The sequence below is a fragment of the Monodon monoceros genome, unplaced genomic scaffold (genome assembly GCF_005190385.1).
Source record: "Monodon monoceros isolate NGI ecotype Baffin Bay Population unplaced genomic scaffold, NGI_Narwhal_1 Super_Scaffold_1, whole genome shotgun sequence".
Taxonomy (NCBI): domain Eukaryota; kingdom Metazoa; phylum Chordata; class Mammalia; order Artiodactyla; family Monodontidae; genus Monodon; species Monodon monoceros.
The window spans coordinates 71,704,723-71,838,749 of record NW_021703765.1 but is presented as its reverse complement, the minus strand read 5'-3'; the positions used below and the strand labels follow the sequence as shown (position 1 = coordinate 71,838,749).

General features: G+C 42.3%; 2 protein-coding genes across 3 annotated transcripts; one reads left to right on the top strand and one right to left on the bottom strand.

Annotated features, from left to right (window-relative positions):
* Nucleotides 1-26,225: 26,225 nt before the first annotated feature.
* Nucleotides 26,226-104,321, bottom strand: PTPN11 (protein tyrosine phosphatase non-receptor type 11). Of its 2 annotated transcripts, none has more exons than XM_029222413.1 (16): nucleotides 104,109-104,321; nucleotides 86,180-86,302; nucleotides 80,148-80,342; nucleotides 78,173-78,365; nucleotides 75,054-75,170; nucleotides 74,290-74,403; nucleotides 56,768-56,864; nucleotides 54,062-54,141; nucleotides 53,777-53,935; nucleotides 49,450-49,581; nucleotides 45,205-45,359; nucleotides 44,225-44,292; nucleotides 43,579-43,730; nucleotides 33,265-33,377; nucleotides 30,950-31,052; nucleotides 26,226-30,241 (listed from the first exon to the last, which is right to left on the bottom strand). In XM_029222413.1, exons 1-15 carry the CDS (start codon nucleotides 104,120-104,122, stop codon nucleotides 30,983-30,985), a joined length of 1,782 nt encoding a protein of 593 aa, XP_029078246.1. In that variant the 5' UTR covers nucleotides 104,123-104,321; the 3' UTR covers nucleotides 26,226-30,241; nucleotides 30,950-30,982. The 2 variants fall into 2 exon arrangements, with proteins under 2 accessions (XP_029078246.1, XP_029078242.1); XM_029222409.1 differs by having other exon boundaries at nucleotides 45,205-45,371; nucleotides 104,109-104,303.
* A 13,159-nt stretch (nucleotides 104,322-117,480) lies between these two features.
* On the top strand, nucleotides 117,481-124,186 carry RPL6 (ribosomal protein L6). The gene is made up of 6 exons (XM_029228691.1): nucleotides 117,481-117,806; nucleotides 117,897-117,995; nucleotides 119,768-119,911; nucleotides 120,477-120,525; nucleotides 121,547-121,731; nucleotides 122,439-124,186. The coding sequence occupies exons 1-6, from the start codon at nucleotides 117,582-117,584 to the stop codon at nucleotides 122,589-122,591; spliced, it is 855 nt and encodes a 284-aa protein (XP_029084524.1). The 5' UTR covers nucleotides 117,481-117,581; the 3' UTR covers nucleotides 122,592-124,186.
* The last annotated feature ends 9,841 nt before the right edge of the window (nucleotides 124,187-134,027 follow it).

The window sequence follows — 134,027 nt, the reverse complement described above, 5'->3', positions numbered from 1 at the left end:
CAGAGCTGATCTCCCTGTGCTATGCGGCTGCTTCCCACTAGCTATCTATTTTACGTTTGGTAGTGTATATATGTCCATGCCACTCTCTCGCTTTGTGGAGGTGCCTTAAAAAACTACAAACAGAACTACCATATGACCCAGCAATCCCACTACTGGGCATATACCCTGAGAAAACCATAATTCAAAAAGAGTCATGTACCAAAATGTTCATTGCAGCTCTATTTACAATAGCCCGGAGATGGAAACAACCTAAGTGTCCATCATCGGATGAATGGATAAAGAAGATGTGGCACATATATACAATAGAATATTACTCAGCCATAAAAAGAAATGAAATTGAGCTATTTGTAACGAGGTGGATGGACCTAGAGTCTGTCATACAGAGTGAAGTAAGTCAGAAAGAGAAAGACAAATACCATATGCTAACACATATATATGGAATTTAAGGAAAAAAAACTGTCACGAAGAACCTAGGGGTAAGACAGGAATAAAGACACAGACCTACTAGAGAATGGACTTGAGGATATGGGGAGGGGGAAGGGTAAGCTGTGACAAAGCGAGAGAGTGGCATGGACATATATACACTACCAAAAATCTAGAAACAATAAATGCTGGAGAGGATGTGGAGAAAAGGGAACACTCTTGCACTGCTGGTGGGAATGTGAATTGTTACAAACTTCTTGGTGTCAGACCCTTTGTTCTTGAGGTCAGGGCACAGTCAGGTCATGAAATTCCTGTAAACCCCCACCAAAACAAAAGTTATTCTCTGTTCTGACAAGAGGAGGCAAGGCCCGAGGCTCAACTTTCGCCCTCTGAGGTCCAGGGCCTGGCTAAGAGGAGGGGGTCCCTGCACCAGCCGGTTACCCTGCCCGGGAGCATTAGTCCAGCACCCAGTCTCAGTATTCCTGCCAGTGCCCAGGCCCAGCTGAAGAGACAGATCTCAGCTGGTGGCGCCCCCAGGGGCAGGTCCCCAGATCCTGCCCAGCTGTTATCACTGAGGGAGCCAGGCGCCCAGGACCCAACTGGCCCTCAGGCTTTTCATTTAAACTGAACAGAGTCATTTGTATAGGATCAATAGGAATACATGTTGTAGCAAATACCAGCTGGGTTATTTCCCAGCTCACCCCAATTGCCCTTCTCTGAGAATAGCCCCAACTGTTAGAGGAACCACTGACCAAAACTGCCCACCCTGGCCAGGCCTGATAGTAACCACTTGCATAAGTTATCTTACAACGGAGGTCCCGGTGAGGAACATGGAACCAACAAGCTACCACCAAGTGGAAGAATTCGGGAAAGGTCAAAAGGAGGGAGGAGACGCCAGTCCATATGTCCTACCAACCCCCCAGAATCCTTCTCGCTGGAATTCATCCTGGCTGAGCGATGTGCGCACCACCAGGAAGGACCCTGAGTCAGAATGACTGGCCAGAGACGACCCGGAAACTAACCCCATCACCATTAAACCCGAGACTGCGAGCCACGTGGCAGAGCAGTTCTGGGTTCCCTCACCCTGCTGCTCTGTGCCTGGGCGCCTCTTCCCAATAAAGTCTCTTGTTTTGTCAGCACACATGTCTCCTCAGACAATTCATTTCCGAGTGTTAGACAAGAGCCCACTCTCCGGCCCTGCAAGGGGTCCCCCTTCCTGCAACACAACCACAGAGGTGGACCTGAAGTAATGATGTGCAAGTCCTTGCAACTTAATCCTGACCTCTGACCACCTCCTAGGGGTAGACAACTGATCTAAGCTGGACCAGTTTTTGAAATTTGAACAGAAAGACCGAAGTTGGTTGAAGCTGTTACCTTAATGGCAGTGTCCGTATACTCCGGTTCCTGAGGACTCCACAGGCTGCGCCCCACGGAGACCGCTGCCGCCGCCATTAGGCTGCAGAGGCGGGGATGGGGGAGAGGTCCACTGCTGCCTCAAGGCCTGAGCCCAACCAAAGGGCGGCTGTGGCGAGGGCTCTGGAGCTCTGCTGGACACAGCCCTTAGCCTTTCCCGGGGCCCCCAGCTCACCCGCCAGCCCTGAGGCCAGAGAGCCTGGACAGCCCCGGGGAGGAGGCCGCCATCTACCGCTTACCGCACTCTACCCGCCGCGAGGACCACCACCAGCTAGGCCGACCGTTGGCTGAGGAAGACCTCCAACCGCTGCTCTGCAGCTCTCGTGCCAGGGGTCTCGCGGTAATGATCATGGTCTCGCGGTAATGGTCATGGTCTCGCGGTAACCGTGGCAAGCTAACAGCTGAGGGCCCACCCTGTCCCTATTACAACGTCTGCTACTGGGCTTCATCTCACTGCAAAAGTGGGGAGAGAAAGAAGTGAAGAGAGAGAAGCTCTCACAGTCCACATTTATCTAAAGTGAGAACTGTGGTGGTGCCTGAGATGATTTTACATGGTACATAATCACCTTGGCAGAAATTCATCCCTTTTCCATTCCCTTCCAATCCTGAGCATGACAAGGAGAAAGTCTCGGGTTGGTACCACAGGTTCTGTACGCCACTCTCACACTTGCTATTGCCTCTTTTTAACAAAGAGAGAGGGGGGTCTCAGCCTAGAGTTCTGAGTAGCCCCTAATATCCCTAAATACTAAACCTGATGGGCAAAGCAGATGCTGACTTTTGTTTTACATGAGTTGCTGTCCTATCAATCACAGTTGCCTTGCTAGAGCTTTATAACATGATTTTGCTTGTCTTGTTTTAATTGTCATTTATTTTCTTTTTTTTTTTGGGTAATAAGATTTTCCATTTACACTTGTTCAGTGATTTCCTTTTAAATAAACACCTTTACATTTTTAAAAGTGAATTGATTTAAAGGGAAAAACATTAAGTGAAAATAGTACAGAGGGTACATGGATATGTTAAAAATGTGACTGAAGTGTGGAACACACAATCTTAGTGGAAAATACAATGGCTGAGGCTGGAAGGGGCTTGCATTCTAATCCCATTTCTGCCACTGATTTGCTGTGTGGCCTTTGACAAGTCCCTTAACCTCTCTGAGCCTCCATTTCCTTACATGTAAAATGAGGAAAACTGGACTCAGTGGTTGCTAAGATCCGTGCTCTGCCCCAAAATATAACTTCCGGGGCCCCCAGACATCATTCCTCTAGCGATAGATACCCGCTTTGCCTCGGTGAGCATTTGAGAGTACATAAAGCAGCAAATGCTTAGCGCTGGAGATTAAGCTATATTCAGAACATTGCAAATAAATAAAGATTTTTAAGCCAGTGGAGAGCCATCTCCCAAACATGCAAAATTAGACTTAATTATTTTTAAAACAATACATCTCTTAATTTGCAAATGAGCAGAACAGCATGCTAAGCAGGGTCTTATTTTGGACGCTAACTACAGTAGCTTTTTCAATTGAAGATTTACATACTCTCTCTTCACACTTCCCCTCAACTGTTATTAATAACTCTGCCTTTTCCTTGGGTTTAAATTATCCCTAAATATTAAAGCCGGTGTGCAGAGCAGATGCTGACTTTTGTTTTACATAAGTCACTTGTCATTATAACCCAAAACAAAGACCCATTTCCCATTTTGTCGAGAAATCCCGGGAACAGTTCTTAGAGCTTTCTGAGATGCTCTTCCTAGGTTATGACCCTCCAATTTGGCTTAAATAAAATTTTCCATTTCTTTCTTAAAAAAAAAAGAAATCCCGAGAGATGGTCTGGACTTGACCGAGATGGGGGACACAGCTCCACTGTTCCTCAGACATGTTGACACCTGAGTTCCCAGGCATATCAAGAAATGCACGGGAAAACCACAGTGAGATACTATTTTATACATAAGCATTGGAGAAAACTGAAATGTCTGACTATAGCAAGTATTGGAAGGATGTGGAATTCTTACAGACAGGAAGCCAGTCTAGGGAAGCAGTATGTATGGTGGACAGAATGATAGCTTTGGAGTCGTTCATTCAACAAATATTTATTGAGCACCTACTGTGTGACAGACACTGTTCTTGATGCTGGGGAGGGAGCAGAGAGCATAACAGAAAAAACACCTTGCTTTCATGGAGCTGACGTTTTAGAGGGGAAGGGTGAAAAACAGACAAAAATAAATAAGAGATAGAGTGTGTTAGATAATGAGAACTGCAAGGAAGAAAAATAAGGAAAGAGGGAGAAATCAGGGGTAGTGGGGAAAAAATTGCAATTTTTAAAAGGGTTGTCAGAAAAAGGTCAGTGAGGTGACTTTTGAGCACAGACTTGAAATAAACCTAGGTGGCTATTTGAGGAAGAGTATTCTAGGCAGAGGGAACAGCCTGTGCAAAGGCCCTGAGGTAGGAGTGTGCCTGGTATGATTAAGGAAGAGCAAGAGGGCCTGTGTGATTGAAATACAATGAACTGGGCTTCCCTGGTTGCGCAGTGGTTGAGAATCCGCCTGCCGATGCAGGGGACACGGGTTCGTGCCCCGGTCCATGAAGATCCCACACGCCACGGAGCAGCTGGGCCCGTGAGCCATGGCCGCTGAGCCTGTGCATCCAGAGCCTGTGCTCCACAACGGGAGAGGCCACAACAGTGAGAGGCCCGTGTACAGCAAAAAAAAAAAAAAAAAAGAAAGAAATACAGTGAACAAAGGGATAAAGAGCAGGAGATGAGGACAAAGAAGGAACGTAGGGGGCTTGTCAGCCAGGGTGAGGCTTTGGGCTTTTACTGTGGTAAGATGGGAGCCATAGAAGAGTTTTGAGCAGAGGAGGACTTAGTGTCCCTGGGGCTGCTGGGATGAGAACAGACTGGAGGGTAGAAGGTGGTGGGGAGGACATAATCAGGGAGACCAGGGCAGAGGCTACTGAGATGTGATAGTGGCTGGACCAGGTGATAGCAGTGGGGTTGGGAAAAAGTGGGCAGGTATTTATTTTGCAAGTAGAGCCAACAGATTATGCTGAATCCAGATAGAGCTGAGTTCAAATCCCAGCTCATCCACTCTCTTAGGCGTATCACTTATCCTCTCTGAGCCTCAGTTTCCGCATCTGTAAAATGGGGATAATCATTCCCATGGGGGGCTGTGGTGGGAAGTCAGTGAGGGAGATGGTGCACAGTAACTCAAAGCTATTATTATCATCTACTCCAGCCAGTGTCCATCTTCTCGTGGCTACACTGACCGCCCCAGAAAGACTTAGAAACCCCTGGGGTGGGGGGGTGGGGTCACAGAGCCATGTTCTGATATGGAAAAGGGAAATGGGTCTGACCAGAATGGACCCTAAGAAGCTGATGTCACCGGCAGCCTAGAAACGTGATGGGTCACAGGCATAGGAGGGAGGGGACTGACCAGCACATGACCCATCCGTCCTCAGCGAGAGGCCGGGAAATACTTTTTCTGGGCTCCACCTCTCTCTCTGCCTCTGCCAGTCTCCTCTCCTCCCTCTATTAACTGCAGCCTCTTATTCTCGATGGAGAAGTTTCTGGCTGCCTCTGATGGCCTTTCTGCACACTGAAGATGTGGGAAAAACAAAATAATTAAGCCCTGCCTTTCTTGGTATCTTTCAGCTGGGAACCCAAAGTGCTTTTCCAACATTAATGAGACTGTCGAGGCTCCCAGCAGCTGAGCATGGAGGGGAGGTCACAGACAGAGCATGGACCGGGCTGTCAGGGTCTCTCTTTCTGCTGCTTTAAGAGCCCTCCAGAAGGAACATGAGCTAATTCAGAGAAATGTCCATGCCATTCTAAGAGGATGGATGAATCTGCCCTTTGGGCCACTTCTTTAAAAAATGGTAAAATTCAGCACAGAAAAAGGAAGCCAGAAAACCTTAAAATGTTTATGGAAGAAATCTATGTAATTCGCACAGATTACCAACAATCAGTTTATCTGGCTTCCCTCGTGGCTCAGTGGTTAAGAATCTGCCTGCCAGTGCAGGGGACACGGGTTTGAGCCCTGGTCGGGGAAGATCCCACATGCCGCGGAGCAACTAAGCCTGTGCACTGCAACTACTGAGCCTGCGCTCTAGAGACCACGAGCCACTACTACTGAAGCCCACGTGCCTAGAGTCCATGCTCTGCAACAAGAGAAGCCACCACAATGAGAAGCCCACACACCACAACAAAGAGAAGCCCCCACTCTCCACAACTAGAGAAAGCCTGCATGCAGCAACGAAGACCCAACGCAGCCAAAAATAAATTAATTAATTTAAAAAGAAAAAAAACAGCTTATCCACTTCTGCCATAATCAAGCTGGAAATCAGCATAATGTCATGAAGTCAATCAACAAACATTCTGTCATTTCACATGTCGCTCACACATGTTATTTTCTGATCTCTGTATTTAAAATAGCATCCCGCTGCCCCCCCACTGTCTCCTTTATTCTTTGTTCCTTTATCATACTTTATTTGTCTTCTTTCTCCTATTACTATATGAAATTATGATTATCTATTTCCTTATTTAATATTTTCTCCTCCACCTGCAAATAAACCTCATGTCTGCCTTATTTGTTGCTCTGTCCCAGCACCTATCACAGTGACTGGCACATAGTAGGCCCTCAATAAATACTGAATGAGTGGGTGAATGAATGAATGAGGGAACAACCCTTCGAGGTAGATGGGACTGGTATATCTTTGCCATTTAACAGATGAAGAAACTGAGGCTTATCCAGATTAAAGCTAATAGCTCAAGAAGGGGAAGGGAAAGGGACCAACATGGGTGCCTACTATGTTCCAAGGAATGAGCTAGGTGTTCTCTCATCTGAACCCTTTCACAACCCATGAAGGAGGCAAAATTATCCCCATTTTACAGATGACCAGCAAAGTGCAGATACCACCTTGTGATATGCAGAAAAATAGACCCCCTAAAATGTCCACATCCTAATCCCTGGAACCTGTGAATATGTTACTTCACATGACAAGGGAATTAAAGTTACAGACAGAATTAAGTTTGCAAACCAGGTGACCTTAAAATAAAGAGATTCTCCTCGATTATCTGGGGGCACCCAATGTAATCACAAGGGTCCTTTACATGTGGAAGAGGAGGGCAGGAGAGTCAGTGTCAGTGATGTGACATGAGAAAGACTCAACCAGCCACCACTGGCTTTGAAGGCAGAGGAAGGAGCCATGAGCCAGGGAATGCAGCTGTCCTCCAAAAAGCTGGAAAAGGCAAGGAAATGGATTCTCCCCTAGAGCTCCAGAAAGGAACACAGCCTTGCTGACACTTCGATTGTAGCCCATTTTGGACTTTTGGCCTCCAGCACTGTGAAATAATAAATCTGTGATTTTTAAGCTGCTAAGTTTCTGATCATTTGTTACAGCTACAAAAAGAAACAAATACATACCTCCTGATCATTCAGGAGTAAATCCTTGCAGTAGATCCACAAATCATTACTGCCCTCAAGGGAACTTGCCCAGCTCTCAGACAGACTCTTCTGTCCCTAGCTGAGTGGGCAGTGGGGACATGACCCCTCCCCAGCCGTGGTTGATTGGACTAAGCAAGGGACAACTGAACCAAAATAGGTCAGAGTCTCTCTCTCCTGGGGATTTGGACTGGAGACAAAAGCCTCAAATTAGTTTCTGTTTAGAGCAGCTTCAGGCCAAATCTGGTTTGTGAATGGGATTTATTGGGCCTGCACTGTGCTTTTTTTTTTTTTTTAAAAAATCTTTATTAGAGTATAAGTGCTTTACAATGGTGTGTTAGTTTCTGCTTTATAACAAAGTGAATCATCTATGCATATACATGTATCCCCATATCTCCTGCACTGTGCTTTAAAATCTTTTTTTAAATTAGTCGCCAATGCATTTAAATCTTTAAATGTCATATTTTCAAAATCTGGATTACCTGCTGCTGTCAAAACTCAGAGCACCTGGCAATACTAGCCCACACCCCTGAGGGTGATAATTGGCCAGAGCCGGGTTGCAGCTCCCGTCTTCAAAAGGGGTCTGCACACTCCTCTTTGCCCCACATCCCACCACCCCCCATTGCTTCCCAGCACTAAGAGCAGGAAGCCATCAACATCCACCATCATGCCTAGGTTATTGTTTGTACTCACGTGTGTCACACTCCAGAGGCTGAGCCTGTGGGTGGCACCAGTGGGCTCCCCTGCCCTCTGGATTTCAGTTGGGTGTGGCCAATGGGAGGTGCCAACAGGAGATCAGAAGGCAGAAAGAGCATGTGATTGTATTATTTATCTTACTGGCTCTCTCCCTGTGAGGTCACTGAAGACTGACTATAACCCTCCTCTGAAGGCCACAACTCCTGCCCATGTGGTCCTTTCCATCCCAGATTCCAGAACCACTCCCTCCCCAGTCTTTTGGATGCAGGAGTGGTTACAGCTCTACTATACTAGCCCTGACGTTCTGCGCTATCCATCCTGGCTTCCTACAGCCTGCCCGAACCTTTATAAATAGTCCCTTTATTAAACCCTTATCCTGATGAGGGTCTGCCAGCTGTTTCCTGATGGGACCCTGACTGGTCAAGAGTGAGGACACGCAAGGTGGACCAAGAAGGCCATTGCTTCCACTGACATCACCTGCCTGGGCCAAGGGAAAGCTGTTTGTTGGGGGTAGAAAACAGAGATTGGATGCATGGACTGGGGATCTACCTGAGGCCCCTTGGGGTATGGGGACAGAGCCAAAGTTTGGGAGAGAAGGGAGAGTGGGCCATGATCTCTTCCTGAGTCATCACATTCGGGCCCATGACTCTCAGGAATCCAAGATTCTAAATTCAAACCCATATTTGTGCCAAGGTATAAAGATAGCTCACATTTTATTTAAGTTTATTTGCCTGATGTATAATTTTCAAATACACAAATAAATGATATATGGGCCTCCCTTTGCACTCTTGCCTTGCGGCCTGCAAATGTTAGGGGTGCCTCCATCACCCCAAGCCAAGAAGTGAGCATGGAACCCATGCTGGGCTGACTGGATGTCCCCTCTCCCACAGTCTACACCCTGAGCTTTCTGATTAATGCCTTTGACCTAACTGAGCCCGAGTTGGTTTCTGTTGTTTACAACCAAAGAACCTGGACAGATATACACCAGGTATGCCCAACCCCAAATTCATTGTTCCTTCCATTAGAATAGGAGGTAAATACTCACCAGGTCTGCATCCACAGAAGACATAGAAGGTACAGAGAGGGAAGAAGGGGAGGGTAGGAGGGAATCCTTAGGTACATCTCACAAGAGGTATCCAGAGACCGAGATGGATCCTCCATCCCCAATTTCCCCACTCCCCACCAACTGACTCAGGGCAAATAGTGTGTTAAGATCCACTGAGTATCATAAAAAGGTTATGCCTTCAGCTGCAGCCTCCGCCCTCAAATGTATCAAACAAAACAAAGCAAAACCATTTTTTTTTCATTTTTTGCTAGAAATCATCAAAGCCTCCACACTCGATTCTCTGTCTTTTGTAAATATTTCTATCACATCCCTTAAAAGTGATCTCACTGAATGGATGAATAATAATCTAGACAGAGGACAGGAGGAAATTTACATCATTTAAATGAGAGCCTCTATTATGCAAAATAATTATTCAAATCATGTAAATATCATCCTCTCAACTGGATGAACTTGTTGTGGGGCAGGGGCAGGCCACTCTGTGGAGCAGCAGGAGGGAGGAAGCATGATAATCAGGACCCTAGAAGAGCAGCTAGAGGGAACTAAAGCCTGGAATGGTCCACAGTGGGATGGGTCTTTGTACATTAGGTTTGCTTGTGCATTACTCTCTCCTAAAAATATGCAAAAATCTGAGTCATTACCCTGCAGATCACAGGAAATGCACGCCTCAGATGTTGGAATTCCCTCCCAGCAGGGTGTCTTGTAAAAATAAGACAACCTGAAAAAAAGTTAGCTTTCAGGATAAATGGGGAAAGGACAAAATGTTTGATACAACAGAGACCAAGCTCCATTATTATTACTGTGGATGCCAGTACCCTAAATAAGAACCCCATTCCTTTGCCTGAGAGGCAAAGGGTCTCCTTTTTTTCTTTCTTTCCTCCTTCCTTTCTTCCTTTCTTTCTTTTCTTTCTTTCTTTCTTCCTTCCTTCCTTCCTTCCTTTCTCTCTCTCTCTCTCTTTCTTTCTTTCTTTCTCTATCTCTCTATTTCTTTCCCTCCCTTCCTCCCTCCCTCCTTCTCTTCCTTCCTTCCTTCCTTTCTTGGTGATGTTCAAAGTTGGGTCTAGATGGCCAGGCCTTCATACTCCACCTTGATCTGTGGGCTGGTCCGGGAAGGGAAAAGAGCAAGGTGACTCTGCAGCTGAGGGATCCTTGAAGGGATTAACAGCTGAGGGCCATCGGCTGTCAGCACCCCCCAGCAGTGAGGGCAACAAGCCCTCCATTGAATGAGGATCTGGGTGGCACATGGAACTGAGGCTTGATGAGGTTATGGAACCTGCCCAACGTCTCATAGGTAAAACATAGACAAATAGTAGAGCCAAGATTTGAACCTAGATCTGTCTGATGCCAACATTTCCCCACCGCCATGCACTTTTTTTTTAAACTGCTAGTCTATACTGCTTAGCAAAAAGCAAAGGAGTTCATAATGACTTGGTTAAAGGGAATAAAAGAGAAAAGATTAAAAGACCAGTCTGAGGTTTGACAGCCTGGGAGCCTGAGTATATGATGGCATCCCTCACAAATGGGAAAGTTGGGGTGTGGCACCAAAGGAGGGAGGCGAGGTGACAGGTTCTGATATGACCAAGCTGCCTGTGGCAGAGGCAGCTAGAATGAAATTTTCCATTCAGGGATAGATGACAAAATCATCATGTTGTGAACTCTCTGAGTTGGCAAAGGGCCAAGAAGAAAACCCAGCATTTGTTTGGAGGATTGCATCATGGGAAATGCCGTTAACACTTGGAAAAGATGAAATGCAGCTGAGGAGATTAAATAACAACACTGCACTTTCTTCCAGGGACTGTGAGGACTTGGGCCTGTCCCCAGAGAGAGGCAGCAAATGAAGACAGTTTCACAGATGATGACAAAATGGAACAAGCATACCATGAGGAAGCAGGAGACCTGAGGTTCAGCTCCAGAATTGCGTTGACAAACATACTGTGTGTCCTTGAGCAAGCTGCTTGCCCTCTCTGAGCCTCGATGTGAGTTACAGTGAGTACAGTGAGTGAGTTCTGTCTTACAGGCATAATATAGAGCAAAATCAGATAGGTTTGTTTCCTAACGATGTCTTAGATAGTATTCTTTTGTCACAGTCACACATCGTTTGCACATTAAAGCTTTAGGAAGAGCATTATTTCCACAAAGAAAAATGTTCATTCTTCATCTGCTTCTAAGACAAGGACCTCTCGATCTGCCTTTTGTTCTTTCCCTCTCGAAGGGGCATTAGGTAAAAGAAATATTTTACTTTCCTCTTTACTGTAACAGCATATATGTGCTGATACATGAAAATTAATGACAGTCCATCTGCAAGTTTGAGAGGCAATAGGAAGTGATCTAGGATGTGCCAGGAAGGCAGGAGGAGGAAGAGATCCGGGTGCTTCCTTCTGGCCCCTCCCTGCTCTGACAACCACCCCTACCTCCTGCTTCTATCAGCGACCCCCTCCTCCACAGCGCCACCTGTCGCTGGGTCCTCCCAACTGCACTCCCTCTTTGCCCGAGAGGTGGTAACGCTCCTTTCTCTGCTGGCCCTTCAGTGCCTCAATATACCCTTTAATTCCCTTGACCACACCCACATCATTGTACATAGTCTTTTTTACCAAACTCTGCTCAATTACCCAGTTAAAGTGTGCCTTCTCTTTCCTGCTGAAACCCTAGCTGATATAGTAGGTGCTCAATAAATACAGGAGAAAAAAATAAATGAACAAGTAAGTGAATAAATGAGTGGATGAAAATGGTAACTGTGTGAGGTGACGGATGCATTAATTAACTTGACTTTGGTCATCATTTCATAATGTATATGTATATCAAGTTATCACGGTGTAGACCTTAAATATATGCAATTTCTATTTGTCAATTATACCTGAGTAAATCTGGAAAGGGAATGAGCTGATAAACGAGCAGATGCAGGGGAGAAGCGGAGGATTCGGGTTGAGGTTAGTTAGAGTAAGGTCAGTGTTAGGGTTTGTTTGCAAAACAGACGGAGACAGGACTTCCCTGGTGGTGCAGTGGTTAAAAATCCACCTGCAAACACAGGGGACACAGGTTCGAGCTCTGGTCCGGGAAGATCTTGCATGCCGCAGAGCAACTAAGGCCCAGGCACCACAACTACTGAGGCTACGTGCTGCAACTACTGAAGTCAGCGCGCCTAGAGGCAGTGCTCCACAATAAGAGAAGCCACCGCAATGAGAAGCCCGCGCACGAAGAGCAGCCCCCGCTCGCTGCAGCTAGAGAAAGCCCGTGCAGCAACGAAAGACCCAATGTAGCCAAATAAATAAATGTCTTTAAAAACAAACAAACAAACAAACAAAACAGAGGAAGATGGGATGACATAGAAGGTGAGGAGCTCTGCCCACAGCTGTCTCTGGTGCTGTGTGCAGACCCCTCCACCCCATCTCTGCCACCCAAGAGGACGTAATTAAGCCCATTAATTACTTTTCCGAAGGTCAGCCGGCACACCCCACACTCATTCCACAGACAGTACATTGAACCAGCTGCCACATGATGGTCCTTCCAGAGGCGGCTGGCACCTCCACGAAAGGACGCTAGACCTCAGCCTCGAGCAAGGTCACATTGAAGGGGTCCGGCATGCCTGACACCCTTAGTGGACGCCACCAGGCTCCGTGGCTATGAAAGGAAGACATTTCTCATTTTCTACAAGCAATTTTTGTGAGCTACCAGTGCTGTGGCTTAGAATATACTCAGGAGGCCCCATCTGGCTTACTTCCCTAATGCAGGCATTTTCTTCGTTTACAGAATTCTAGGTTTCTAGAGTGTTCAGCGTTTCCCAAGTTTCAGTTATTCAAAGCCATGGTCACAATTTTACTGTGTCCTTGCCATGCATGCTTTATTATCTATTTTATATAATTGACTCACCTCCCTCCCCCTTTTTTTTTTGGTACATACGTTTTAAAACGTCACGCATCAGCCAAGTAGAATGGTTAAGGGCACAGGCTCTGGAGGCGGAGTTCCTGGGTTCAAATCCCCCCTCTGATACGTACTAGCTGTGTGACCTTGGGCAAGTGCTTCAACCTCTCTGTGATTTGATTTTCTCTTTTCTAAAGTGAAGAATACTAATAATAACTTATCTCTTAAGAGAATTGAATGAGTTATGCATAATAACTTATCTCTTAAGAGAATTGAATGAGTTATGCATGTAAAATCTTTAGAAAAGTTCCTGGAATTAGTAAGCACTATGTTAGTGGTGGTGGTTGCTAGTGTTATAAATAAATGGAAAACCAGTTCTCACTGGCTACACAGACAGAGGGAAAAGGAAAACACAAATACTATATATATATATAATATATATTATATATATATAATACATTTATATATATATATATTCATACAATGGAATACTACTCAGCCATAAAAAAGAATGAAATTTTGCCATTTGCAACAACAGGGATAGATTCGAAGGGTATTGTTCAGTAAAATAAGTCAGACAGAAAAAAACAAATATTGTATGATATCACTTATATGTGGAATCTAAAAAGTACAACAAACTAGTGAATATGACAAAAAAGAAACAGACTCAGAGATATAGAGAACAAACTAGTGGTCACCAGTGGGGAGAGGGAAGGGGGGAAGGGCAATATAGGGGTAGGGGATTAAGAGGTACAAACTACTATGTATAAAATATGTATAAAATAAACAAGCTACAGGGGTATGTTATAAAGCACAGGGAATATAGCCAATGTTTTATAATAACTATAAATGGAGTATAGCCTTTAAAAATTGTGAACCAGGGCTTCCCTGGTGGCGCAGTGGTTGAGAGTCCGCCTGCCGATGCAGGGGACACGGGTTCGTGCCCCGGTCCGGGAAGATCCCACATGCCGCGGAGCGGCTGGGCCCGTGAGCCATGGCCACTGAGCCTGAGCATCCGGAGCCTGTGCTCCACAACAGGAGAGGCCACAACAGTGAGAGGCCCGCGTACCGCAAAAAAATAAATTACTTAATTAATTAAAATTGTGAATCACTATTTTTGTTTTATAAATTCATTTCATTTATTTATTTATTTTTGGCTGCATTGCGTCTTCGTTGCTGTACATGGGCTTTCTTTAGTCGCAGCGAGTGGGGGCTACTCTTTGTTGCAGTGCACGGGCTTCTCATTGAGGTGGCTTCTCTTTGCTGCAGAGCACGGGCTCTAGGCACGCAGGCCTCAGTAATTGTGGCTCACGGGCTTCAGTAGTTGTAGCACATGGGCTCAGTAGTTGTGGCTCACGGGGTCTAGAGCGCAGGCTTAGTAGTTGTGGCGCACGGGCTTAGTTGCTCCGAGGCATGTGGGATCTTCCCGGACGAGGGATCGAACTTGTGTCTCCCGCATTGGCAGGGGTGTATTTTGTACACCTGAAACTTATATAATATTGTAAATCAACTATACCTCAATTTAAAAAGATAAAATTTTTGAAAAGAAAAAAAAAAGCAATGTTATTAAATTTTCTTTGTTAGAAAGAGAGACTAGCCAATGCCTGGCATTAAAACTATATTAGCACCAAGCTGGATGTTTCTTCATGGAAAAGACTGAAATAGAATTGAACAAGGAAGGGAATTCCCTGGCGATCCAGTGGTTAGGACTCCAGCTTCCACTGCAGGAGACACGGGTTCGATCCCTGGTCAGGGAACTAAGATCCTGTAAGCCCTGGGGCACGGCCCAAAAGAAAAAAAAAAAAAATTGAACAAGGTAGAACACTTTAACCAGGTGATCCGGTGATATTTAAAGCTCCAAACTTGTATCATCTAAAATTATCCTTTGCATCATACCCACTATTCCAATGACAGGGGAGAACAGAGGTCATGAAGATGGCCTGCCCAAGGACACAGGAAAATTAATACAGATGTCATTCCCAGCCAAGCTGGAGGTTCTTTGGACATAAGGATGCCTGGAATCTCTCCTAGACGTGCACAACCAAGAGCCCCAGTTCAGCTCTGTTAAGTGGGTTCATATCTTCAGGCGCTGGACATGGAAAGCCCTGAAATGTAAAAGAAGGCTTTTATAAAATTTCATAAATACTTGAGAAGCAGTCAATGGCCGTTACACAAAATGATTTGCAGAAGCTTCAACTATTTTCACCTTCTCCAAACTGCCCTTATGAAAAAGACAGCCATAAACGTGAAGATTTTAGCAACCCTCTCAGGGCTTGTGAACACTGGTAGGTTGCAATCAGTGTCGCAGTTAGCCTCAGGAAATGCAATTCTTTTCGCCACTGAAAATGCCTGCGATATTCTCCTTTGGTTTTCAAAATAAATTCAAATGAGCATCCCTCAAGACAAAGGGAAAGTAACAAATAAAATAAAAACATCAGGCTTGGGGGAGTGACACCAGGAGATGGAGTTTGTTGCTGTGGGAGGTGAACCAATTATTTTCTGTCTTACAGGGTCTGTGCTCCTCACCTGAAAAAACAGGGAACTGAAACTAATGGTCTCTACATAGAGAACAGACTTGTGGTTGCCAAGGGCGGGGGGTGGGGCGGAGGGAGAGGGATGGACTGAGAGTTTGGGGTTAATAGATGCAAACTATCACATTTAGAATGGATAAACAGCAAGGGCCTACCGTATACTGCAGGGAACTATATCCAATCTTCTGCGATAAACAGTAATGGAAAATAATTTTTAAAAAGAATGTCTGTATGTATATAACTGAATCACTTTGCTGTCCAGCAGAAATTAGCACAACCTTGTAAATCAACTATACTTCAATTAAAAAAGAAAACTAATGGCCTCTAGTGACTGCCACTTACACCTCACACACACACACGCGCGCGTGCACGCGCACGCACACGCACACATACACACACGTGTTCGCGTGCACGAGCTCTAACAGGGCAAACTAGCTGCTCCTCCCACCCACCCAGCCCTTCCCCACATTGTTCTTAGTTAAAGGTTGTCCAGCCTCCCAGGAACCCAGACTCCAGACTTGAGGCCTCCAAGTACCTTATCTCCATCCCACCCATCCACATAGCACACCAAATCTTGCTGACTCTCATTTTTTTATTTCTTTTTGCTTTTATTTATACAATGCTTATTATCTTCCAGAAAAATGGGCCAGGGGTGCTTCAAATATGATCTCTTTAAATCCTTACAACAGTCAGTAATGAGCACCTTTTATTTTGCTGCCCAGCACCCACACCCTTTCTTCTGGTAATGGCACCCCGTTTTCTTTTGAGGATCACCCCCACTCTCAGTCCATGAGGCTTAGGAAAGGCCAATACACACCCCCTTCCAATGACCCAGGTCTGACCAGTGAGTGTGTGTATTCCATCCCCCTGGCCATAAGGATTCACTCAGGAATGGGTATGTGAGCTGTGGTGATACAATTAAAGCCAACCTCATAATTTTTATAAGAACTATTAGGAAAGAGGTACTCTCTTTTCATAGGATTTGCTGAGGGAGTATGATGTAGGCTTGGCGATATTGGCAGCTATCTTGCCACCATGAGGAAAGAAACAGCCTGAATAGAGCCAACAATGAGTCAACAGATAAATCTCCAGTGATTTTACTAGAGCCTCTGGATCCAGCCATACGGGAAATTAAGCCAGTCTCTAGTGAGCATACAACACAAGTAGTTACCTTAGTGGGAGAATGAAAGCAGAATATCTCAAGTAGAACAGTGAAGCATATGCAACAGCCCTGAGGCAGAAGCATTTTTGTGAAACAGAAAGAAAACCATTGTGGCTGGGGTGCAGAGACCAGGGACAGGCAAGAGTGGAAGAAAATAAGTTCTGAGAGAAAGGTAAGGACCAGACCATCCAGCATAGGCCAGAGTAAGTATTTAGATATTTATTCTAAAGACAATAGGCAAAGTTTAAAGGAGAGGGTTAATAATCTGATTTGAATTTTGAGAAGTTCACTGGGGCTGCTTGGAGGACAATGGACTGGGGTAAGGAAGAGAGCAGGGCAGATATTGGAGGGACCATATGGGGACCACTGTGATCATCAGGGGAGATAAAGGGTGGTCTGGAACACGGTGGCACGTGTCCAAACAGCTGCCCTTGGAAAGGCCATAGAGAGGAAGGGAGGCCGGCCACGTGCTCTATCTCTCTAGCTACATGAAGTGAAAACTAATGCAACAGCCAAGGCAAGATTTGCCGCCCCCAGCAGCCCTCCCGAACCACCGAATCGTGGCAAGCTAACACAATCAATAAATCCACAGCTGCTGGGCGAAGAGTGCTGCTGTGCATACATATAGCCACGAAGCAAGGAGCCGGGAGATATGCACCAGTTACATTCAGTTACGACTGAGCTTGCAAGAACTTGGAAGCTGGGCAAACTGTCTGCCAGACAGGACCCCTTGTACCTGTTTGTCTTTTCCTGTTTACACTCTTCAGTGGTTTCTTCTACTGAATGATATTTCCCTTGAGTTAAAAAAATGGCAGAAGGGGAAAGATTCCTCAGGGGAGAAATTAGACAATATCACCTTGGCCAAGTGATCGAGGTTAACATCATCAATAACAGGACAAATGACACCATTGTGCCTCTTAATGGGACACACCGGGAAGGACACAACGTTGCCCACATTGTTTTTGCCAAAAATGTTTAACCCCAATCTAATCACAAGAAACAATCAAACAAATCCAAATCGACAGACTTTGTACAGACAAATGGCTTGTGCTTTTCAAATACCAATGTTGTGAAAGACAGAAAGAGGGACGGGAACTGTTCTAAATTCCGGGAGACTGAATCAAAAGGACTGCTAAATGTCATGCGTGATCTTTGATTGTATCCTGCTTCCCAGAAAAGCAAGACATTTGGGGGACAACTGGGGAAATTAAAATACTGACTGTATGTTAGACAATGGTGTTGTGTCAATGTTTAACTTCCTGAGGGTGAACACTGTATTGTAATTACGAAGAAAGATGAGGATGTTTTTAGGACTTGGGCACTGCAGAGTTGAAGGATGAAGTGTCATGATGTCTGTACCTGATTCTTAGGGAAAATAATGATAGAGACAGATAGGTAGATAGATAGATAGATAGATAGATAAAGATAGGTAGGTAAGTGGGTAGATAGAAAAGATAAGTGGGTAGGTAGATAAGATAGGTAGGTAGGTAGGTAGGTAACAGATAGATGGCATAAATGTGGCACCATGTCAAAAATGGCTCTATCAGGGTGACAATTATGTGAGTGTTCATTGTACTAATCTATTATTCTTGCATTTCTTTTGCACATTGAAATCTTCAAATTAGAAATTGTGGGAAAAATCAGTAACACTCACGCATATAGGACCTAGCCGGTGTCCTGCTGTCACTGTGATAAGTCATCTCCCTGATGGGGAACGCTGGGATCACCATGCACCCTGGTTTGATCAGGACAGACATCATTATTAACAGCACCCCCTGAAAAAATGCTCACCCTAGTTATGTCCAAGATGGTTGCCCAAAGTGGAGAGAAAACATTGCCATCATCGGACTTTTGAGATATCAGCGTGTATCACTCATTCATCCACCAAATGTGTACTGAGCACTTGATGGTGTGCTGAGTACAATGCTGAATAAAGTCAGGAAGTTTCCTGCCCTCATGAAACTGATGGTCTACAGCCGAGTTTGGCAAATTACAGCCCACGAGCCACATCCAGCCTGCTGCCTGTTTTTTAATAACTCGTGAGTGAAGAAAAATTTTACATTCTAAAATGGCTGGAAAAAATCAAAAGGAAAAGGAAATTTTATGACACATGGAAATTAAATGAAATTCAAACTTCAGTGTCCACCAATAAAATTTTATTGACACATAGCCCCGGTCATTCATTTACACATTATCTCTGGCTGCTGTCGTACGCCAGCTGCAGAGTCGTGACAGTGATGGCATGGCCCACAAAGCATAAAATATTTACTCTCTGGCTCTCTGCAAAAGAAGTTTGCCGACCCCTGGTCAAAGCTGTGTTTTCAGTGGAGTTCCCAGGGTTGCCAAAAGGTGAAGTAAGATAACATGCAAGTGTAACAGTACAGGACCTGGCACTTAAGTTCTCAGTCGATGTGTGTTGGCTAACTGCCTCAATTTACTCACCTGTCAAATGAAGATAATAACTGCACCTACGGGGTGTGGTGGTGTGTGGATGTAGTCAGAGAATGCAGGTCAAGCCATTGGCACGGTGCCTGCATCTGGCAATCACTCAACGAACAGCAGCTACTGTCTGTTACACACGCTGACTTGAGCAATGCACTCGCTATTCACAAGGTGCTTGTCACATTTATTAGCGTAATCTTTTTAATGCTTCATCCTGAAATATTTCAAATGTTCAAAACAATATATAGGACATGTAATATAAACATTATAAAATGTTATAAAATCCATAAAAAATGTGGAACATATAATCTTATAGTGTAAATACATTATAAAATGTCATAAAATCCAGAAGTATATGGAACATATGCTCCTATAATGTAAACAGGTTATATAATAAGACATACAAATTAATAACACGAAAAAACGGCTCAAATAAGCATCTTGGAAGCCATTGGAACCTCACTTGCCCCTCTCTGTTCTCATCCAGCCTCATCCCTTTCCAACGCCAAAGCAAAAACTATCCAGAGAGTGGGGGTTATCGTCCCCATATTTTCCTTCAGAGTTTGACTACAAATGATTTTCTTCTCCAAACATTGTATTATTTGTTTTTCAATGTGGCTGAGCACGCAAAATAAAGGATCTCATCCCATTCATCTTCTCCCACGATTTTCTTGTCCCTTTGTTACGATTTGTCCATGTTGACATGATCCACTCCTTTCCTATTCTTTCCCTACACATCAATCAGTGTATGGAAAACACCACAATTGATCCCATCCATTCTTCTGTAGAGGGGCATTTGAGGGTCTTCCACTGTTTTGCTCCTACAAACAACCATTCTTTTATATGTCTGTTAGCTCATTTTATCTGCACAGGCAGTATATTATGATTGTCACCCCATTCTCAGTGAGGTTCTGAAAGCTTAAGTTACTTGCCAAAGTCACGTGGGCAAAACGCATGACCTGGTCTTTACTGTCAGCCCGTCCCCATTCTCAGCTCTTTCAGATCAACCTCCTTCCCAGATTGAAGCAATTTCCCACTTATTGACTATAATAAAAGTAAACGGTTTTTGCTCGACCATTACCTCTTGGAAGGGCTGTGTAAACTCTAATGCAACCCATGAATTTCGTTCACATCATCCCTGCTACGTGCCATCAGCTGGTAAATTCATATAACACAGGAACAGGCTATGTCAAGGGCCTGCAAGACATTCCCAAGCCCTATAGGGAGAACATACATGTTTATTGGTTGAGCACCTACTATGTGCCAGGTCACCCACTGCCATTAAACTTCTCAACAGCCCTTCACAACAAGGTAGATTTCCTAAAGAGCAATCTATCGATCAAAGGTTTGAACTGACTTGTCTTAAGATCCTATAGCCAGAAGGTGACAAAACCAGGAAACAAACTCAAGGCTGTGGGATTCCAAAGCCCTGATTTTTCCCACTAAATCAACATGCCTAGAACAGAATGTTCCATCTCCTCCTGGAGTCTAAAACTCAAATGTAATTAACACCTTGTATCAAAACATATATTTTAACTTACCCTTAGCAGAAACTTGATGGTTTATTCTTATATCTAAAGAAAGGAATTAGGACTTTCCTGACGGTCCAGTGGTTAAGAATCCGTGCCTCCACTGCAGAGGGCATGGGTTTGATCCCTGGTAGGGGAACTAAGATCCCACGTGCCATGCAGTGCGGCCAAAAAAATAAATAAATAAATAAAAAATAGAGAGAGGAATTATGGTGGTTCCAAACAAGGATCTTAGTCCATTTTCAAAAGTGGAAAAGGTATTAAACGCAGTAAATCAATTCACAATAGGCCACTGCTAGAGGCTCATTTGTATGGCCAAAGCTCAGGAGTCTTTTCTGTCCACAACTCAAACCTTTGTTAGATATTTTCTAAAGCCTTCATACAAACTAACACTTGAGAGAATCCACCTTTAGAAAGAAGGAAATTGATTTCTGTATGAGAAAAAAAAAACAGTAATAGGGGAAGCAACCATCAAACATGTATGAATGAAGATGAAAAAAACTACTTTTTACAAGTCGAGAAATCTATCTGGACCCAGACATCTGTCACCTCCCAAACAGACTTTAATTTTAGAGTTTGCTTCCTTTACATTTTTTTCCCCTTCTCTTCCCATAGTTAGATGGATTTAACATATGCTTGGGATTTCACAGACTCGGTTTTGGTAGGTGCGATGTCTAAGAATATCTGAAGCTGTTTTCAAGACCTTATGGGATGACGTTTGTCTTGTTCTTTGAGAGCCAGTCTTTGGATTTTACTTACTCTTCATGGCTACTCTTGTGATATCAAGTGATTCCCAAATCTCTGTCTGCAGACGTGAACTGACCCAAGCACGGGTATAATTTCCAACGACCTTTCTCTCCACGTGGAAATCCTCCAGCGCAGCTCATCTCAAACGTGCCCACGCGTCCCCTGCTGATCTTGTAAAAAAAATACAGGTTCTGATTCAGTAGGGCTGAAGGGGAACCTGAGACTCTGCATTTCCAGCAGTTCCAGGAATACTGTTGCCCTGTCTCCTTGACTTTCAGAAACAGCAGTGGCTTGACTAGGATGGCAGTAGTAAATGTAGGGAGATGCAACAGGCCAGGGATAGATATACTTTAGTAGAGTGGCCAGAACTGTCTGCTGGGTTGGACACGCAATGCGGGAGGGGTCAGGGACGATCCCTAGGTTTCTGGCCAATATAACAGGGTGGTGGTCATGCCAGGTCCTGCACCCATGGAGTAGATGCTGAGACTGCCAGCCCAGATCTTAAAGGGGCAGGTGCAGCCTTCCCCTGGCGCTGGGCGTGACTGCTCAGAGCTCACAGCTGCCCCCAGGGAATCAGAGTGAAGCTACCTCCACCTGCGACCAAGTCCTGCTTTCCCCACCCTCCCCTGCCTCCCTCTCTCCCCTTCTCCGGAGGGCGTTTCTTCTGCAAATCTCTTGCCCAGGAGTTCCTGTCGCAGGCTCCACTTCTCAAGAACCTGACCTAAGACAGATGGGGAAGGTCTCCCTGAAATCTTATGATTTAACCCAAAATTTTTGATTAAAAAGGCTTTGGGGGGTTTTTGCCTAGGTATAAGAGGGCTGGGGGCGCTGGGGAGTGGCGCCTGAAGGGAACAGCGTTTCTTTTCGGGGTGATGTAAATGTTCTAAAACTGACTGTGGGGCTGGTTGTATATACCTGTGAATATACTAAAAACTGTTGAATGGTACAGTTTACACGGGTGAATTGTATGGAATGTGAATTACATCTCAATTTTTAAAAAGCAGTTAAAAAAAAAATAGTTGTCCATCTTCTGCCCAAAACAAAAAAGGCCACCCTTCTTGGTCGAGGCCCCAGGTTGCCTTCCCAACCTTACCTCCCATTCTGGCCTCCAGCCAAGTTAGGCCCTCCCCCTCCCCCGCCCCCAACCATGTGCTCTGCTGTTCTGTGGCTTTGCCTGCCTGCCATACCTCCAGGAATGCTCCACTGGGTCCCACCTCCAGCTAAGTGTGAAGCCCTCGGTCTCTCCCGGGATTCCTCAGGGGCCAGTGTGGTGAAAAGGAGGGGGCATGGACTTTGGAGTCAGACCCACCTGGACTCAACAAATCCTAGCTCCCCACTTACTGCGTGGGACCTCAGATAAGTCAGTTCGTGTCCCTGAACCTCACTTTACTCATCTGTAAAATAGGGATCAGCCATTCATCCTACAAATACTGAGCTACCCAGGCACCATGCTAGGCACTGGGAACATGGCTGTGAGCAAAACAGATGGGGGAGGATACCTGCCTTGCAGGTTTTGAAATCATCTCTGGTAGTGTTTGGCACATTTAACTGTCATTTAGTAAATGAAGGGTATTATCATCATTTCCTTTCACTCTTTTAGTCTTGATCCAGGGCTCATCCGCAGCTGTTTTATTTTCCATCTTGTATTCAGCCTGTGTGTGTCTCCTCTCCCTAAATGGGCCATCAAGTTCTTTAAGACAGGGATCAAGACAGATACTTGTTTTGTATTCCTCACAGCACCTAGTCAATGGCTCACTCTACTCATTAAAAAGTGGTTGAGGGGCCTTCCCCAGTGGTGCAGTGGTTAAGAATCCACCTGCTGGGCTTCCCTGGTGGCGCAGTGGTTGAGAGTCCGCCTGCTGATGCAGGGGACATGGGTTCGTGCCCCAGTCCGGGAAGATCCCACATGCCGCGGAGCGGCTGGGCCTGTGAGCCATGGCTACTGAGCCTGTGCCTCCGGAGCCTGTGCTCCGCAATGGGAGAGGCCACAACAGTGAGAGGCCCGCATATCGCAAAAAAAAAAAAAAAAAAAAAAAGAATCCGCCTGCCAATGCAGGGGTCACGGGTTCAAGCCCTGGTCCAGGAAGATCTCACATGCCATGGAGCAACTAAGCCCATGCACAACTACTGAGCTCGTGTGCCATGACTACTGAAGCCTGTGCGCCTAGAGCCCATGCTCCACAACAAGAGAAGCCACTGCAATGAAACGCCTGCACACTGCAATGAAGAGTAGCCCCCTCTTGCTGCAACTAGAGAAAGCCCGCGTGAAGCAACAAAGACCCAACGTGGCCAAAAAAAAGTGGTTGAATGGATACATGCATGCATTATTGTTTGGCACTTCTGAATCTGAAAGAAAATCTGAAGTAATTCTCAACTCACTGGCCCAGATAATTAAGACCAGTCTCACATGGTAGCTGGTATAGAGCATCCTGGTGATGGCAAGAACGCTTTCCCTCATCCCCACTGAGAATGACAATCACAGCAAGGCCCAAACAAAAATGCACAGACAGGTGCATCCCATATGCACCTAAAGAGCGGTTTATAGAAATTGATCCTGGTGACTCAGTAATTTCAGTCGTCAGTCAGTCATGGAGAATTAAGTATCTTTATTCCTAAACTCAAAACAAGACAGACCCAGAACTTGAAAGAAAAAAAAAAGGCAAGTGACCTAAAGAGTTCACAGAAAAGCGTAAACAAAGCATTTGAAAAGATGCTTGGCCTCCTTCTTAAGAGAGATGCAAATTTAGTTACACTGAACTATCTTTGTTCACCTATCAGACAGATGAGGGCTCAAGTCTGAAAGGTAGTTTGATAAAGGTGTGAGGAAAGAAGCTGGTAGGGCTATAACTAGGGTCAGCCTCACTGGGGCACAATTCAACATTCTACATCCACGTAACAAATGTAAACCCTGGGAACCAGCACTTACAGTGAGGCATATGTTCAAAGTTGCTCTCGGTCCTTGGGGATAATGAGAAAGACTGTTCACGGGAGACAGGTGTGGACGAGATTTCCCACTGTATGCTCTTCTGAACCTTTTACACTTTGTTCTAAGTGAACGTATTACCTACTCAAAAAAAATACACACAATTTTTAAGTTCAGAAGAGCTTTAAGCCTAAGGGGGGGAAATTCTTTTAAGCAGACATATTGGTTAATGGGTACAGAATTTCAGTTGTGATGATGAAAACAGTTCTAGCAACGGATCATGGTTTAATGTCGCACAATAATGTGAATTCCCTGCACTGTATACTTAAAAGTGGTTTAAATGGCCAATTTTGTGTTACCCATATTGTACAATTAAAACAATTTTTTAAACAAAGTAAAGACAAGCACACAAGACCTCATGAATCATGAGGCCACATTCAAATACCATCACCAGGAATTCCCTGGCGGTCCAGTGGTTAGGACTTTGCGCTTTCACTGCCGAGGGCCCAGGTTCGATCCCTGGTCCGGGAACTAAGATCCCTCAAGCCACGTGGTGTGGCCAAAAAAAAAAATACCATCACTTGGAAGACCTAGATCACCTGAGTTATCTAGGGTAATCCTGAATGAACAGATGTTATCTTTCTTAATAAAGGATGATTCATTAATTGTAAAACTAAATTACAATGTAACCTTATTGACTTTGTAAATTTATATGAAAACATTTACAATGCAGGAAAAAAAATCCTTTGCCTTATGACATGAACTTGATATTTCCCTTGAAAAATGTTATCTCAATAATGATTACATTCAGAATGAAACGGCTCATTCCAAACCATAATTTATACTCTATACTAGGAAGTCCTTGCAAAACTGGCCTAGATTATCCAACACAGTGAATTTATATTTCATCAAGAACTGAATGGTTAAAAATGCAGTAAGTAGATGCATGGATAGAGAATAAAGACACTCATAAATATGTACTATATTTTGTTGCAAAATGTGTCCAAAAGAGTGCTAGAACTGCCACTGGTATAGATCATGACAGAGAGAGTTATTCTTTGTTCAGAGATGAATGGAGAAGCAAGAGCTGAATAGAGAAATAGCTATTTGCCCTGCATGTTCATTTCTAAAAAGAGATCCAAAGAAACTGGCCTTGACTGAACCCATAAGAAAATGAAAGGACAGTTTCCCTCTTTCTCTATACATACACACACACACACACACACACACACACACACACACACAAGGTTCCCCACTGGTCAAGAATAAGGTTAAGTGATCTTCACCATTGAATCCTAACTCCCTGTAATTCACTCCTCTATGTAACCATCAATTTCAGTTAATACCCTTATTGTTTACTCTAATCGAATTATAACTACCTGTATAACTGTTTTATTCATCCATTTCCCAGTCCCTAGCTTCTAGTGGGGATTTAATCTTTGCTGAATGGAAGAGAATTTGTACCCAAAACGGTCTATGGCCTTACCAGGTAGAGACATGACAACAAGTCTGAGCAACACATGAATTTCTTTGTCCATAAACCACCCACAGATTCTTTTTTTATATATAATATTTATTTATTTGGCTACGGGTCTTGGTTGTGGCACGTGGGATCTTTAGTTGCGGCATGTTGGATCTTAGTTGTGGCATGCGGGATCTAGTTCCCTGACCAGGGATCTAACGTGGGCCCCCTGCATTGGGAGCATGGAGTCTTAACCACTGGACCACCAGGGAAGTCTAATCATGTCCTGTATACATTATACAGACATACTTTTTACTCGCTATTTACTCATAAGTTCTTCCAAATAAAATTCCCTGTCTCCCAAAGCTACTCATAAAATAGGCACTCAAATGCTTGAGGAACTGATTCATTCATTCTGAATTCCAGGTTCCCTTCTAGATAAGAGCTGCAAAATGTCAGCATTTGGCTAGTATAAGAGGTTGAGGGACCTGTAATCCCAGTTTTTCCTGGACATTTCAGATGAAGTAAATGACAAATACTATAATATACGAAAATGGTTTTATTCCTAATTTTTAGTTCCCATACAGTTTACAAATACACTTTTACTCTGATAATACGGCTTTGCAACTAGCAAAGCAGTTGAACTAACACCCATAAATACAGGTGAGGAGACAATTAACATCCACTAATGTTTCTCTACATAAACTATTCTTTTAATGTCATTTTTTTTAAAACAATTGCAAATAGACTACATAATATACGTGGGCAAAAAGGCAATTAAGTGAATCTCTTGAAACACTAATGTATAATAAACAGTGCATATTATCAACATTTACATGATTCACACCAAAGTGATGACATCCTAAAACGTATTCCTTTTAAAGGAGAGATTTATCAATAAAATATTACATATCTTTTAATACTCTGGTACAATACTTCATATACTGCAGGAAAATTAACTGTAGATCTAGTCATCGACTTAATAAAGGATCCTTTTCCATTAGCTTTTATTAATAAAAGAATCACAACTAGGTCATAAATAAACAGGCAAATTATTAATTACATGATTTGAGGTTTAGGATGAAAACTTGTAAAAATTAGTTTGATATACAGCAAAGTTATACAACACACTAAAACCAACTGTTTAATATTTTTGCCTTATGTGAACTGCCCATAGTAAAAAAGGAACAAACTTTTTAAGGATGGAAGATATAATAAACTATATTTTGGAACTTATTTTTCAAGAGGAAGAGGAAAAAAGATTTTAACGAAATTAAGGGCTAATACAGATCCTAATAAAGGCATATTGAAATCAGGGAGGCCATGTGCTTACGATGTAAAACTTTATTCCGCCAACAACATACAGAAAACAAAAACTGCACTGGGTTTGTACTTACGTCTACAGTCTAAGTTTCCCTTACGGATTAACAAGCTACAACAGAACACTTCACAATTGCATACCTTTTTCCACATTCCTCTGAACTAGAAATAACCCAGGACATTATATTAGTTCTTAAAAACCCTAGTAACCCCTTAATAACCCCTAAAAATAACCTTGATGATTTTCTTGGCTGTTCCAAAGCAACTGGGCTACGTAAAGAATGCACGAACACCCAAGAAAGTAGTACATGTATTTTCTCATCCCCGTTTAGCCACATTTGTAAAGTCACCGATTTCAAAGGGCGAGATGACCAGAATTTTCAGGAGGGCCACACACTGGATACAAGGTGTCTTTTTGTTTTGTTTTGTTTTGTTTTTTTTTAAAAAAAACAGGCTATTAAGACTCTGAAATTTGGTTTTAAAAAACCCCAATACCACATGCCAGATAATTTCTTCACCCCAAATATAAAATCCTATGCTTGTAATTTTAAAATACTTAGCCAGCTATGGGAATATTGTGCAAATTTAATGTCTACCAGCAACCCAGAAGCAGACTGCAGACGTGTAGCTATCACACCTATTTTCCAGGTAACCTGATTCAACTATTACTGACTGCTGTGGTCCCAGGCCCTCTGACTTCCTCAGAAACCACCTCTTTGGAACTTCCATTTCCACTGTTTTTTTTACACCCGCACCTCGAGCTCACCTCCCCCTCCCCCATCTTCACAGCCCCTCCACGTGAATCCATCCCATGTAATCTTACCGGAGAACCTGCACTCACCTTTACCAAACACACGACAAACCTAGGCAACCTAGGGACTATTAATCTTGTCTTGGCATCAGTTTACACCACATAATAGGTGCTGACTTCGTGGAGGGAAATCTAAATGAAATCAATGTCCTATTACAAACGAAGCTGGCCAGGATCAGGTGTTTCCAAGTGCAAAAACAACTGATCTTAAGCTACAGGCAGAGACGTTAATGCAGCAGATATGTTGTACAATCAAATCCTTGTATGCTGGTGAAAGACCTTGCCCCCAAAGTCCAGAGTCAAAACGTTATCGCAAAAACGAGGACCATTCAATGTGACAATGCAATACAAATAACAGGATTCAAGATCCTTGTTGCAAGTACTGAACTGGAACCTCTTTCTTTACAGGCTTGACAAGAAGAGAGCAGTCATTTACATTCCTCTTAGAAGGTAATTACCTTCAACAATTCTAAGTTCAATGGATGGGGGGAGGGGAGGTGGGGGGAGAAGTCAATGTAATTTTGTCTGTGAAAATGGCAGCCAGGCTCTCCCCAAACAACCTCAGGGTTTCAAAGGAGGTAAAGACCTCAGAAAGGAGCTACTAACAGGGTTGGATCTAGTCCTTCCTTTTCTGGAGACAAAGCAAGAAGAATTCGATTAAGGAGATCATGACTTAACGGCAAAGCTGCCATGGCATTTTATTATCTTTACAAAGTCCACCAATGATGCTTCAATTGAAATACACTCATTGAATGATGATTCAACACACAGGGCAAAGAGGGATGTCTTTGGAGAAGGCACTTCAGGTAGAACATTAGCAAATCCTACTGCTTGGTTAAAACAAAAATGAGCTACTGCTAATTCAATCTGACTAGTGGCCTCATGAGAACTGCCCCTCCGCACTGCAGCCTTGATTGCGTGCATGGGTGTGGGGCCCGACTGAAGCCAGGGGTGTGAAGAAAGCACCCCATTCACCTCCCTCTGCAGCAGCCAGGGCAATGAGGCGGCTCTGCTTTAAATGCTCTGCCCTCCCGAACACACCCAACCTTAAGAGACCAGTTTCCCAAAGCAATGGTTTAGAACATACGCTAAGAGCCAGCAGAACTGGTTCAGGAAGCTCGCTGAAGGCCGTCTGTTTCTGCCTGACTTCCAGCTTACAGCAGCTATCATAACCAGCTTCAGCTTCCCAAGGTCACTAGCAGCTTCTACTTTTGCTAACCTCTTTTTTTAGCTGTTTTTCCATGGCACTGGTTCTGACGGTCTGTTACACTGGGGGCCTCCAAGGAACCTCACCTCCACTTCATGCCCTCGTGCAGTCTCCTCTTCCCAAATTGGAGCTGGGCCTGGGACTGGTTTTAATCAATAGAAGGCAGTAGAAGTGATGCTGTGACAGTTCTGGGTTTAAGTCTTAAACCTGGGCACTACTGCTTTATACCCTTGGGACCTCTGAGCTGCCATAAATGTGGTCCAGCTACCCTGTGGGCGAGGCCACGTGGAGAAGGTGAGACCTGAGGACCGCATGCAGATGGAGAGGCCCAGCCATCCTGCCAACCACGAGTGACAGCAGCAAGACAAGGAGAGGAACTGCTCAGCTGAGCCCAGCCCAGTTTGAAGAGATGGGGAAAAGCCAGTTGTTGTTTAAAGCCACTCAGTTTTCAGGTGGTTTGTCAGCAACAAGTGATAACCCAAAACTGGTTATCCATAGGTGCATTTTTTTCCTAAATACAATTACTCAAATGAAAAGAAAAGATGACAAACGTTTTCCCACCACGAGTTTCTCAGTCAACAGGCTGAATGGTAATTTGTCAACTGTTAAGAAGAAACCATGCCTTTTATCCTAAGTTCCCATGATTTCCACCCCCATGATTTTTCAATGGCAATGCAAGGGGAGACCGTCTGGGGCACTGGCTTAATTATTATTTAGCCAAAATAAGAGGCCATCAAAATGCATTATCCACTACTGGATAAGTGATGATAAATGAAATTGTTCTCACTTCTATAGGGTGTTGTTACTTAATTATCCCCAATCATTTTTACTCTTACAAGTGCCCTATCATTCCCCACAAAGCAGGGGGGAAACTAAGTTTGTTGAGGTTATCAAAAGAAAAAATGACAATAACTAGAATTTGAATCACCATCATCTGGAAAATATAGAGCACAATTTAACTGCTTCCTCAATTTAAAATAAAATTCCATGAAATATAACACTGTCTACATCATAGAGATGATTTCTTCTTATCTGAGGACATGAGTAATTGGAAATCAGGTATTGTTGAGTTAGAATACAGTGGGCTTTAAATGGTTTCAAATTTTGCTTATCAAAAGGTAGTCAACCACAATGCAAGCCTTCCAAATTCAAATTCATTCTTCATGTAAACTTTCTTGCATCTGTTCTTGATCTTTTCAGGGAGAGGGGGAAAGTCCACATCTGGCAAAGAAATAAGTTAGAATTTTTAAGGAGCATACATCTAAAAGTTTGGCAAGGCAGTAAACCATTTTAAAGTAGATTTAGAGCTTTTAAATATACTATTCATTGAAATAGGAATTTCGACGTGAAATGCTAAAAACTTACCTTTTAAACATACATCACACAATTGGGTCCCTGTCTAAAAAGGTGATTGGAAGGAAGGAGACGTACAAGGGAGACGAATTCCCAGCATCAGAGCTGGGAGGGATGTGGAGTTGAGCCAGTCAGAGGCCCAGGAAGTCCAGTGCCCTGTGTCATACAGCCAGCCAGTCAGAGGCCCACTGGGGTGAAAACTCAGGCATCCTGACTCTGACCATCCAGTGCCATGTCCCCACAGTCCCTAGATCCCTACAGATCATCTCCCAGCACAGCGTGGGTTAACCTACTTTAATAAAAATTGCAGGAATGATGATATCTGCTCTTCATCACCAGTATCAACCATTTTTCTGTAAGTGCTAACCCTGCCCTTCACAGAATTAATTCTGTATTTGATTTCAATATTTAATGAATCCAGCTTGGAAAAAGAAATACAGGCAGAAGAAAAAAGAGGCTGGGTTTTAAAATTCAATTGTGGTTCACTTTGTTAAAACAGTCACAAATTATTTGCCTGCTTCAAAATGCCACAAATGATATAAACAATTAACCAGCAGAGCACTTCTGTTGAAATACCTATTTCTGTGCTTGAAGTCTTGGCGGGTCTTCTCATCTGAAACTTTTCTGCTGCTGCATCAGACCCACATTTTCATAGACTCTAGCATTATCTTCTCTCATTCTGAAAAGAAGAAAAGGAAGACGACACTAATAAAAACGCAGACATACTGCTTAACCTTACACGACAGTTATAACGCACATACTCTATTCTCTGGGGACCGTATGCGGCGCAGACATAGCTCCTGCCCCCAGGAGCTGACATTACAGGAGAGGATATCGGACAGAAACACACAGCAAAATAATTCTGAAGTAAGAGCCTCAAGTCCCTGTGCTCCCGGGGTTTGGCGGAAGGAGAGTTGTTTTCCAGGAGGGTGGAGCGAGGCAGGCCTGTACGATGAGGCATTGGGTTAGACCTTGAAGGAAGGTGGGACATGTGCATAGAGAAAAGAATGGTATTCATTGTGGGCAGAAGGATCTGAATGGGCCAGAGCAATGTAAAGGCAAAGTGTAGGAACGGTTAGGCAGGGACTACAGATCCATTCAGCCCCCAATCCGGCGACATGAAGGTGAACATGAAGCCGACCGGCAGTTTAGGGCCCCAGGGTGGAGGGGCAATACATCAGAGCCCAGACTCTGGTTTTTTGGGTTTTTTTTGCGGTACGCGGGCCTCTCACTGCTGTGGCCTCTCCCGTTGTGGAGCACAGGCTCCGGACGTGCAGGCTCAGCGGCCATGGCTCACGGGCCTAGCCGCTCCGCGGCACGTGGGATCTTCCCGGACCGGGGCACGAACCCGTGTCCCCTGCATCGGCAGGCAGACTCTCAACCACTGTGCCACCAGGGAAGCCCCCAGACTCTGTTTTGCTGAGCAGAGTGGAGACCAGAACAGTCCAGGGGGACGAGGAACCCAGCAGCTCTGGGCTGGTCAGAGAGGAACAAGCTGAAACAAGCAGCAGGGGCCAGGGTCTCCTGGGTCTGCACCCTACAAGGGGGACAACGGGAACGGAGAGGCAGAGAACCTATTAGTCACAGGCAAGCCACTGGTAAAAAGGGAGTCGTCAGAGCTAATTCTGTTGAGCCAACATGTAGGGAAAGCTTTCTGGCAAGGACTCGGAGCCCTGACGTGCTGGTTCCACTGCAAATCACTGCAGATAGCAATTTAAAATCAACTTTCCCCGTCAGTCCGCTGGGAAAGAAAAAAGCAGGCAGAAGGAAGAGGCGGCTTGGTGGAAAGCATACTTTTGCTATATAATTTCATTTCAATGTTAAATAGAAAGCAAATGTAAATACGAGCCTCATATATGTTATCAAAAACGTTTATATAGAGTATTAAAGCCAACAGGGGTTTAAAAATCCACATCAGAAGCAAACAGGGATAAGACTCCTAGGGGAAAATAAAAAGTAGATGTTATACCAGAGAGTGACTTTAGGATACACAGAAAAAAAATAACTTACAATTGTTATTCACATAATCGATTTAACAAATATTTTCTTATCACGTTTTAGTTTAAACATGGAGTTGGCAAAGTTTTTCTGTACAGGACCAGACTAAAAATAATGTAGTCTCTGTGGGCCATACACGGTCTCTGTCATGTATTATTCTTTGTGTGTGTGAGTTTTTAATAACCCTTTAAGAACCGTCCATGAGCTGTACAAAAGCAGGCCGTGGCCCAGATTTGGCCTGGGGGCTGTAGTTTGCTAACCTGGTTTAGATACCCACAGTAGATTTCTGCTGACTGTGGAAAATTAGACCATGATTGTGTTGACACATTGATGGTCAATTTACTTACTTTTACATAGCGAAGAGTCTTGACTCATCAAAAAGGGTGTTACCTACCTCTGCAACAATCCACACCCCATCAAAAGAAAAATTAGATTCTTGGGACTTCCCTGGCGGCGCAGTGGTTAAGACTCCGTGCTCCCAATGCAGGGGTCCCGGGTTCGATCCCTGGTCAGGGAACTAGATCCCACACGCCACAACTAAGGTTTGCATGCCACAACTGAGGAGCTGGTGAGCTGCAACTAAGGAGCCTGCCTGCCACAACTAAGACCCAGCACAACCAAATAAATAAAATACTTTTTAAAAATTAGATTCTCCTTGGAGAACCAGCACTTGATATCTGTACAGTCCCATAGACTCCTAGCCAGTGTAGCAAGCAGCCTTCAGTTTAGGTCAACTAAAATTTAGTTTAGCTAGCCACTGGCACACTCAAGAACCAGTTAGGCAACAATAATGTGCACCAAGGAAAGGCATGTGCTGCAAAGACGTATCATTTTTTAAAGCTTTTCTATAGGATTATGTTCAGGTAAAAAGATTTTCCTTCATTTCTACTTACTCTGCACAGGACGGCGTTGGGGTACAAGGCGGGAGGGGACTCTGATCTCCAGTTGCCTGGTCCGTCAGGGAATACTTAATATTTGTGTATTCGTGCCCTTTCCTCTTGCTTTTCTGCAAAGTGAAGATTGCATATATGAAGAACTGTGACTTTTTTGAGGGAATGAAGAAGTCAAAAAGGCATTTCATTAAAAAGGAAAAAAGAGAGAGAGAGTTTGACAGACAGACAAGTTGGACCCTGAATACTGGTATGTTGACCAAATGTCAGGGAATTCACCTCCTTCATGTAAATACATCATATGGGTGAAAAGGACCTTTGAACCATACAGTTCAAAAGCAGAGAGTCATGCATTAACAACTTACTGTATTAAATGAAATGTACCTGTTTCTGGACTAAGAGAGAATTCACACGTTCTTTGACACATTAGCATCTAATCATTTCATAGTTCACTTGCAACACATTTAATGATTTTCAAGTAAACAGGTGGGAAAAGAGTTTCAGAAATAAACGCACTCCAAGTAAAAACTGCACACAGGTACAAAAGATGGCAGCGCTCTTAGCAGAATAATACACTTTATCGTATCGTCCCCACCCCACCCCCACTCCAGAAAAAACTCCAGCACATTTAAAACTTTACTTTCAGCCCAATGATACTCTGGGGGAAAAAAGGCAGAGAAAACCAGTAAAATGTAATCTCATTTCAGATACAGAATGAACTGCATTAGGTAGGACTCTAGTTAGATGATTTATCATTCTTTCCTCCTAAATTCACCCAGAAACAACCAATTCCGAAAATCTAATCCATCAAGTTATCTTCATTATATAATGCTGCCTTCATTACAGGATTATTCAAGAAACAGTAAATGTTAGAAAGAGTAGCCATATCAAATACTGACGTATAGCAGTGACTTTCATTCACTGTTGTTGAGAGGGTGAACTGGTGCCATCACTTTGGTACACAACTGATAGTACCAACTAGTTAGTATCTGGTAATGATGAAAAGGCACATATATTTTACAACCTTGAACATTCACTTCTTGAGAAACTCACGCACCCAAGCCTAGAAAGAGCTGACAAGGATGTCCAGTGATGTGCTGTTCCTAACAGTGTTCACCAAGAGAACACTGAATACCTCACAATGAACACCTCACATTCATATCACGAAATAATATGCAACAGTGAAGAGGAAAAGTGCATGTGTGTGTGTGTGTGTGTGTGTGTATCAAAACAGATTACATACACAATGTTAGGTGGAAAAACACAAACTGCAAAACAATGAAACAGTATATCATCTTGCTAAATATTCTAAACATAAAAACAATGTCATATATTGTATACAGATATTTGGATTTAAAAATTTTTAAATACAAAAAGAGACTGCAAGGTTAGTTACTGCCTTGGGGTTCCGAGGGTGAAGATGAGGGGTGGCCCTGGGGGTGGGTGTCAAACGGAATCTCAGCCATATAGTGGTTACACTTGATTGCTTTTAAAAAGAAAAAAGATTTGAAAGAAATGTGACAAAAGGAAATGGTCTATTATGGGTGTGGTACTGAATGTTTTAAATTTTTCAAAATAAAATGTAAAGCATAAAATAAATTTAAATCCACCAGTGGAATTTCTTTTTCCTCTCCTTGCTCAAAACTCACCAAAAACAACAGCTAAATAAAAAATGGAAAATTTTACTATACATAAAACAAGGGAATGCTACAACTCCAATCTACAAACTATAAAGTGTCTCTGATATAGTACTGTGAAAACTGGACCAAAATAAGAAGGAAGCTGAGAAGTAACACATACCCCTCAGGTGGTAGCAGGAAAAAGAAACCCCTGAATGTCGCTGTCCCAGGAGTGAAAGGCCTGGAGCTGAGCCATGGCAGGCCATAGGAGAAGTGGGGGAAGGCTTGTCAAGAGCCAGTTCAACACAGTAGAAAGGCCCACAGTCTGAAGAGCCTTTTCTGCCGTCCACTGCCACCCTCCCAGCTGAGGTGGCCTAGAGGAGAGGCAGGGTAGGAGGGAGCATTATTAACCCCTCTGACTCTACAGGCATTGCAAAGTGTCAGAATGACCCCCTGAACACCAACACACGGATGTGCTCCCAGGGCGAAGGTAACAGGGCACTGAGACAACAAACCCAAGCAAAGCTGTGGACCTCCTCAGCCACCCTGCCTCCCCTCGCTGTGGACTATCCGGTAATGAAGGGGTCAGCACAGAGCCTATATAAAGAAGGGGGGAAGGTAAAAAAAGGAAAAAGGGAGCAAAGAGCAAAAGGCAGATGGAGAAAACACATCAAAAAAGAACCTAAACAAAGAAAGAAGAAAAGATGAACACAAATAGTTCTGCCTTAATATCACAGACTTTACAGACATGCGCTTTCTTAAAAAAGAGTGTAAATAAGAGATTATATGACAACAGAGGAGATGAAAAGCAAGCTGGCGAAGCAACAAAAGGAAATAAAAGAAAGACACAAAATATAGTAAGTTCAAGTCTAATTAGAGGTAGCAAAAAATTAAATAACTAAGAACATAGAAAGGGACATTGTAAACAGTCTAGAGGAAAACATATTTTTTAAACTATTAATAAAATACATAAAAGTGATGGAGAAAGCTATTAAGAGATTTGATATATATTATGGAATTCCTGAAGATGGGAACAAATAAAACATAAAAAAATATTCTAGGACATAATGCAAGAAAATGTTCCTGAAATCTCAAAGGAAAAAAAAATCTGAACCTGCATTTTATTTCTTTTATTTTTTAATTTTTTTGAATCTGCATTTTAAAAGGAAAAACTTCACAATCAATCTCCCAAACATCAATGATAAAGAATATGCCTGGATTGGATCTCCAGGCAGAAAAAGTCAGTCACATATAAGGGGGGATAATCAAATTGACTTTAGACTCCAACACAGCCACATAATTCCAAAAAATCCTGTGGGGAAAAACAAAAACAAGAATCTTATACCCTACTAAGTTACCCTTTAGATATAAAACCAATGTTCGGACATTTTTAAGCATGCAAAAACTTAGAATGCAATTATCTTAAAAAAAAACAAAACAGCTAGTAATGAAATCTAGCCAACAGAGATAAATCAAAATCAAAACAAAGAATTCAGAGAAACAGATACCGTGATAAAAGGACTAGAGTTTTGATCTAAATACAGCACTAACACTGAACAACTGTCATAATTATAGATATAAATGTCATAAACCACGACAAAAATCAGGAGATGAAAGAAAAATGTGCTAATTCTCTTTCACAGAGTTAAATATCAATTATTATTACAGTTAAAATTTTCTAAGCACTGGCTTTGTGTCAGGCACTATTTGAATATATTATCTCATTTTAATCCTCATAACAACCTTTTGAAATAGATACTATTATTAGCCCTATTTATTATTTATGTCATTTATTATTTATTTTGGCCACACCACACGGCACGTGGGATCTTGGTTCCCCTACCAGGGATCGAACCCGCGATACCTGCAGTGGAAGCGTGGAGTTTGACCACTGGACCACCAGGGAAGTCCCAGCCATATTTAACAGATGAGGAAGTGGTGTGCAATTTCTAGTCATAACCTTACAACAGGGGTTGGCAAACTAATGGCCTATGGGACAAATCTAGCCCAGACCTTTTGCAAGGCTTGTAAGAATAGTTACTTCATCACAAGTTTAATGGTTTTTAAAGGGTTGTAAAAAAAGAGAGAGTATGCAACAGAGACCATATGTAACTGGGAATCCTAAGAGACTCACCATCTGACCCTCGACAAAGAAAGTCTGACTCCTACGTTAACAGGCAGCTGCTTGCCCTCCACTTCCTCCTACTCTTTGCAACCATGTGAAAAAGGAAACATCCTAAAGGACAGTAGAGGGACAAGACTGAATGTACCTGGGTCCCTGGATGAACCTAGGTCCACACCCTATACCCTCTGATCCCCAAATTGCCTGCCAGCTTGGACTTCTCTATAGAGAAATAAGCTTCTATCTTGTTTAAGGCACTATTATTTAGCCTCTGTTAAAGCAGCCAAACCAATTTATTATAAATTGCAGTCATTACAGAACTTATAGTCTAGGGAAGAAGTTGCAAAAAAGAAATCCGAGGAGAAAATGTTTCATTGAGTCTATATAGTATTTGAATTTTTTGAACTGGTTTTAAAAATCTAAAGTCCTGGGCTTCCCTGGTGGCGCAGTGGTTGAGAGTCCACCTGCCGATGCAGGGGACACGGGTTCGTGCCCCGGTCCGGTAAGATCCCACATGCCACAGAGCGGCTGGGCCCGTGAGCCATGGCTGCTTGGGCTGTGCGTTCGGGAGAGGCCACAGCAGTGAGAGGCCCGCGTACCGCAAAAAAAAAAAAAAATTTAAAGTCCTTGTGAATAATCACCTCTGAATAGCAGCCATACACTTTTTAGCACTGAAATGCTGACTTACATAAGGAGTAATTTTTTTAAAGATACAATATAATTTAAAATTAAATATTAGCTGGAAGAATTGACAGAGAGCATCACTTACTTAAAAGTTTAAAAATCCTAACTCTTTTTTTTTTTTTTTTTTGCCGTACGCGGGCCTCTCACCGCTGCGGCCCCTCCCGTCGCGGAGCACAGGCTCCGGACACGCAGGCCCAGCAGCCATGGCTCACGGGCCCAGCCGCTCCGCGGCACGTGGGATCCTCCCGGACCAGGGCACGGACCGGCGTCCCCGGCATCGGCAGGCGGACCCTCAACCACTGCGCCACCAGGGAAGACCCTAACTCATTTTTTTTAATAAAAAATTTAAATATACAATAAATAAACTGAAGCATAAAGATGCTTTCTACTCAACACTTTTTTCAAAATTGTGGTTTAAAATAAAACACATGAGATATATCCTCTTTACAAAACATTATGTGTACAGTATAATATTGTTAACCACTTGCTATTGGTGTACAGCAGATCTCTAGAACCTCATCATCTTGCATGACTGAAACTCCACCCCCCCATTTCTTTCTCCCTACTACACACTTTCTTGAAAATCAAAATCAATATTTCTACATGAAGTGATGACAAAAGAATTTTCCAATGAGGAATAATTAATGCAAATGGAACAGGAATTATTTTTAAAAATCATAGCAGCTCGAGGAATAACATAAAAATGCTGGAGCTTTTTAGCTTATTTTGGAAAAACAAGAAATAAAACTGATTCACAAGTCAGATGGGTTTGTTTCTCGGAACCATGACAGCCCAGGCTGTCTTATAGATCAAGAAAAATTCTCAGGGAGTAGGGGCTGTTTTGTTCCATTTTGTTTTATTTTGCTTTGAGGAGTGGAGGGAACTTTATTTCAGAGGAGGTCTAAAAAAATGATCTGAAATTTATCTATCCTCCACTGGAATTCAATGACATAGCATGGTTACCAAGTCGCTTGCAATGTTTATAATAAATCTTACGGTCTTGTCAACTGACACACAGCCAAGGTTGAAAGGAGGAACCAACCATGAGGCTCTAAAATCATCTGGTATTCACTATCTTTCCATGTGAGTAAACCCAGTTACACTCTTAAACCTTAAATTACAAAAAAGCCCAAAAGCCCAGAGCAGGGAGAGAGTACAATGAAAATGCTCTTGTCTAAGTTACGGAACAACAAGATGATGCATCCAGGGTGCTCTGGGCTCACATGTCAGGATTACAAACACCCTGACTCCTTCCACATCTAATCACAGAATCTTACTGCTTCTACTCTCCCTGGGCTCACTATCAGCCCCTGCTATCCTGTCCAAACCACCCTCGGTTCTCACTGACGCTGGTCCCCCTGCAGCTGCTCAAGCCTCGTGCCCACCCAGCCTTCCCTCTCAAGCCAGGGCCCTCTTTTTAAAATGACAATCTCTTTTTTTTCATAAATTTATTTATTTTTTATTTATTTATCTTTGGCTGTGTTGGGTCTTCGTTGCTGTGCGTGGGCTTTCTCTAGTTGTGGTGAGCGGGGGCTACTCTTCGTTGCGCTGCACAGGCTTCTCACTGCGGTGGCTTCTCTTGTTGCGGAGCACGGACTCTAGGCGCGCGGGTTTCAGTAACTGCGGCACGCGGGCTCAGTAGTTGTGGCTCGAGGTCTCTAGAGTGCAGCGTCAGTAGTTGTGGCGCACGGGCTTAGCTGCTCCACGGCATGTGGGATCTTCCTGGAGCAGGGATCAAACCTATGTCCCCTGCATTGGCAGGGGGATTCTTAACCACTGTGCCACCAGGGAAGACCCGAGGATCTTCTTATGTCACTCCCCTGCTTCAAAATCCTCAGTGATTTCCCATTTTCCTTAGGATAAAGTTTTAAATCCTCAATATGGCCTGCAAGACCCGCCCCCTCGAAATCTGGCCTCTGCTGACTTTTCTAATCTCACCCAACATGCCCCATGCTCTCCCTCTAACTCCTTCTGCTTCATCGTATGGATTTATTTCCATTTCAGGAACATGACTACTTATATTTCCAGGATCTGGCACAGTGCCTGGCACATAATACAACTGACTTTAATTAATGCAGGAATGAATAAACAAATGAACAAATGTGAGAACACCTTTTTATTGAACCAAGGAGATTATGGAACATATGTGAAGAAGCACAAGGCTAGGGAAACAAATAAAATAGGACAAATGGAGGCATGGCCTCATACATATATGTGTGTGTGTATATATGTATATATATATATACACACGCACACACATGCACACACATATATATATGAGAGAGAGAGAGAGAGAGGGATTATATAGAGAGAGCTAGACAAGAGAAGTAATTAATTTGCTAATTAGCAATTCAAAGAATATTATACCAGTACAAACAAACATACCCAGTATCCAGATCTTGGCTTTGAAATACCACTCTTCAATAAGAAGAATCAGGGCTCCTTAGAAAACTGGCTGGGAAAGTACAAGATGAACCTAGATCATCTTGTGGTGTCAAAAAGAGTAAGGAAGTAATCAAAAATGGGAACATATCAAAAAAAACACAGGAACCAACTCGAAAAGGTTCCCACTAGGCAAATTTGGGACAGTTTAAGCAACAGAATAAGTAACAGTAATGGACTATAACCCATTCTGACATAAATAAATAAATGAATAAATAAATAAGGAAGATGGGAAAGCTATTTCTTATAGTAGGCTTCCATCTAATAAATGAAAAGGGAATGGTGGAAAGAGAAAATCACCATTGGGCAAATGTCACAGTGGTAATTTTTCCTGGCAAGAATCGTGAATGAATATAAAACTGGTAGGCAAAAAGTATGATGAAAAATTGTTCATTTATATAGTTTCTTGTATCTACCTACAAGATATTAATTAAAAAGGGAAAGACAGCAACTTAACAGTGGAGAAATCAGACAGACAACACCTTAATCAAGTGATCAAAGTTAACACCGCCAGGAGTGAAACAAACCAAGAGGGAGCTCATGATGTGATGCACCAGGAAGGACACAGCATCACTTCTGCGACCGTCCTGGCAAAAATGCATGACCTGAATCTCATCAAGAGAACACATCATACAAATCCAAACTGAGGAGCATTCTACCAAGCAACTGGTCTGAACTCTTCAAAAATGTCAAGGTCATGACAGATAAAGATTGAATACTGCTCCAGATTAAAGGAGACTAAAACTACATGACAACTAAATGCACCACGTGACCCTGAACCACACGAAGGATATTAGTAGGACAAATTGGCAAAATCTGAACACGGTCTATAGATTCGAAAATAGTTACTGTATCAGTGCTAATTTCCTGATTTTGATAATTTTACTATGGTTATATAAGAGAATGTCCTTATTTCTAGGAAATACACATCAGAGTATTTGGAGGCAAAGGGACATTAATGTTTGCAACCTACAAACATTTCATTTAAAAAATTATATAGGTATATATAAAGTTATTTATATATGTGTGTGTGTGTGTGTATATACATATGGAAAGAGAGAGAGAATATGAATCAGTGATAAAGTAAATGTGTTAAAATGTTAACAGTCAGGAAAGGGAATTCCATTATACTGTTTCTGCAAGTAAAAAAAAAATTGTTTTAATTCTGAAATGGAAGTTAACAAAAGAAATCTACTTCCAAGTAAACAGCAGAATGTGAGAAGATCCATTTATAAAGAGCTGAGAATTTTCTCAGTCTTGCTCATTTGCATTTCCTCTAGATTCCCACCTGTTTCTGCATTTCCTCCTTCCAATGCTGTTTCTCTACTGCCTTTTCTTTTTTTCATTTATCCCTCTGTAGCACATTCTTCCACTCCCAAAGGTCCTCAATGCTTCATAATTTTGGAAATGACTGTATTTCAAAATAATTAATTATCCTAAATGAGTTTTGTTCTTTTGCTTAATTTAAAAATCAGGTGGTTTTAATGTTCTTTTTTTTTTTTTTTTTTTTTTTTTGCGGTACACGGGCCTCTCACTGTTGTGGCCTCTCCCGTTGCGGAGCACAGGCTCCGGACACGCAGGCTCAGCGGCCATAGCTCACGGGCCCAGCCGCTCCGCGGCATGTGGGATCTTCGCGGACCGGGGCACGAACCTATGTCCCCTGCATCGGCAGGCAGACTCTCAACCACTGTGCCACCAGGGAAGCCCGGTTTTCATGTTCTTAAGTCTGCCACTTAAACCTTCTGCTAAAATAAAGTACTTCTTACTTTACCACTAAATCAAGTAGCAAGTTCCTACACTGAATCAAACAATACAATGCAGAAAACAACATATTACAGGATCTAATTTTTAAAAATAAATATAATCTAAGCCTACATATATTTAGGCTACATAAATCCAAAGGCTCATATAACAAATAGTAGTTCATGTGCTGACACATATTGGCACCAAAAAAGTATTGGCTGAGTGGATGAATGCATGCATGCATTCTAGTACTCTTGGGATGGGATTACCAGGGACATTCAGTTTCTATCGTCTACATTCTGTAGACTACATTCTGTCTACATACTACCTCTCCTACCCCTCACCTCCAATAAAAGAGCAGCAATAAAGGTTTTTTGTTTTTTTTTTTAAGTAGTTCCTAAATCCAAATTACAACTTCAAATTCAGGGTCAGAGGGACCATATATGGTAATGGGAAGATCTGAAGTGCCAGAAAAGCTGGGAGGGAAAGTCCCTAAATTCTCCAAAACAAGAAGAAAAACCAAAGCTTCTGAGTGAAATAGAGAGCTTTCCCCCCAGCTTTTCTGAACAAGAAAAGACTACATTATGTTCTTCAAGATATTCCCGAATAACTTCCCATTTGTACCAACTGTACTATCCTCTCTTGTATTTATTAGGAGTCCTTCTCTTTGGGTAGCTTTATGCTTTAAGTATTCCTGGCCCAAATTAATATAACTGGAAGACAAATATAAAATAGCCTACAGTAACCATCTAAACAGTTCATAGCACTTACAATAACACAAAGTCACACTTAAAGCAGTAAAGTTCAAAACCAGTAGCTTGTTAACTATTTGGCGGTAGCTTTCTATACACACACAGCTTCTGAAGATGTTTTTGTACAAGGAAACAATCTAGTGAGTATTTCTGTGTGGACTGAGAACCTACTAAACTAACTAACTAACTTTGGCTAACCACACTTTGATAACGTGGCTGCTATGCTGCTGGGCTAGAAATCTTTCAATTAGGTGGCAGGTCCTATTTTGAGAAGCTGAGTTTTCTGGAAGGCAATAAACAGGGTAAAGCAGGCAAATCCTGTTGATGTTTAGACACCATCCAGTCTGCAGCACAGCAATGGGGCTGGGGCTGGGGCTGGGGAGGGAGATAAGCCTAAGCTCCCAAAAGAGCAGTCCGCTCAATCCTCTTTAACTCAGCTTTGTGTCTGTTATGAATAGCTTCCAATGGAAAGGCACCAATGCCACATTGTTCTTCATTATGCATGGCTTATTAAAATTGAAATTTTACTGTTTCCAACTCGACCAAATTGGTGGCTCAAACCCCCATGTGCTATTAAGAGTGAGGCGTTCATTTAAGAGATGGAATCAGGATGAATATCGCCTGGACCAAAAGTGGAACAGGCTGGAAACTTTGAGGCTTTGCGTTCTAAGCTTGCCGTGTGAGCCTGGGAAAATCCCAATTTTTCTGTGGCTGTTTCCCCAATCTGTCAGGCCTGGTGCCCCTTCCTGAGCTACTCTATACTGAAAAATGAGAGCTGTGAAGTAGGGAATAATTCGTTTCCAGAGAGGCCCTTCCTGGTTGGGAACTTGTTTCTCCTTTTCAAAGAAAGACAGTTATCTATCAGAGCCTGTCCTTTTGCATGGAAGGAGAGCATATCCAAGCTGCCCAGAAAAAACCACTGAAAATCCACACGCCAGCCTTCTAGGCTTGGTACCTGCTCTTCTTCAATCCTGCGCTGTAGTGTTTCAATATAATGCTGGACGGCCATATAGATGAATCGGTACTGTGCTTCTGTCTGGACCATCCCTGACCTCTGAGACCGCACCATCTGAATGGTTTTGGGAACGTCAATGTCACAGTCGACACCTACAAAGCAAGCACCATGGAGTATCAGGATAAACTGCAGAGACAATGTGAAGTGGTTTAATGCACAACTGTTAGCAGACTCAGAGATAAAGCAAATTTAGTCTTTAATGTTCTAACCGAACATGTTCCAAGGGCTACAGCACTGGCCTTCTGACCAATACCAAGGATCCTAGAAGATTACAGCGTAAAGGGTCAGCAGTGAGGGGTCCCTCACGTTCCAACAGCACCGTCCCATACCATCAGCAAGGCAGCTGCATGTTCAACAAAAGACCAGAGCAGTGGCACCCACAGCTCCTAGGCTTTATTTTATGCCAAAAGCTCAAACAGCATCACTTCTGTTCTCTGGCAAACATACTGAAAGCTGAAGTCTCCGGCCTAGATTTTTGTGAAAATATTTTAACACTCAATTCTCTTCTACAGGCTACTTTCACTAGCACTTTCCTTCCATAAACTGAAAACAGGAACTGTAGCTTCTTGTCCTCCAGATGACCTACCTTTCTCTCTGATGATGTCAATAAGAATATCAATCACAATGAACGTCCCTGTTCGGCCAATTCCAGCACTGTGGGCAGAAGGATGAAGAGCGAGGACAACGGAGTCATTCATGAGGGTTTTATATGCAAAACCAAGCTATTAATATTAACAGAAACAATGTCTGCTCTTGGGAGTGTTTATAAGATTGTCCATTTATATTCGCAAATATATTAGCAAAGAGCACAGGGCTTTGGACTCAGTCCATCCTACACTTGGAGTCCAGCTTCTCCAGCACAATGTGCCTGAGGCAACTCCCTTAACCTCTCTGACCCTCAGTTTCCTCATCTGTGGAACAGGTTGTTGTGAGGATCAAATATGAGTAACGGATGAAAAGCACTGAGCTCAGATGCTGGTATAGAGCAAGTGCTCAATAAAAGGGAGCTTTTAAAGAACTGAATAAATAACATTTCACCCACATCTACTTGCATATGAAAGAGATTTAGGAAACCAAACTTTCCCCAGTATAATCATGAAACCTAAGCTTGGGCACCAGCAGCCTGCGAACTCTGGTGCAGAGGCCATGGGCCTGGCTTCTAGAAGCCTGGATGGGGAGCGGTCCGAATCTTCTGAAGCAAACAAGTATATTGTCAGGGGAAAAAATATACCTTATTTCCATGGAAAAAGAGAACAGAAGCACAATCAAAGAGATGAATCCTAAATTATTATATTAACAAAGAAAACCAAGCAAACATTACCAGACTAAGGGCTCCTTGAGAATAAGGACTGTGTTTACCACCCTGTGCCCCACCACCCCCAGGTACACGGTGGTCCCGTAGGATCTAGAAGAAATGTACTTTGGGTCAAAGTGGTCCCTTAATGCCTCAAACAGAGATTAAATTTTTCCCTCAGTTAAAGAGCTGGGGATGGGCAGGTAAAAACAAGCCCCCTGGGCATCAGAACACAGGACAGGCAGCACCCTGGAGGTGGGAGGGTTGGTCACCTGCAGTGAACCACCACAGGCCCCGCGTCCGTGATGCTCTCCTGCTTATGGTGGACCTCCTCCAGGAAGTCCAGCACGCCCCCGGGGTCACTGGGCACTCCGTGGTCCGGCCAGGTCCGAAAGTGGTATTGCCAGACCGTTCTCTCCGTATTCCCCTGGAGTAGAGCCAAGAAAAACCAGAAAAGAATTAAATAAATCAAGGGGTTGAGGACTCGTCTGGTCCCCATCTTTCCCAGATCCTACGTGAGCCAGGGGACCGGGCCCGCACAGAGCCTCCTCACACACTGCTTACAGGTCCCCTGCACGAGTTTCCCAGATCTCTCCTACTTTTGGGTCTGACTGAGCAATCCTGGAGGCAACCCTTGGCCTCTGCCATAAGAACCAAGATGTCTCATTCGGCTATTTGTTCTTCAGGAAACTACAGCCTGAATCAGTCTCTGAATCCTCAGCCAGGGGCAGATGAGGTCCCTGATCCTCCTCATCCAAGGGCAGCTCTACCTGGGAGGCAACTGAGGCCTCTGAGACTCAGGGCCCTCCTCCCACCAGATGAGAAAACGGGTATTCCCTCAAGCACTTGTTCCTCTTTGTCTTTTTGTACCTGGCCCTCCTCCCCTCCCCCAACACACACTTTTATTATAATATGATATTTAAACCTCTGTTTGCTGCAAAGCAGATAAGAAGACAGGCTTTGCAATCAGATGGGTGGATTTAGGCCCAAATTTCAGGATTCACACTCACTGCGGCCCCTGGACATCTCTAAGCCGCAACTTCTTTATTTGCCGATGGAGATAAGAATCTCTCAGTCACAATACCATTGTGAGGACTAAACAATGTCAATTAAACACACAGCCACTGCGCAGGAGACAGTTAAGAGACTCAGCACACTGGTGCTCTTCTGAGGACTGACATTAATAAAGGTCAACAAGGATACCAAGACCACAAAAAACCAAAAAGCATCGTGTTCTGGGTCTACCCAGATTAGATCCCTGTAATGGCACTATTCGTCACTACATCTTCTTCCGACATATCTGGAGACAATCCAAGCTAAGTAACATTTTTAAAGGGGATTTTAAAAAAGAGAGAGAGTAACTAGACCAGTGTCCACCACCAGTAACCTTCAGAACATCCAGGGAATCTGAACCACAATCAAGATCCTTTCTTGAATTATGTGCATTTAATTTGCTGAGTCAGAAAAAGATTTTTCTGGATGTTACCAGTGAGCTAAAGATCAGGGGGCTACCAGGGTCACAGAAAGGACAGGGAACGAGAGAGATCCAGCGCCCGGAGCATCCTTGCTCCTCATCCTTCGTAAATGGCCACTGAGGTCTCTGCTCCCACCCCTCCTTCCCAGGCAATCAGGAGGCATAAATGAGATCATGTGATAGCACTTTAGAAAACACGGAACGAGCTCTACAAAAAAGCAGATAATCTGTGACCAGCAATTTTGGAGGAATGATCGGTCCCATGCCAGCACCTGCATCCGAGGGTGCAAAACACAAACCCAAAACGCCAACTTTTCCCGTACCTGCTCTTCCCAAATCTCCGATAACAAGAAGGATGGTTTATCACTAAAACTGAAGAAAAATCCACCTGCTACTGAGAAACACCTGATGATGAGAAGATGGGTAGTTATCACTAAACCTGAAGAAAAACCTATCTGGAATCTTTGTCCGACGTCCTCTAAATCTCTGTCTCATTTCTGCTGGACAACTCCTCTCTCAGACTCTCCAAGTGAACCTCCACCCTCTCCCCACAACCGCACCCCCGCTGACATCAGAAGTTTGACATCCCACCCTGGACCACAACTGCCGAGGCTTCCAGCTCACTTCAGTCCCCCGACCACCTCATGGAACTCACCAGACCACTGAGCCCCTCCCTCCACCCTCCGTCTGCCTCCTCCTGCCCTTGCTGCTGGCTTGCCCAGCTCAGATTCCACGCACTCTCCTCACAGCCACTCTCCATCACAGACCTCCACTCCCTCCACCCTCTCTCCATCCACTGCACACACAAACACACACACCCCGCCCCGCCCCAGCAAAGCCCCAAGCCTGGACGAACCTAACCACCCACTTTCTCTGTTTTGTACCCAAGGAACAGAGTGTCCTTGGAGAAAACTCACACCAGGTGACTGGTATCACTGAATGGTCATCTTCACCACCTCAGTGGGCACTCAGCACTGCCCAGAAATTTACTGGATTTCTGGCTTTGCTACACAATGACTATTTCATCCTTTCCCCACTTTCCTCAAACATTTCGCCTCTTCTTATTCCCTTTGAATGTCAATGGATGGCCTTGCCTCAGGCCTGATAGAGAATTTAGAGCAAATCCCTGTCAGCTCCCCTCCCTATATCTGTGGCCACCTTCTCCTCTTTCCCTCCTGTGGCCAAGAAGTGCTATCCCCATCGATCAAATCCAATCCATCCACGATGCTCTAGATCCCACGCCCCTCCTCGTCCAGCCTCCACCCCTGCCTCCCTGGCATCCTCGCCTTGACGTCTCAAAGGCATCTCAAACTTTACGTGTCCAGCAGGTTGCGCTTCATCCTCCCTCCCTCCTCAAATCTGCTGCAGCCCTCGCCCCTCATTCACGCCATCATCAAACCCCTTCACATTTACATCCACAATTATCTCCAGTCGGTCCCCTTCTTTCCATTGCCCCTACCATGTTTTACCCAAACGATTCAAGCCCTACCATCCTGTACATCTTCCAGCTTTTCAGACCTCTGCCACAGTGCCACCGTCCACTCAGACTCAAAACCCTACGACGTCTGATTCCGCCTCCTCCTCCAATAGCCAAACTATCCCTACACACCCTACAGACTTCACCCCCCAAGGGGTCTCTCACATCCCTTGCTTCTCTTCTAGAGTTTATTCTGGCATTTTATATCATATTCATTTCCAAAGGAAGGAAAAAGAAGCAAAACGTGGAGAGAGGCCATCAGACCTAGACCTCTGCGGAGCCCTCCTGGTTACAGGCGTCCTGGCCACTGGAGTCACTCCATCCCACTCTTCCCTCGGGGGGCTGTAGGACACCTTCCTGGCACGTGTCTCCACATGTGTCCACTTGGCACAAGAACCGTCACGGGTCCAACACCAGCCAATGAATAAAATTTACATTTCCTTTTTTTTTTTTTGGCCATGCCTGCGGCATGTGGGATCTTAGTTCCCCAACCAGGGATCGAATCCGGGCCCTCTACAATGGAAGCACAGAGTCCTAACCCCTGGACCAAAAGGGAAGTCCCTAAAATTTACATTTCTTCACATGAGCGTTAGGGCTCTTCCCAACTTGGTCCCAACCTCTCTCAACCCAAGTTTACTCCCTCAATTCCCCACTTGCCTTCATTCCCTGTAAACCCCATTTCCTTGACATTGGCACTTCAGAACCCTGGCTGACAATGACACTTCATCTGGGAGACCCTCTCTCCACCATCTTCTCCCACAGAGACCCCGACCTAAAGGCCCACCCTCTTCTGAGACGGTCTCCCTGATGCCTCGGCTGGAAGCCCAGCCTCGGCAGAACTCCAGCACCTTAGACGGGTGTGACAGCCGGTGTCTGCTCGAAAGCACAGGACTTTGTATACGTGGCTTCTCTCGGCTACATGACTGCAATTCCCTGAGGACAAAGGCTATTTCGCTTACCTTTGTGTCCCCAAAGGACTTTGAAAAAGTAAGCCCCTCTCACCATGCAATTAAAATGAATCCAAATCTTGTTGGATTCAAAGTTAGTCACCCCAGGGACAAACCTGAACTACAAGCAATTAAAAGCTGATGCCATGGAATTTGGTCACTGAATAGGCCTCAGGGCCTTTGCACTCACTGCTCCCTCCGCTTAGAACACTCCTCTCCTGACCCTCTGGATGCTGCTCCACCTTCAGGTCTCAGCTTGCGTGGCACCCCCTCAGAGAGGCCCTCCCTGTTTACTCCATCTCGGGTACCCAGTCACTCTCTAACATACCATCCTGTGGCTTTCACAGCTGGAGCACAATCGGAAAGCTTAGTTGGTTATTTACTCCTTAACCTTCCACCTCCCTAGGCTCTGTGGGGGCAGGGACTGTGCCGGTCTGGTTTGCGATGTATCAGTAGTACCTTGACGGTACCTGGCACATAGAAGGCGCCTGATAGATGGATGTTATTCAATGAGTGAACGAATGCCTGAAGGTATGCAGACAGGAGTAACCGCACGACCCTGGATTAGCGCACACCATGCGCAGTTACCAAAGTCACTAAAGTACGACAATATACTTACTTGTCCAACCTTCGAAAGTTTAAGTTCTCTTAACGTATAGTCATGAGCAGCACTTTCTTTGACGTTCCTAACGCGCATGACCCCGTATTCTTTTAGCGCATACTCATCAGGCCAGTATTTGACACATTTACTCTGGAAGGGATCAGAGAAAAGACAGTTAATCTCTGTGAACTCTGACATGAAAGCCGAAACCAAAAGAAAACCAACGCTCAAGTCTTCCTTGATGACCACTAACATGGAAAACGGCCTGTCTGGTATCTAACTGTTGGGTTTTGAAAGAAGGAAAGAAGAATTCAAAAAGAAAAGCAGGTGTGTGGAGAACCAGGGAGAAGTGGGAAGAGAAAGCCGCTGTTGCAAAATTGTCTAATTTAAGCCACAGGTCCAAGGAGAGTCAGTGTTTGTTTATTTCTCTCTAAAGAACCAAAGAGGCAGAAAGAAGGGGACTACCCAGTATGAGGGTGCTGCCTAGCATGCACTCTGTTCTGAATTCCAGAGATCTACCAGTCACTGTGCAGGGAAGGCAAGCAGGGGCTCTGGAGGTGGATGGGCTGCCCAACGAGCCAGACTGTCTGGTCCATTTCCGTGCCAGTGTAGGAGGTCTCCCCGCCTTATCTAACCCAAGTGTGAAATAACTCCAGCACAGAAAGGCAGCTGATGGGGTTTTGAACCAGCTGCTTTTTCTATATCCAGATCCATCTGATACCTGCTACACACGTCACCTTCACTTAACTGGGTGCCTGGGAACGCCAAGCCTGCAATAGCTGCTGGCTTCAGAGCAGGCAGATTGGAGAATATGGCACCAAAGGAATCATTCTGGTTGCCAAAGAGGAAGATGTTTTGCTCAATGAGAGATGAGTCTGCGTATACTTGGTGATGTGTCCTGGGCAGAGAATGCCTTTGTGTCTTGCTTTTTCCTGGGAGCAGTCACCCATGCCACTCACTTTCAACAACAACCAAGACACAAATATCAGCAAGAGAAACCTACCTTGTGCATTAGGAAGACAGAGAAATTCACTGTTATAAAACGAGAAATCAGAGAGCAGCTGCAGACGTCCCCACAGTCAATGACTGAGGGAAAGAAGAAAAACATGGCAGGAGGAAAGGTCAACAGAAGAATTAATGGACAGCGTTTACTTTTCTGCTTAACATGGCTTATGTGGTCTTTTATGCATTATTCTGAATTCAGCTTTCCCTCCACGATCCTGTAGATCCAAAAACCTCTTTGACAGATTTGACACAATTTTTATTATCCCCAAATAAACACTTTGACTATTAAATGTATGCAATGCTGTCACTCTCCAATCAATTCTGAGGACTGCTGGTTGCTCAAAAGAAGACAAATTAAATCACAACTCCTAACATTGTAGCTGACTCTGCATGTCTGCAATCTACTGTGCCCTCCTCCCAGTTTCCCAAACTCTGATGTAAACCTTGGCAAACAAATTCTAAAATGTGAGTGCTAATACTTTAGCTTTTAAATTAAAGCCCAGGAATCAAGGGGAATTCAGAGTCTGGTTTTTCTTCTGTGCACTGGCGGGGATAACAGGCGAACAAGTTACCAGAAACGCTCACGGGGAGACTGAAAGCCCATCACGTCCTCCTCTCCAGCAGCAGAGTACAGGCGAAGAATGAGAAAACAGACAAAGGCTGGGAGAAGGAGGGAAGGAGTGGGGGGCAGAGTGACTTGGCCCAATGTCTGTCTATTCTAGGAGTTTCTGGCAGCTCTTCTGAGAGGGACCAATCCTGATCCCTCTGAAGTGACCTAAGAACCCTCTCTTCACAGCCCCCAAGTCCTCTGAGAACAGGTGGCCTCCTACAACTGCAATCAGGCAACAGGCAGGACAGAGGGCTGTTTCTGTTTTCCTTTCCATACTTAGAGCAGGTGACACTCACCTGAAGCAAAAACTATGAAGACATTTTAACTTGTCCATTAATGCAAGAACATCTACTGTTACTGCAGGCAGCTGCTAGCGGAAGCCTTTGTTTCACAATGACCAGACCTGGCCTCAAAGGTATTCAAAAGTGTAACAACTAGCAGTACAACAACGAAAATCTTACAAAATCACATTGCCTTTCACAACTGATACGAAAATTACATTAGAAGGGCTAATATCCAAAATCACCCATCTGTCTTTTTATAGGGTATGACTGCTACATTCCATGCAACTTTTACATAAACCAGTTAAAGTATATATAAAAAAAAGAACTTCTGACTAGAACACAAACAAAAACAGAGAACTTTTCCATATTAAAAAATGGACAAAGAGATGACACAGAGCTGTCACTCAGTGAGATTTGTCTGCTTCTCTATAGGTGTGGGATGTTATAACTTTTAAAAACCTGAAGTGTCATGAAGAGTGCAGGGAGATGGGTACTAGGCATATGCTGCTTGGGGGGAGCGTACACTGGGACAACCACTCTAGAGGGTAGTTGGCAGAATTTATTAAAATTTACAACATGCAAAAGCAAAAACAATAAATAAACAAGAAAAAATAAACAAAAAAATTTCAAAAATGGAAAAAAAAAGAGAAAAAAAGAAAAATTAAAAAAAAATTTTTTTAATTTACAACATGCACACCCGCTATGACCTAGCAATTCTTCTTGACATCTAACCTAGAAAAACACTTACCACATACAAAAGCAAAAACAAGATTGTTCACTTCAGCACTGTTTATAAGAGCAATAACTGAAACATTTAAATGCCTAATATATGACTGTTAAACAAATGGTGGTACATCCATACCATGGAATACCATGCGATTGCTAAAAAGAATGAGATAGGTCAATATGTACTAACAGAAGAAGTTAGAACATATATTTAGTGGGGAGAAAAAAAACAAGATACACAATAAAGTTACTGTATGACAGCACTTTTTCATACAGTACTTGTCCGAAAATAGCACTATATACTTCTTTAGGAGCATGTATGTATGTAAATACATGTACATGTGCAAATGTAGGTATATAATGCCTATTATACACATGCATATGCAAATGCCAAGAAGACAGTGTAGAAGAATACACATCAAACTGATAAGAGGGTTTATGTTGGAGGAGGGAACAATTGGGTGGACAAGGGATGGTGACAAAGGTAATTTTAATTGTAAGGAGTTTGAATGTTTATCTGAATATATTGTCTGGATAGTTCAAATTAATTTTTTAAATGCTTAGAAGTCCTAAGTATAGTTCACATGACAAGTGAAATCAATGTTTATTGATTAGTCCTCTAATCCCCTGAAGGTACCAGACAGGCCTTCTTACACTCCCTTTATGACCTCTGCTTCTGGACACAATGGGGTAAAAGAGACTGGATTTACTCTCCTACCTTAAACCACTAAAATGGAAAAATGAAATGACATATATAATAGGATTAGTAACAAGGACATTTAAAAAATTATTATAAATATATTCCATATGTTCAAAAGGTACAGTAAATGATGGACATGTTAAGAAGAGAGACATAGGATATATTAAAAAGACTCAAATAAAACTTAAATGAAAAGGACAATGTCTACTGTGAAAATTACACTGGATAGGATGAACAGCAGATTCTACACTGCAGAAGAAAAGATTAACTGAAACACGTATAGCAAAAGAAACTTATCTAACTTATCCCAGACACAGAGGGAAAAAAGTGAACTGAAAAAAAATGAAGAAATTCTCAGTGAGCTACAGGACAACTTCAAACAGCCTAATATATGTGTAATTGATATCCCAGGACAGGGTGGGTTGGCAGTTCATATGTGAAGAAATAGTAAACATTATTCAAATTTGAAGAAAACTATAAACCCAAAGACCCAAGAAGCTCCATGAACCCTAAGAAGAAGAAACAAAGAAAACTACACCAAGGTCCGTCATAATCAAATTTCTCCTACTCCCTTTTTTCCAGAGGGTCAGAGTAAGCTTACTGTGTTTACTCAGCTTTTTTTTTTAAAATAAATTTATTTATATTTTATTTTTGGTTGTGATGGGTCTTCGTTGCTACCCACGGGCTTTCTCTAGTTGCGGTGGGCGGGGACTACTCTTCGTTGCGGTGCGCGGGCTTCTCATTGCGATGGCTTCTCTTGTTGTGGAACATGGGCTCTAGGCACGCGGGCTTCAGTAGTTGCAGCACATGGGCTCCACAACGCAGGCTCAGTAGTTGTGGCGCACGGGCTTAGTTGCTCTGCGGCACGTGGGATCTTCCCGGACCAGGGCTCGAACCCGTGTCCCCTGCATTGGCAGGCGCATTCTTAACCACTGCGCCACCAGGGAAGTCCCTATTCAGTTCTTAACATGTTCAACCTGACATGTCCAATACTTCAAAAAAGTAGAGTATATAGCATACCTTTCCTCTCTCCACTTCTTTTGTTGTCATGACAATCACTCGGGAGTTCTCTTGAAACACCATCCGCCAAAAGTCATTCACTGTGTTTTGCAGGCAGCCCTGTGTGGCAATGTAACTCTTTTTGGGCTTTGAGTTGTTGCACTTGGTTTCAAATTCAGGCTAGAAATTTAGGAAGAAAATACTTCAAACATTTGAAAACTGCTTTCAGGCCATGAGGAAGTATTTAAAATACAAAAACTGGCTAGCAATATACAGTCAGAAAACACCACAAGAAACAAAGTTTACCATGATAATGTTTGCATTGATGTAATCTGAAACAGGCTCATTGGGATCACCATCGTGTAGGACAACCCTGGTGTGGTCAACTGGAAGAAAAAGAGACCATGGTCACAAAGGTACTGAGACCTCTTCAGGACAAATCAATTCAAATCAGTTCATTCTCAACGAGTCCAAGTTTTGCTCATTTCATGATAAAACAACATTAAAAACTAAATCCTAAACAATAATCTGAATATGATGCCTCATAATGCTTTCTTGAAGAGAATAAAGTAGCAATGTCAATTCCCTGGTTTTGATAATGTACTATGGATATATAGAATATTATTATTGGGAGAAGCTGGATAAAGGGTACATGGGAACCCTCTATATATTTTTGTAACTTCTTGTGAGTCTAAAATTATTTCAAAACAAAAGGTATTTTTGTTTTTTGGGGTTTTTTTAGAGGAAGAGTAAACTACAGGTAAATGACATGATGTCTGAGATTTGCTTCAAAACAATTCAGGAAGAGAAGAGAAGTGTATCAGAATATAGATGAACCAAGATTGGGCAGGAGTTGACAATTGTTGGAGCTGGGTGATGGGTACGTGTGGGTTCTTTATACTATTCTGTCTACTTTTGAATATATTTTAAACTTTCCATAATAAAAAGGGTTTTTTTTTAATGAAGTAGAATTAAATACAGTATCTAGACAACAGGATTCTGATGATATCCTACTGACCAAATTTTATACAAAAGTACATTACTGATTTTAAAAAAATCTGAGTGTTCTACCTAAGCAACACATTTTACACTGAGAAATAGTAATAAAGTTGTATGTCTTACTAGAATAATGTTCTTTTGCTTCAGACTCCCCATCTTTAAAGAATATGATGTTAATCAGAAGAAACATCTGATTGGGATCTTTAAGGGAGGAAAGGGCAATAATATTCTATTTATCAATAGATACTGCATACCACTGTTCCCTTCATCTTTTCCTACATCCCCACATCTTACTAATGAGTACCATTTAGACCTCTTGAGCAGAAATGAAAACTTAAGACATAAAGAGGGCAATGCTTCCCCAACGTCATTAGGACCATGCTGTGGCTCAAAATGATTCTCTACAAATTCCTCATTGTCTCTCCTCAGTATTAGAAATGCCTCCACTTTCTCCCATCCTCAACTGCACACATTAAAAATATCTACATGGATGTGATATACATATACACTGTGTGTGTGCACCTATGTATACAGAAAGACTATGCCACACACACACACACACAGACACACACGCACACATGGGATGGGTTTACAGTATCTGACAAAATAGCTCTGGCCTGAGGAGACATTACAGCAGTGCTCTCCCCTGATCATGCTACCCAATAAACTTCAAAAATAAAGTTTTTGAACACTGAAATATATATACAATTATAGATACACACAAGCCTTATTTTTATTTTTATTTTTTTTGCGGTACGTGGGCCTCTCACTGTTGTGGCCTCTCCCGTTGCGGAGCAAAGGCTCCGGACGCGCAGGCTCAGCGGCCATGGCTCACGGGCCCAGCCCCTCCGCGGCATGTGGGATCTTCCCGGACCGGGGCACGAACCCGCGTCCCCTGCATCGGCAGGCGGACTCTCAACCACTGCGCCACCAGGGAAGTCCCACACAAGCCTTATTTTTAAATTGGGTAAAAACATTATGCACACTCTGCCATCAAGCTGCACATCAGATTAAAAATTTACTTTCTTTTTTTTTTTTTTTTTTAGATAAAGGATGTAAATCAAGAGACGTTCTAAATGTTCCTTCCCTGTCCCATAGCAGACTGCCTTACCCAGCCCACTCTGGAGACCCTGCATTAGAGTTCAGGGCTAAGAGCAGTGACTTTGGGGGCTCCAGTACCAGTTCTCCCACTCACTCCCACTTGTGACCTTGCTAAAATGGTCCCTAAAATGGGGATAATAAGAACTCCTGCTTTGTGTGCATGGGATACGGATTAAGTGAGATATGGACTCAGAGTCTGGCACAGAGACAGCACTCAGGGGAGGTGAGCTATCACAACTGTGTGGTGCCATTTCTGGGATCCTCACCCAAGGCCTACATCCTTCTGGGCCTCTTTTTCACTACAGTTCAACTCAGGCTCTACCTGGCAGCACCTGGGTGTTAAAGGAGGTACTGCTTTATAAATATCACAAGGTCTACTTCTGAGCAAAGCATAGGTATGCACCTGAATCTCCAGTAATTCGAGCTCAAGGGATGAGGGATGTCGGAAAAGATGAAGGGAACAGTTGGAAGAACCCCCAGGAGGAGTTCGTCTGTTCCCCAGATGAGGGAACAGAACCCCAGAAAGGAGGCGTGCCGTCCCCAAGACCCAAGGGCTGGGCGCTGCAAAGCAAGGACACAAGCCTGGGACACTTGAGCCTGATGGTGAGACCCTGGGAGATGGCAAGCCTTGAGATGATCTCTCCTACGCAGACAAAATTAATTAACAGAAGGAAACAACCACACACTAAGCCTCCCAGTGGCAATTTTACTCTGTAATCAACATCACAGGAACTCAGTGAATGAGGCCATCCATCCCCAAAACAGCTGATTATTTTGGAAACTACTTACAATTAAAAGAAGCTAAGGCCTTGGATCTGCTGAGAAAGCACATGGCCCCCAGAAAAGTTACTGAGACACTGGGAATCAAAACCTCCAAGAATGACTATTATGGAGAAATACATTGATACTTACAGGGCAGGATGTTTTTATATCTATTTTTGTTTTTATTCTCTTGCCTCTGACCCTCTTTTCTGCTGTAGAGAAGTTTGCATTCCTGTTGTTGTAGTGTCTAGAGAGAAACAAAAGTAAATATTATTATGCACCAAAAGCTTCAAAAAAGAAAAGCTTGACCCAGCACTTCCACTTTAGGGAATTTATCCTAGGAAATGTTCCAGAGTCGTGGGCAATAGCTACAAGAAAGCTCACCTTAATGCTATATCAAGAGTGGCAGGAACACTGGAAACAACATAAATGTCCAACCAGAAAGGGCTGCCTAAATACACACTTTCGTTCATTCATACAAAAAATGTTCTACGGACGTTTAAAAGATATCCTAGGAGAATATTTAATGCCTTGGAATGATGATCAGAGTAAGTATTAACTGAAAAGCAGGTCAAACTTCCAAAACAGTGTCTTACATAAGCCCATATGTCTGCATGCACCTGTGTATATAAGAAATGGCAGAAGGATGTACACCAAAAAAGTAACGGGGATTATTTTTTTGAGAGCAGTGGGATTATCCTTTTTCTTTTCTTTCTTTTTCTTTTTTAACTGTTTTTTGCCTAAATTTGCTACAATAAATAAATATTTATAAGAAGAGAAACCTTTTAAAATAACAATTATTAAGAATGAAAGCCAGTGAGCATTGGTATACAGCATCCAAATAATACATATGATCCATGTTCTTGAGGATTTTATGATCTGCCTTTTACCATTGATTAATTCAGAGCAAGCTGAAAGTCAGTTCTCAAATTTGGATCCTGGGGGACAGTAGAAGTAGTTCTGGTACCACTAGATCATGGGCATGCAAGCTTTGTTAGCAAGGCTTTAGAGTCCTCTTATGCCTCAAACCCATGTCAGTGCCCTGGGCAGCCAGCCTGCGTCTGCACAGACACCCGCTCTCCTATGCTCTGAGGGGAGGGGGCCCCTATCCTCTACCACAGCCAGAGACGGAGGAGAAGAACTCTCGGGCTCCCAAAGCAAGGGGTCAGGAAGGACACCTCTGCAGGTAAAGGAGGTGGGGAACGCGATCAGGGCAAGAGCCTAAACTAGGCAGCCACAGCGGAGCTGGCCCCAGGGGAAGAGAGGATGTGGGGAAGTGGTGAGAAGCACCAGCTGCAGAAACAGACAGGAAGGTGGACAAGCTAGGCTGAAGTATTTTCAAGGAGTAGGTTTTCATTTTCAAAATTACCACAAGTGCCTCTTCAAGGGACCCTTGGTTTCAAACAAGCCTAATTTGAATGGGGAATCACAAATGGGGCAAATCAAGAAAGTGAAAGGAAGACTAAAAAAAGGGGGGGAAAAGTGTGTTATATATTTTTTTAATATATTTATATATGCTAAAATGATTTTCCCTTAGAGATTTCTCTACAAGGAGAGGCAGAGTCAGTATTTCGTAACACAGCAGCCCTGTTAGATTTCCATTTCATTTATCTGAATTTCACAGACAGGTACGAAAGTCAGGAGTTTAAATTGCTAGTTTGACTCTCAGTTTCAAAATGCAATATTTGGCCTTGACACTCAGCTCATAACCAAAGTGTTCAGCCAGTGGAAACCTGGACAGAAATAAAATACAATGTATGCAGAACTCTGACAATCAAACGGTCACTCAAAATTCTTAAATGAGGTCACTTTAAGTAATTACAGCCCTTTGCCTTCTTGGAGCTGGCATTTCCTCTGAACTGTGAGCCAGCCTTACCGTGCAATATTGCTGTGTTAGGAAGAAAGTCTGATCTTGATTATTAGACATTAAGGTGAGGTTCAAACACTATGAACCGAATCAATCACTTAAACATCAACCAAGTGAAGAGAAACAACATCAACAAAAGCTACAATGGGGTGGGGGGAGGGCGGGACACATGCTAGGAAATAACTAGGTGCTTGATTCAAAACAAACTTGACAGCAAAGCATTCAAGTGTTCACTTATGGAACAAACTTCAAGTGACGCTTCACTTGTGGAGGGCACACTGCCAGAGCAATCTCTAGAAAAGGCAGATTTCACCCAGTCCCGCCCTGTTTAATCACCTTCAGTTTCTCCCTCTGCCTTCAAGATCAAATGCACGCTTTTCAGAACAACTCAGGAAACCTTCTCTGAGCTAATGGAGGCCTGCCTCTAACCTCAGCTTCGGCTTTGCCAAGTTACTATCCTGTCCATGCCTCAGTGTCCTCAAGTGTAAAGTGGGGCTAATCCTAATTACCTACCCCATAGGGTTGGTGTTAACAGTTAAGGCGCACTGTCTACACTCTAGCCACACCAAATATACACAAGAGTCTTGAACTCACCATGTTTCTTCAGGCCTTCATGTTTTTATTCATGCCATCCCCTCTGCCTAGAATTCCCTTTCTCTGCCTTGAGTACCTATGAATGGTTACATTTTACTTACTCATTAGGACCCACCCCAAATACCTCCTCCTCTGGGAAGCTCTCCTGACCCACTCAGCACAACCTCCCTGTGGCTCACAATACCAGTTCAAGGGCTGCAGCACCTCCCTCCGTGAGTATGCTCGTCACACTGAATCCCAGCTACGTTTTTACAATCTTGTCTCTTCTATTAGAAAGCATGGACCACCCTTGTTTGCCTGCAAACAGCACAGCATCCAGCACAAAGTAGGCACTCAAAATGTATCCGCTGAATGAACAAATAAATACAGAAGGGGGTGGAGGGAGACATACAAACCACAGACCATCGTGGCGATGGCCTCGGCACTACAGGGCCCACACTCAGCATCCCATGCTGACACTGTCGGCCTGGCTTCAACATAAAGAAAAACCACGTAGGCAAAATATTAAAACAGCATTTCCGGATCTTTAGTCATTTGAAAAGCATCTTCAAGATGCTGTGCCATCTCAGCACATCACCTGTTATATCAATTGTTTTCTTAAATTAACAGCCTCCTTTTTCCCCCCTTCAGAAAATGTATTTCAAAAGGAAACTGCATATTACTAGCACACATGAAAACCAGTATCACTTGCCATATATGGAAGGTAACCAGAAAAAGGAATATAATAAAAACAAAATATTGTCAAATTCTACCTGGATACTGTAGCATGCCTGAGACTCTGTAAAGGAAAAGGGACACTGGCAGGTGTTAGAGGTAGGTGTTAGAGGCATACTAAAACTGTACTCAGACCTTCTCCTAAGCCACGTCAAAAGGAATGGGTAAGGGTTAAAAAAGAGAAAAGTCTTCCTCATTCGCTAATTCGATCTTACTGTAATGGGGTGCCACGGAAAATCATCTCACACACCAAGAACACTTTGCTAGAATAATCCAGAGTTCCAGGCCAGGGAAATCCTCACCAATACCCATAGCATGTTGGCTGGACCATCTACTCAGCTCAGCCTCTGGCTTCCCTCATCCTGCGTTAAGTTACCAATTGCATCTTCCATGCGGATTTGAGGTTTGAACAGCACACAAGTTGAGACAGTTTGGGCCCTGGAGTGTTCCAGAAAGGACAGGCCCAGGGACCCTGTGTCCCGGGTGCAGTAGGGTGCTAACCGCCAGCGGCTGGCTGGCAGCTGTCACGGATTAGTAGTGACTAACAGTGTGCCTCTCCCCCTCCAGCCCCTGCTCCTTCCTCAGTGCCCATTAGCCCATTCTCATCTGCGCCTGGGGCCCAAGTTGCCTGAACACATTTCATTTCCCACAGTGGAAGGCTGCCATCCATCTCCAGTGAGACTGAAAATAAAAAGAACTCAGAAGTTGTCACTTTCCATGTTCTGCCTGCAGAGGCTCCCCGACTGCACCCGAGATAATCACCTACGGCCTGCTAAGGGGCGCTTCCTCCCCAGCAGCAGCAGGCTGATGGCCGGAAGAGGCAGGAGAATAGCCACCAAGCCCTGCCCCCAGGAGTTTACAATCCCTTCAAGGTTGATCTTCCACAACCTCCCTCTCAGCTGCCCCCAGGGCACCAAAAGCTGTGAATGACCTGCAGCTGAATGTCACTGTCTCCATCCCCATTCTCCACTGGGCCTGGCAGGATGCCAGCGATAAGGCGTGGGACAGGCAACGAGAAAGCTGGGGCACAGGCTGCAAGATACCCCATTTTCCCAAGTAAAACAACCAAAGGGTTTGCAACCAAGGATGAACCCTCAGAAAGGACCAGAGGCTAGTTACAGTCACCTGATCACATGAATCAACGGTGATCAACAAATGGATCATATCAAACTTTTAAGCGTTTATAAAAGGCATGAAGAGAAAGGCAATCCCCAATCCACATTGTACATTAGGCGTGCCCAGCAGCATGACCGAGTGTGGATGGAACAGGTGTTCACAATGCAGAACGGTCCCTCACAGCTATGGCTGTTGAACATCTGTGCTCCCCACACCTGGACCCCTGCCAGCCTCCAGCCTAAATGCCAGTAGCGGCATCCCCAGTCACCGTGATGACAGAAAGAGACCCTCACAGGCTTCCAAAGTCCTCTGATTAAAGACCACTGGAACCGGCTCTTGACCAGAATGTCACGAATGCAAGTGGAGAAACAGGATCAAAGAAAGACAGACAAACAACAAATGAATGGGCAGAGCCAGGCAGCCCCATGTGCCAGGACAGTGGCCTGAGAACCATTTGCCTGCACTGCTCTGAGCAACAGGGACAAATTGCTAAGGGAAGAAAAAATAACGCCACTGGCCAGACCAAACTGTACAGTGTTTTTACAAACAAAGCTACAGGGACTTCCCTGGCGATCCAGTGGTTAAGACTCCACGCTTCCACTGCAGGCGGCAGTGGTGGCCACAAACAACAACAAAACAAAAAAACAAAGCTACAAGGGGAGGAGACAAGATTAACAAAATACTGATAAGTGTTACAGCTGAGTGTTGGGAAAAAGAAGGTCCATCGTCCTGTTTTCTCAACTTTGGCGTGTGTGAAAACTTCAATAATAAAAGAACGTTTTTATAAATTATAAAAAGATAAAAATGTAAAAGCTCCTATTAACTCTCCCCCTACCCCACTCATGGCTGGTCACCTGAAGGAGAGAAAGAGGGCTCAGGACGGCTGTCAGGCAGATGGCCCCTCTGGTGGGGGCCACAAATAATAAGACAACAGTAACCACGTAGGCAGGCGCCAGACTGGGCCTTCTTCCCGGTCTGAATGAACTTCTGTTTCCCTTTGGCATCTGCCCTCCACACAGAGGAACACTAGAATTCTCACTCCGTCCTCTTTACTGCAAACTCTGTGGTGTTACCAGGCACCACCGGCAGGTGAAAGCCCCCATTTCCAGATGCCACGCTGCACGGCCGGTCACCATTTCCCCACGGTGGAGTTGGGGAGGCTCGTCCCCAATGAGTCCGCGGCATCATCCAGGAGTGAAAGGGCAGCTGGAGATTCTCAGCACCAGAGAAGGTCCCAACTGATGGACAAGCACTTACAAAGCACCGTGAGGGACAAAACCAATCCAAGATTTGGTTCCTTTCCAGGTGCTTGTTTGAAGTTAAGTCACCTCCTTCCTCCAACAAGGTGAAGTAGAAAAACAAATCTAGAAGACACGGTCCCCAGAGGAGAACAGGTTCTGACATAGGAAACAGCAGCAAACAGTACAAGACAAATCTATCATTAATAATCTATGATTAAGTGTGTAATTAATTATGTGGTGTGGAATTTAGGGAGTGAGATCCATGAAAACTAAGTGAAGCAGGTTTCTGGGAGGAGGTGAGGCCTGAGGCAAGTGAGGGGCTAAGATGGGTACAAGGAAGGGAGGAAAACATCCCAGCAAGTTAGGGACATAAGCAAAGGTGGCTAAGAGGCCAGAGTTAGTGGCCTCAGAGTTAGGGTGAAGGAAACTGGTCAGAGTCTGGAAGCTGAGTTCTGTCAGCATGGGAAATGAGGTTAGATGGGGAGATGGGGGGCCTTGAGAACTGGGCAGGAGATCTTCAACGGCTGAGAAGCACAGCACAGTAGACTTAGAGTCAGAAGTTCTGGAAGTTCAAACCGCAGCCAACTACTTGCTAGCCACATCCTTGGGGACAACTTTCTCCCTTCTTCTGGGCTTCAGTGTCTTCATATTCAAAATGAAAATGCTATGCCTCTGGTGGGAAATCGGGAGCCACTGAAGGTTTTTGAGCAGAAGAGTGACAGGAGAAATGCTGAGAGTAGATTAGCATGAAGGGCGAATGGAAGGGCAGAGGCCAAGAGTAAAAGGGCAGCTGGTATCTTGTGAGGCGATGAGAGCCTGCACCCCTGGCATCAGGCGAGACTCCTGTCTCTGCTGCTGCCCACCTGGGCAGTCCTGGGCAGGTGCCTTGATCTCTCAGAGCACCCAGGGACACAAGATCTACCTACCGCATAAGATTTGGGGATGCAATGAGATGATTTCCCTAGCCCAAAATGCAGCACCAAGCAGACAATAAATGCTAATTTCTTTCCTTCCTCTAAGACCACAAAGACAACTAGGAAAGAAATATCAACCGGACCTGGTGAATGGCAAGGTATGGGAGAAAGGAGAGAAAGATGAGTGAAGGGATGCTCTGAGGATTCCAGCCTACAGGGTCAGAGAATACACAGGACAACCACCAGAGATGAGAAGTAAAAGGGGATATTTGGTCTGAAGGGGAAAATAACAAAATAACAGGTCTGGTTGTGAATGCTTGAGTTTGAAGAGCTATTACAGCCAAGAAGAAGTGTGGAAGGCACAATTCAAAAGGTAGAACCAGGGCTTCCCTGGTGGCGCAGTGGTTGAGAGTCCGCCTGCCGATGCAGGGGACATGGGTTCGTGCCCCGGTCTGGGAAGATCCCACATGCCGCGGAGCGGCTGGGCCCGTGAGCCATGGCCGCTGAGCCTGCGCGTCCGGAGCCTGTGCTCCGCAACGGGAGAGGCCACAATAGTGAGAGGCCTGCGTACCGCAAAAAAAAAAAAAAAGGTAGAGCCAGAGCCCGGAAGCAACACAAACTTAGTGGTAATCAGAGGAGGGTGAAAATGGATGTGCTCCTCGGTGAAGAGCAAGTTTAAAGCAAGATAAGCAGAGGGCCCAGACCACGTCCTGGAGAACCACCAGAGTTAACTGGTTGGGAGAAGAAAAAGCAACGAACAGCAAGAAGAGCACAAGGGAGGGGAGGAAGGAATAAACCAGGCACATGCCGCTGCGGATCAGAGAAACAAGAAAATGGTGGGAATGAGGAACTGGACAGCTGTCTCAAGAGCGGCTCACGGAAGAAAGAGGCCAGAGAAAAGACTATTTTTTAATCTTAATAAGAAAGCCACTGCTGTCTTCTCAAAGTGTTACTTCAGCATACTGTGGGCTGTCACATTCCAAGGTTAAAGAAGAAAGGGCCTAAGAAGAAATGGAGGCTGCAACCCAGGCCCACAGTGCGGAAAGCAGCAAGGTTGTTCAAAGGCAAAGGGGAAGGTACAGCAGAGATGTGAAAGCACCTGGAAGCACCTTCGGTTCTTCAATTTTCTGTAAAGATGTCAAGCATCTCCAGCAAATGAAAACAACTCTAAAGAGAAAAACCCGACACTGGAGGGGCACAGAACAAAAGCAAGGGCGGGCGGCGGTGGTGGTGGTGGTGGAGTGGGCTGAAAGAGAAATAGTTCAAAGGAAACAAAGGAATTTCTCCAGAATGGAGCTTGTGGAATAAAACCCCTTAGCCACTGTGATGCTCTGCCCACCAGAAGGGAGCAGCCCTTCTATCAAGCAGCCGGGAGCTCAGGCCTGGATGGAAAAGCCTGGTGACAGCTCAAGGCTGCCCTCCCGGAGCATTTTTAATCATGAGGCTGGAGCCCTGGTTGGGGTAGCTGTTCAATATGGCTTTGCTTAGTCACCAAGCAGAAGATTTCCACTAGAGATCACCAGCAAGAATTATTTTTTGAGACACAGCTTTGGGGTGCAGTTAAAGCCTTGTCTCCATAAAACCTAACCATCTCCAAGTAGAATTTGTGGGTTTGAAGAAAGGCACTAGCTCTGTCGGTTGGCAGAGCTGCTGGTGGAATCCAGGACATCTGTGTGGCTGTCAGAGAAATGCCTGCGATGCCCATGCAAACGGAGCACAGCTTCAGACCACGACAGGGAAGAGAGGCTTGTATAACAGAAGGAGGCTGGGCTTTAAAAAAAAAAAAACCCAATTACTAAGGAAAATAAGCTTTAAAGAGCTGAGAAAATAGAACCCCAGTTAAAAAGGTGTTGTGGAAGGTTTGTCTGTGTGTACTGTGTTTTTTTTTAAATCAGAAACAGAGGGTTCAAAACTAAAATCTGCCTGAAATTCATTACTGCGACCCTGAATGACATCCTTTTAAGCAAGTGTGTAGAGGGGTCTCAGAGACTAAAATGTGCATTCACCAAGCCTCAAACAGGGGCTCCAAATGAAAACTGCATGGGAATAAAGACGAACATCTCAAAGCAAAGCCTGGAACATTCCTCCACACTTTTTAAGCATCAGAAAGCTGTTCCCTATTGAATATAAGCAAAGGGTCTGAAGCCAATACAAGTCTCTCTTGCTATGGAAAACAGCTCAGATTCAACACAACACAAATACTTATTTTGTGCCTCCTATGTGCCAGGCTCTCTGCTGGATTCTGGGGCTACAGTGAACAAAACAGGACTATCTGTCCTTGTGAGGCCCACAGACTGACCCGGACTATGTTTTTAGATAATATGCACACAGCAGACATAAAACAGCAGGATCAAAGTTTGTCTCTTCATTTTTTCACCAAGAGTTTCATTTGAACAAGACCTCTTTTTATTCCAACAGACCTCGTAACGCCATCTGCTTCTGTGGATTCACAGTGACAAGAAACAAACATTAAACCAATAACTACACAAATTATTCATGAATTCCAAGGATAGTAAACTCTACAAAGGAAAGGATCTGCTGCTATGTGCACATATAACAGGAAGAATCAATCCAGGCATAGGGACAGGGATCAAGAAGGTTTCCCTGAGAAAATGACAAATGACCCTGATGCTGGGAACTGAAGAATGAAGAGACGTTAGCAAGGTGAAGTGAGGAAGGAAGAACATTCTAGTATAATCCCACCTGTAACACAATTGAATTAGCTGAAGAATCATATTCCCATTAGGTATGTAATAGGCAGTTCAAACTTTAACATGTCTAAAATGGAAGTTGATCACTTGCCCCAAAACCCATCCCTCCCAGTTTCCCCCAAAACTCATCCCTCCGAGTCTCCCCCAAACCCATTCCTTCCATTTTTCCCTATCTAAGCAAACGGTAAGTCCATCCTACTAATTAATCGCTCAAGCCAAAAACTTTCACCTTATCCTGCCTCACCTCTGTCTTAACCATACAATTTGTCAACTCTACCTTCAAATACTGACAATTCTACCTTCAAAAAAGTCTCAAGTTCTCAAGCACCTCCGCTGCTGCTGCCCTGGTCAAAGCCAACATTATTTCTCTGTTCAAATTATTGCAATTTGCCTCCCTGCCCATCTCCCTGCTTCTGTCCTTCCCCTTGCAGACTGTCCTCCGTGTGGCAACCTGAGTGATCACCTCACTCCTGTGCTCAAAACTCTCCTTAGATTTTCCATCTTACTCCAAGTAAAAGCCAACAGCCTTACCCTGACCACAGTGCCCTGTGGGATCTGACCCCTCCGTTATGGCTCCACCTACATTCCCTCTTGCTCACCCTTCTCTGATAGTACTGGCCTGTCCGCTGATTGTGCACCACGTGCATTAAGCACATTCCCACTTCAGGGCCTTTGCACTTGCTGTTCCCTTTGCCTGGAATGTTCTTCTTGAGGTTATCTGCATGCCTTGCTCCATTATTTCCATCAGGTCTCCACTCAAATGCCACTCTGTCAGAGAGCTCTATGTAAAATGGTGATGCCCCCATCAGCACACCCTTTTTATCTTCCCCTACTTTATTTTCTTCACAACATTTATCACCATCTCACATAATGAATACTTACCTGCTTCTTTGTTTACTGTCTGTCTCTCCCAACTGACTCCACAAGTATAAAGACTATGACTTGTTCTCTGCTACATCCCCGGAACCTAGAACAGAGACTCCAGCATAGAGTCTGTGCTTAATAAATATTTGTTAAATGAATGAACAAATTAATCACTGCCACCACCAATGGCTACTGTTTGGGGGAGATATTTTGGGGATGTCTGCCCAACTCCCTATAACCTTCATCTGAGAACTATTTTTCCCCAAACACAGTGGTCCATGAAGATGTCTTTGTTCTATGTGATGGTGTCCTTGGACCAGAGATGGATGGCGTCTGAGCCAGTGAAAATCGCTGAGACTTTGATACAATGACTGAAAGTTGCCAGTTTCAATATCTGAAAGGGGTAAGAAGTAAAGTTTGTAAGTCAAGAAGCAAAGAAACCTTCCGCAGGGAAAGAAGAACGAAGCAGGTGTGTGGAGAGCCGGGGTTCTGGATACAGAGGGGGCAGTGAGATGGAAGAGGAGGGTGAAGGCAAAGTCTGGCAGCCGAAGGACAATCAACAGCAAGATTTCCATCCTCAACTTGGGTCCTGCAGTCAGATGACGTCCAGGCTCAGCTCACAGTGCCCCTTGGCAACTCAGGTCTAGAGACTCAAAGGGAAGAACAGGCACAGAGAGAGGGCAGATACCCTATAAATGCAGCCATGCGATATGCCTCTCACAGTGACACACAAGGGCTGAATTCAGGTTTCGGGTAACTTGCACAACGCAGGGACAAAATTGCAGGATCAAAACCTGCCTGATCAGTTATTTAGTGTCCATCTCATTTTGACAGAACTTTACTTCATTTCAACAAATCTAGAAATACTTTCCACTTCTTTACAGTCATGGCAGAGATATGCAGGAGACAAAAGATGTTTACAGAAAAGGACAATCTCATTTTACCACAGTAAAAAAAATTGGGGAAAGAAAGGAAAAAAAATGGGGACTCTATAGGAAAAATTAAAAACTTGGGTTTGCAATGTTTTGACCAGACCACATATCCTAGAAGAAAACCACCAACCTGAATTTATTTCAGGAGCAAAGGAGAAAAGAACCAAAGAGCTTCACAAGAGACTTCGTATTTTAAGATGCATCAAAATCGGAAGTAATTTATAAGTGTCTTCTAGGGGAAAATTACCCAAAAGAACACAACGAGTTTCACAGAAAACGAGAAGCCGGGCATACAGACAAACAAAACATAGCTATCAGAGTTAAATTATCAGTGGCATTGCAATTTAGAGCTCTGGTTCACTTTAAAGACCATCAGAACACACAGTAAGAAGGAACTGATCCCAAATTTATCACCTTCTGGGAAACAACTAAGGTACAATCACTAAAATAATTAATGCCTTGCTGTTGGATCAAACTTCAGCTTCAGAGGATTTAGATTTTAATGAGTCTCTGCTTCCACATACCTAAGTTCTTCTATAATGGTTCATTCTGTTCTCAGCCTTATTCCCCTGGCCCCAACCTTAAAGGGCAATTTTTTGAAAACTGACTGGATTTAAGAAGCAGGTACATAAGAGATCTAGAAAGCAGGCCATCAGCTATGTGGATCTAGCTTCAGTTTAAATGAAACGTTAATGCCCTGATTTAGTGCCTGACAATTTATCACCCCAGCCTGACATCTACAGAGGACTTAGTAGAGTACAGATGTGATCTTGTTTTTTTCCATTTCCCCTGAAAGCCAACTCAGTTTTCCCCCATTTTGTTGTTAATAATGTATAAAAGATGAACTGAATTTCAGATGTCACGGACTGAAACCATCAGATCAGCGTTTAGAATCAACCTTTTTCCATGGCCAGAAAAGTCAGGCTAGGATTTCCTTCTAAGTTCTATCCTGACCCCGCCAAAGGGATCATAAAAAACTCCCTACTGCCACAAGCTGTAGGAAGGTTTGACTTTGTTTCTCTAAGCATTGCCTAAGTGAACTTAAAGAATCCACCACTGCACCAGATACCCAATTTGCTGCTGTAATTTTTTTAAAGTTCATAGTCACTTTATAGGAAAAGTGGTCTGTGCAAATGATGGCCTCAGCTATTTTGAAGTGTAACATAAAAATGGGACTAGATTATAAAATAGCTCACTGGGACTTCCCTGGTGGCGCAGTGGTTAAGAATCTGCATGCCAATGCAGGGGACACAGGTTTGAGCCCTGGTCCAGGAGGATGCCACATGCTGCAGAGCAACTAAGCCCGTGCGCCACAACTACTGAGCCTGTGCTCTAAAGTCCGCGAGCCACAACTACTGAAGCCCGCGCGCCTAGAGCCTGTGCTCTGCAACAAGAGAAGCCACTGCAATGAGAAGCCCACACACCGCAATGAAGAGTAGCCCCCACTCGTCGCAACTAGAGAAAGCCCGCACTCAGCAACAAAGACCCAATGCAGCCAAAAATAAATAATTAAAATTTTTTTAAAAAATAGCTAACTTTTTTTTTTTTTTAATTAATTTATTTTTGGCTGCTTTGGGTCTTCGTTGCTGCGTCGGGCTTTCTCTAGCTGCAGCAAGCAGGGGCCACTCTTCGTTGCGGTGCGCGAGCTTCTCATTGTGGTGGCTTCTCTTGTTGCGGAGCATGGGCTCTAGGTGCCTGGGCCTCAGTAATTGTGGCACATGGGCCCAGCTGCTCCGCAGCATGTGGGATCTTCCCGGACCAGGGCTCGAACCCATGTCCCCTGCATTGGCAGGCGTATTCCTAACCACTGCACCACCAGAGAAGCCCCTAGCTCACTTCTTATATTTACCAAAAAGGTTTGATATCTTTTAATTTTAATTAAAAATACTTTTCAGACTTTAAATATGCTAACCAAAATCATGTAGGATATATAATAAAAATTAAAGATGAGTAGGGGGTTCCCTGGTGGTGTAGTTGGTTAGGTTTCGGTGCTTTCACTGCTGTGGCCTGGGTTCAATCCCTGATCAGGAACTGAGATCCCGCGAGCCACACGGCCCAGCAAAAAAAAAAAAAAAAAAAAAAAACTTAAAGATGAGTAACAATCAGCACTTTTTTTTAACACAGAGTATCAAAAAAATGTTAATATTAACAATAATCAGCAAAAAGAAAAATATGCATGCACAAGGCTATCCATTGTATCTTCTTTGTAATATATTTGGAAACTATCCAAATGCTCATCAATAGGTTGAATAAACTATGGTACATCCACACAGCGGAGTACTGTGCAGTAAAAGTGAATGAAGACTATCTGTAGATACTACTGTGGAGTGATCTCCAATGTAATAAAAAAAAGAAGTTGGAAAAAAGTATGTAAAATTATGCTACTATTTATCCATGAAAGGATGGGTTATGAAATTACAGATATATATTTGCTTATACTTTTTGAAAGGTAATGATGAACTTCAACTTTTTTTTAAATGGCTATAAATATAAGGAGGAAAAGACAGGGATAGAAGATAAACTTCTTTGAATGTACTTTTTACATTTGACTTTAGAATCAAAGGCAATATTTTATATAATTGTAAATAAAATTTTATAGAAAGAAATTTCTGAAATCCAAACATAAAATGAAACAAATAACCTAGTTGTATATCCAGTTAGTATATAAACACATAGAGAAGAACTATTACAAATGAGTTGAAAGCACAGTAATTTGACTATACATCTCTGAAGGATCTACCCTAAGGATTAAAAAATAAAAGCTGGAAAAAAAATTAAACTGTTGGGCTTCCCTGGCGGCGCAGTGGTTGAGAGCCCATCTGCCGATGCAGGGGACACGGGTTCGTGCCCCAGTCCAGGAAGATCCCACATGCCGTGGAGCGGCTGGGCCCGTGCGCCATGGCCGCTGAGCCTGCGTGTCTGGAGCCTGTGCTCCGCAATGGGAGAGGCCACAACAGTGAGAGGCCCGCGTACCGCAAAAAAAAAAAAAAAAAAATATTAAACTGTTTTCAGTAATGATATTATTGGGGGTAACGGAAGTCTTATTAGTTTGAGTCCTAAATTTGAATTGGAAGTATCATTTGGACTCATAATTTATTTCAAGAAGACAATTTTTTCTAGCTCCACCCATTGAGATGGAAATAACCAACCTGACAACAATAAACACTTCTGGCTCCCAGACTGCAGTCTCTAAATACCACTTCCCAGGAAAGGAAGAAAGAGAAGGAAGGAAGAAAGGGAGGAAAATGAGAGAAAAGCTAACTCACTCCTTGGAGAAATGACTGATTCCAGTTCTGACATGGGAAATGTATTACACTGTAACAACTTATTACACCAGAAAGTAAGGAATCTAGCAAAAACTACCAGAGTTGTATAGGAAGGAGTAGAAGCCAGCTTGCAGAAGCTCCCACTGGTCAAAGCTAAAATAATTTGAGCAACAGAAGTGATAATAAATGCCATAGATAGAAGCACACTAAATATGTTTAAAAAATCCATAAGTACATATTGATAAAAAGAATTTTTTTTGGAGAACACTATTTTTAAAACTACTTAGTAAACAGGAAAGAATCAAGCATATATCCTGCCTTGGTGACAAAAAGCTTATCTTTATAGAAATATTCCAGCTAATAATGACGAATGATAAAGTTATTACACACCTTATAAGTGAATGGATCTAGGCAATAATTACCAGTTGCTCCTTAGAAAATAAAAAGAGAAGCAACAGGATATAAGCACCTCCTGACACACCATCTCATATGTAGTCTTGCCAAAGAAAAACTGGATCTAACAAAGTATCTAGATAGATCAACTTACAAGAAATACAGGGGAGAAAGGTGTTAAAATCCACCACAGAGACACACTCAGAAAAATCCAGATCATAAGTAACTCTCTGGACAAAGGACCTGCTTTCTCCAATAACAAAAACAGTAACAAAAAACAGGGTCCTATGGTCTGAATGTTTGTGTCTCCCCAAAATTTCTATGTTGAAATCCTGATGCCCAAGGTGATGGTATTAGAAGGTGAGGCCTTTGGGAAGTGATTAGGTCAGGAGGGTGGAGCCCTCATGAATGGGATTAGTGCCCTCATACAGAAGGCCCACAGAGCTCCCTCACCCCTTCTGTCAGGAGGGAATACAATGAGAAGTTGCCAATCTGGAAGAGGACCCTCACCGGACCATACTGGCACCATGATCTCAGATCCAGCCTCCAGAACTCCAGAATTCGGAGAACTCTGAGAAATATATTTCAGTTGTGTATAGGCACCCAGTCTATGGTGTTTTGTTATATCAGCTGAATGGACTAATACAGAGTGAGAAGAAAAGGGAATGGAAGAGAAAGGAAGGGAGGGGAAAGGATGGAATAGAGAGGCTGAAAGGAGAATAAGAATATAAAGAGGCTTAAGATTTTAAAAACAGTGGGAATTCCCTGGTGGTCTTGTGGTTAGGACTCTGTACTTTCACTGTCAAGGGCCCAGGTTCGATCCCTGATTGGGGAACTAAGATCCCACAAGCCTCACGGCAAAACAAAACAAAATAAAACAAAACAAAACAAAAAAACCAGAGTTTAAAAACAGAGATCCATGGGGAACTTATTTGAAAAATGATCCAACAACAAACAAATTAAAAAAAAAAAGACAACTATCCTAATTGGAACAATGACTAGCTATTTGATGAATTTTTATTATCTTTTTTTAGATGTGGTAGCAGTGTTTTGGTTAATTTTTAAAGAATTCCATGAATACTGAAATATTTATGATATTTCATGTGATATCTGGGGTAACTGGTGAAACTGATAATAGTACATGGGGGTTCTTTATACAAATCTATTTTATATTCAAATTTTTTTTCAAAATCAAGTGGGGAAAAAACACTTCCCAATTCAAACAATCTGCAAGTGTGTGTGTGTGTGTGTGTGTGTATCAAGAAAATGTGAACAGTGACTGATATGTGTTAATATTAAGAAATTGTTGTTAATAGTTTTAGGAGTGATAATGATATTCTGGTTATAATTTTTTTTAATGAAATAGTTACAGATGAAATAACATCTGGGATTTGCTTCAAGATAAGCCAGGGCTGGGGGAGTTAAGTGGGGTATAGTTTAAAAAGACTGGCCAGGGGCTTCCCTGATGGCGCAGTGGTTAAGAATCTGCCTGCCAATGCAGGGGACACAGGTGCGATTGCTGGTCCAGGAAGATCTCACATGCTGCGGAACAACTAAGCCCATGTACCACAACTTTTGAACCTGTGCTCTAGAGCCCGTGCTCCACAATAAGAGATGCCACCGCAACGAGGAGCCCACACACCTCAACAAAGAGTAGCCCCTGCTCGCCACAACTAGAGAAAGCCCATGTGCAGCAACGAAGACCCAACACCGCCAAAAATAAATAAATTAATTAATTTAATTAATTTATAAAAAATAAAAAGACTGGCCAGATATCAACAATTGTTAATGCTGAGTGATAGGTATATATTGCTATAATTATACAATTCACTCTGCTTCTGTATATATTTGAAATTTTGCATAATAAAAAGTTTTTAAAAATAGGCTTTTCATTCAAATCTTGATGTAAGATTTCTAAAATTTCTGCACTTATCCCTCTCTCAACTCAAAGCTCCTTAAAGACGAAACCCTGTCCATCTTGTTCACCATGGTGTCCTTGGTGACTAACCCAATGCTGGTATAAAAGAATAAATGTGAGGTCAAGTCCCTGGTTAGCAATGTTCAGCAATGACCATGACTGTTCTATTCTGTACACATCCTCAGTGCTGCAATTCAATCAATATTCGTGGTACAGAAGTTGGACAATTTACTTAACCTCCCTGAGTCTGAGGCTTCTTGTCTGTAAAGTGGAAATAATATCTCACCAAGTTGATCTGACATACTGTGGTTAAAAGGACTTCATGTGGCCATTCATTTGTTCATTCATTCCACAAATATTTATGAATTCTAAAGTCCTACAAAAAGTATGGAATAATCATTCCCATAAACAGAGTAGTATTAATAAAATAACATAAATATTAGCTAAATGTAAATACTCATTCAACAAACATTTATGGAGTTTCTGCTGTGTACTAGGCACTGTGCTACATGCTAAGAATAACTATGAAGGTAAATATGGCACACACACACAAAAAATTGTTTTTGACGAAGTTTTCTGTCACAGGGATGATAACGGAGAGAATAAGATTACAATGAGTTGGCAGGTGACAAACTTCAGTGCAAGAGGAACACAGCCCACTCCCACTGGGGACATTCTTCTACCCAAGCTGGTTTCAGGAAAGAAATCAGTTCCCTTAACCTCTCAAAGATATAAATTTCAACTCCCAGATTAAAGCCACCATGAGATAACTGTCTTTCACTTATTCACTGCAGTAAAGCTATAGATTCTTTCTAAAGACCACAGCCAATGCTGGAAATCTTCCGAAGAATTAGATTCTTTTCTTTTTCTGGGGTTTTGCCAGCAGTCCAAACCAAAAGACCCAAATGGAGCTATTGGCTCATCCATGTAATATTAACTGCCAACTCCCTTCTCCCAGAACATAATGCAGCTCTATTTGAAAAAGCCCCCTCAGCAACTTGTTCCATGTCAATCAATGGCCAAATTAAGAAAGGACGCAGATCCGAGTCTTTCAGATCCAATCCCAAACATAAAACCAACTTCTCTTCCATTAAGAACAGGATTTAATAAATCATGTAAAAAAATTATTTTTAATAACTTACCTCAAATTCTTCCCAAAAGCCTTGTTTGACTTTATCTGTGGTCTCAGCTAATTTGCTTAGTTCTCGAACCCGACTTTCTATTTCAGCAGCATTGATACGAGTTGTGTTGAGGGGCTAATCAAATTCAGCAGTTGGTGTGAAATGAAGAAAGTATTACAGAAAAAAGTGTTAATGCAAAAAAAAAAAAAGACTTCTATGTTGGTGTTCATAGAGGCAAGGACAGGAAGTTCACAGTAAATGTTTTCAAATAGAGTTTCACTTTACTTTCTGTTCTTTCAGGAAATATATGTTTCTTCCATCTCCACACACTTTGCTGATATAAATTCAAACCTATTTTTCTTTATAAATAGACCACAATGTTAGAGATGGTATCATTTGCCACTAAGTAATAAGTGTGAGCTTTGAAACAGCAATAACTCCAAAATGTAAAGGTATGATCACCTAAAGGTAACCAAAGGTGCATCTACAATGAAAATTTGATAAAAACTTTGCTTTAAAAACTCCATAAGGCCTTTTAGAATTACATACGGAGATAATCATGAAAATGATGTACTATCTAGAATTTGTTTCCAAATACTACAAGAAGAAGGTAGTGAGTGGAGTAATAAATGAAACAAGATTTGATGAGTTGATCGTAATTGAAGCTGGGTGATGGGTACATGGAGGTTCACGATACTATTCTACTTCTGTCTGTTTGGAATATTCTATGTTCGGACTTCTTAAACTCTATAAGGAGGGGGAGTTTAGCTTTCCAAAATGCTTACCTGCTTGAGTTGTAGTACTGTGCCCAATGTTTCTACCATAGGATTCTTCTTGTAATGCTCCACGAGATCTGTCAAAGAGTCAAACCGTTCTCCTCCACCAACATCATATTTCAGTTCCTTTCAAGACAAAAAAAAAATTATGTTCATGACCTTTATGTTAAATTACTGTTTTTCCCAACTCAAGTACAGAGACTAACTCTCCCCCAATAATGGAAAGATTGAAGAGCTGTAAGAGCACAAAGAAAGGGAAGCAACAAAGATGATGAAAATGGAGAAGCAGATCCAATGTAAAAGAGTTCATTGTGAGGTGTGAGAAGCTCTAAATAAGTATCCAACATTAACTAGGCCACAAAAAAGTTTCTCCCTCATAGGTTAACTAAGTAGCTAGAAAAAAAGAAAAAGAAAAACCATATTTACTATTTACTTATACTCTAGGCTAAGTGACTATACACAAGGCTGCTGAACAGAAGATAAATAACTACTTCTCTCTGAAACACAACAAGCTCTAAGGCTGGTGAGGCAGCACTGAAGTCCAATATACAAGCCTTTACTTCCATCTTCTAATGAAAATTTAAAAGGGAAATTATAAACAGAGACCAGAAAATTTTTTCTGACAAGGAGACCAGAATAGGCTGTTTCAGGAAAACAACAGGAAAATGGTTAAACTTAGAAAATACAAAACCCTAGAAATGATACATGAAGATATTTGGGTATGACCTTTTATTTAAAAATAAATCGAGTGAGGGGGGAAGAAGCACTCTCAGAATGACAGAGTAGGACCTCTGAAAATCTGCTCTTTCACAAAAGTAACAAGAACCCTGGCAAAAATTGTCATCAACTTTTTCAGAACTCTGAAAATTAACCAATAAAGTTCAAGGAGCATTTATTCAAGAAAAAGATTGGACCTTGATGAGAACAACAAATTGTGGCCTTTTAACTTGCCCTATTCCCACCTACCTCTCCCCAGCTTCTTGGTAGCCTTGAAAGCCAATAGTCTCATAACCACAGTAGCTGTGAAAACAAAGCAGCTTAGCATAACTGGAGTAGACAGATGGATTTGGAGCTCTTTCCAGACCTATCCCTAGACAATTATCACTGATCTGTTTAGCAGCTCCCTGGGAAAGCCTTATTTTCAGAGCTTGTCTTTATTTGATTGACTTACAGCTTACTCAGCCGGCCTTCAGGGGATCTCCCAAAAACAATCAGCAGCAATTGTTTAATATCACAGCGGCCTAAGGCAGCAATACCAGTCAGGGCAAGTAAGAGACTGATCAACAAAAGCTTAAAAGGAAAACCCAGACATCGTCCACAGGGGGCTCTGAAAACCTCCAACATACCCTTGAGAATCTAGAAGGACATGTGCATGTGCACATGCATGGCTGTGTGAAGTCCAGGAAAGATCCAAAAAGGCCCTAATCTTTACGTCTAGCTCATCCTGAGGTTCTGTGCAAGCAGGAAGTGAAGACTAAGGCAGAGTTTTAAGGTGCCAGAGCACTGAAGGCAGTCGTGCCCCAACACACACACACACACACACACACACACACACACACACACACACACAGCCTCCCTGGCAAAGGCTGGGAGATTTAATGTTTCAAGGCATTTAAGGAAATCTCTGTTCAATCATTAACTGATCACTAAGCTACCCAAGCAAAGACTTCAGTGGCCACACAAGACAAAGACAGGAAAGTCACTGAACACACAAACAGCAACAACAACTACAGGAAGAAGAAAAAGTAGCAACAACAAATAATACTGCCTGAGAAAGGAGGGCAAAGGATTTATATTACATTATTTAAAATGCCTAGTTTCCAACAAAAACTTATGAGACATGCAAATAAACAAGAAAATATGGTCCATACTTGGGGGGAGGGTGGGAAGCATTCAACAGAAACTGTCCTTGAGAAAGCCCAGACAAAGACTTTAAACCAGCTGGTATAAATATATTCAAAGAACTAAAGGAAAGTATAAATTAAAAGAAAATATGAACATGATGTCTCATCAAACAGAGAATATCACAAAATGATAAATACATAAATGTATATAAATATTCATAGCAGCATTATTCATAATAATTAATGGGCCAAAATGCCCATTAATTTTTTAATGGATAAACAAAATGTGGTACATATCCATACAACAAAATGTTTGCCAATAAAGAGTTTACTGACACATGCTATAACATGGATAAACCTTGAAAAACATGCTAAGTAAAAGAAGTCAGTCACAAAAGGCCACATATTACATGATTCCATCTATATAAAATATACAAAATAGGCAAATCCATTGAAACAAAGAGGTTAGTGGTTGCCAAGAGCTGGGGGGAGGGGGAAAAATGGGGAGGGACTGGTAATGAACCCAGGGTTTCTTGTTGGGGTGATGAAAATGTTCTGGAATTAATGTTGTTGGCTGCCTAATTTGTGAATATACTAAAAACCACCAAATTGTCCACTTTAAAAGGGTGAATTGTATGGTGTGTGAATTATATCTCAATAAAGCTGGGTTTTTTGGTTTTTTTTTTTAATCTTATTGAAAAACCGAAGCAATAAACCAACCTCCCTGGTCTAGCCATCACATTAAAAACAAGAAATGGTGAGTTCAGTTCTCCCAGCCTTAACCAGAATTCTATAATATGAAAGTACATGTAGTCACAGGCTAGACTGTGCTGACCCAAGGGAGAAGCTGAGGCCATCGCTTTAGAAATTGAGACAGAGGCAGACTCCAGCTGTAACCAAGCACAGACTGAGATACTGCAGGGCTGGGAATTCCCTGGCGGTCCAGTGGTTAGGACTCCATGTTTCACTGCCAAAGGTTCAGGTTCAATCCCTGGTCGGGGAACTAAGATCCTATAAGCTGCGTGATGCAGCCAAAGAGAAAAAAAAGATACTGCAGGGCAGAAGGTGACGTACTGAGGCATGACTTAATCTGCCAGAGATAGAGAGGAAATAAGTAATTTAATAAAGTTCGGAAATGATGAAACAGTTATAATTAACAAGGTACTAAAAGTGTAGAAGCCCTTAACTAAATGACTTTGGAAGTAATGGTGTCGGTCTTCTCCCAGCCAAAAAACCACCCAAAGATGACGTTTCGCCAGACCCACAGTTCAATCCGGGTTTTACCTGACAGCGGATCATAACATGGGTCACTTTAGACTTGCCGTCATTGCTCTCCCCTTTGTCATCTCCGGTTCGGACAGAGAGAACAAAATCTCCAGGGTGGCTCTGGCTCTCCCGCACAAGAAAGCTACCGTGTTTTCCTTTCTCGGTTAATAATTTCTCTGCTTCTTTCCCAGACAGATGTCCATGAAACCACCTAAATTTTTTTAAATGAAAAATCAATTGAGTTCTGCCATGCGTTCACAACATTCTTTCACAAAACTACCGTACAGTCACCTCTACTCAACACAATTAAAAACAGGCACGTTCCTCCAAGAGATTTATCCATTCCACATAAGACAGAATTTGCATCCCAAGCAGGCAGGAAAAATGACAATGGTTAGGATTCCGGGCTTTCACTGGCATGGCCAGGGTTCAGTCCCTGGTCAGGGAACTAAAATCCCACAGATCACGTGGTGCGGCCAAAAAAAAAAAAAAAAAAAAAAGAATGACCATTAAACTCCTTAAATGAGCCCACAATCATTTGGAGGCAAATATCCTCAATCTTTCCTATTTTCTTTTAAATCCCCCATCTTTTAAAAAGGCAGTTTGTCATTTCTCTACTGCCAAACCCTAAAAGGACCAACTATTTAATTACAGTCATTTAAAGAAGTTATAATAGAGAGTTATGGTAGCGACAGAGAACCATTTGAATGTTTGCCCTTGCTTTGGCATGCAAACACTACATTAAAAAGGATCTTCATTATAAATTAGTTCAGGCATTCCAAGCTTTTCCAGATTTCCAATCTATACTTCAATAGCCTCCAAGTTTGCTGTCAACATCCTTGTACTATCCACTGGGTCATCATTTCAAATTTTAATGCACGTAAGACTTGGAGTAGAGGCAAGGGATTTTGCTAAAAATGTGAATTCCCATGCCTCACAATGAGAGATACCAATACACTAAGTCTGAATGGGGCCCAGCAATCTGCATTTTTAACCAGCACACCAGAGTCCTAATGTAGGCCGTCTGAGGTCAGACTGTGAAACAGTGCTACTCTAAGTTACTACAGAAAACATCTTAACATAGTCATATTAATAATGTGGCTTTTTCCCTCAGGATCTTGGTGAGGAAACAAGCATGATCACAGCACATAGTGCTAATGGCTCAACACTAAAGGAATATACTTCGAGGTATTTTTCATCTACCCTCAACTGAACAGAGTAAAATTAAATAAACTGCACAGAGTTGGCTGACAGCCTTTTGCTAAATAATGTGGCTGGAAAACAAATTATCAGCATAAAATACCAGTGACACGAAGGTATAAGTAGAAGAAACCTACCTGAAGACAGAAAATATTCAAACCTAATTAAGAGACCCTGATTTGGTACTGAGTCAGAGAGAAGAGACTGGGAATGCAGAAAACCAATAAAATTAATGCAAGTTAAGTCAAGCCCCAGCTTTCATCAGCTTAGTTCCAACACTGGGGAAAGATCTCTGAAATAATACGATTCCCTCTAATTAGGGTCATTCTCACACATTTGTGGATATAACATAAAAGAACTGATGAAAAATCTGACCGAGTCCTCTGCTTTCCCACTTCTGAGCTTAAACTGACATCTGTTGGTGGCATTGCTGAATAGCTGGTCAGAAGCTACTACAGGGAACTGCTATTTTGGTGTTCCCATTATCATTTTTTTTCCTCTCCTAACGCTCAAAGTTCGATAACGCTCAAGGTCAATAATCTTAAAATTATTGCATGTATCAAGTATATACAGGAATAGTCTGAGACTTCTGTAGAACGAGTGTAAGTAACACTGACTGAAGCTTTTGCCAGAAAAGGCCCCTCTGAGAATAATCTGATCCTATTACTCTTACTTTAGTAACACTTTTAAGATTACAGTTTGAGAAACAGAAGTCAAACCCCCATAATGCATTCACCTCACACCTATGGCGTGGGAGAGATGCAGACTCTGCAGTTACGAAAATGTAACTGACCTTTCAGAGGTAGGATCTGCACAGTTCAGAGGATATTTGAGCTCAATAACATCTCCATTCTTCTCTTTTAATTGCCCATGATGTTCCATGTAATACTGGACCAATTCAGCCAAAGTGGCAAACTTCTCCCCTCCATACAAGTCATAGTAATCACCAGTGTTCTGAATCTTGATGTGGGTGACAGCTCCATTTCTTCTAAAATAGTACATTAGAAAAGTGGGGGTAAAAGACAAATAAAGAGCTACTAGTAAAAATGGATCTCATATCCGTTATCAGATTTCACCTAAACATTGAAACAAACCCAAGGAATGTGCAAGTTTACGCTTTTCCTAAACAAATGCAGTGAGTGAAATAACCACACAGTCAACCATTTCAACACAAAGGGCTCTGCGTATATTGACAATCATTTTTCTCATCAATTAATCAAGACAAATATCACTAAAATTAAACGTACATTTACCTTATAATCCAGTAAACCCACTCCTAGTATTTTGCCCCTAAGGAATGAAACTGCATGGCTACCAAAAGACTTGTACAAGAATATTCATTGCAGCCTTTTTGTAGCAGAAAAAAATTGAAAGGTCAAATATTTATGGCCAAAATGGATACACAAATACTCATACAATGAAATATCACACAGCAATTTAAATAAAAGAGACAGAGGACCACTGATATATACAATCAACTTAGGTGAATCTCAAAAACATTACGTTAAGAGAAAGAAGCCAGACACAAAAGAATATATACTGTATGACTTCATTTATATGACGTTGTAGAATAAGCTAGTCAATGGGGATAGAAAGGAGAAGAGTGGTTGCCTCTTAGGGGGAGGGAGAATAGAAACCGGCACCAAGAAACTTTCTAGGGTGATAGAAATACTTAAGATTTTGATTGGAGTTCTGGTTGCATTGATAAACACATTTGTCAAAACTCATCTCACTATACACTTAAGATACTATACATAATTGTATCTTTAAAAATCATTTTAAAGACATATAATTAACAGAGTTTCCCATGTGAGATAGCTAGTATGTCAACCCAATGAATTGACAACACTGACCAAAAGTTTCTAAAGCTTGGTATTTTAGTTAGCCTAGGCAGTTTGATGATTTCCATTTGGTTTTCTGTACTATTAAGTACATCTCAAGGACACCCGTAATCATCTTTGTGGACCCAAGGGGTCTGGCAACCCCAAAATGGTAATCACTGACCTTTTTTTATTTTTTAGTCTGACCCTAGAGTGTTATTGATAAAGCCTCTGTTAAATATAAACACAATTCTACTAAAGATAAAGGAAAATGGAAACGTAGGAAAGTAAGAAAAATTGTCCTACAATGTTAATAACAATATCTACTTCTAATTTTTGGTTACAATCTTTTCCAGTGGGTAAAAAAAGCACTATGGGTCTCTCTCCTCCAGCTACAGCTGATTCTATTTTAACACCTCAGCTTTCTATCTCTAACCTTGACTTAACATATCACAAAAACAGATATTTCAGGTATGGACTATAAAGCAACATAGATGGATCTCAAAAACATGATACTGGGAATTCCCTGGCAGTCCAGTGGTTAGGACTCGGCGCTTTCACTGCAGGGGCCCAAGTTCAACCCCTGGTTGAGGAACTAAGACACCCCAAGCCACACAGCGCAGCCAAAAACAAACATGATATTGCATGAAAGAAGCACAATGCAGAATGATATGCTCAGCATGTGTACCATTTGTGAAAATTTCAGAATGCACACAAGTAATATTATACATTATTCATGACACAGACCACAGACATACGTATATATTATATTTTATTATTATATTACTTTTATGTTATATTACTTATTATATTATATGTACTTTTTTTAAAAAATAAATTTATTTATTTTTGTCTGCTTTGGGTCTTCGTTGCTGTGGGCGGGCCCTCTCCAGTTGCGGCGAGTGGGGGCCACTCTTTGCTGCAGTGCGCAGGCCTCCCACCACGGTGGCCTCTCCCGCCGCGGAGCAGGGGCTCCAGGCGCGCAGACTTCAGCAGGTGCGGCACATGGGTCAGTAGTTGTGGCTCACGGGCCTAGTTGCCCCGGGGCATGCGGGATCCTCCCGGACCAGGGCTGGAACCCAAGTCCCCTGCATTGGCAGGCGGACTCCCAACCACTGCGCCACCAGGGAAGCCCTGTACTTTTTTTTAAATGAACTAGAAAGAAATACACCAAACTCAGAAAGTAGCTGTCGCTGTGGCAAAGAGAAGAACAGCAGGAAGGGTGGTGAAAAAAGGGAAATTTTGCTTTTTTTTATATTTTATTTTGAAGAAAAAAAATGACTGGCAATAAATACAATATGGGTAATTGGACATAATTTTTTGTATTTTTCTGTATTTTTTTTTCCTCAAAATTAAAAAAAGGGGATCTTCCTTGACTAACTAAGGCAACCTAATCATCAAATTTTCAGCATGGGCACATAACAAAAAGATTAGATCACCTGTAGAAAACTAGAACAATAAACTTGTCATTTATGCACGCACACACACACACATGCATCTCAGTGTCTATAATATACATCATATACATAAGAAAACATATATAAAGTGAAACTTGGCAGTTTAAGAGTTGTTAAAAGCACTGATTCTAAGACAGTTCACCAAAAATATATACAGATGACCTTTAACCTTATTAAAAGATGTTCAGCTTCAATCATAAGAGATATTAAAATTCACTGAGATACCATTTCTCACCTATCAGGTTGATGAAAGTGAAAAGCTTGACAACACTCAACTGGAAGCTGTGGAAAAACAGGGACCCTCAGACACTGTTGGTGAGAATGCAAAATGGTACAATCACTGTGGAGGGGAATTTGGAAAAACTGTACTAATATATATTGACTCTCTGCCCCAGTCATCTCACTCCCGGGAATTCACCTCTGAAGATACATTTCCAAAAGCACAAAACATATGCAAAATGTTATCATATTAAATGCAGTATTATTTATCATTGTAATATATTGGAAATAACTAAATTCCCATTTATAGGAAATTGTATAAAGTTACATGCTATGCAGTTAATTTAAAAAATGAGAAAGATCACTAAAAGATTTCTGTAAGTGAAAAAAGTAAACTACAAAGAAATAGACTTAGTATTCCACTTCGTGTGTGAAAAGAAACACAGAAAGATAAACCATAAATTAATAAAACTGGTTACCTACAGGGATGGAAATAAGGTACATGGGGTAGGGATAAGAATAAGGTTTGTCAGAATATACCTTTTTATACAGTTTGACTTTTAAATCTTGTAAATGTTTCACATATTCAAAAAATAAAATCAACAAGGATCAAAAAAATGAGTACAAAACCAAAAAACTGAATACAGAAAGAAAGAAATGACTCTAACTTTGCAGTAAGTTTGTAACTACACAGAAAATTAATTCCCGTAGCTTTTGAACACAGTACAGATTATACACCCTTAGTGGTATATATGCTGTGAACAGAAACACTCCAGAGAAATCATGAACTTTACTTAATGGCTTTGTAATTAGAAATGATAATGGTATAGTAATTCTGAAACTATCTTTGTATTAGAAGATTGGGCAAATGAGGTCATACATTGATGCTGCTGTGAAACACGGTTCTCTCTACAGAAGGGAAACACAAATACGGAATGGGAAAAGGTAAGGAAACTGGGCTAAACTAGAGCTATCAGACTTGTCTGATATATATTTATATATTTATTGATACTGATATATTTAAAATTTGGTTTTAAATATATAAGTATTTATTTCCCAGCTCTGTCTACTATAAGGGCCTAGAAGCAATGACACTCCAGAAGATGGGGCAAACAGATATTATGTGCTTCCTGATGTGAAATAAAGGGATGGCTTCAAAATCCACTATTGAAATGACGAGAGAAATTTGAATATGGACTGTGTGTTAGATAACATTATGGAATCACTTAAAATTTCTCATATATAATCATGATATTGTAGTTATACAGGATGTCCTTGTTCATAGGACATGCACACTGAAGTACTCAGAGGTAAAAATAAGCATCCTGACATCTGCAACTTATTTTCAAAAGGTTGGGGGAGGGGAGAGTATACACATACACACACACACTCAGAGAAAAAGAGCAAACATGGCAAAATGTTAACAGGTAAAGGGAATGTGGGTATTCACCGTACTCATCTTTTGACTCTCATATAGGGCTGAAATTTCTCAAGATAAAAAGTTGAGGAAAAAGAAAAAAAAAAACCTCACCAGTTCTGTGGTCCCGGCTCTGCCACTTACTAGCTATGAAACCAGCTTTGTAAATTAACCTCTGTGCTTCAGAGGTTAGGGTACATGTGCTTCAGAGGTTAGGGTATCTTCATTAACATGAAGATAATAGTGGCATTTATTCATAGGTTGTTGGAGAGATTAAATAAAATGATATGTGGAGAGTGCTTAGCAAGATGGCCTGGAATATGCCACGCCCTCACTGACGTCTGCTATCATCCTCCTCCTCAACATCATTGCTGTTATGATTATATAATCTCCATCCAAACTCTTACAGGTCAAATGTCACTCAACTGTAGGTTAGAAGTTTGTGCTAGGATAAGCCTGGGAAAATTCATGAAGGCTTCTGCCCTCTCCTTGTTGCAAAACGGAAGTAAAAGCCAACAATGTGAGCTCCTTGAGAAACTAATCGATACCAAAAAGGGACTTGCCAAATCCCGAAGGAGTCCTAAATAAATCCTCAGAACATGTTTTCCTTACTTCTTTATTTAAAAATAATAATAATAAAAGCGAATTCATAGAGCAGTTTAGTTCTGGCTCCTGGAATGAGCTAGAGTAAGGGGAATGAGTATATAAGAGAAAGTCAATTTCTAGAAAAACTCTCCCACATGTGTCCAAAGAGACATGTAACAGATGTTGCCAATACTGTTCAAAACAATTTTAAACAAACTAAAAACAACTCAGTGTCCAACAATAGGGGATGGGATAAACTGTGGTATATGCACACCTTCGAATATTATATAGCCATTAAAGTTAATAATTAGATCTATATGTATCAGCACAGAACTCAAAAAAAATTTAAAGGTAGTCTCAGAATACGTACATTATAAAGCCATGGATATGAATTCTAAAAACACACAAACCAACCTCATATCATTCACACATAGTACAAATGCAGTACAAGTATAAAAACATGTTCAGGAAGGAGATATACCAACCTCTTGATGGTGGTTTCCTCTGAGGAAAGAGGGAGGGGAATGGGACTGGGCAGGGGAACAAACGGGACCACAACTTCCTCAGTGATGTTTTATTTCTTGAAAAAGAAAAGTGATCTGAAGAAACTCTTCTCCTTCTTTCTTTCTTTCTTTTTTCTTTTTAAATTAAAGTATAATTGATTTACAATGTCGTGTTAGTTTCAGGTGTACAGCAAAGTGATTCAGTTATATGCTTTTTCAGATTCTTTTCCCTTATACGCTGTTACAGGATATTGAGTATAGTTCCCTGTGCTATACAGAAGGCCTTTGTTGTTTACCTATTTTGTATATAGTAGTGTGTATCTGTTCATCCCAAACTCCTAATTTATTCCCCCACCCCACTTTCCCCTTTGGTAACCATAAGCTTGTTTTCTACGTCTGTGAGGCTGTTTGAAGAAACTCTTAGAGAGTATTTTTCCCATTTGGTAATCAACAGATGGGAAAGGAAAATGCAGGGAACAAGGATGGAGCCTTGTTTTGGATTGAAGCAGGATCGACCCAGGCTTTAGGAACTTGCTATGTTATGCTCCAGCTCATCCTCAGTGGCCTCTCAAGAGAGAAAAAGCCCACCTTCAGGCCCCTTCTGCTGACTCCCCGAGCCTCTCACTCTCAGGAGGCCACGTCCTGAACCCCACAGCAGGCCTGAATCACACCTGATCTGTGGGCCAGGGCACTGGCAAGGCCTCACCCACGGGGCAGCAGGCAGACCTTCAGACTCTAAATGAGGGTCACAAGTTGTCCAAGTGTGGTCCTAACATTTCCCCCCTGGAAAACACTCTCAGGATTCTCTTTTTCTTGCAACTTACCTAACAGAAAGTGTAAAGTCTCCAGGGTTACTTTTACTGGGCCTTGCCAAAAAACTGCCATCAACTCCTCTTGTCAACAGTAGGTTTTCTGCCTCCACGCCAGTGATATTTGGGTGAAACCATCTTGAGAGAGAGAGAAATAGACCAATGAAAAACAAAGGACTCTGTCGGCACTACTTCCCGTATTAGTAGAGTAGCAAATAAAAACACCAACCCAATCCCTTTCCCTTCTTCTCTTTGGTCACCGCCTCCTCCTTGTCTTCCCCATGGTAGGAGCCTGGGATCCTGCTAGCACAGTAGATGGGGCTGGGGGCATGGTCAGTGGGATTGGGGCTGAGGTGGATGCTATTTATGTAGGGTGGTGGGGAGGGCCTTAGCAATAAGGTAACATTTGATCAGACCTGGAAGAAAGGAGGCAGCAACATGCAGCCATATAGGAAAGGAACATATCAGGCAGAGGGAGGAACAAGATCAAGGGCACGGGGGCAGACCGTATTTGACATGCTCAAGCACTCAAGAGGCCAGTATGCTTGGAGCAAAACACGCAAGGGACAGAGCAGTAGATGAGGCCAGAGAGGTAATGAAAAGCCTGATGATGCAGGGCCTCAGAGGACACTGTAAAAACTTCAGCTTTTATTTTTTGTGAAATGGGAAAGGACTAGAGGGTTTTAGGCAGAGGAGCAACGTGATCTGACTTATATTTTTAAATCAACTTCAAGCTATCGTGCAAGGGTAGAAGCACATAGATCAGTTAAATAAGCTATTGTGATAATCCAGGCAAGAGATGGTGGTACCAAGGACCAAAGTGGTGGAAGGAGTAGTGATAAACGGTCCAACTGGGAACATTTTAAGGGTAGCCAACAGGATTTCCTAATCTATTACATATGAGATGGGAAAGAAAGAAAGGAGTAAGAACAACTCCTAGGTATCATGTCTGGGCAAGCGGAAGGTTGGCGGTACCACGTATGAGATGTGGAAAAAGGGTGGGGAGAGGAAAAATCAAGTGTTAGATTTGGTACGTGTTAAATCTTTTTTTTTTTTAATTTTTTATTTATTTTTGGCTGCATTGGTACGCGCGGGCTTTCTCTAGCTGCGGCGAGTGGGGGCTGCTCTTCGTTGTGGTGCGCGGGCTTCTCATTGCAGTGGCTTCTCTTGCTGCGGAGCACGGGCTCCAGGTGTGCAGGTTCAGTAGTTGTGGCGCACGGGGTTAGTTGCTCCGCGGCATGTGGGATCTTCCTGCACCAGGGCTCAAACCCATGTCTCCTGCATTGGCAGGCGGATTCTTAACTACTGCGCCACCAGGGAAAGAAGCCCTGGTACATGTTAAATATGAGATGCTTAATCATCTGAGTGTCTGGTACATATTAAGCACTAATGGTTAGATATTACTGACAATCATGACAATAACTATAAGATTGTTCTGACAAGAAATAATCAGAAAAGGCAAGAACCTAGACATAGTCTATCAACATTCCTGTTGTTTACATTAACTGAAATTTATTTTCTTTTTAATTTTTCCTATAGCATTTTACTAGCATTTTGGGGGAAATCTAAACATCATTCTGATTATCCTAGAGAAAAATCACAGGGTTCAGATCAAAAGGAAAAAAATATTAGTTTGCTCTTTACTCCCTCTGAGAGCTTGTCAGAAGACTGAGGCAGAATTTTATCCAGGGAAAACTCAACCTCAATTTATAAGATACCTATCATTCCAGCATCCAATACTTTTGTATACAGTATGATTACTAAACTATCCTTTTTTTTTTTTTTTAAATCTTGTCCACAGCTTCTTTAATCTATGGTTCCCACCTGAGTCCCCACAGTCCTAGGGAATCAAAAAGCAATAACAGAAGGCTTCCAGTTACTTTTAACTTTTCAAAAAGTATAGTGAAAATCTTATGTTAATCTTCAATTTGTCTACTTGTATAAGCTAGTTAAAATGTCAAATCTCTCTTGCTTTTGGCTACAAAACAATTATGTTACTTGGTGTGGTAGCCTGAAGCTGAGTGGCATATATGTTTTCTTCTACAACAAAAAGGGAAAACTAATTATTATATGATGAATACAGGTTAGGAAACAATTCTCTTTAGAATACTGGGTTTATGGTTTAAAAAAAAAAAAAAAAAAGAGGAGACCCCAGAAGTAAAAAAGCTGAGAATCGCTGGCATGTGGTGGCAAAGTTTTATGGGTAGGAGCACGGACTCTGGAACCGGACTACTTTGGTTCAGATCCCAGCTCTGTGTGATCCCAGGCTAGTTATTTAAACTGTTAACTCATCTATAAAATGGGAATAGCAACGGCACTGTGTCATAGGGTGTTGAAAGGATAAAATGAGTTAATATTTATAAAGTGTCTATAACAGTGCCTGGACTTCAGGGTAGCCAAGGACAATGATGACTGCCTAAATTCACATCTGCCCACATATCCTTCAAAAACAATACAGGGGACTTCCCTGGCAGTCCAGTGGTTAAGACTCTACGCTTCCAATGCAGGGGGCGTGGGTTCAATCCCCATGCCACACAGTGTGGCCAGAATAAATAAATAAATAATTTTAAAAAATTAAAAACTAAGGGGAAATTTTTTTTAAATATGGAATTTTTAAAAAAGAACAAGTAAAACCACACAATAACCTAACCATGCCCTCAACAAAAGTAGAAGACAGAGAATGCCCAAACTTCCAAATTACCTGTAAGTAAAAAAAGAAGACATACCAAATCTCAGTAGTGATCTCTCATCTTCTTACTGCAACCCTCTGTGCCAAGCCAAGGGCATTCTGAGAAAAAGTGCATGTCAGAGAGAACAGGGGAGCTAGTGGCAGGCCTAAAATTGCTGTAAAACCACCTCCAGAAAAAGAAAGTCCACCCTAAGTGTGAAAATATTGAAAAAGTTTTCTTGTAGATCAGAGCCCTAGTTATAGGAAAGGGGAATGATTTAAGGTGTAGTGTTAGAAATGCATGGTCTCTGGGGAAGAAAAAGGCAAAAAAGATACAGGATCCATTTGGCAATTAGGTGACAAAAAGGAAAGGAAGTAGAAGGGGGAAATTTATTTACCTGCAAACAAACAAACAAAAAACCCAGAGGACAAATAACCTCTCCCCTACCACAAACACAAATACATACACAAATCCACTAAAAAAAAAAAACCTGGACTTTTCTATACTGACAGAAGAAAATGCCATTGAATTAGGAACCTTTAAAATATTTAAGAGCCACAAAATAAATAGGAAAAAAGTGAATAAGTCTATATAAAGTTACTACAAAAAAGAAGAGTCACACATCAGTCAGCTTTTGAAAATTACCCCAGACAAACACCCATGATGCAGAAGAAAACTATGAGACAACACTCCAATCTGAATTAAATATACTCAAGATTTGGGGATATGAAAAAACACTCTGAATAAGAAATTTAAAAGTTAAAAACAGATATGGACAGGGCTTCCCTGGTGGCGCAGTGGTTGAGAGTCCGCCTGCCGATGCAGGGGACACGGGTTTGTGCCCTGGTCTGGGAAGATCCCACATGCCGTGGAGCGGCTGGGCCCGTGAGCCATGGCTGCTGGGCCTGCGCGTCCGGAGCCTGTGCTCCGCAATGGGAGAGGCCACAACAGTGAGAGGCCCGCGTACCACAAAAAAAAAAACAAAAACAGAAACAAAAACAGAAATGGACAAAAAAGTAGGAAAAAATGAAGAGGGAGTTGATCAAACTCACAAAGAAAAAGGAAAAGAAAATCATCTCAGAAATGAAAACTAAATTACTAGGCACCCAAAGGAGAATAAGTTCAAATGAAAATCTAATAAGTGGCATTAAAGAAAGGGAGGAAAACAATGAAGAGAATAAAATATGATGAAGAAAGAAATAAAAGAGATCACAAAGAAAATGGTTAATATGAAAGACAAGCAAAGAAGAAACAACATACATATAATTGGGGTAAGGGGAGAGGGGAAACGCAATGGAACAGAACAAATATTTAAACCTAAATTGAGAAAACAAATAAAATAAGATGTGAATCTATACATTGGAAAGGACCACCAGGTACTTGGGAAAATTAGCCCAGAATAATTGCTCTGGCACTTGTTCTAATGAAACTATTACGCTTTAAAGACAAATGGAAAAATATCTTCAAAGCCTCCACGAAAAACAAATAACTTACTGTAACAAATTAGATTAGCATCTGACTTTTCAAAGCCAACATATAAAGCAAGTTGATAAATGAACAAGCATTTTTTAAAAACTCAATGAAAGAAAAGGGTAAACTAAGAATTTTATATCCAGCTAAGTTATCCTTCAACTATCAGCGCTACAGACAAAACAAGTTTCAACATACAACAACTAAGGGAATGCTGTACTTATCAGTCTTTCCTGATGAATCTACTAGAGGATAAACTTTATCTATCTATCTTGTTGTAACAAGCAACATTGACAAAATAACCGATGGTGAGCATTTAATAATCTATAAATGTCATGTAAGACTAAAACAAAGATGGGAATGAGAGTAGAAAACTAATGTACGACAGTTATATACTGTGACACAGTAGAATTACTACAACTAGAAAATGGGAAAAGGAAAACAGAAAAAAACTCATTGTTGTATAGGCAACAGGCAATAGATGGGTGTTTAAGGATAATGAAAAAAATCTGATAAGCCTGATAATAAAAGTCAAATAACAAAACAGAGGACTAAGGACATTCAAAAAGGTGTAACTACTAGATTAAAAAAAATACAAACCTTCCTAAATACCCCCTCAAAAAACTGTTTTCAACAAAAAATTTTTAAATATACATCTTAGAAAAAAATTATATATATATATATAATATATATATATACACACACACACACACATGTACATACACACACACATCTTGTGAGAAACAATGCAAGGAAACACTACCCACGAACAACATGGGCTTTAGAGGCACCGATCCTTGCGCAATTGAAAATTCATATATAACTTTATAGTCAGCCCTCTATATCCACAGTTCTGCTTCCAACTGCATGGTTTCAACCAACGGCAGATTGTATCATACTGTGCTACATATTTATTGAAAAAAATCCGTGCATAAGTGGACCCGTGCAGTTCAAACTTGCGTTGTTCAAGGGTCAACTGTAAGTATAAAACATTAAGATAGAGGACTTCCCTGGTGGTGCAGTGGTTAAGAATCCGCCTGCCAACGCAGGGGACATGGGTTGAAGCCCTGGCCCGGGAAGATTCCACATGCCGTGGAGCAAGTAAGCCTGCAAGCCACAACTACTGAAGCCCGCGTGCCTAGAGCCCGTGCTCCACGACAAGAAAAGCCACCACAATGAGAAGCCCGCACACCACAACAAAAAATAGCCTCCACTCTCCACAACTAGAGAAAAGCCCATGCACAGCAACGAAGACCCAGTGCAGCCAAAAATAAATAAATAAATAAATTTATTTTTTAAAATGTTATGATAGAGTTGATACCAAACCTATCAGTCATAACAATAAATGTGGATGAGTTTGCTGTCTATTAAAAGAAATCAACAAACCTATGAATATTTATGTACCAAATAACACAGCAATCACCTTTGTGAAGCAAAAACTACAGGAGATGCAAGGAAATGCAGATGGAAACACACCAATAATAGGAGACTTTAATACACCACACTCAATACAAGATAAAATAGACTAAAAAAATAGGTAAAGAGATAGAAAATCTAAATAACATAAACAACAGGGTAGATCTTATGTGCATATATTGTACTCCACACCCTGATAATAATTACACATTTTTCTCAAGCGCCTAGAGCACTTCCATAAAAATTGATCAGATATATACAGTCACAAGGAAAACAGTAACCCCTATAAAGTAGAACTATTACACAGAACAATATCACAATGCAATAAACCTGAACTTCACTAACAAAAGCAAAAAACAGAAAGGCCCTTCTACCTGGAAATTTTAAAACCTTCCATTAAACAACTCTTAGGTAAAAGGGGAAATACAAGCTGAATTACACAATTTGTAAGAAATAATGGCGGGACTTCCCTGGTGGCACAGTGGTTAAGAACCCGCCTGCCAACGCAGGGGACAGGGGTTTGATCCCTAGTCCAGGAAGATCCCACATGCCGCAGAGCAACTAAGCCCGTGCACCACAACTAGAGAAAGTCTGCACACAGCAATGAAGACCCAAAGCAGGCAAAAATAAATAAATAAAAAAATAAAGTTTATCATGGATTCTATTAAAAAAAAAGAAATAATGGCCATGAAAACACTACATATCAGCATCTATGGGATACAGCTAATGGAGTTATCAGTGGAAAATTCACTACACAAACAACTAACATTAATAAAAAATATAAGAGAATAAAAATAAAGTCCCAGTTCAAAAAAAAAAAAAAACCCTAGAAAAAGGACAAAGGATAGCACAAGGAAAGAAATCTATTTTATAAAGATAAAAGCAGGGGACTTCCCTGGTGGTGTGGTGGTTAAGAATCTGCCTGCCAATGCGGGGAACATGGGTTCGAGCCCTGGTCCGGGAAGATCCCACATGCCGCGGAGCAACTAAGCCCATGCACCACAACTACTGAGCCTGCACTCCAGAGCCCGCGAGCCACAACTACTGAAGCCTGCACGCCTAGGGCCCGTGCTCCGCAACAAGAGAAGCCACCACAATGAGAAGCTCGCTCACCGCAACGAAGAGCAGCCCCCGCTTGCCAGAACTAGAGAAAGCCCGCACATAGCAACGAAGACCCAATGCAGCTAATAAATAAATAAATAAGCAAAAATCAAAGAAAAACAAAACAAAAAAGTAGTAGATCTAATTAATAAAAATCCTGCTTTTTAAAATTAACAAAATAGACAAACCACTAGTTAACTTATTCAGGAGTACAAAAAAAAATCACAAATACACAAAACAAGAAATGACAAGGGAGAAATAAGCATTGAAACAGAAGAAAAAAATTTTTTAAAGAAACTACTTTGCAGACTGCTGTGCAAATAAATTATAAAATCTAGATGAAGTGAATAATTATCTAGGGAAATAAAGACTGCCAAAACTGAGTCCATTAGAGAGAAAACTTAGGCAAACCAATTTCTATATAAAAATAGAGAAAGCAATTTTAAAACTACCCCACAGAAAAGCACCAGGCCCAGATGGTTTCAAAATGGAATTCTATCAAACTTTCAAAGACCAGACCATCCCAGTGCTCTATAAATTATTCCAGAGAGTCAAAAGGAAAGGAAAACGTACCACTTCCTTTCATGAAGCAAATATAACACCGATACCTATACCAGATAAAGACAGCTACTTCAGTGATACGGAAGGCAGACACCTTGCTCCTAATTTTAATAAGATTCTAATTATTTTAAAATTATAATGATGGTTGTACTGCAGTATTTAAAAAAAAAAAGTCCTTAAACCTACAATTATCAGGTTAATGAAGTGAACGAAGGGAAAAACCATTCTGTCTCCCCTCTACAGCTCTCTCCCAGCATCTTCCTCCATTATTGGTCTTCATTAAATGAAATACTGCGGGCTCAGAGGTTGCTTCATTTTTAAATACCATCCAGCCTGGGCCGCCACCACCTATGGGGGGGATCTGTTCCCTTACTGCCACCACTGTTATCTCCTCTTTCTTTTTTAAAATAGATTCTAGAAGAATTTCTCAGGTTTGTCCTCAACCTCACCACTGGGAGGGCTGCCTCAAGGGCACACTTTACTGCTTCTAGCAAGATATTTTTATTTGTTTATCTTCCTGTTTTTCATTCCCATTTCATCTTTCCTTATCTCAGCCAACTACTTCAGGCAGCTCTAATTTTTTATAGACTCAATGTCCTTTAGAATCTTGTTGAGAACACAAACATAAACTTTCTAAAACCTTTTAAAATTCATTTACTAAAACAGCACAGATAGGTATGAAATTCCGAGAAAAAGCCCAAGCGTCCCTTGCATTGTCAAAAGTCACTAGTTAGCAGTTTCCTAATCTTTGAGAAATGTCTCATGCATATACATACGTATACTTACCTACGTGTGCATGTGTGCAAACACACTACTCTCTCTATGCCAGCCTGTGTGGAACACACACATACACAAATGCAATCCTGATCTACACCCCAATTTTTTCACTTACTACGACGCAAAGATCTTTCCGTGCAAGCATTCTTTTTTTTTTTTTTTTTTTTAATTTATTTATTTTTGGCTGCGTTGGGTCTTTGTTGCTGCGTGCGGGTTTTCACTGGTTGCGTCCAGCGGGGGCTACTCTTCGTTGCGGTGCGCGGGCTTCTCGTTGTGGTGGCTTCTCTTGTTGCGGAACACGGGCTCCAGGCATGTGGGCTTCAGTAGTTGCAGCACGCGGGCTCAGTAGTTGTGGCTCGCAGGCTCTAGAGCGCAGGCTCAGTCGTTGTGGCACACGGGCTTAGTTGCTCCGTGGCATGTGGGATCTTCCCGGACCAGGGCTCGAACCCGTGTCCCCTGCATTGGCAGGCGGATTCTTAACCACTTTGCCACCAGGGAAGTCCCCGAGCATTCTTTTTAATGGCTATACTCTATTCCATTATAAGAATGTATCGTCCATAATTTAATCCCTATTAGAGGACATTTATATTATTCATAGATTTTTGTCATTACAAATAATGCAGCATATCACACCCTTTATAATCATCTTTATACACTTTTACAAGTAAATAAATATCTGTAAATTAAAACTGTAGAAATAAAACTGCTTTAAGAGTTTTTTTTTTTTACTCTGACAAATTTGCCAAGCCACACTCAAAAGAAGGTACCAGTTTTGACTCCCATGAATTAAGCATGAAAGCCCGTTTTCTCCCAGTTTTGACAATACTACGTATATTACCAAACTTTTTTATCTGAGTCATGGAAAATGGTACCATTCTAGTTTGCATTTCTATGTGAGACTAGCACTTTTTCATGTTTTCAGACCACTTTTTTTTTTCGTTTTCTGTGAGTTGTCAGCTTGTCATTGTTCATTTTCTATTGGATTTTTTTTCTTACTGATTTAAAGGGGCTCTTCTTGATAGAACCAGAAAATGATCCTTTATTATACATGTGACAATATTTGTCTTAGCTTTTTTCCCTTTTTACTTGCTTGTGGTTATTTTTTTTCCCCAAAGAAATTCATCTTGGCATGGTTAAATTTATCAGCTTTTTCCTTTATGGCTTCTGGGTTTCTTGCTATGTTTAGAAAAACTTAACCCACAGCACTGTTGTGAAATGGAAATAAATTAATACACATGAAGTGCTTAGCACAGAAAAAAACTCCAAGGAGTTTCACCTGTGGAACTAGGAATTTAGTTTTAGGTCAGAATAAAACACAATAAAGGCACAGATTTTAACAGGACCCTGCAATAGGTACTAAAGAGGGGGGATGACTGGGAGAAGAAAGTAAATAAGACAGAGATGAGAAGTTACATCAAGAAAGAGTATGGAGACAAAGAGAAGACAGAATTATTATTTACTACTAATAATATTTTATATTTAATAAAACTTTATAAATTATAAAATAGAAAAGACTTCTCCATGCTTATATTATTACATACACTTTTTTTCCCCTCAATTATCAGCTAGCTCTGATAGCAAGGGAAAAAATAATTTACTGGCCATTATATATTAGGGCTGGTTAAAATTATAGCTACATTTACTGTATGCCATGTGCCAGCGTGCAAAGTAGACTCCAGAAGTCAAACTTTTAACCATTACACTCTGGTATTTATTTCTAAAAATTTCTAAAGCAGAACTCTGACTGTAGATGGTCTTCATTCACAACCATGTGTTCTCACCTTTGTATATTTTACAAAAATAACACTTATGTAGAGTATCCTGCTGATGCTGAGGGAAATTATAAAAGTGACTTCCACTGCTGAAGGTGGCGCTAGGTAACTACAACCACCACCCATCAGGTAGATTGGCAGAGGAGATAAGGCAGGTGGTCTCTTTAGCCCTTTATTAAATAAACCATTATTATTTCATTTCCAGCCAACTTCTAATTATACCTATCATGTTTTTAAGAGTGAACATACAGACACACACACACACAAAAGAGTGAACACAGGAGAGTGATGTTTACAGGGGAAACTTAGTAACCAGCATTTAGCTCAAAGGCTAGACAGAGTATGGGCTTAATAAACATTTGTTATCGCTGTTATCATTCTTATTATTGGTGGAAGATATGCAGATAGATTCTTCTCTTGCATAATTATGTTAGTTTCACACAGACCATTTTGAGATATGAATCATTTATGTTACACTGCCTTTTCAAAAACTGAACTTCACAGCTCAGGAGCTGTCCCTACATTATCTCAAACAGTATATAATTAGAAATTGAAAGTTCTATTCCATAACCCACCCACTTGAGTTTTGATATACTGTAAACTCTCCTTCCTTGGCTATTTTTTTCAAAAAGCCTTTGTATTTACCAAAAAAGTCTTTCCCAATTACATGTTTAATATTTGTAGTGCAATTACTGGCAGTTTTGTGATTTGCAACATGCTTATCACTAACACAGAGCAGTTAGAGTTCATTCAACCCCTGAGATCTTAGTGAGAGACGGTAAGGAAGAATAGTGGAGTTAATAGGACTAGTATGATATTATAGAGCTGGCCTCAAGGATTATTACACTGGTAATATTAGGTACTGAGGCTGTACATCTCTAAACCCTGCCCCCATCTCCCACCTAGTGTGAATTCAAATAGCAGAGGTTAGTCTCCCCAAAAGGTAATGCAAATGTATCTGTATTATCTAAAAGGAGGGGAAAAGGGCAAATTAGTATATCTACATTTGGGTCTGTCAACAAGGTGCGTCCATACAGGATGAGAAAAAACAGATAAATTTCCAGTCTTCCTCATGTATACAGTGGGCACTTGGTGAACGACTGCTGCCTGAATTAACTTCGGGGAATGAAGAAAAACCAGGGAGGAGAAAAGAGAGAGGAAGGGCATAGCGAAAACGTCACACCGGGAAGCGGGGGAAGAGCATTCTCCTCTTGCACATTCTAACCCCTGCAAACCTGCCAGAGCTTGACAATCCCTTCTAATCGGTCATCCTCTGGCACTGTCTATTATTTATTAAGACTCTCAGGTCATAACATGGTCCAGGTCGGTACCACCCATCTCACAGAAAGAGCTTGAAAACACACACACACACACACACACACACACACACAACACCAACACTTATGAAAAAGAGCCTCAAATCAATGTCTAAAACAAATCAGCCCTGTGCTGAGTGGGCCTGAAGAAAGGAAAGACAGAATCCCTGCCTCCAAGAGTTTACAAACCCAAACTATTTGCCCAGAAATCCTACCAGAAATCTAAATCCCTCATTAGTGAATACAGATTCTGCAAAGGCTTAGCTCACTGACGCCAGGATCTTATTTATGTCAAGTGAGTTTAAAAAAAAAAAAATGCTGATGAACCAAAAAGAAAATACAATGATGCTGAATATTTTATCTATGTCCCCTTCCCCCAGTGATGTGGGGAAACAGTCAAGCAGGCCAATAATTTCAGGAACTTATTCTCAAGGCTGCTATGCTAAGAAGGGAATTTAAACTAGGGATCTGAAGTCTTATTTCAGTTTCTTGCCTAAATATAAAGTGATACTGGGTATAGCTTTCTTACCCGCTGCTCCAGAAAAATCATTATCTTTGTCCTTGGGGAGAAAGTTTAGAGTTTGGTACTTTCTGCAGATTACAAGAATATTCCTCTTTTCCAATTAAATTTTAATTTTCTATGGGAAAAGGATGAGTCACAAGGGAGGGGCAGTCGATAGGGACAAGCATTCTAGGTAACAGAGGCAAGAAAAAAAGTTAAGGCAGTTAGCTTTCTAATGGTAGTGGATAGCTGCTATGTCTTTATAAATCATTATCTTTTCATAGAGTTTCACTGGTCAGCATCTCTGCTCTGATGACAAGACAATAAATGGAAACTGCCTCCAAAAGTCTTTCCACAAATGGCTTCTACCCTGTTCAAAGCCTCTCTCTCTCTTGTCTGCTCTCCCTGGGTCCACTCCAGCCTCCTACAATCCTCCCTTCACAGCAGCTAGAGGGATATTTTTAAATAGATCAGCTCACGCCACTCCCCTGATCACATCCTTCTACAGTTTTGCATTGCTCTTAAAATACAACCCAAACTCTTCTCCATGGTCCACGTGACAGTGAGGACCTTAAAAATCCCTGTGTGGCCTAGTCTCCACCTACAGCCCCCGTCTCAGCTCCTCCACGTGCTCCCTTCTGTCCTTCAAGCACTCCAAGAACTCCCTACCTCAGCACTCCCGCACTTGCTGTTTCCTTAAAACCTGGAACACCCAATGCCTAGCACGGTGCCCCCCGCACTTAGTAATCCCACGATAAATAAGTTAAATCCCAAGTTCTTGAATGAATGGGTCAGTGTTTCATTAGAGTGGGTCAATGGAATGACACAGACTTGGATCTATAGTCTACTATTTTTAAAATAAACATATTGCGTGTGTGTATATGTATGTGCGTATAGACAGACATATATACAGTGTGCATGAATATGTATATCAGTATACAAGTATGTACGTATTCTAAACAGTATGCTCTATACTGACAAATTTTAGTTTCAGTTTGGTACTATGTTCATCAAACTCATTTGATGCTGGCCTACAAGTCTGTCTCCCTCTCTAAATTCAATGCTCCTTGTGAACATGAATCGTATCTTTCATATTTCAGTGCTGCCAAGGACCACAGCATATACAAGCTTGCTAAATGCACACAACCCTCCAAAACTCAGTAATGAACTGGGCTGCATTTTAGGGTGTTTGAATCCATTTCGGGGAGGGTCTCAAACCGTTGGTTGCAGGCCACAACTGCCACAGAACCTGCCAAACATCAGTATTTGCCTTCCCCTTCCTTAAAAAGGTAAGCATTGGAGGGCAAGTGCTGTCTGTGTTTCCCAAAGGGAAAGAGGAATAAGCACAGTATCTTCTATTGTTCCTAACAAAGTACACCAAGGCCCGCTAGTAACAGTTACAAACAAGGGTTGGCTCTGCTTTTCCAGCTCTTGTGCGACTCTCTTAACATTCGCCACACTGACCACTTGCAAGAAGGGTAAGTGATCTTAGCAGTGGCCCCTGCATTTGAGCAGCTCTGAACAAAAACCTGAGCTTACATCGGGGCAAGACATTAATAAAGACAACCCAGTTTCAACTGGAAAGACGTAGAACTGTTATTTTTCAGTAAGGCAAGTTTATTTACTCCTACAGGATACAAACAAACAGGGCCACTAAGGAGAGCCTGGGACAAATGTACCTGACCTGCATCAGATAAATCAAAAGCCTAGAGTCTGAGAACAAGCTAAATTTCCTGGCCCTCTCAGTTTAAGCCCTCAGACACCACCTTCCAGAGGAACAAAAGCAAATGCAAAAGATGCACCAGATGCTGAAGAATACAGCCAGTTTTGTCAGCTAAACAAGGCAGAGTAGGGCAGCCAAGCAATCTCAAAATCTAAACTCAGCACTAGCATTGCTATATTACCTGGGTGGGAGGGAGAATCATATAATTGCTCATACCTTCCTTTCCTTACCTGTGATGTTGAGATGTATCAGCATACTGAATATATGACACTGTAATTATTAAATGCATACAAACTCTAAACCTTAAACCCATGAACCAAAAAGAATTACTTTGATAATTAAACAAAACAAAATTCAGAATATTAGTCATTCAGGAGTCAGCTCATATGATCACCTCCTCAGAGATCTTTCCTAAACCCATTATCAAAACTAACCACGTTCTCCACATTCGGTTTATTTTTTTCCCTCCCAGCAGTTATTACTACCTGAAATAGTCTCATTTATTCATGTGTTTGTCCACTTTCTCTTTCAGCCATAAGAACAACGATCTTTGCCTATTCTACTGCTTCATCCTGCCTGGTTCAATAACTACTTGTTGAATGAATTAATTCTGAGGTTAAAAATCATTTGAAAAAGAACACAGTTCGAAGACTAACACTATCTGATTTCAAGACTTGTTATAAAGCTACAAGATCATGTGGTATTGGCATAAGGAAAGTCAAATAGATCAATGGAACAGAAGAGAGTCTAGAAATAGGCCCACATATAAATGGACAACTGATTTTCAACAAAGGTACAAGTTCAATAAAGACGGACAGTCTTTTCAACAAATGGTGCTAGAACAACTGGACATCCATATGCAAAAAGAGAAGATACAGCCACACCTCATACCACATACAAAAGTTAACTCAAAGTGGATCATAAAGCTAAAACTATAAAACTTGTGGAAAACAAGAGAAAACATTTGAGACATTTTGGGTCATGCAAAAATTTCTTAGGAATGACACCACAAGCATGATCCTTTTTTTTTTTTAATTGATAAAGTAGACTTCAGCAAAATTAAAAACCTCCGTTTAAGACATTTTAAAAAATGAAAAGACAAGCCACAGACTAAAAGAAAATATTTGCAATTCTGATCAAAGACTTGTATCCAGAATAAGAAACTCTCAAATTTCAATAAGAAAACAAACAAGTAAATTTTATTTTTTTTTCACAAGTAAATTTTAAAAGGGAAAATATTTAGGGCTTCCCTGGTGGCACAGTGGTTGAGAGTCCACCTGCCGATGCAGGGGACATGGGTTCATGCCCCGGTCCAGGAAGATCCCACATGCCGCAGAGCAGCTGGGCCCGTGAGCCACGGCCACTGGGCCTGCGCGTCTGGAGCCTATGCTCCACAACAGGAGAGGCCACAACAGTGGGAGGCCCGCGTATCACAAAAAAAAAAAAAAAAAAGGGGGGGGGTGGAAATATTTAATCAAATAGACGTGTCACCAAAGAAGATATACAGATGGCAAATAAGCACATGAAAAGATGATCAACATTATTAGTCACCAGGGAAGATACAAATTAAAACTACAATGAATAAATATCAAATCATTATGCTGTACACCTGAAACTAATATAATGTTCTATGTCAATTATACCTCCATTAAAATATGAAATAAGTAAAATTAAAAAGTGCTGATATGGGGGAAAAAACTACAATGAGATACAATGACACACCCTTTAGATGGCTAAAATTTAAAAACTGACCATTCCAAGTGTTGGCCAGGATGTGGAGGAACCGAACTCTAATACACTGCCAGTGGGAATGTAAATGGTAATGTAAATGGTAATGTAAATGTAATGTAAATGGTAACCACTTTGAAAAAGTTTGGCAATTGCTGAAAGAGCTAAATATACATCTGCTATGTGATCCAACCATACCACTGATAGGTATTTACCAAAGAGGAATGAAAGTATACATCCATACAAACACTTGTACTTGAACATTCAGAGCAGCTTTATTTGTGAAGCCAAATTCTGAAACAACCCAAACATCCATCAATAGGTGGATGGATAAATAAACGGTGGTACCTCCATAAAATGGAATATTACTAATCAATAAAAAGTAAGGAACTATATGACACACACTACAACATGGATGAATTTCAACATAATTTTGCTGAGCATAAGAAGCCACACATAAAAGTCCATTTACATAAAATTCTAGGAAATGCAAACTAATGTATAGTAACAGAAAGCAGAAGAGTGTTTGCCTGGCAACAAGGAAGGGATTATAAAGGGCACGAGGAGCCATCAAAGGGGTGATGGATATGTTCATTATTTTGATTGTGGTGATGGTTTCACGAGTGTATACACGTGTCAAAACTTATCAAATTGTACACTTAAATATACGCAATTTGTTGCGTGTCATTTATACCTCAATAAAGCTGGGTTAAAATAATAAAACAGACCTATGATCTGAAAAATAATAATAAATAATCCCCAATTATGTGTGCTACATTCATAATCTGCTTTTTAGGTGGCACACGTTTCTTTTCCATAATAGGTAAGGGAGGGCTGGAAGAGAGGAGGAATTACTCTGTTTCAAACTGTCATCTTTACCACTTGCTGCTTTGGCTATACCGACACTTCCTGGCTTCTAAACTAACAAGCTGGACAATGTAGGGTCTATTACTACCCAGCCCCTACCCAACTCCCAGCCCCCAGTCTTTGTCTCCTAAAAGAAGCAGATCCTTACTTGTCTGGAAGAGCAGACACAAGGAACAAAAGGCTCAATGACTATTTGACAGATTAAATAGACAACTGTTTTATTTAAAAGCTCCCTAAGGAATTAGAACATTTGAGGCTATACACTGTTCTGCTGAAATGCAATTATATATTACCCAGATCTGTAAGCACTTGCCAACAGACCTGTCCAAATCACTCACTTCCCAAGTTTTCAGTTTTCTTCTTTCTCTCTTTTCATTCCATGAATGAATAATGTGCAGGTATTTCTGAGAAGACATTCCTAATATTTTGAAAAGTCTCTCATTCAAATAACTCCAACAGCTTGAAACAGTTTCTCAAATGTCTAAGACAGTGACCATAACAGGACAATGAAGTCTAAACAATGGGTCTTATATATGAATCGTATATAAAGAGTGGAAATACAAAATAGCAGGATCATTATCTGAAAACAGTAGATCACACTACTGTTTAACAACAAAATTAAGGCTTACAAATTATTGGCAATACTTATAAAATAATAGTAACCTGGTAATTAACAAGAGGGTTCTGGCTCCATCATTTATTGATTGAGTGACCTTAGGCAAGTTGCCTAACTTTTTTTTTTTTAATTTATTTATTTATTTTTGGTTGCATTGGGCCTTCGTTGCTGTGCACGGTCTTTCTCTAGTTGCGGGGACCGGGGACTACTCTTTGCTGTGGTACGTGGGCTTCTCTTGTTGCAAAGCATGGGCTCTAGGCGTGCGGGCTTCAGTAGTTGTGGCTCATGGGCTCAGTAGTTGTGGCTTGGGGGCTCTAGAGCACAAGCTCAGCAGTTGTGGCGCAAGGGCTTAGTTGCTCCGGGTCATGTGGGATCTTCCCCGACCAGAGGTCGAACCCCGAACCCGTGTCCCCTGCATTGGCAGGTGGATTCTTAACCACTGTGTCACGAGGGAAGCCCAGGTTGCCTAACTTCTGAAACTCACTTTACTCATCTTTAGAACGGGGATAACAATACCTACCTCATAGAGTTATAGCAAGGATTAAACTTGTTTGGCATACAGTAAGAGCTAAATAAATGTTAGCTATTAGTAGTGTGATTGCCCTGAGCTTTCAAAGGATCTCATTAATTCACTAACCTTCCTTCTGACTCTTAGGTTCAAATCCTATCATTTACTAGCATGTTTCTTCTGAGCCTCAGTTTCCACATCCGTAAAACGGGGGTGATTAATGTTACCTGACTTTTAAGGTTGTGAAGGATTAAATAACTAGACATACAGCTCCCTTCCCTTCCATCTCCCAAAGCGAAGATCGCAGAGGAAGGAAATACTTCTAATAGCTGCAGATACAGTCAGTTTTTCCATTTCTGGCACGTGAGGGGTGGGGGGGAAAAGGAGGTGCAAAGAGGCATATAAAGGGGTCAGGGATCCTGAGTAAAGCCCCCAAATGCGCGCAAGAGGCAGAGGGACCCAGAGCGGCTCGACCGTCGGGGGCCTGGCCCCGCGCAACTGGCCCCTACTCTCCCCTCCCGCGTCCCAGGCCGAGGAGCCTCCCCAAGTGAGCGGGGTTATTTCGGAATCACCATGAGGCAATTCTCATGAGGCAATGGGTCAGGAATGCGGCGCCGAGCCGGGCCGCTGGCGTCCGCGGTTCCCCGGGCGGTTCTACCTGCCCCGTCCAGACGGGCATCCCCAGGGCTGCGGGAGCCGGAACTCGGGGAGGCAGGAAATGAATGGGGACCCGAGGGGTGGGGGCGCGGTGGGGCCGGACCCCCGGGCCCGGGAGGGCTAGGGGGTTGGGACGGAGCCTGCCCCCGCGACCCCGGGCGGGAGTCCGAAGCCCAGCCGGGCCGCCCCCTCCCGGGCGGGGCTGAACGAAAGCGGCGGGGGCCGGGCCGAGGCCCGCGCCGGGCCCTCGGGACTCCTCACCTCCGCGATGTCATGTTCCTCCCGCCCTCCGGCTCCGCGACGGACCCGCTCCTAGCTCAGGCTCCGCTGGGCCCGGTCACATCGGGCTGGCCCAAGGGAGGCCCGCTCCGGACCGGACGGGGGGCAGAGCCAGCCGGCCGCGCGCAGACCCCCCTCCAGGCCTGGGGATCCCAGAGACTGTGCAGCCGCCCCCCAAGCCCGGTTCGCTCCTCCTCCTCCCCCGCCCTTCGCTACCGGCGCCGCTGTGACGTCACCCCACGCGACGCCCGCCGCTATTTCCTGTTTCCACGCCGCCGTGGACTGAGCGGCGGCTGGTGATGGCAGTTAGGTGGCTCACTAGAGCCTTCTCCGCGCTGTTTCCAAAGCACCTTCTTATCCTCTTTTAGATCTTGGCGTCAGGCGGTGCATTGCGCGCTCAAGTTGCACGCACTCGAGTGAATTGATCGCATCCGCTCCCACCGTGTCAATTTCCATCCCTGCGCCAAGTCAAATTTCATTCATTTCATTCCACAAATAGTCGCTCCACTTACCAGCTGTGTAACCTTAGGAAAGTTGTTTGGTTTCTCTGAGCCTCAGTTTCCTCCATTCCTTCATTTCTGTAAAATGAAAATAGTAATTGTATTTTCTTCGTAGGATTATGGGGAGGATTAAATACGTAAAATGTTTAGAACTAGGCCTGGCCTATTTAATAAGTGCTTTGTGAATATTAGCTGTATTAAGTATCATTAGAAGGACACATCTGAGTGTTTTCTATCTGCTAGGCACTGATTTTTGACTATGAGGATACAACAGTGAACTGAAAGGACAAAAATCCTGGTGTTCTCATGGGAGGAGCTACAGTAATCAAGATAAATAAAACACACAAGATAATACTCCGGTCCTCATTTCCCTTCTTTTTTCCATAGCCCTTTATATTATTTTAAATAGGTTAGTTATGGAAGGCTTCACTAAGGATGACATTTGAGTAAAGGAGCAGTCAGTGGGAATAATTTAGGGGAAGAACATTTAAAGGTCAGAGAGAGGCCGGTGCATAGACCCTGAGGCAGGAGGCTGCCTCCTGTATTTGAAGAAAAATGAAGAAGTCTCTGGCTGGAGCACAGTAGGAGATGGGAGGGGTATAGGAGATGTAAAGAGAATAGTAGAAAGGAGGTGAGAAAGGGGTAGAGATGGTATGGGGTTGTAGAGGCTATTTAAATGAACAGTAAAATGGAGAGCCACTGAAAGATTTTCAGCGGAAAATGAATGTAATCTATGCTTTAAAAGTATTACTTTGGGTACTTTGAGTTATTGGATCAAGAGGGCAAGGCTGGAAACAGAGACCAGTTCAGAATAGTAGAATACTGTAATATTGGAGATGATGGAGATGAGGTAGCTCAGACCAGAGTGAGAAGGTAGAGCTTTTTTACCTGATGAATGCTCCTGTGACTCATTAAGGGCCACAGATCTAGTAAATGGAAGAGCCAGAATTCAAACCACATCTACAGAGCTCCAAAATCCTCATTTTTTCCTCCCAATGCTCCCCATCTCATTGCTATACAAAGAATTCTCATACAGTATGCTAACTGCTTCAGCATTGATGTTACCCAAAAATCCTTACAAAAACTGTATTTAATATATGCCAGTTTAATTTAGTTAATAGGTATTCAACAAGCAGTTGTCCAGCCTGTTTCTCTCCATTCCCCTGAAGCCTGGCCCCACAGATGACCCAAACAACATCCTGACTGACCTTAGGCCTGCAGGCTTGCCTTCTCCAATCCATTCACCACAAAATAGCCACAGTAATCTAAAATGCAAAACAAGTTGCTCCTTAAATTGAACACTTCAATGGCTTTTCTTTTTTTATATATAAATTTATGTATTTTTGTCTGCGTTGGGTCTTCGTTGCTGCGTGTGGGCTTTCTCTAGCTGCAGCAAGTGGGGGCTACTCTTTGTTGTGGTGAGCAGGCTTCTCATTGCAGTGGCTTCTCTTGTTGCAGAGCACGGACTCTAGGCGTGCAGGCTTCAGTAGTTGTGGCACACAGGCTTAATTACTCTGCAGCATGTGGGATCTTCCCGGACCAGGGCTCGAACCCATGTCCCCTGCACTGGTAGGCGGATTCTTAACCACTGCACCACCAAGGAAGCCCTTCAACGGCTTTTCATTGCTTTTAGGATGCAGTCAAAAAAAAAATTTTAACAACCACCTGGTCTTGTCCCAGCTCACTTTACTAGTCCCTTCTCTCCCCACCACTCTATGACCCAGAAATGCTGAAAAACTTTCAGTTCCCCTCAATAGCCATGTTCTCTCCCAGCTCAGGGCCTTTAAACAATCTACTCCGTTTCCCTGGAGGATTCTGACCACCCTCCCCATGAACTCTAGTCCATGTCACTGATCTCAGGCTAGAGGTCATCTCCTCTGGAATAGAATAATCTGATTCTCCCAGTCCATCTTAGATGGTCCCCAAGACAGCTACCCTAGCTTAGAACTGAACACACTCCATTATAAACCTAAGACACAATATCATATGAGGATTAAGTTCTTAATCTCAAAAGGTCAGCCAGCCTGCCTGCCTGCCTGGATGTCCTTGGGTAAGTCACTTGAGTCCTCTGTGTCTCAATTTACTTCTCTGTAAAATGGAGGGATCAAAATGCTACCCACCATAGGGTAGGTTGTGAAGAATAAAAGAGTTAATGTTTGTGAAGTACTTAGAACAGTACCTGGCAAAGTAAGCATGTGATAAATGCTGGTTATCATTTGTGTCTTTTCCAAAGTAAACTGTAAGCTTCCCCCAGGCTCCACCCCTTGCTCTGAGGCTTGCAGGATCTTAGTTCCCTGACCAGGGCCTGAACCCAGGCCACGGCAGTGAAAGCGCTGAGTCCTAACCACTGGACTGCCAGGGAATTCCCAAACTGTAAGATTTTTGAGTGCAGAAACCATTGCTTCCCCAGTTTCTCCAGTGTTCTGTACACTCCACAGCTAGAATGATCTTTCTACAATACAAATCTAGTCATGTCCTGTTCTATGAAGGAAGTTCAAAGTCTTTAGCACTGAATGAAGATCCTTCCGTTAACACATCAGGCCCTTCTAAACGTGAACTATGCCTACCTGTTCAGTTTCCTTTACCTCTACTTCCTCACATAATCTGGCAGTTTCCAAAGGCCTCTGGCTGTTTCTTGTATACCTGTCTTCCAAAGTTTATTCCTTCGGTCTGGAATACCCTTTAAACTCGTCTCCATCTGGAAAACTAAGTGTCACGCAAGATTCAGTTCCAACTCAACCAGCTCCTCTAGGAAACATTCACTGCGCACACCATTTGACTACTTCCTGAGAATAAAATAGAAACCCTGTCCCTGGGAATTCCCTGGAGGTCTTCATCTTTATACACCCAGAGCCTAGCACAGGGCTTGGCATATAACAAGCTTAAGAAATATTTATTTAGATATACTTTATTTTAATTTCCCTCTCAGCTACAAAAACAACACGAGCTCCTTGAAACAGGTCAAATAAAAACAGTAATTTTCCCTGCTCTACAATGTATATAACCTCCCTTCTCCAACCCCCACCAGGATTAATGGTTTGGTGTGTATCCTTCCACACTTTTCTCTATACTTACATGAACCCACACACATATCCCACACCTACGCTCACTCAAACACATAACATATATAGGGATATTTTTAATGCAGTCATAATATGTGTATAAATTTATGGGTTCATAATATGTATATATTATACATACGCATACATATGTGTATATATGTACATATGTGTGCATATATGTATAAAAATAAAACTTTGTGATTTTTTTTCTCTTAAAATATAATGAACATCCCTCTAGACAAGCACTGATTTTCCAATACAAATATAATGTGAGTCATACATGTAATTCTAAAGATTCTAGTATTCACTCATTTTTTTAAATAAATTTATTTATTTATTTTTGGCTGCACAGGGTCCTCGTTGCTGTGCACGGGCTTTCCTCTAGTTGCGGCGAGCGGGGACTACCATTGTGGTGTGCAGGCTTCTCATTGCGGTGGCTTCTCTTGTTGTGGAGCACAGGCTTTAGGTGCACGGGCTTCAGTAGTTGTGGCACACGGGCTCAGTACTTGTGGCTTGTGGGCTGTAGAGCTCAGGCTCAGTAGTTGTGGCGCACGGGCTTAGTTGCTCCGTGGCACGTGGGATCTTCCCGGACCAGGGCTCAAACCCATGTCCCCTGCATTGGCAGGCGGATTCTTAACCAATGCGCCGCAAGGGACATACAGTATTCACACTTTTAAAAAGTAACAAGTGAAATTAATTTGAAAAATATGTTTATTTAACCCAATATATCAAAATAATATCGTTCTACATATAACTAATAAATATAAAAAATTGAGTTATTTTACCTTCTTTTTTTCTTGTTAAACCTTTGAAGTCCAGTGTGGTTTTTTTTTTTTGGTTTTTTTTTTCTGTACGCAGGCCTCTCACTGTTGTGGGCTCTTCCGATGCAGAGCACAGGCCCCGGACGCGCAGGCCCAGCGGCCATGGCCCACGCGTCCCCCACATCGGCAGGCGGACTCTCAACCACTGCGCCACCAGGGAAGCCCCAGTGTGTATTTTACACTTACAGCCAATGTGTAAAATCTCAGTGTGAACTGGCTACATTTCCAGTTCTTAATAACCACATTCGGCCGATGCACTCATTCTGGACAGAACACTGAGATGTAACCCAGTCTTTTCCATATCTGCATAATATTCCATAGTATGGATATTCACTATTTAGTCAATTCCTGTGCTAGTAGATACCCAAGTTATTTGCCGGGTGTTTTTGTTGTTGTTGTTTTGGTTTTGGTTTTGGGTTTTCTTGATGGTGTTTGCATGAACTTCCTTATGAGAAAATTGAGTGAGGGAGTGAACCACTATGTTGACCTTAATATTAACATTTAGGGAGGAGGGTTTGTGGCAAGAATCATGCCTTGCAGGCCGCCCTGGGCGGTCTCATCTTCCTGCAGCTTGTAGACCCTCAGGCTTAGGAGCTGTTTCAAGCACACAGCCTTGAGAGAGTAAGGTATTCTTGAGGCCATCTGTACCAAATCCGTGACTGAACCCAGTGAAGACCTCTGTATAAACATTTAAGATTCTGGCATCACATGCGGAGACCTACTCTTTTAGCCACCGGCTGCTGGATACAGCCTCATAGACAAAGGGCTCCCAAGTCATCCTCTTATAGCTGAACAGCTACTATAGACCCTCATAATCTGACTTCAGAATGGAGACTGCCACAGTCACAGCCGTGCAGCTAACAGGGCCTTGGTGCTCCTGCTGGGTGTCAGGCCTGAGCCTCTGAGGTGGGAGAGCTGAGTTCAGGACACTGTACCACCAGAGACCTCCTGACCCCATGTAATATCAAATGGTGAAAGCTGTCCCAGAGATCTCTGTCTCAACGCTAAGACCCAGCTCCACCTAATGGCCAGCAAGCTCCAGTGCTGGACACCCCATACCAAACAACTAGCAAGACAGGAACATGACCCCACCCATTAGCAGAGAGGCTGGCTAAAATCATAATAAGTTTACAGACACCGCAAAACACACCACCGGACGCGGCCCTGCCCACCAGAAAGACAAGATCCAGCCCCACCCACCAGAACACAGGCACCAGTCTCCTCCACCTTGTGTAGGAAGCCTACACAAGCCTACACCAACCTCACCCACTGGGAGCAGACACCAAAAACAATGGGAACTATGAACCTACCACTTGAGAAAAGGAGAACCCAAACACAGTAAGTTAAACAAAATGAGAAGACAGAGAAATATGCACTAGATGAAGGAGCAAGGTAAAAACCCACCAGACCAAACAAATGAAAAGGAAATAGGCAGTCTACCTGAAAAAGAATTCAAAGTAAAGATAGTAAAGATGATCCAAAATTTTGGAAATAGAATGGAGAAAATAAAAAAATGTTCAACAAGGACCTAGAAGAACTAAAAAGCAAGCAAACAATGATGAACAACATGCTAAATGAAATTAAAAATTCTCTGAATGGAATCAATAGCAGAATAACTAAGGCAGAAGAACGGATAAGTGACCTGGAAGATAAAATAGTGGAAATAACTACCACAGAGCAGAATAAAGGAAAAAGAATGAAAAGAATTGAGGACAGTCTCAGAGGCCTCAGGGACAACATTAAATGCACCAACATTCGAATTATAGGGGTCCAAGAAGAAGAAGAGAAAAAGAAAGGATCTGAGAAAATATTTGAAGAGATTAGACTTGAAAACTTCCCTAATATGGGAAAGGAAATAATCAATTCCGTGAAGCACAGAGAGTCCCATACAGGATAAATCCAAGGAGAAACACACCACGACACATATTATTCAAACCATCAAAAATTAAATACAAGAAAAAATATTAAAAGCAGCAAGGGAAAAGCAACAAATAACATACAAGAGAATCCGCATAAGGTTAGCAGCTGATCTTTCAGCAGAAACTCTGCAAGCCAGAAGGGAGTGGCAGGACATATTTAAAGTGATGAAAGGGAAAAACCTACAACCAAGATTACTCTACCCAGCAAGGATCTCATTCAGATTTGAGGGAGAAATTAAAGCCTTTACAGACAAACAAAAGTTAAGAGAATTCAGCACCACCAAACCAGCTTTACAACAAATGCTAAAGGAACTTCTCTCCTCAGGAAGCACAAGAGAAGGAAAAGACCTACAAAAACAAACCCAGAACAATTAAGAAAATGGTAATAGGAACATACATATCAATAATTACCTTAAATGAAAATGGATTAAATGCTCCAGTCAGAAGACATAGACTGGCTGAATGGATACAAAAACAAGACCCAGATATATGCTGTCTACAAGACACCCACTTCAGACCTAGGGACACATACAGACTGAAAATGAGGGGATGGAAAAACATATTCCATGCAAATGGAAATCAAAAGAAAGCTGGAGTAGTAATTCTCATATCAGACAAAATAGACTTTAAAGACTATTATAAGAGACAAAGAAGGACACTACAGAATGATCAAGGGATCAATCCAAGAAGAAGATATAACAATTGTAAACACTTATGCACCCAACATAGGAGCACTTCAATACATAAGGCAAATGCTAACAGCCATAAAAGGGGAAACTGACAGTAGCACAATAATAGTAGGGGACTTTAACACCCCACTTTCACCAATGGACAGATCATCCACAATGAAAATAAAGAAGGAAACACAGGCTTTAAATGACATTAAACAAGATGGACTTAATTGACATTAGGACATTCCATCCAAAAACAACAGAATACATCATCTTCTCAAGTGCTCATGGAACATTCTCCAGGATAGATCATATCTTGGGTCATAAATCAAGCCTTGGTAAATTTAAGAAAATTGAAATTGTATCAAGTATCTTTTCCAACCACAACGCTATAAGACTAGATATCAATTGACGGGGAAAAAAACTGTAAAAAATACAAACACATGGAGACTAAACAATATGCTACTAAATAACCAAGAGATCACTGAAGAAATCAAAGAGGAAATCAAAAAATACCTAGAAACAAATGAAAAGGAAAACACAACAACCCAAAACCTATGGGATGCAGCAAAAGCAGTTCTAAGAAGGAAGTTTATAGCAATACAATCAAGAAACAAGAAAAATCTCAAATAAACAATCTAACCTTACACCCAAAGCGATTAGAGAAAGAAGAACAAAAAAACTCCAAAGTTAGCAGAAGGAAAGAAATCATAAAGTTCAGATCAGAAATAAATGAAAAAGAAATGAAGGAAACAGTAGCAAAGATCAATAAAACTAAAAGCTGGTTCTTTGAGAAGATTAACAAAATTGATGGAGCTTCCCTGGTGGCGCAGTGGTTGAGAGTCCGCCTGCAGATTCAGGGGACACGGGTTCGTGCCCCGGTCCGGGAAGATCCCACATGCCGCGGAGCGGCTGGGCCCGTGAGCCATGGCCGCTGAGCCTGCGCGTCCGGAGCCTGTGCTCCGTCCGCAACGGGAGAGGCCACAACAGTGAGAGGCCCGCGTACCACAAAAAAAAAAAAAAAAACACTACACTGAGGTATCACCTCACACGGTCAAAATGGCCATCATCAAAAAACCTACAAACAATAAATGCTGGAGAGGGTGTGGAGAAAAGGGAACCCTCTTGAACTGTTGGTGGGAATGTAAATTGATACAGCCACTATGGAGAACAGTATCGAGGTTCCTTAAAAAGCTAAGAATAGAACTACCATATGACCCAGCAATCCCACTACTGGGCATATACCCTGAGAAAACCATAATTCAAAATGAGTCATGTACCAAAATGTTCATTGCAGCTCTATTTACAGTAGCCAGGACATGGAAGCAACCTAAGTGTCCAGCGACAGATGAATGGATAAAGATGTGGCACATATATACAATGGAATATTACTCAGCCATAAAAAGAGATGAAACTGAGTTATTTGTAGTGAGGTGGATGGACCTAGAGTCTGTCATACAAAGTGAAGTAAGTCAGAAAGAGAAAAACAAATACTGTATGCTCATACATATATATGGAATCTAAAAAATAATAATAATGGTTCTGATGAACCTAGGGGCAGGACAGGAATAAAGATGCAGACATAGAGAATGGACTTGAAGACACGGGGAGGGGGAAGGGTAAGCTGGGACGAAGTGAGAGTAGCATTGACATGTATACACTACCAAATGTAAAATAGATAGCTAGTGGGAAGCAGCCGCATAGCACAGGGAGATCAGCTCAGTGCTTTGTGATCACCTAGAGCGGTGGGATAGGGAGGGTGGGAGGGAGACGCAAGAGGGAAAGGATATGGGGATATATGTATACATATAACTGATTCACTTTGTTATACAGCAGAAACTAACACAACATTGTAAAGCAATTATACTCCAATAAAGATGTTCGAAAAATAATGCAATAAATATAATATTTCACTTTCACATTTTTCAATAAAAATAATTGTAGTTTCTTCAAAAACTTTAGGAAGTTATTATTAATATTGTCAATATCATCCCCATTTTATAAAAAAGAAAACTCACGTGCAGAGATTTATCATAAGATCAGATAGCAAGTGATCCCCGGCTAGAAGGATCATACCCTTTCTGCAGCACAACTGCCTACTGGTTTTCTGTCTTTCTGTAGCACAAAGAGATATGATTCAATGTAAATGTATGTGTGACCTCGGCTAAGACATTTATTGTAATCAAGCCTCAGTTTTTTCATCTTAAAGTCCTACCTCATAGGGAAGTCGTGTTGAGGCTTAAAATGATTTAGTGTCTGCAAAAATGTTTACTTTGTAATTAATAAAGCACTGAACAAATTTATGAGCACTTTATAGTGGCAAAACCCGGTGCTTAATAATACCGTTTATAACAGAGTGATGGTATTTTTCCCAACTAACGAATGCTAAATTTTGCAATACCGCAAAAAAACACAAGAGGGTGTTCATTATATTTTGATTTCAATGGCAAGTCATTTCACAAACATTTTGGGGCCCTGACTATGTGAAAGTCTCTGAGATTGTCAGAATTTTTGAGGGGCTCAAGTAAACAATTCTGCACTTTATTCACTCTGATACGTTTTCTAAAGTCGCAGTTTCTAAGAGGTGTTTTGTTCAGGAACTGGACAAATAAAGGTGCCGACATTCCCAGTCTCAAAAAAGAGCTGTGCCTAAGCTTTTCCTTTTGAATATTACATGCCTGGACAGTGAATAATCCTAAATGGGTATGAAACGGAGCAGGACCCTATGGTCCTTGCCCCCCTTGTCCTCAGCCTGCCTTTTGTCTGTGGAAAAACTTTAGACAAAGAATAAGTTTAATCAGAGAAGTGAGAAAATGCAGAAGCAAAGAAAATCGGTCAAACAGGAGAAAACCATGGTAGTTTAGTCCGTAAGCAAAGTCAGGGACCTTTAGTTCCTTCTCAAAGACTACAGATGATATTCTGAGCCATATCCTGTGAGTGTCTTATAGATACTAAAACCCCCACCAGGTGGAAGAAGTTAACTACATGATGACCAGACTGTAGCCATGACATAAGCTGCCATGATTCCAAGAATTGGCCTCAAGAAAATGGGAACAAACCAGCCCTGGAACTGAGGATTCAGTGTACTTAAAACAATCAAGATGACACTGTTCAGACCACCGAAAACCCATTTCAAGATGACTGTCAGAGCTGATTGTGCTGTTTCTATATGTAGCCCCCTCCCTCAGCCTATAAAAACTCTCGCCCTTGATTGTCAGGGGTGGGTGGGGGCGAAGTCGGCCCTTTGGATAGGAGTTCCCCCCTCCCCCTCCCCCTGCCCCGTTGTCGGCATCCAAAATAAAGCAAGCTTTCCTTTTCACTAACCTTGCCTCTTTAATGGCTTTTGAGTGGGGAGCAGCTGGACCCACTTTGGGTTACAGGTATAACATGCAGCCTATTAAGATCACACTCATCCTTAATATGTATGGGAGGCAGACATGTTTAGAAGTCACATGTTTCAGCAAACGTGGCAATTCTGCCTTTACTATAGTCTGAAGGATCCCACTGGAATCTCTGAGGCTTTCAGAAGCATCTGATCACTATGTATGTATCCTCAGTCAACCAGAACCAGAAAAAGGCTACATGATTCCAGGGGACACAGCCAGGAAACGATGGTTTGGATACATCAAGGTGAAAAGCTCTAGCCACCAGCAACAAATGGAAGAGAATGGAAAATTCAAGCCAAAAGATGTCACATTGTGTACATGTTACCTTAAGGGCTTTGATGCAGTTAAAAAACAAACAAACAAAAACTATAAGATATACTGTGCTGTTTGTTTTGCAAAAGACAATAACTATTCTTATTTTTAATTCTAATATGAGCAAAGAACTCTCTTATTCACGTTCATTAGTCAGCTCTTTAATCTTTACAGACTTTTGATTAAGAGTGCACTCTGGGGGCTTCCCTGGTGGCGCAGTGGTTGAGAGTCCGCCTGCCGATGCAGGGGACGTGGGTTCGTGCCCCGGTCCGGGAAGATCCCACATGCCGCGGAGCAGCTGGGCCCGTGAGCCATGGCCGCTGAGCCTGTGCGTCCGGAGCCTGTGCTCCGCAACGGGAAAAGCCACAACAGTGAGAGGCCCGCGTACCACAAAAAAAAAAAAAAAAAGAGTGCACTCTGGGCTTCCCTGGTGGCACAGTGGTTGAGAGTCTGCCTGCTGATGCAGGGGACGTGGGTTCGTGCCCCGGACCGGGAGGATCCCACATGCCGCAGAGCAGCTGGGCCCGTGAGCCATGGCCGCTGAGCCTGCGCGTCCGGAGCCTGTGCTCCACAACGGGAGAGGCCGCAACAGTGACAGGCCCGCGTACCGCAAAAAAAAAAAAGAGTGCACTCTATGGATCAGATCCATGCTGTGGGCAAGTTACTGCACCTCTTTGAGTTCCAGTTTCCTCATAATAGTATCCTCTATAGAATTTTTGGGAGGATTAAATAAAATAAAGCAAGGCTCATAGAACAGTTCTAGGCACATAGCATACAGCATTGCTCTTATTTATCCCTGGTATATAACTTTTAGCAGAATACTTGGCACATAGTAAGATCCCACAGGGTCCTGCTCCATTACATCATCCACAACCATGATGTACATGGTGATGCTGGTGGTGGTGACAACAAGAACTAACATTTATTTAGCAGTTACCATGCATCAAATACCATTCTTAGTGATTTTTTTTTTTTTTTTTTGTGGTACGCGGGCCTCTCACTGTTGTGGCCTCTCCCGTTGCGGAGCACAGGCTCCGGACATGCAGGCTCAGCGGCCATGGTTCACGGGCCCAGCCGCTCCGCGGCATGTGGGATCTTCCCGGACCGGGGCACGAACCGGTGTCCCCTGAATCTGCAGGCGGACTCTCAACCACTGCGCCACCAGGGAGGCCCATTCTTAGTGATTTTATGTACATTAACTTATTTAATCTTCCCCAAAACCCTGTGAGGTAGATATGGTTATCTCCATTTTAGAAGTGAAGAAACAGAGTACAAAGTGGCCAGAAATGCTTGTAGAGGGAATAAACAACCATGCTCTTTGATGCCTCCATGCCTCTTGCATTTATTGTTCCAATTGACACTTTCATCTGCCAAATTTGTATCTATTCTTCCAAATCCAACACAAAAACAAACTCTGGTGCAAAACTTTCCTAAATCTCCCAGAAGAAATAACTTACAATTATTAATTTACCTGTTTGCTTTTCCCTTGAATGTGTGTTCTTCAGAACAGGAATATATTTTATTCATTTTAAATTCTAGCTTTTTTCCTATTGTATAGCACAGGTAAGCAAATATAAAAAGTTTCAACTTTATGCCGGTTCCCAAAAGTACTTTGAGAATTCTACTGGTCTATAAAATGAAGCATTTTCAGAAAAAAATTTCTCCACTTTCGCCTCCTATTGAGAAAATTAGCTCTGTTTACAGTGCGAACGAGGAAAAACTACATTTCCCATGACGCCCCTGACCCGGAAGGACGTGAGACTCGACACCTCCCGTGATTGCTTATAGACCGGAAGCCGGTGCCTTAGTTCTTTTTCCCATCTTGCAAGGTAAGAATGGCGTCGCCTCTCTGCAAGACTCGATTTCAGGATCCCAATCCTTCGTCATCTTAACCAGGAGGGTATCAAGTCGACAACTGCAGGGGTCGGACACGCTCAGGGCCATTTGGGAGGCCTCCCAGACCCTTCATTTCTCTCGCTTGGGTTTACGGTGGGGCACGAAGAGGGTGCTGTGGGGCACGAACAGTGTGAGGTGGAATGCTGCAGAGGCTCCGGGGCTCCGGTTGCTCGCCACCCTCCCGGGCTGGGGAAACAGGGCCCCTCCAGGGATTCGTAGCGGGCCAGTGGGGCAGAGAGACAAGGGCGGCGGCGGCGCGCGCTCTGAATTCCGGACCTGGGTTCCAAAAGACCACGCCGAGCTTGTCTCCGCCACGTTGTGGATTTGAGACTGAGAACAAATGCAACTTTTCCCGTCTCCCCACGTCCGCGGCCGGAAGTCGCCTGCTGGGCTTCGCTTTTTTCAGTTTGGCCAGAGTTTGGGCCATTTGTGTGTGTGTGTGTGTGTCTTCGCCTCCTAAACGGAATTTCTTGAGTGAGACAGTCTGATAAGAGCAAAAGTCCTGAAAGCAAACGGTTTCAGGTTACAGCCTCGCTGCTTTCTGGCTGTGGAGATTGTTAAAGCTAAGTCTAGGATTTCTAATTCGTAAAGCAAATAATGGAATAGGGACTTTTAACCTCTAAATATATGTAGCGAACAGATAATAGTTGTGAGATATATTCAAATCGTCAAGAAGGTTATACTGTATTGGGGAGACAACCCAAAAGTTAACCATTTATGGATATTGTTGCAGATGTGTGGCGATTTGGAGGAAGGCCTGTATCTTATAGTGGGAGGGATGTAAAGGATGGAGAAGGAGGACAAGGACTTGCAGTCTGGGAGGCCTGTCGATGTATAGCTGTGAGATAATTGGTGAAATGCCTTTTTAAAAAATATATGTATTGGTAGATGGCGGGTGAAAAGGCTGAGAAGCCAGATACTAAGGAGAAAAAACCCGAAGCCAAGAAGGCTGATGCTGGTGGCAAGGTTAAAAAGGTGAAGCAGGTTAAGAAGGGGAAGCCCCACTGCAGCCGAAATCCTGTCCTGGTTAGAGGAATTGGCAGATATTCCCGATCGGCTATGTATTCCAGAAAGGCCTTGTACAAGAGGAAGTATTCAGCAGCTAAATCCAAGGTAAGGGATGAGGGGAAGCCCTGAGCATTATATCTTAACATTAAAACGTTTGTCTGCCTCTGACTTTTTGACGCATTTGTGTCCTACTAGGTTGAAAAGAAAAAGAAGGTGAAGGTTCTTGCTACTGTCACAAAACCAGTTGGTGGTGACAAGAATGGTGGTACCCGGGTGGTTAAACTTCGCAAAATGGTAAGATTTGGAGGAGATTGTAATTTGGGTGTTTAGTTGAAGCTTGAATCCTGTGAGGGTTATTTATTTATTTATTTTTAACCTGCATTCGGTCTTGGTTGCTACGCTCAGGCTTTCTCTAGTTGCGGTGAGCGGGCTTCTTATTGCGGTGGCTTCTTTTGGTGTGGAGCGTGGGCTTCAGTAGTTGTGGCTCGTGAGCTGTAGAGCACAGGCTCAGTAGTTGTGGCGCACAGGCTTAGTTGCTCCATGGCGTGTGGGATCTTCCCCGGCCAGGTCTCAAACCCGTGTCCCCTGAATTAGCAGGCGATTGTTAACCCTTGTGCCACCAGGGAAGCCCTCCTGTGAGGATTTTTGTGTGTGTGCTCAGGTTTTAGAAGTGTATGTTTACCAGAGGATTATTAATGGAGGATAGTTCTGGGTTTGCAACTTCGCTTTATTATTTACTGTTCTTAAGTAGAGTTACTTTTCTGTGCTTTTGTTTCTTGTAAAATGGGAATAAAGTTTTGACTCACAGGGTTGTTGTGAGACTTACCATACGTAGAGCCTAGGATGCGCCCAGACCTGTAGAACATTTGTCCACTAGAGTGGGTGTTTCTTGGCCCCTCTTTACCATGCACAAGACCCAGCGTTTTCTGTGTGAAAAATAAAGGTTTGCTCTGTGATTTCCATTATGGGACTATTGCAGATGTATTACACTCTTCACAGTTGAATATTACTGCACCAGAGGGGAAATGGCACTTTGATTTCTTCTTGTCACGGGTTTTGTGAGCTGATTTTTCTATTAGGTATTAATGTTTGTGGTAAAAGAAAGACCATCCACTAAAATGATACAGTTAGAAATAGATTATTTTGAGTTACTTGTCATAAGCGAAAGAGTCTTTGTGTGGGGTCTTTTTAAAAAATTAATTTATTTATTTATTTTTGGCTGCATTGGGTCTTCGTTGCTGCGTGCGGGCTTTCTCTAGTGGCAGAGAGAGGGGGCTACTCTTCGTTGCGGTGCAGGGGCTTCTCTGTGGAGCACAGGCTCGAGGCGCGGGGGCTTCAGTAGTTGCGGCTCGTGGGCCCTAGAGCGCAGACTCAATAGTTGGGGCGCTCGGGCTTAGTTGCTCCGCGGCATGTGGGATCTTCCCAGACCAGGGCTCAAACCCGTGTCCCCTGCATTGGCAGGCGGATTCTTAACCATGTGCCACCAGGGAAGCCCTGTGTGGGGTCTTATTTTTACAATAAATGAACTGGCAGTCTTGATCTAAACTAATGTCTGTGCTTTTATACAATTTATTCTTTGTGGATAAGATGGAAGTGATGCGTGTTAATGTGAAGCATATGAACACACTTAATTTGAGTTGGAAAACAAGCCATGCCTTTTTTCATAACATACAAAATTGTGTCAGGCGTGTGTTTCTGGAGAAGTAGGGACCCCAGAAAAGCTTGAGAATCACTGCTACACAACAGTGTATAATGATAGCTTGCCATGTAATATCTAAAGTTTGGTTTATTCCAAATTTACAAAGGTAACTTGCTTGATGCTTTCCCTCTTTGCTTGGATACAGCTCCTTCAGTTAAATGGATTCCACCCTATGTTTTGCATGTAAAGCTATTGAAGCAGCGTTGATCTTTTCTACCTTTAAAATATTAGAAGTGAAAATGCAGTAGTGTGAATAAAGTGTTTCAAGTGACTACAGGATTGTAGTGAAGGCTTCACTGACCTCACAACCAGCTCTACTGACTTGATTAGATTATTTAAATAAGTTGGACCTATGGGCTCTCTCCAGCCTAGGTATTATCCTACTGAAGATGTGCCTCGAAAGCTGTTGAGTCACGGCAAAAAACCCTTCAGTAAGCATGTGAGAAAACTGCGTGCTAGCATCACTCCTGGAACCATTCTGATTATCCTCACTGGGCGCCACAGAGGCAAGGTGAGCAGAGCATGACATTGAGGTACCTGGAGTACTTGATCCTAATAAGTTTGCTCTCTGGATAGGATTTATTTACCTGTGTGAACTGCAGTTAATAGCAAGAGGTTCTGTGGGAGAGGTGAGAGTGATCCATAACAAAACCAACAACCCAGTAACTATCATAACGTGTTTAGTCAATAATAGACAATAACTTATTACCAATTCCTGTCGTTGGTAATACTACTTGTTACAAGTGATTCAGATGTCCCTGTACCCAAAAATGTTTATGTATTTGAGTTAACTTCTTAGGATGTATTTGCAGGGATAGAATTACTGAGTTAAAGGGTACTAGTATTTTTTTAATGTTAAAAGTAGTGGCTGCTCATTAAAAATCAAGCACACAAAAGTACTGCTCGTATCCTAGAGTCACCCCTGTTATTAGTTTGATAAGTTACTTGCAGAACTGCTGCACATATGCATATGTAGAAATTTCCTTTTTTACCAAATTTAGGAACCTGTGATTTGATTAATTCAGAAGTCAGTTTCTAATTTGTGGAACCATCTAGCATTTCTTTTTAATCTACAGAGGGTCATTTTCCTGAAGCAGCTGAGCAGTGGCTTGCTACTTGTGACTGGTAAGAAGATCCTTGGATTTAATATACTCTGAAATTTGCAGGTCTCCCCACCTTCAGTTTTACTGAGAAATAATTTATATGCATCACTCTTGCGAGTTTAAGGTGTACAACATGATGGTTTGATTTACATATATTGTGAAATAATTACCGCAGTAGGTTCAATATCCATCTTCGCATTTAGATAAAAGAAAAAACTTTTTTCCTTGTGATGAAAACTCTTGGGATTTACTCTTTTGAAGGTTGTATTTTTATTTTAAAAAAATTTTTTTTTAATATTTATTTTGGGTGTGCCTGGTCTTAGCTGTGGCATGTGGGATCTTCATTGTGGCACGCAGGATCATTAGTTGTGGCATGCTTGTGGGATCTAGTTCCCCGACCAGGGAACGAACCCAGACCTGCATTGGAAGCACAGAGTCTTACCCACTGGACCACCAGGGAAGTCCTGAAGCATGTGTTTTTAAATGCTTGAAGTATACACTTTGCTCCCACCTAAATAGAAGTTTCAGTGTCATGAGATTCTTTGCCCTATTTCATTGCCTTATGTACATGGGAGTTCTGAGGAAGCAGGTATTTAAAGTTTGCGTGGCAACATATCACCAGGTATAACTGCCACCTAAAATGCAGAATGGTTGGCTACTAACTCCTAGGAATGCATCCTTCATAAGACTTGTAATTGGTCTGCCACTTGGCACCAGGATGGAGTTCCTGGATAGGGGAAAAGTGAACTGTTTACTCCAAAAAACAGTGCTCGGTTTAAATTTGTCCTCAAGGACCAGTGATTTTTGACCAATATGTATAAGTGACTATGCTCTCTCCTAATCTGGGTAACTTTAAAATTTGAGGATGGGGGGAGCCTTGGACAAACTGAGATCTTGAAAAAAGCCTTGATGCTGACAGTAGAAAGCAGTTTGGAATTTCTTTGGATCCAGAGAAAAGTTAGAACTTCAACAGGTTTCTTCAAATCCAGTCAGTTCTTGAATCTTTGTATCCCCTTTCCCCTCACTATATTTTCCCCCCTTAGGGCCTCTGTCCCTCAATCGAGTTCCTCTGCGGAGAACACACCAGAAATTTGTCATTGCCACTTCCACCAAAATTGATATCAGTGGTGTGAAAATCCCAGAACATCTCACTGATGCTTACTTCAAGAAGAAGAAACTGCGTAAGCCCAGGCACCAGGAAGGTGAGATCTTCGACACAGAGAGAGAGGTAAGCTATTTCTGTCTTTGCCTCTAATAGTTCTGGCTTTCCTACTTGGGAGTGAAAATAAACAAGGTTAAGAATTGTTGGAAAAAGAAAAGCTGTAAATAATGAGGACTATCTGGGAAATAATATTTTTCCAGATTCTGCTAATTATTTTATTTTTGGCTGCATTGGGTCGTCGTTGCTGTGCATGGGCTTTTCTCTGGTTGTGCCGAGCAGAGGCTACTCTTTGTTGTGGTGCGTGGGATTCTCATTGTGGTGGCTTCTCTTGTTGCGGAGCGTGGGCTCTGGAGCGCAGGCTCAGTAGTTGTGGCGCATGGCCTTAGTTGCTCCACAGCGTGTGGGATCTTCCCTGACCAGGGCTCGAATCCGTGTCCCCTGCATTGGCAGGTGGATTCTTAACCACTGTGCCACCAGGGAAGCCCAAGAGTTGCTATTATTATATTAAAAATAGGTTGTATTTCACAGCCCTCCAAGGAAAGAATTATCAAAGTTGACTTCTAGGGACTTCCCCGCTCGCCACAACTAGAGAAGGCCTGTGTGCAGCAACAAAGACCTAACACAACCAAAAATAAATATAATAAAATAATTAATTTTTAAAAATTGCCTTCTAAATATTCCTGGGATTGAGTACTTGTGACGTAGGATTTCTTAGTTAATGTGGAGTTTGGTACTTGTGCCCATTTTTTTTTATGATTTTTCTTTTTCTTTAGAAATACGAGATTACAGAGCAGCGGAAGGTTGATCAGAAAGCTGTGGACTCACAAATTCTGCGAAGAATCAAAGCTGTTCCTCAGCTCCAGGGCTACCTCCGCTCTGTGTTCGCTCTTACAAACGGAATTTATCCTCACAAAGTAGTGTTCTAAACTTCGTACAAAGAACCTAATTAAATAATTGGGTCCATTTCCTTTGTGTCTTTTTTCTTTTTTTAATCTGCCTGAAGGTGTGGTATGGCTCAGCCAACTTGATGGGATGTTAGCCTCTACTAAGAGGAGTGGGATTGGAGGGGAGTGCTGTCAGCTGCAGTGGAATCCCCTCTTTGGGTCAACATCCTTAGCTTCCTAAGTGTCTTCTCAGCTTTTTCACCCGGCACCTACCAATACAAAGTCGTGGCATTTCCGCAGCCATCACTGAACAGGTCAGTACTAACAGTACATGGATAAGAAACAAGTGTGGGCTCTCAGGCCACAAACTTTCCTCCCTTTTCATGACTTAACATCCATTTCTGCCCAATTCAGCCCCTCTCCATAGTCATTACTATTAGTTTCTTGTGTATCTAGTTTCTTAAAGCATACACAACAAATTAGTATAATTATTTACCTTTCCTCGTTTTTAACCAAAAGCCCCATGTGCAGTACATGCTGTTCTATGGGTGACAGATGAATTTGATTACTCCATAGGAAGTGTCCATCTTTACTGCTGCATAGTGCCGCAGTGCATTCTGTGGATACTTGGGTTTCCATCATTTGTAACTATACAGGTTTCCCCTGCTATCTAAAAGTAGAGTATGCTTCTGAAACCTTTTGTAAGCCAAAATGGCATAAAGCGAAGAAATTACCTTATGACACATCTTGCTAACAGAGGCATAAAATGGGATAAAACACATGCTCACAGTTCAAAGTGATGGTTCTGGATGCTGAGATGCCAGAGTAGTTCCAGGGAAGGAGCTTGGCGGTGCCACTCCCACTGCCCAGACATGCTGCCGTCTCTAGTGGCTCTGCAAAACAAAACCGCTGTTTTCCCCCTTTGCCTTTTTTCATAAAAGTGAAAATCTTGATTTTTTTTCCAGTTAACAAAGACAGGTACAAATGAAATTCTTTCGGTTAAAGCAAACTTTCAGAAAGTGCTGGGTAACAGAGTGCGATGTAGTGAGTAACTTGCGGTGTGCATACAGATGAGCAAGCATCAGGTAAGAAGTAGCTTTTTGCTGAGTCAGGATTTAGGCAGTTTTGGTAGGTGATGCCAAACTGCCCTCCATGGAGGTTGTACCATTTTATACTCATGTATAAGAGTGCCCGTTACCCTACAGGCTCCCTAAAATGATGTGCCATTAGACATGGGTTTTTGGCAATAGATAGGTGAAAAATCACTGATGGGTTTTTAAAGTTATTTTATTGATGCTTTACATTTGGTAAAATTGATTTTTTGTGTGTGCAGTGCTGTGGCCTTTGCAGTTTGGGAAGCACCACCAAAGTTCCTTCCAAAAGTCAGTTTCCACTCCTAGTAACCACTGATAAAATTTTTGTTTTTCTAGTTTTGTCTTTTCCAGAACATCATGTAATATGTTTTGTGGCATAATACCTGTGATATTTGTTCACATTAATGGTTCAGTAGTTCTTTTGTCAGTCAGCATTCTATTGTATCAGTGTGTCACTGTTTATTCTAAAATAATACCCATTGAAAGATATTTGGGTTGTTTATAATTATTGGAGATTATGAATAAAGCCACTATTCACATACAGGGTTTTGTGCGGACATGTTTTCATTTCTCTTGGGTTAGAATACTTACAAGTAGGATTGGCTGGGTTGTGTAGTTTAACTTTGTAAGAAAGTTTCAAACCTATTTTGTATCCCACCAGCAATGTGTAACAGTTCCAATTATTCCACTTCCTTCTCAGCACTGGCTATTTTCAGGTGGTTTTTTTTTTTTTTTTTTTGAGGTATAATTGACAAGTTAGTTTTAGGTGTACAGCATAATTTGTTATTTGTATATATTGCAAAATGATCACAATAAGTCTACTTAACACCCATCACCATACATAGTTATAAAATTCTTTTTCTTGTGATGAGAACTTTTAGAACTTTTAAGGTCTATTCTTAATTGACTTTCAAATATACAATATAGTGTTATTAACAATAGTCATCGTGCGGTACATGACATTCCTATGATTGTTAATTCTAACGGTTCCAGTAAGTTTGTACTGTTAGGTATATAGTGATAAGTTCTGATACATTTTTTGAAACAAACTCCAACATCACTTCTGACTAAAGCCCTTTAAGTGGCTCCTTATCACTCTAAGGTTTGGCTCCAAAATTATGGCCACGAGTCCTCTGGCCCATTTCTCCAGTCGACTCATTTTTACTCTGCCCCTCAACATATTAAGTTGCTCTTAGTTCCTCAAATTGGGCTGTTTTTCCTGCTTCAGAGCTTCTGCACACCCTGTATGTTGAACTGCCCTTCCCACCATGTGACTGGCCCCTACTAAATAGTAATGATAATTTGACTTGTCAAGTAGGTTACCCAGGAGCAAGGAAACATTGCTCAGGCCAATGCAAGCATCTAGTCCACTTGACAGATGTATTATGATAAAAGGTATTGTGATTTATCAGTGTCTGTGAGCTTAGGGCTAGAGCTACCTTCAGGGTGTTGAAAAATAAGGTTTCTGTTCGTGGAGATTCACACCAGTTCTTGGGTATATGCAAGGATGTTCATTGCAGCACCAAAGGTTCCATCGGTAGGGGATCAGTAGTTTACATCCATACGTTGGAGTATGATGTAGCGTTACAAAGAGTGAAGTAGCTGCATAAGAACTGTTGTGAAGGGACTTCTCTGGGGTCCAGCTGTTAAGACGCCGAGCTTCCACTGCAAGGGGCACAGGTTCGGTCCCTGGTCAAGAAACTAAGATCCCACAAGCTGTGTGGCGCGCCACCCCCCCAAAAAAAAGAAAACGAGAAGATTGATGCCCACAAAATATAAATTGTTAAAAATTCAGATTGGTAAGAAAAAGACTAAAATCTTGATAGACAAAAAGGCAATTCACAAAAGAAGACATATATATTACTAGTATTTATGGAAAAAGATCTAGTTTCCCTAGTAAAGAAATGTACATTTAAAATGAGATACTGATTTTACCTATTAAGATTAGCAAAATATATTTTAACACTTCATGTTGTTGAAATGAACATTCATGAACTGCTCGTGGAATACAGATGGGCAGAATATTCAAGACAGCAACTTTATAATATGTATCAAGACTCCACTTCTAGGAATCTTGAAGAAATAATCACAAATATACAAAAAAAATGTCATGTAAAGTACATAGTATCTCATTTTGATAAAAAAGATTATATATATGTGGTAGATTGTAAAAATGGCCTCAAGAAATCTTTTTGTACATTAAGCAGTGGTTCTCAACTTTTTTTGGTCTCAGGAGCTCTTTACAGTCTTAAATTTTTAAAGATATGAAAGAATTTTTTATTTATGTGGGTTATATCTGTTGATACCATATGAAGACCAAATAATTATTAAAAGATTTGTTTTTAAATGACAACAAACCGTTCCATGTTAATGCAATATTTTTGTGAAAAACATTTTCCAAAACAAAAATGAGAAGAATGGCATTGTTTTACATTTTTGCAAATTGCTTAAGTCTGGCTTAATAGAAGACAGCTGGCTTCTCATATGTGCTTCTACAGTCTGTTGCATTATCACATATGTCCCGCAGCCTCTGGAAACTATTCTACACTCATGAGAGAATGAAAGTGAAAAGACAATGTATTAGTAGCAGCATGATAAATGGATTTCACTTCATGGGTTCATTTTAAGAATCTCAGGGATGCTAAGGATTCCCAGATCATACTTAGAACCACTGCACTAGTCCCTTAGCAAGGTTCCAGAGGTGGAATCCAAATCTCTACCTTTGAGATGTCCTCCTTTCCAGTCCACCTGCTTCCTACAGCTCTGGTGCATCAGTGCAATGCTTAGGGCAGGACTGCTTGTCGTGGACAAGGCTGGGAACCTCGTGCCTGAGATACTACTTCCTTAGCATCCAAATACCTCTTGTTCAGTTTTCCTGTTGCTGCTGTAACAAGTTACCAAAAAGTCTATGGCTTAAAGCATCACAGGTATATTCTCTTACAGTTCTGGAGGTCAGAAGTCCAAAATCAGTTTCAGTGGGCTAATGTCAAGCTGTTGGTAGTGAGTGGCCACCCATACCCCTTGACTTGCGATCCCTTCCTCCTAGGTACACCAGTGCAAATGCTTCTGTCTTCACATCACCTTCTTCCTCTGATCCTAGATCTCTCTTATAAAGACCATTGTGATTACATCCCAACTGGATAATTCAGGGTATCTCCCTGTGAAGATCAGTTTCTCTACTCAAATACTTCTGACACCAAAATGTGTGGGTTTTCCACACCGAGCAATTCTCCAGTTCTCTGCAGATACCAACTGAATGTCCTACAATTCAATTCCGATGCTACCTACCCGGAGTTAGCATGGACCCCACAAGTTAAGGGCTCAGTCCCACAAGACTGCCTCTCACATGATGCCAATCACAAGTACTGGGTCCCCAGCTTACCCACACTTCTGTCTGACTTGGCTACAAATGGAGGGTTCCCACGACTCCCTCCTCAGGTTTGATAATTGGCTATAATGGCTCACAGAACTCAGAGAAACACTTATATTCGTTCACCAGTTTGCTATAAAGGATACAACTCAGGAACAGCCAAATGGAAGAGAGAAATAGGGCAAGGTAAGGATGGTGCCTGGAGCACCATACCCTCTCTGGGTGCACCACCCTCCCAGCACCTCTTGATGTGTTCACCAACCAAGAAGCTCACAGGTATTTATGGCGCTCAATCACCAGCACTACCACCCCTTCCCCACTTTTCCTTAAGTCTGGGTAGGACTGAAATTTCCAAACTTCTAATCCCTTGGTCTTTCTGGTGGCCAGCTAGGGGTCCCTACCCTAAGTCACCTCATTAACATAAACTCAGGTGTGATCAAAAAGAGCTCCTGGGGCTTCCCTGGTGGTGCAGAGGTTAAGAATCTGCCTGCCAGTGCAGGGGACACGGGTTCGAGCCCTGGTCTGGGAAGATCCCACATGCCGCAGAGCAACTGAGCCCGTGCGTCACAACTACTGAGTCTGCGCTCTAGAGCCCGAGAACCACAACTACTGAGCCCACGTGCCGCAACTGCTGAAGCCCACGCACCTAGACCCATGCTCCACGAGAAGCCACCGCAATGAGAAGCCCAAGCAGCACAAGGAAGAGAAGCCCCCGCTCGCCGCAACTAGAGAAAGCCCGCGCGTGGCAAAAGACCCAATGCAGCCAAAAAACATAAAAAATAAATTTAAAAAAAGAGCTCCTTATGAATAACAAAAGGCGCTCCCATCACTCAGGAAAATTTCATGGGCTTTAGGAGCTCTGTGTCAGGAACCCAGGACAAAGACCAAATATATTTTTATCAGGTTTTTAACTTAATCACATCTGCCAAGTACCTTTTGCCATATAAACTATTGATGATATCCACAAATTTGCGGGATTAGGACAGGGACATACTTTGGGACTATTATTTAGCCTACACCACCTGCCAAGCTCTGGTTACAAGGGTTTGGGGAGGGTTCCTGCTCCATTCCAAGGCCTGATTCTCACCTTTAGAAGCTCTAAGTGGTTTGTTTGTTTGCTTTTTGGCCACACCTCGAGGCTTGTGGGACCTTAGTTCCCGGACCAGGGATCCAACCCACGCCCCCGGCATTGGAAGTGCAGTCTTAACCACTGAACCACCAGGCAAGTCCCCTAGAAGCTCTAAGTGTTGAACAGACCCCAGTGCTACCCTCCATGTATATAATTCAAAATAAAAACAGTGTCAAAGTGGAAAATACATGTAAGGAAAGGCAACCATGTTCTGAATTTCCCCATAGATTGTACAAGTATAAAATTGGAATTTCTTTGGGAAAATAGAGTGTGGAATAATTCATTCAAAAAATATTCATTGAGTGCAGGTCAATTGAAAATGGTGTAGAGGTTAAAGTTATAGCTTTGGGGATCCAATGGACTTGGATTTGAATCCTAATTTTGCTGCTTATTCATTTACCTTTCAGATAATCAATATGCTAATAATGGCAAATGTTGTGGTCCTATTTGCTAAGCAAAATATATACTTTTTTTTGGAATTGTTTTATTGTGGTAAATTATATATAACAAAATGTACCATTTTAAACATTTTAAGTATATAGTTCAGTGGCATTAAGAATTTAATATGAGGACTTCCCCAGTGGTGCAGTGGTTAAGACTCTGAACTCCCACTGCAGGGGGCGCAGGTTCGATCCCTGGTCGGGATACTAGGATCCCACATGCTGCATGGTGCCCACGGCGTGGCCAAAAAACAAATAAATAAAAAATATGAGAAAGTCATTAAATGTAAAAAAAAGAGTTTAATATGCAATATTTAATATATATGTATTTAATATATAAGCATTAATTAATATATAAGTATTTGATTAAATAAGTATTTAATATATTTTAAAATACATTTAATGTATACAGTCTAACAAAAGAGACAGGCATCTAAATTTTTATTAATAATTATTTAATTGCAGTTAAGATAGGTACAACTAAGAAAAAGTATAGTGTGCAAAGAGATTGAGAAACAGGAGCATTTGTCATGTTTGGGGGAGCCAAGGAATTTCCCTATGAGGTAGCTGAGATCTGAAGGATGAATAGGAGTTTGCCAAGTGAAACAGGTGGGAAGTGCAATCTGGCCAGGGAACAGCATGTGCAAAGGCCCGGAGTAGGAACAGTTGTACAAGTGGTAAAGAACTGGAAAGAAGCCAGGGTGACTTTCTTTGATCAAGATTGACATTGGCTTGAGGTGAGGTAAAGAAGCAAATGAGGGGTGGGAGCAGAGGGGGCTGCAGTGGCTGCAAAAGGTGATACAACATTGTGAATTCATGTGTGAACTGTTTTTGTAAGGCACCTTCAAAGTCATTTAGCACTAAGAAGCCTTTACAAAGCAGCTACTTTAAGCACCATGCCAGGCACTAGGGACTTAGGGTTAAAAACTCAGTGGCTGATAACAACAAGCATGTAGTGGACCCCTCCAGGATCTGTGGGTTGGCTCTTCTTCAAGGATGAGATCTGCAGGGCTTGGCTCCAGGCTGGTGGCTCAGGCCTCCCCACATGTCCAATTCTGGGACCAGCAGCTCCCGGAGTGTGTGCTTTTATTGACAGATGACAAATTGAACAAGAATATTTGACCTCTGCTCACATCACGTCTGCTAAAATGCCATTGACCAAAGCACGTCACAAGGCCAAGCCCAGCTTTATGGGGCAGGGAAATTTACTCCACCTGCTCTGATGGGAAGTTTGGGAAAGACCCTGTATTTGCTTCCTAAGGCTGCAGTAACAAAGTACGACAAACTGGGTGGCTTAAAACAACAGAAATCCATTCTCTCACAGTTCAGGAGACTGGAAGTCCAACTTTAGGGTGTCAGCAGGGTTGATGCCTTCCAGAGGCTCCGAATGAGAATGTATTCTATCCTTCTCTCCTAGCTTCTGGTAGTTGCCCACCAACCTCAGTGTTTCTTGTCTTGTAGAAGTATCACTCCAATCTCTGCCTGTGTCATCATGTGGTCTTCCCTCTATGGCTCCTCTGTATCTCTGTGTCTAAATTTCCCTCTTCTTAGACAAGTATCATATGATATCATGTATATGTGGAATCTAAAATGTGATCCAAGTAAACTTATTTACGAAACAGAAACAGACTCACAGACATAGAAAACAAACTTATGGTTACCAAATGGAAAAGGTGGGGGAGGGATAAATTAGGAGTTTGGGATTAGCAGATACAAACTCCTATATATAAAACAGATTAAACAACAACGTCCTACTGTATAGCACAGGGAACTATATTCAATATCTTGTAATAACCTATAATGGAAAAGGATATGAAAAAGAATACATATATGCATAACTGAATCACCTTGCTGTACACCAAAAACTAACATAACATTGTAAATTAACTATACTTCCATAAAAATAAAAATTAAAAAAAAATTATCATAAAAAAAATTTCAGGACTTCCCTGGCGGTCCAGTGGTTAAGACTCTGCACTTCCAGTGCAGGGGGCACGGGTTCGACCCCTGGTCAGGGAACTAAGATCCTACGTTTCGCGTGGTTTGGCCAAGAAAAGTTTTTTCTTCCTCTTCTTAGAAGGACACCAGTCTTTGGATTAAGGTCCACCCTAACCCAGTATAACATCATCTTAACTTGATTACATCTGCAAAGGCCCTGTTTTCAAATAAGGTCACATTCACAAGTTCTGGGTGGACACGAAGTTGGGAGACACTATTCAACCCCCAGTATAGTCACATAATAAAGGGTATGGATGTATGACTTTAATAAACGGAGAAAGTAAAGAATTGAGAACACTTTCCAATCTACCACAAAGTTACAGCAAAAGCCCAGAAAAGGGAAAGCCCAGAAAAAGGGATGATATATGTGAACTCTAAGTATTTTAGTACATTCAGTAGGTGGAAAGGGGCTGAGGACTGTGAGAAGTGACACTTTTGCCCAATAAGAGCCTGATCCTGAAGATTTTGTGGGGACCCAGAGGAAATCAAGAGAGATCACTACAGGATTTTTTTTTAATTAATTAATTAGTTATTTTTTCTGCATTGGGTCTTTGTTGCTGCGCGTTGGCTTTCTCAGTTGCGGCGAGCGGGGGCTACTCTTCATTGCGGTGAGCGTGCTTCCTTACTGCGGTGGCTTCTCTTGTTGGGGAGCACGGGCTCTATGTGGGCAGGCTCAGTAGTTGTGGCGCACGGGCTTAGTTACTCCACGGCATGTGGGAACCCGTGTCCCCTGCATCGGCAGGTGGATTCTTAACCACTGCACCGCCAGGGAAGCCCCTCAGTACAGGATTTTAAAGCCAGGGAGTGACTTCATAATCACGCTTGCATTTTATTTTTATTTTTTTTAAATTCATTAAAGGGCTTCCCTGGTGGCGCAGTGGTTGAGAGTCTGCCTGCCGATGCAGGGGATGCGGGTTCGTGCCCCGGTCCGGGAAGATTCCACATGCCGCGGAGTGGCTGGGCCCGTGAGCCATGGCCGCTGGACCTGCGCGTCCGGAGCCTGTTGGTCCGCAACGGGAGAGCCCACAACAGTGAGAGGCCCGCGTACCGCAAAAAAAAAAAAAAAAAAAAATTCATTAAAAAAAGAATTTTATTTGGCTGCACCAGGTCTTAGTTGCAGCATGCAGGATCTTAGTTGCGGCATGTGGGATCTAGTTCCCTGATCCGGGATTGGACCCGGGCCCCCTGCACTGGGATCGTGGAGTCTTAGCCACTGGACCACCAGGGAAGTCCCCACACTTGCATTTTAGAAAGATCACTCTAAATGAGGACTGGTTTAAGGAGGACAAGGAAAAACTAAAATACCCTAGCAATGTGAACAGTGGCAGGAATCTGATCAACTTACTGATTTTTTTTTCTACTAATTAGAACATTCAATGCAAATTTTTATGAAAAAGAAACAAGCTCTGATATAAAAATAAGTAACTTCCAGGGCACAGCCTAAAATAATCCTAAAATTGTGGGGAAAAAAACCCCACAAGTGTGATCCTGGAGTCCTAGTGCTGCTTTAGATTGAATTCCTTCGTGACAAGGATATTAAAAAGAAAATATCCACCCGCAGATTCTCCTCCTCACATAACAGTTTCCTCCTCTGCGCTTTTTTCAAGTTATTAGGTGCACACATATGTAGTCCATATTAGTGTAGGTAAACTCCTGTGTTTTGATTTTCTTCATAGACTATTATTTCATAAATGTTTATATTGCTGTCAAAGTTTCTTAATTATACTTTTTAATGGCTTCATACTATTTCATTTAACTGTACATCATTATAAATAAATAGCCTTTTGAATACAACTGTTTTCTTTTGAATTATAGTTTTTTGCTCTGCTCCCCCACTCATTTTCCTTCCCTAAAACATCCTATTTCAGGGAATCATAGCTCCATCTCTGTTATGGATTGAATTGTGTCCCTTCAAATTCCTGTGTTGAAGTCCTAACCCCCAGTACCTCAGAGTCTGATCTTATGTTATGGAGTAGGATTTTTACAGAGGTGATAAATTAAAATGAGGTCATTAGAGTGGCCCCTAATCAATATGACTCGTGTCCTTATAAGAAGAGGAAATGTGGACACAGACCCGCATTGAGGGAAGACAATGGGAAGACACAGGGAGAGGACAGCCAGCTACAAGCCAAGGAGAGAGGCCTGAAATAGTTCCTTCCCTCACAGCCCTCAGAAGCAACCCACCCTGTTGATTATAGACTTCTAGCTTCCAGAACTGTGAGACAACTTTCTGTGGTTTAAACCGCTCAGTTTGTGATACTTTGTTAAGACAGCACTACCAAACTAAGAAAATCTCCCAGGCAGGTGCCCAGCCTTTAATCCTCGTAGCCCCCCTCAGCCGCTCCCTAAACTCCCATATCTTCTCAAGTGCTTTTGAATTCACCCACTTCATTCCATGCCACTACACACTCACCTAAGCCCAAGTTCAAGTTCACGTCTGGATTCCTACAACAGCCCAAGTAGTCATCCAGCCTATAGGCTGAGCCATTCTCCACAAGGCAACCAGAGGATCTTTCTAAAATGCAAAGTCAAATAATAATAATAATAGTAAATTAAAAAGTTTTTTTAATAAAAATGCAAAGGCAATTCTCTCATTCTCCTCAAATTTCTCCGCTGATTTCTCATTGCTCTTTTGGGAAAATTCCTTTAACATAGCTCACAAGCCCCTTCCTGATCAGACTCCTGCTTTCCTCTCAAGCTATGTCTCTCCAATCTGCACCCTACACCCTAACAATCTCTGCCCTTCAACTCTTCAGCTAGAAAGGGCAGCTTCTGGCACTAGTTTAGGATTCAGAGGACTGGTTCCAGAATGAGCTTCCCTGGGTTCAGATCCCAGCTCTGCCTCTTCCTAGCTGTGAGAACTTCCTCCTTCAGTGCCTTGATGTCCCCATCTGTAAAATGGGATAACAGAAGTGCCTACCCCGTTTGGTTGTGGTGAGTATATTTGAAGCATCCCTGGCACATGGGAAGTAACAAATACGAGTTATTATTCTTCTGGTCTCTAATCTACCCTTTTCTCTCTCACCTCTGAGGTTTTGCACATGTTCTTCTGAAGCTCTGGAATACTCCTCTCTGCTACGAGCCTTCCCCCACCTGACTAATTTCAATCATCCCTTCGGATCAGTTTCTGAGCCTCAGCACTATTGATATTTGGGGCTGGATAATTCTTTGTTGGGTGCAGGGGAGGTTGTCCTGTGGATTGTAGGATGTTTAGAAGCATCCCTGATCTCTACTCATTAGATGTCAGTCGCATCCGACCCTAGTCATGATGATAATTATCATTTTCAGACGTTGCCAAATGTCCCCGGGGTCGGTGAAATAACCCCGAGTTGAGAACCACTGCTCTAGCTCTTCTGTGCCCCTGCCCCAAGCCTCACCCCAAATACAGATCCGGTGCTCCTGGTCTGTACTCTCAACCTGTCCCATCACTGACAGGACTTCTTGCCC

Coding starts and splice junctions, on each gene's coding strand:
- RPL6 (XM_029228691.1), top strand. CDS start 117,582: ATGGCGGGTGAAAAGGCTGAGAAGCCAGATACTAAGGAGAAAAAACCC. Junction 117,807..117,896: donor ATTCAGCAGCTAAATCCAAG/GTAAGGGATGAG, acceptor GTGTCCTACTAG/GTTGAAAAGAAAAAGAAGGT. Junction 119,912..120,476: donor CTGGGCGCCACAGAGGCAAG/GTGAGCAGAGCA, acceptor TTTAATCTACAG/AGGGTCATTTTCCTGAAGCA.
- PTPN11 (XM_029222409.1), bottom strand. Junction 80,343..86,179: donor GACTTTACACTTTCTGTTAG/GTAAGTTGCAAG, acceptor GTACTATTTTAG/AAGAAATGGAGCTGTCACCC. Junction 54,142..56,767: donor ATATAAAAACATCCTGCCCT/GTAAGTATCAAT, acceptor TTTTTCTTCCAG/TTGACCACACCAGGGTTGTC.